The sequence below is a fragment of the Triturus cristatus genome, chromosome 5_1, assembly GCF_964204655.1.
Source record: "Triturus cristatus chromosome 5_1, aTriCri1.1, whole genome shotgun sequence".
NCBI lineage: Eukaryota > Metazoa > Chordata > Amphibia > Caudata > Salamandridae > Triturus > Triturus cristatus.
Genome location: NC_140587.1, coordinates 716329058 through 716473236, shown reverse-complemented (window position 1 = coordinate 716473236; position 144179 = coordinate 716329058).

The following is a 144179-nucleotide window of genomic DNA, read 5'->3' as shown; positions in this document are numbered from 1 at the left end:
TACCATTTTCGTATTCACAGAAGGCACTTACTCATTTTGGTATTCACAGAAGACACTTACTCACTTCGGTATTCACAGAAGTTAGGAGTCCTAACTTTAGGACTCCTAAATGCCTTCTGTGAATACCGAAAGTCTTAAAATCAGGATTTTTCTCAGTTTAGGAGTCCTAAAGTTAGGACTCCTAAATTTACTACTACTAAACTGAGAAAAATCCTAATTTTAAGGCTTTCGGTATTCACAGAAGGCATTTAGGAGTCCTAAAGTTAGGAGTCCGAACTTAACTACTACTAAATTGAGAAAAATCCTAATTTTAAGACTTTCGGTATTCACAGAACGCATTTAGGAGTCCTAAAGTTAGGAGTCCTAAGTATACTACTACTAAACTGAGAAAATCCTAATTTTAAGAATTTCGGTATTCACAGAAGACATTTAGGAGTCCTAAAGTTAGGACTCCTAACTTCTGTGAATACCGAAAGGAGTAAGTTCCTTCTGTGAATACCAAAATGAGTAAGTGCCTTCTGTGAATACCAAAATGATAGTAAGTTTAGGATTTTGTCTTAAGTTAGTTCTGTGAATCGGGCCCTAGATTTCTAGAATATCAAGGTCTCGTCTGCTTTTGTTTAGCTTTTACCAGTACGCAGCAAATAATCTCTCTCATACACTTTAAGCACATGGAGGAGGGGACACAAGGTACTATTCAGTACATCCAGACCAACCAGGAGTAGTAGAGAGGAAGATGGTGGCAGCGAGGAAGAGACAGAAGTGTCCAGGAGTTGGGGGTTTGACCCAAGACTACCCAAGGGAATTGTCCTCAAGTACCAGCATGGCTATGACATTGGCAAATGACTGACCACTTTTGAGAGGGCCCTCAAGATGAGGAGGGTGGTTCTCACTACTGGGGTTCACTCCTATGGGAACTGTTCTCAGTGGAGGGAGGCGATAGGATCTTGACCTTAGAGGGGCAAGAGGCTGAATCATATCCCGACATGAAGCAGAGTTTGATCAAAAGGTTTGGTCTCACCCCTGAGCAGTACAGGGTGAAGTTTAGAGACACCCAGAAAGTCAGTACCCAATCCTGGGCTGACTTTGTTGACATACCTTGATACAGGGTAACAAGGTAAGTACCTATGAGGGGACGTACAATCTGATCATATTAGACAATTGCCCCACAGAGAAGTTACACCAGTATCTAGTTGACTCTAAGCATCTAGACCCAGGGAACTGTGTGAGACAGCAGATGCACAAGGGTGACCAAGAAGAACAAGGTAGGTGATCAGAAGAAAGGAGGACAGGTTCCCTCCCAGGGGAAAGCCCAGGGTAACCAAGATAGGAAAAACAAAAAGAGTCCTCAAAAGGTCCCTAAACCCCAGCCTAAGGAGGGAGTTCCCAGAGACATTCTATTTACAAGGGGAAAGGGTATCAAGGAAGAACGTTTAGCCCTACAAGGACAAGGTTGTGTTATGACTGCTTGCAGTCAGGACACAAAAGGGGAGATGCAGCCTGCACAAAGAAGACCCCCACTGGTGGGCAGTCCACGGTGATTGATAGTGTAGGTGTGGGAGTGGAAGTTTGCTCAGAGACCAGGAAAGGGTATGCAGAGCTGACATTAGTTTCCATGGGTGGGGTGGAAGTTGCAACCCTGTAATCCTTACCTCCAAGCATGGAGATATACTGGACCTCTAAGCATGGAGAGGTACAGGCAAAGGCCTAAGATCAACTGAAATGAGGTTGAGGCTCTGAAGGATATAGGAAAATGGTGGTGGTCAAACTGGTTTCCCCAGAGCAGATCCTACCGGGTGTATTCCTATGCCAACAACAGAGCCACGCCCCATCCCATGGCAATTGTGAGCTTCGAATGCGGAGGTGTGACTGGCCCTAAGAAGGCAGTTGTGTCTCCTACCCTCCCAGTAGAGTGTCTACTGGGAAATTATCTTGAAGCTTCTAAGTCGTCAGGGGTGGAAAGGCAGGTCCACGCTCAGATGCTGGTCCTCCCTGAGTGGGTTTGTCCTGTGACAAGGGCTCAGGCTGCACATCATGGAAGTCCTTGACACTTGGACCCCGGTACAATGGGCTAAGCCACCAAGAACAAGAGAAAGGGCAAAGGGTCTGGTGAGTCAGCCGAAGTAGCGCAAGAGGCCCAGAAGTAATCCAATCATGAGGGGGGGGATTTGGTACCAGATGGGTTGGATTACACCAAGATCTCTCCAACTAGGCAGAGTTGCAGGGAGATGGGAGCCGGAAGCCGGGGACCCTCCGGAGAGGTGCTAAGCCAGGGACAGAGGGATTGTCCCAATCTTGAGGACCTGAGGCAGACTGCCTCCAGGCAAGAGAGGGGTGATGTCAGTGGTTTCTACAGAGTCTATTGGGAATATGGAGTCCTCTATACTGAGGCCAGGGACCCCAAACCAGGGGCAATCCAGGAGAGTGGTGGTCAGTGTTCTCTCAAAATATTTCTGTGTTTGTGCAGCAGTGACCTGTTTGTGAGCACAAGTTTCTTATTTGTATGTGCCCAATACTCACCTTGCACTCACACTTACGTAGATACTCCACCTACCCTACACTCACACAGATACATTGCTTGAGCTACATTCAGGCATTTTGCTAACCCTGCATAGATGCACTCATAAACACACTGAAGCTCTGCATTCATGCACATTATTCACTGTACACACCCACGGACACACCACACATTCTACTCTCACACAGACTGACTCACCATACACTCACATATGCACACCATTCATTCTACACCCCACAAGCAATCCTTTCACCCTGAACTCACAATGCACAGCACTCACCCTGCACTCACATTACTCACACTGCACTCATACAGGAAAACCACTCATTATATACTCAGAAAGATACACCTCAATTCTACACTCCCAATACACACCATTCAACCTGCACTTAAAATAGACTTTGCTTACAGACTGGTCACTTCTCATTCTCACACATTCAGACTACTGACCCTACACTCACATAGCTTACCCTGCAATTATACAGACACTCCCTTCACTATCGACTTCGACTGACTCTCACATCCCCCAGCATGCACTACACCTATCACTAACCCTGCACACCCCTGACCCACCATCTAAAAGGTGGCATCCCTCACCCTATACCCAAACAGGTATACTGATCACCCTGCCCTCAAACATTTACAATGCTCTTGTGCACTCACACAAAAACAAATCTCCCCCTTTACTAATATACTACACTACAATACACTAATATAGACATACCCCTCCGCTTGTACCCAGAGGCCCAGACCTCACCATGCACCCAGGCAGAGTCTTTTTGGGATAACTAGACACAGAATAGGATCGGGTCCTTTTATAGTCAACGTCTTTCAAATACAAGCATGTAAATATGGCTTTACCAAAAACGCTTGTTAATTTGCTATGCTTTCAATATAAACAATGTAGTACCCGCATAAATGTTCCTAATTTGCACAGTTGCAAAGTGTGTAAATCCTGTGGACTGTTGATGCAGTTTTAAAAACAGTTCCTCTAAAAATTGTGGTGGGGTGGGGGCGTTGCGCCTTAAATAATCAAAGTCAGGAGGGAGGAGGGAAAATATCAGGGACCACTCTTTGCCTTTATTACAAGCTCATTGAGAGCTCTTCTCCTGTCAGCAGGAGATCTTTGTTTTGCATGCTCTTTACGGCCCCCTGTGGGGAGGAAAACCACACTGTGTGGCTGCCTAGGCCTGTAGATTAGAGGGAACATTGGTTGTGGTCCCTCAGAAGTATAGAGAGTTCCTTCTCACATTGACTCATGACATCCCCTTTGCTGGACATTTGAGAAAGATCAAGAGCTGGAAAAAGCTTGTCTATTGGCTCCTCATGTCTGGCAAGGCAAAGGAGTTTTGCAGGTCCTGTGTCTCCTGTCAAGCCAATGGCAAGACAGGGAGCAAGCCAAAGACTTCCTTGATACCACTGCTAGTAGTTATAACTCCCTTTTAGAGGGTTGAAATTAACATTGGTGGTCTCCCAGACCCACCAACTACCTCTGGGAACTGATATATCTTGGTTGTAGTGGTCCATGCCACCAGATACCCAGAAGCAATACCCCTCAAGATGGCTAATGCTCCCACAGTTACCAGAGCCCTACTTCGCATCTTCACCAGTGGGGTGTCCAAAGGTGGTAGTCTCAGACAGGGTGACTAACTTTATATCTACATTCATTTCTGAAGGCGATATGGGATGAATGTGGTACTTACAAGTTCACCACCCCATATCATCCCCAGACCAGCGGTCTGGTGGAAAGATTCAATAAGACCCTCAAGAGCATGATCATGGGCTTAACTGACAAGCTCAGGAGGAGATGAGATGTTCTCCTCCCACTTCTGCTGTTTGCTTACAGAGAAGTGCCACAGAAAGGGATTGGTTTTTGCCCCTTTGAGTTTTGGTTTGGTTTGGTTTGGCTATCATGTAAGAGGGCCATTGTTTTTGGTTAGAAATGCTTGAGCGAAGCCTCTCAAAGAGCCCAAACAAGATGTACTAGATTATGTGCCAGGGCTGTGGTTCCGCATGGCAGAGAACATGAGGAGAGCAAGCTGGAACCTGGAGGCCAGCTTAATAAGCTTTGGTATGACAAGAAGGCTACAATGCCTCTGTACCATCCTGAACCAACACTGGAGGTAGGCTGGAGGCAGTAAAGCTGAGCCTCTATTAGATTAAATTCAAATCGGTTACATTTCTACTAACATACAGCATACAGGAATTACGCGCTTCCGACCAGCCGTCTACTAAGGTAAAATTTTAATCTTTATAAAGCAATGACGTTTACATCCACTACATGTTCTATCAAAATACTCAAAGGGCTATTACGCTCTCTTTCCAGCACCAAAGCGAGGACTGCTTCAACCAGACAAAACCAGATACAGAGTGTATCTCTCTTTCCACACCAAGAACGTGACTATAAAAGTAAGTCATCATCCCGCAATACGTCTTTTCCCATGTTTGAAACATTGATGTGTGTTGCTACACCTCCTCTTTCACCTTTTCTTCACCTAGGTTTCTTCTTTCTCCAACACGCTCGACTTCATTTCACTTAAGGTAATTTTGTTTATACAGAAGTTAGTACTTTGCTCATAAAGAGGTTCAGGGGCCCCATTTTTACTCAAACAGGCTTTTCTTCTTAAACCCACAGGTCCTGATGAGAGCCCCAGCTAACAAGGGGTCTCGAAACGCGTAGACCTTGTGAAAAGACCACAAGAATTTCTCAATTTTTTAGACAAGAACCATTTACAGATATCTATGTTCTAGAATGTCTTTTCTGTGGTCCAAATATAAAGATTGTAAAATACGTTTCCTAATTAAAAAACTTCCTGTTTGAAAAGCACGTATGTGAATGTATGAGTTGATAAGATTGTTTGGTATGCGAGATCAGTATGTAAGTTGTGAATTAATGAATGGTGTGGTGAAATTATCACAAATTATTTGTCATTTTCTGTTTATTGACCCCCTTAAAAAATAGCTTTGGCAATTGGAAGGCTAAAAAATCTAATAAAGAAAACAATTAAAAATATTCTTTGAAGAGCTGCAGAAGGAGTATGAGTTGGGGAAATCCGAGTTTTTCCGCTATGTTCAGGTGCGTCATGCCCTGCGGTCAGTTCTCGTGGAAGGTGAGAAGGTGCCTGAGTCCTCCCCATTGGAGGACCGGATCCTCGATGGCCATATGCCAGAGAGTACGATCTCTCTTATCTATAAGAAATTGATTAATGTTCGGGCAGACCTGCTATTGGGCCTGCGGGACCAATGGACTAGGGACGGCCTTGAGCTGGATGACGAGGACTGGCAGTCTGCGGTTTCCTCTCCTAAGGAGGTCGCGATTCCGTCGCGTCTGCGGCTGGTGCAGCTCAAAATACTCCACAGAGTCTATGTTACGGGGCCAAGGCTGGTTCGTATGGGATTTTCTGAGGAGGGCTTATGTAGGAGGGGCTGTGGTATGGTGGGTACCTTCCTGCATATCATTTGGGAATGTGGCGTCATCATGGAATTTTGGAGGAGAGTCCATGCGGTAATTGGGGAGGTGACGGGCATTGTTATGCAGCCGGAGGCGCGGTGTTGTCTCCTGAATGTTTGGGGGCCTACTGATCACGATGAGGCACAGACCCAGTGGGTGACTCTGGGTAACATGGTGGCTAAGCGAGACATCGCGCGCCTGTGGGGCTCCGCGGGACCCCCCACATTGGCTGCGTGGAAGGAAAACATGGACTGGAGTATGTTCAGGGAAAAGACGGTATATTGCGCTAGAGGGCGCCCTCGGAAGTGGCATGCCATTTGGGGGCGGTGGAACCAATATAGGGGGGGCATATGCCTTGCCCCTGACTGGATCCCCCCGAGGAGCAGCTCTCTCCTTAGCATTCTTTCCAGCTCTGTACATATATTTGATTGTTAATTGATTTCTTGGGTCTCTGCTTTTCCCCTTTTTCCTCTTATCACAGCACTGTGACTGATAGACGAGGGGGTCCGGTCTCCCCTGAGGGGCAATCACCAGTTGTAATCAGTGTTTTCGCCTTGCTTGGGTTTGGTTTGTGTTTGTGTTTATTTAAAATAGAACCTTTTTGCTTCTCCTTTTCTGCACTGTGGACGCTTCTTTGTACTGCTCTCTTGAAGCTGCCGAACCTCCGGGTTGTCGGCTGAATAGCTGTGTCCCTGATTTTTGATGAATAAAGGTTTTAAAAAAAAAAAAAAAAAATATTGATTAATTCAAGCAAAAGAGAAGTCTTTGACACTTTTTGTTTCACCTTCAAGATGTGTCCTCATAAAAGAAATTGAGTTCTAAGACTTAGCGCAGTACTAGCAGCGATATTGTTTAATCTGTACCATCCTGAACAGTTGGTGTGGGTGTTGGAGCCTATGGCTCCCTGGACCCTCCAGGACAAGCAGACTGGTCTCTACCCCATTCTGGAGAAAAAGGGTGAGGTCACCTACTTTGTGGGGCTTGGCACCCACAGGAGTCCAAACAGGGTACTCCATGTCAAAAGCTTGAAACCCTACCAAGACATGGCAGATATGACCATGCTGATGGTCACAGATGAAGGGGGGAGGAGGAGAGCCGGCCTCTGCCAGATATCCTCTCCACCAATGCACAAGATGGGTCAGTGGAGGAGGTAGTACTCTCTCCCAAGTTGACAGACCAGCAGCAGAAAGGCTGCAGGCAAGTGTTGGAGCACTTTACTGGCAGCTCTCCCTGACCCCTGCACTAGTCACTTGGTAGGTCCATGACACTGACACTGGTGACAGTCTGCCTATCAAAAACAAGATGTACAGGTTGTCTGACCAGGTCAAAGCTAGCATTAAAGCTGAAGTAGCAAAGATGCTGGAGATAAGGGTAATTGATCTCTCTGACAGTCCATGTACCAGTCCAGTGATACTGGTGTCCTAACTTAATCCCCAAAGGGGAAAGAAAGAATTAAGGTTTTGTGTGGACTGCAAGGGTTTGAATGCAGTCATCAAGAGTGACGCTCACCCCATACCTTACAGGTTAGGGGCTGCAAAGTACCTGAGTACATTTGATTTGACCTCAGGTTACTGGCAGATTGCCCTAAGTCTAGGAGCACAGGAGAGGTCTGCATTTTCAATTCAAGGTGATGCCCTTTAGCTTGACGAATGCTCCTGCCACCTTCCAAAGGTTGATGAACAGAGTCCTGTCTGAGTTAGAAACTTCCAGTGCAGCTTATCTGAATGATATAACTGTATTCAGTTCTACCTGGGAGGAGCATATGGTCCACCTGAGGGAAGAGCGTCAGGCCCTACAACATGCAGGCCTGACTATCAAGTCAAGAAAATGCCAGAGGGGGTACGTTGCAGTGTGGTACCTGGGCCACCTTTCAGGTGGAGGCCATGTACAACCTCTCAAGCCCAAGTTCCAGACCATACTGGATTGGGAAGCTCCTAAGACCCAGACAAAGATCAGGGCCTTTCTTGGCATGACTGGGTACTACAGGAAGTTCAAACTGACCAAGCCCTCTCAGATGGCTCATGCAGATGGGGGGGGGGCAGAAATTTTTGAGGTGGTCCATTTCCCTACAGGGGATGGCCTTCACAGTTGAACAAAGGCCTGGGACTGCCCAAGCCAATGCTGATGGGCTTTCCAGGCTTTTCCGCTTAGATGATGAGGACTACCAGTGTGTACGTTAGTTGTCCAACCCCTTTCATTGGGGGGGGGGGGTGTGTGTAGGAAAGTTATCTTTTTGCTCTGATCGCCCCTATTTTTTGACTGATGCTGGTGGTTACTGACTCTAAACGTGCCCTGTGCTCTGCTAAGCAGGCCCAGGGCCAGTGCTCTGTCCTATATATGTATATATTAATTGGTATAATTCTAATTGGTCATGGCAGCTTACCTGTAAGTCCCTAGTATATGGAAGGGCATGTAAAACTATGTCCAAATTCGACTTTGGAATTAAAAGTATATCCAAAGTCCAAAACAATCTTTTTATTACATATAAGTCTCCCTTAAGGTCTGCCCTAGGTGCCCCAAGGGTAGCATGCATTCTTATGAAAAACTGGGATAATATAAAATATGTTTTATATGCCCTGGTAGGAAAAAAACCAGCCAAAGTCGTTTCCCCTATAATAGTGCTGCTTGCCCCATAGACTAACATGGGATGGCTTTATTAACCCTAATAAAGTCTAACTAACGATTGGAGCTAGCTAGCAATATCATTCAAAGTATTACAATAATGGTTACAAAAAACCCACCAAATTATCAAGGTCGGATTTATCATAACTATTACAGTAAAGTAGTTTTAGAACGTATGATCCTGAAGACAACTTACACAGCCATGTAGCAGCCTCTTCAGATCGGCCAGCCTTTGACAACCTGAGCCAAGCTGCTCCCTGAGTAGGCGTGAATAGTCCTGGGGCTGAAACAATACAGCTATTTGGTAGGAGGAGATTTGCTTCCTAGAGAAGCCAGGGAGAGGAAGGGGGCTAGGGAGATAAGCTGGACTCCAAAGGCAGAAGAACAGATGTCTAAGGACCCAGACCAGCCCCCACGTCTTTGTTCACCAGCCAGATTGGAGCCCCCCTAACTAGATTAGGAGAGAGGCTGGAAAGAGAGTGTAGTCAAATGTTGGTCGCACCTCTGGTATGGGTTACACAGACACACACTCCAAGGAGAGATTTTCTGCATTTTGATTTTAGGAGAGCAGTGCATTCTAGGTAGAAAAAAATATGACTCACTTAACAGGAATTGGTCATAGCAGAGGGTGGTAAATTTACCCCTATTTGTTTGAGTGCCCCCTCCTCTTGCCAGCCCAGATAGGAGGATAAATATGGGAAAATTGCAGGAGCTCCTCAGAACACTGCCTGGAGGAAATGAAGAAGAGCTACCATGCTGGACTCTTGGACTGCACCACAGAAGGCTTGTACTCAGAAGGACTGCACCTGCTGCACTCTCAAGACTCCGCAAAGAAAGCACTGTGCCTGACTCAATGGAAAAGGAGTGGACTTCCTGAGCAGCAACATGTACAAAAGTGCTTAAAGAAGTCACCTGCTGCAGACAAAGAGACGACTACCCCAGTTGACCAGCTACAACTGGTTTTTTCTAGACTGCACAGGTGCATTGTGGTAGACGGGGTCCTAGCCCCAAGAGGCAATCCAGTGTCTGTGAATCCTTGGAACTGTTAGACCTGGCATCTTTTGGCGTGTTTTCCCTGTCTTTTTGCTTCTAGACCTCCTGGTTTTGAGTGTGTTCTTGCTGGTTTAGTGTCTCTGCGCACTTTCTCACTGTTGTTCGGTGTTAAAGTGGAAATACACCTTTTATAAATAGTGTTATGGATTGGTGTTTCCATGATCGACATATTTGATTTAGTAGTAAGTCCCTAGTAAAGTGCACTGAGGGCGCCATGGCCTGTAAATCAAATGCTGCTAGTGGGCCTGTAGCACTGGTTGTACCACCCACAAAATCAGCCATGAAAAGGGTTCTCATACCTGCCACTGCAGTGTCTGCACGGAGTTTGTAAATGCCATGTCGACCTGGCAGGTGCAACCACTTGCCAGGACCTAAATCTTCCTTTTCTTACATATAAGTCACCCCTAAGGTAGGCCCAAGGATACCCTGTGGGCAGGGTGCTGTGTATAGTGAAAGTAGTAGAACAATTGTACTTCCCCTTGGAAGATAAAAATATTCACACAATAAAATAACATTCACCCTTAGGGTTAGATAGCACTCATCCACTCTCATTCGTTCATGTCTATTAATACCCTTAAAGATATACTGATATGCCACCAAAATTGAAAAATGACCTAATAGGTTTAAATCGAAATTGTTATATCATAAGAAAATCGATTTTACAAATTATCTGAAAACAAGACAATGGACATAAACAATTTATATATAGTACAATCTCCAAATCTCTGCACTCAGTAATTAAAAACAAAAAGACAGTTAAAATTGCAAGATAGACACCACAAATCCTAATAGGGAGACCCTCTTGCACAGTCTTTAAAGTGCTGTTGCATAGTCTGATCTGAAAATGAACATCGAGTTTGTGTCTTGGTGAGTACAGCAATTAGTTCTACACAGTGACTCCTCGTGGTCGGATCCAGTTGACACCTAGCATTGACATGTTTCAGTGGATGCTACTAAATGAATCCCACCTTCTTCAGGAAATGATATTAGGGTATTTTCCTCCCACACCAGACTGATAAATATGTAGGCAATCTAAAAAGAGAGGATATATAGATAGATACTATAAATTATACATGTTCCAAACAAATATAAAAACTTTTCTTTAACTGGCACCCCTCTCTCAATCAGCGCATATTCTTTTAAAATAACATTGTGTACTGAATTTCCAGTCCTGATGTCTCATCTCTTTTGGTGATTACAACATCCCCTTTGCTGAAACCAGGGGCATCCCCATTTGTAAATTTTAATGAAACCATAGAAAACCCCTTCAAAGTTTAACCCTACTAATGTGTAATACATTCACACTCACTCTTCCTCATACTTACTAGAAGAGAAAGAAAAACAGCACTCACCGCTGTCTGAGGTGTTCGCCACGTTGTTACAATATAGACTGATAAATCGGTTATTAGGCCCAAATTAATTTAGGGAGAGCCTTTATCTGGTCTCTGAATGGAGAAGAAGGGGTCCATTTAATGAAAAAAATCCCCTTATATTGTCTATCTGTGCATCCTAGACTCACTCATCTGTTTTCTAAACTTAATTTAAACATAACCCATGCCTTTTACGATTTTTAACCAAATATCCATGCATTCCAAGGAGCATATAACTTCCTCCTTCTGCTTGAGAATTTATCCAAATACCGCTAGCTCCTTTTCTCAAGCTGCGGTTAAGAACAATTAGACATCTACTCACCACATTGGAGTAGTGTCAGGCGGAGTGTGGTAGGCTCAAGCCACTAACGAGGGAAGGAAGGAAAAAAACAAATGTAATCAATTATAAAATATCCCATTCTGCCTACCTACGGGTTTTCTAATTGTCAGACATGGAGAACATATGAGATTATTTAATGAGACTGCCTTGACACTTAGGTTCATAGAGCGAACCGGAAGTGTTGGGTTACCTACAAAGCGATTTGAGTCCTCCAAGTAAGGTTATTTACCAATAACATGGGGGTAGTATGTATGGTTTTTATAATTAACTCACTATTACACTGTTGGTGTTTATAAAATCGGTCACAGCCTTTGAAGAGCTACCTTAACAAGTCCGGGAAAGTTGCTGTGGAGATTGAGGTGTTGAGGATGATGGTCAGTTGCGTGCTGATTGTGTTTGTTGTGATGTTGAAGAGGTGGTGGGGTCAGGGGTCGGTGGACGCCCCGGAGTGGATGGAAGACATGATGGCTGAGGTGGTCAGGGTGGTGAGCGGTGACCAGGTAGTGGTGGTTTGGCTGGTATTTGCTGGTTGGTTGAGGTCATCGGGGTTGAGGGTGGCAGGTTGGAGTTTGAAATTCTTGTAGATGTTGGTGATCTTGCTGTGGAAGTAGTCTGAGAGGGTGTCACAGAGTTCTTATGAGGGGTGAATGGTGTTCTCTATGGCTGTCGGGTTGGAGCATTCTTTGACAGTTTTGAAGAGTCCTTTTGTATGCTTGGCTGCAGAGTTTATGCGGGTGGTGGTGGCTGCTTTCTTGGCTTCTTTGATGTGCCGGTGATAGTTGCTGAAGGCTGTTTTAGGCACTGCTCTGCCGGCAAGGTTCTAGGAGGCGCACCATTATTTCTCCTGTTGGTGGCAGTTGAATTTGGTGGTCCTGAGTTCTGTGGTGTACCAACTGACATGTTTTGGATCTTGTTGTATTTTGTAGGCTTCAGTGGGGTGACTCTTCCTGCGCTGTCGGTGATCCAGGCGGCGAAATCTTGGACGGCCTGGTTGAGGTCTATTGATACCTTGGGTTGGGAGGTGGTGAGAGCCTGTGACCACTGAGTTTCGGTGACCTTGCTCCAGCTTCAGTGGGAGGAGAACTGACACCTGGTGCTGGTGTGCTGGGTGTTGTTGATGGTGAAGTGTACGATGGTGTGGTATGTCCAGGTGAAGTCTGTGGTATGGCTGAATTTGATTCTGCCACTTGGGGTGAAAATGAGGTCGAGTGTGTGTGCGGCTTGGTGCGTGGGTTCGGTGACCAGCTGGGTAAGGCCGATGTTGTTGGGGTTTTCCAGGAGGGTGATGGAGTTGGCGTTGTTGGGGTTGTCGATGTGGAAGTTGAGGTCAGGGATTAGGACGCAGTGGTGAGAGTTGATTGCTAGGGGGCCAATGAGGTTGGGGATGGCATGAATGTTGCTTGGGGTCCAGTGGGTCTGTGGGCGAGGGTGCCTCTTATTGTGGTCTTTGTGTTTGTTTGCAGTAGGAAATTGAGGTGTTCTATGAGAGCAATGGGGTCATCATTGGTGATGGTGCCTTTGATGGTTTTCTTGAAGATGATGGCGATGCCGCTGCCTTGTATGTTGGTGTGGTCACTGTGTATTATCTTGTAAACTTCGTCAGTGGCGCTGGTTATGTTGGGGTTCGAGGAGGGGTTGAGCCGTGTTTCGGTGATGAAGGCCATATCCGTGGAGAGGGTAGTGATGGTGTCCCATATTTCCGTGGCATGTTTGCAGAGTGAGTGGGAATTGAGCAGGATACAATAGAGCATTTGCAGGGTGTTCTTGGTCTTGTGGGCAGGAGTGGTGTGGGATCTCTCGAAGGTTGTGTTGCAGGAGAAGTGACAGTGCCAGCAGGTAAAGGGTCCTTTGGTGGATCGTGGGGAGGAGGAGAAGCAGCTATAACAGGATCCGTGGTCCAGGTTTAGGAGTCCCTTGGCGGTGTACCGTCGGGTGGTGGAAGGGCCAGGGGTCCTGGTGATGGGCATTGTCCAACCGGCAGTGCGTTGGCGGTGTACCCGTTGCGTGGCAATGCTGCGGCCGCCATCAGTGGTCCTGGTAGGAGGTCCTAGTGCAGGCAGTGCAGGGACAGCAGGCAGTGCAGGTGCAGCAGGCCACGCAGGGACAGGGGCAGCAGGCAACAAGGGGACAGAAGGCAGCACAGGGACAGCAGGCAGCACAGGGACAAGGACAGCATGTGGTGCAGGAACAGCAGGCAGCATAGGGACAGCAGGCAGTGCTGGGACTGGGGCAGCAGGCAGTGTAGGGACAGGGGCAGCAGGCCGCACAGGGGCAGCAGGCAGCACAGGGACAGGGGCAGCAGGCTGTGCAGGGAAAGCAGGCAGTGCCGGACAGGGACAACAGGCAGCGCAGGGGCAGGGACAGTAGGTGGTGCAGGGACAAGGGCAGCAGGCAGCGCAGGGGCAGCAGGCCACGCATGAACAGGGGCAGCATGCTGCACAGGGACAGAAGACAGTGCAGAGGTAGGGACAGCAGGCAGTGCAGGGGCAGGGGGCACAGTACCTTACCTGGGGGTCGGGCAAAAGAGGGGTGGCCCAGCCCAGCCTCTTAGATCTGCACACACTACGTATAAATGTAACATCTCAATCTTCACCACATACCACTTCAAGGAAGGGGGGTGGAGAGGAGGCCCAATAACCCAGGTTATGGGGGATTGAAAGAATTTTGCAGGAGAGAGTGATTAATTTTCTCTCTTTCAGAGGTGCAGACAATTATGCTAGTTTCTCTGTCACTTTAACCAGATGCCACTAACCATCAGTCTCTGCAAAACGTGGTGTGGCTGGGCAGTTTACATCTGTGCTATGGTTGTGAGTATACTTTAGGATCATTCCCCTAACCAATAAAGCTTTTTAATGCTGTGCAACCACTGACCACTGTGCAAAAAAGGTTTCATCGAACCCTCAGTTATGACAAACATATTTTTTCAGAATCATTCTTTAAAATGGGCTGCTATGAACATATATTGAACAATTCAAACATTTAAGTTATGTTTAGCTACCCCTTTAAAAATACAATGAAACATGACTGAGAATATGCTAGTGGCAGCCTGGTCTTCCTCAAAGTGTAAATGTATCCACAGAGATTATTTGGATCCCCAGCCTACTTTGACATCTATAGAACGAGTGACAAAAACATTACTGATGGCCCACTACAGAGTGGCTCACTCTTTCAATACAACACAGGATTGATTTCAGCATAATGTTTGTCTTGGTTCATTAGGGACTAGTTAATGCTCCTCTTGGCCAGAGCTTGATGCCCCCTGAGATAAATGTAGGTCCTCCCTCCGGGGACTCACCCCACAGTTTGAAGACCCCCGCGGTAAGACCTAGGTTCTACTGTAAATGTCAGACAAAAACATGGAGGTCCTCGAGGGGACACACAGATTGTTGAGCGTAGTTGTGTAAACATAAGCCAGGCGAGTTAGAAGCAATTACTTGAGGTTGGCACAGCAGTCCTGAACCATTCCATCACTTCCATCCCTACAACCTATAGCTCAAACCACAAATTCACAACCACACGTAAAAGGAAACAAGCATTGGCATAGCCAATAGGTCTCGCCTTTGGGACCTTATAAGTGCTTAGCCATGCAACCGTTGATGTTGTTGCACCAAGGATATTGTGCTGCTTAACTAAATACTTATAAGGTCCCAAAAGCGAGACCTGTTGGCTATGCCAATGCTTGTTGGAATAGAAATATGTCAGAAAAATATGGCATTTGCAACTAATGTGTTTCTTTCTTTTTTGGATCCATTTCACAGGGGAACAAATAAAGGAAAGAGGATAAGAGCTGTTTGTTGAAGCCATGGTTTTTAGCACGTGAGGAGGTGCGAGACAGAAAGAAAGAGAGAAAGTGAGAAAGAGAGTGAGAGAGAGAGGAGGGAGAGAGAGAGAGAGCGCGAGGTGGAGAGAGAGAGAGAGAGAGAGAGAGAGAGAGAGAGAGAGAGAGAGAGAGAGAGAATGAGAGAGAGAGATAGAATGAGAATGGCTGTGAGCCGCCGAGCAGACGGAACCATGTAGGGAGGTGGGAGATGCGTATGGTGAGGGGTTGAGTTTATCATATTTAGAAGGGGGACCCTACACTGTGGTGAGAAAGATAAATCAATGCGATCGGTTGGTTTTATTGCGATTGGACCAAAGACGAGCCACCGTAAACGTTTTCCACTGTACACATCAACAAGGTACGGTGGTACTTCCCGAAATAGTGTACTTTCCCACCGGGGAAATTAATGTTGTTCAAAGAAAGACGAGAAAACCAAAGCAGCACTTCACTGGAAAAACTCTTATAAGTGGCACTAGTGTGAGTTTGTGAATAAAACCAACCTGCCCTCTTTGCCACCACTCTGTCTTGCTTTATTTAGTGTTTTTCGTATTTTAAACCTTTTTTTTTCTCTGCGTGCTGAGGCTGCACTTTCAAATAGAAAAATATCTGACAAAGACGACATTTGCAGCCCAAGTGTTGTTTTTTGGATACATTTCACATCGCAACAAATGAAGGAGAGGAAAGAGGGGGTAGGAGTCATAGTTTTCAACTAGTGAAGAGGAGCGAGACAGAAAGAGAGGGATAACAGAAAGAGAGAGGGGTGGAGGGCAGCAGCAGAGCAGGAGAAGTGAATACTGTTCAAAGAACTTTGCAAAGTAGTGCTAATGTTTTTGGTTGTGAATAAAACCAATCTGGCCAATTTTCGTGTTTTGAACAATTTTTTTTTCTCCTCTCTATTCCGAGGCTCCACTTTGGAATAGAAAACATCTCAGAAAAAGACAACATTTGCAGCCAAAGTCTGTGTTTCTTTTTTGGATCCATTTCACAGGGGTACAAATCGAGGAAAGAGAGGGTAAGAGCCGTTTGTTGAATTCATGTGTTCAGCAAGTGAGCCAGAGAGCAAACCTAATGCCGTCAGATGTCCTCGTTGTAAAATGTAAGCGCGGCGAGTTGCCACTTCGGAACTGGAGCTCATGTAAAGAGCTCTAATACCTTCCGTGGGTGTTTGTGCTACAACTATAAAATAAATAACAGCAAATCTGTGCCCCCGTTAGCATGCGTAGATACTGAAACGCTCCCAACTGTGCACCCCGAATTGCAAAGTAAAATGAAACACTCCTTGATATTAGTGCACAGAGCAGTCGCGCTGAATATAAAACAAATGTCCTTGTTGTAAATGTTAGCACAGTGAGCTGACATTTTTGGAACTGGTGCGTAGTAAAGTGCTCCGTTAACTTCCGGTCGTAAAGGTTGTGCCATATGAGGCAACTGGCAGGGTAAAGGATAAAAATTAAAGGATAAATAATAAAGGACTGGAAGCCAGGTAACATGTATTTGTCATTCAGTATAGTGCCAAAAATGGAATACTGCGTTATTTCCAAGTGTTGAACAGAGGAGGGCCATATTCTCGAGTGAGTTGCAAAAGCTTAAAAAAGGCCTTTCTATCGAATGGAGTGCAACTTCGCATTTGTAAGATTTAAACCTGTCAACGAGAAACTCAAGCCTATTTTCAAACCCGCAAGACAATTAAGTCTTGTAAAATGCTCAAAGCAGGGCTTCTGTGTTGCCGCTGACAGATAAACGGGCCGGATTTAGATAGACAAACTTTAAAGATACGTGTTTGGCTCCTCAAAATGTCACCGAGATTTGGTCACATAACAAGATGTGTTGTATACATCGCTTTACCGAGCACACACTGTATTAGATCCAAAAAGGGAAAAGATGTTTTAATCTAATGGAAGAATAAGTGATACAATATGTAAGGCGCAATTGCCTCTCCGCATTAGTGGAGGATTAGGTATCACTCGGCAAAGAGGGGACCGAAGCATGCTTTTAAGCCCGTGAGCCAGATATGGTTATGTAAGCACATGGGCGAGGCTTGCTGGTTGGGGTTATACATCTAAGCGCAGACTAAGGGGCAGTGAGTAACGAGAAGGGAGGGGGGAATGCCAGCAACAGAGGAGCCCGCGAAAGTGAAAGTGATCGTGATTACGATCGCTACAGAGGAAAGACACATGGCGCTGCGCGCGTGCATGTTCACGTGCACTGTAGCTTTAGGCCACGGCAGCACTTTGAAAAGCCCAGATATAAAATGTCTCTTCGAGCCTTTGGCTCGCGAGACCTAAAAAGTGCAGGTCACCGAAAGTGAAACACTAAAACCAATCCTGCAGGTAAAGCTATAAAACAACTTTTCTACTCAAAATATCCACCAAGGTTTCTTCACAATCAATAATGAACATATTCATCAAAGACAAATCCATGTCTGACCTCAGAAAAGGCCCTAAAAAAAATCAACCATACAAATACAGAGAGTGCATTGTGAGAAGATGATGGCACATATCTGCTATGCACCTTGTAAGATTGTTATCCGCGCTGAATAATTCCAACAGTTGTCAAACCTGTATCCCTACCACAAATTGATACCACAAGTGCACATAATAACCAAGCATTTATTATTAAAGGATGTAACGCGCTCACAGTGCTTTATGATCAACCCATTACACGTTAATCACACCCTGTAAATGTTATGTCCAGTAAAGATTTGACACTAGTTGTACAGAAACTCATAAAATAATGAACTAACAAAACCCTGCAAAAGGCAGTAAGTGTAGCCTGTAAACAATGAATATATCCTTGAACGCCCTGTTAAATTGTAAATAAACCATTGCTTCATGGCATTACGACACGCTCCAACACTCATGTCTCCACCTCTTGCTGGAGGGTCGGCTGTCCATTCTCTAAAAACAGTGGATGAGTGTGTCCCACTAACACCCACCTCCCCCTTGTTCCCTGGACCCCGGGGCCACGACCATGTTTTAACGCATCCCTTCTACATACATGTTCCCTGGATCACCGGGCCACGACTACATACACGTTCCCTGGATCACTAGCCACGCCCATGTTATAACACATCCCTACTACATACACGTTCCCTGGATCACCGCGCCTACCCATGTTATGACGCATCCCTACTACATACACGTTCTATGGATGACTAGGCCACGACCATATTATAACACATCCCTGCTACATACACGTTCCCTGGATCACCAGGCCACTACCATGTTATAACACATCCCTGCTACATACACGTTCCCTGGATCACTGGGCCACGACCATGTTATAACACATCCCTGCTACATACACGTTCCCTGGATCACCAGGCCACTACCATGCTATAACACATCCCTACTACAAACACATTCCCTGGATCACCGGCCACAACCATGTTATAACGCATCCCTACTACAAACACGTTCCCTGGATCACCAGCCACAACCATGTTATAACACATCTCTACTACATACACGTTCCCTGGATCATCGGCCACAATCATGTTATAACACTTGCCTACTACACCATGTAAAAGTTCTATTCAGACCAACATGCATCTGGGGGTTCATGTTCAGACCGTCTTGCATTTGGTCTGGACTGTCCTTTTGGGTTGGGCTGATACGAATTATAAATGTCTCATCCTAGTCTTTAACAGCCCATAACAGTTTGGAAACAAAGATAGGACTGAATGTGTCCAGAGATATTACTGATGGTTACAACTTATCCAAGCATTTCCACCCACCCCGTTTATGCAGTACAAAAAGTTTCTTCAGCACTTCAGTTGAACATAGACTTCCAGGTACCCTCACCTGCACCACAGCTGATACTTCCCAGAATGGCCCAAGCAACAATTCAGAGCCAACTAAGCATTTTCTCCTTTCAAATGTCACCTCTCGGCTTGCACAGTGAACGATTTTTCGACAGCCTGCACAAGCTGTTATACGTTCAAAAAAATGCATCTCCCATTAACTGAGGATACAAAATCTAAGGCAGTCTTGTTGACATATGATACCTATGAACCATGCTTTGCACACAGTCTAAAAGTTGACGGCCTTGTTGGGAAAAGAGGTTGGCAATGGCAATGACTGGCCGTAATGTACTCACCAGAAGTATCTATCAGAGCAAGATTTAGAGTCCTCCTTAGGGTCTGACATTACAGAATTCATGTTGAAATCATTTGGATATCTATTCGCCACATTATAATGCAGAGTGCAGGCAGGATGTGGCTCAGTTCCAAGATACAGATTTATTGGAGGCAATAATGCACAACTACATAAAATAGCTGGTAGCCCATGGGTGATGTCGCTTAGGCTAATTCTTTTAGAAATAGGGGACATCTAGTGGTTTCCCGACATCATGAAAAGCTCTTAAATGTGTCGCTGGTGGTAGGGTGGTGGGACATAGCCCAACACCCAAGCCACCCCAGGCTGCCAATATGGAAGGGGCCATCTACCACGGCAGAAATTACTCGGGTAAATTGATGTGTGATGGGCATGGGGACGGCGCTCAAAAAAAAATATCTGACATTGTGATGGGCTTACTTTGTTTTTTGATTTAATTGTGCTGAAATCTAGATTTTTTAGGTTATTTACGAAAATATTATTGTTTAATACTGTAATGGCCAGAGGTGAGGTATAACCCGATGTTTGACTAATTACATTTGATATATGGTCAAAGTACTAAAAGCAATTAAAAGTGTTTTTTAAAACAATGTTAAACATACACCATGTGAATCGCCTGTTGGATAGACACGGAGCACATTTTCACATGCCCCCTCCAGTGCATTAACACCAATAAAAACTGGCCATATGGTCTGAACTGCAAACTATATATTGTTGTGGCTGGTATTAAGGACTTGTCGATCTGTAAACATTTATGTAGACATTTCATAGTTTCCCGTCTTATAAACACATCGGCAGACTCGGGAAGGCTCTAAACATTGTTAGACTCTACAAAGATTCCTCTTTGAACTCCTTTGCTATCCTCAGTGATTAGACATCAGGTGAACTTTGCAAACTCAATTAACCTTTTTTTCGCATCATGTTTATAACAAATCTCTGGTAGCTAATCCCAGGTTCCTTGTATTGTGCTCAGAATCTTGCAAACTCTATGTTAAACATCGCAGACACGATGAATAAATATGTTTTTATCTTGATCGTTTATCCACGCACAAAGCATGCTGGTAAATACTGCAACAGCATGCATATTTTGAACATATCCCCTCCTAGTTATACCACTGGCATTGGCTTTATTGTCACTGTCATTTTCCTGCTTCTTATTTGATGTCTTGCCTTTTCTTCCATCTTGTGTCTGACCCTCTGCTTGAGCTTTCCAATTTACTTGTGTCCTTCCACTGCTCAATTTTAAGGAACTACTATTTTATTTTGTCTTAAGCACTCCACAAGAGTGCCTGTGTTTTCTCGGGGTCGCCCAAGTGTGCTTCCTTTCCCCCTTCATTCTTGGTCTCTTCCCCATGTGGTTCTCCTCTGCTCTCCTCCACGATGTGTTCACCCTTGTGTGTGATGAAGTGGAAATCTCATTTCATTTGTAGAGCTGCATCATAATCATGTGTAGAACGCGTCCGCACATAATCTTGCAGTTATGTTAATGTGCAGTGTTAGAATTAGAATTGTGAAACGTATTAACATAACTACGTGAGATGTTTTAGATTATTGACAAGTAGCGTGGAAAATTAACGTAGGAAATGAATGTAACTAGCAGAAAATGATAATGTGAAGAACTTGTGTTGTGAAGTTAAAGACACTCATATACTGAATGTGTGTAACAATGATATTTCTATATTTGGTAAATGTGTTAGTTAAAACGCAACAGGGTTATGTCAATTTGTAATGCCTAAAGTGACACGTTCTTATGCTAGCTAGAATCGTAGGCCTGAATTGCAAGTCCCTGACAACTGTCGCTTAAGAACTAATAGTTTGAATTTCATGTGCGCTGTGAAAGTTGTTCTTTCTCATGTTTGTATTGCAGGCGAAGATTCGTGCTTTTTAGATAGAATAATGTCTTTGTTTTTATAGCTAGGCAAGGAGGGAAGGAGTTAAAGTAGTGTGGCTTGGATCGATAAAAGTAAAGACACTGGGATTCACACGGGAGAAGGCCTGCAAGCCAAGGACGAAATGTTGCCAAGGTTACAAATAAAGAGCACCCTAGAAAAGTACGTTCAGGACTGTACCCAGAGTAAATGGCGTGTGCGAGGTGCACTATGGGAATTCTACCTGTGGATAACTGTTTGTTGGAATTATTGAAAGAGCCTCACTTCTATGTTGATTGGGGCAAGATGGCGGTCGTCTGAGACCGTAGGTGCGCACAGAGTGCTGAGGGCTGCAGATGTCGGGAACGCTGCCTTAAAACACTTGCAAGCGGGATTATGAATACTGCACAGTGTTGCCCAGAAACACACTATCCCCAAAAGACTGGCAGTGAGTACTTACGACTCCTGGACACGGTGATCGGTCTCTCAGTTCTACGTTACATCGCCAGGATCGCGTTGGGGTTGTCTGAGGCTTGCCGGGAAGGCTCCCATCTGCAGACGGCGTCGGGGAGAGAAGTGGACTCGGTGGTGACGATCGGGACTGCTGAGGGTACAGAGATGGGTCCTAAAACCGTGGTGGGGGCCAGGGCTAAGGCGGTCAAACAGATGCCCGGGATTGAAGCGGGAGAGGCAGCTGTGGAAGCTCCGCCGAGCGCATCAGAATCTCCTGCTCAGACCCCGCTGCAAGGAGGACGTCGCGGGACGTTGGCTGACCCGGATCCGGAAAAGAAAGGAAGAGGCGGGACATCGTAGAGAGGACGCCCGGCCGGCCCAACGGTTGTGGATCTACTGAGAGGTCCTGCCGGTAGACTAGGTCCGGGTCGCAAAGGGAAGCTTAGGGGGAAGGCTCGTCCCGAAGTAAGCCCGGATGCAGCGGTGAGCACATTACATGGAGTGTTTGCTGGAAATGACCCGCTCCCTCAAGAATACCAGCAGGAGCTGTTTGAACCGGGAGTGAGAACTCAGGCAACACAGAGGGAATTGAGCGAGACGGCAAACGGACTCGATAATGGGACAGCTAACAACGAAGGTGGGCCTGGTTGCTCTTCATTTCAAACTCTGATGCCGAATCTCATGGGGGGGTCAGAAAAAACATCGATTTTGATCTCAACAGGGCGATCATCTGGGGTACCCTACTCAGAAAACATTGGTAATGCAGGAAATACAGACGCTGATGGAGGGGACTCTGGGGCTCAAGTAGATAATCATAATATCCTGAGTCAGCATCCCCAGGAGCAACTATCTAATGCCAATGTTGATCTAATCACTGCCAATCATGCACTAGAAGCTAATGCCAATGCAATTAGCACTATTGACTGTGAACGCCAAGTAGAGCCCGATAAGGAACCCAGTGAGGTTTTTTTTCTGTCTCTGATGGTGACGAGTGGACAGAGGAGTCATCCGCTGACATCACAGACTTAAGCTATAGTGAGGAGGAAGAGATAGGTGGTCCCAAATGTAAAACTGTTCAGAGGAAAAAAAAGAAGAGTGGTGGTAAGGAGCTGGCTTGGGACTATACTCCAACGAATCAACTGTCTAATCCTAAACTCATCTCCCAACCGGCTTCTGGTCCATCTGAGCCAACCTCTCCGACTTTAGAGACCATTTATCAGGCTATTTCCATGCACCGCGAGGGAACTCGCCAAGATAGTCGCAAGACTCAGCTTGCCATGCGCAAAATGCAAGGAGTCGTCCGAAAACGTATGAGAACCTGTAGCTCATTTGGGGAACGCCTAACTGACCTTGAGTCTAGTATAGCCACCACGGAATCTGACGTTGCCTCAACCCACGCGATGGTGGGATCCCATGAGGCACAGTTAGTGGATGTCAGATGGAAGCTGGAGGAATTTGAAAATTTTCAATGGAGGTCCAATCTGCGGGTTCTTGGGGTTCCCGAAGGGGTCGAGGGAGCAAAGATACACTCTTTCGTGGTCGATCTGCTCCGAGACTCTCTGCCGGAGCTTACTGGCTGGAACTTTCAGAGGCACAACACTCCTGAGGCGGAAGCCGGGAGCACGCTCGATTTTTTAAAAATTTACTTCTCACAAAATACTTTTTACTTGTCTTGCACTTACCTAGCGCATTCTCCCCCTCTAATCTCTGGCAAAATCGCCGCGCAGCCGATATTAACGCTGCCACGGCACAGTGATTTTTGCCGCCATTCCTCCTCCTCTTCAGCCCACAGGCCACGCCCACGGCCCTGAGGCCACGCCCCCTCTCATATACATATAATGTGCCTTCCCCGGACGCGCAGTGGATGCACGCAGCGGGCACGCCGCCTGCACGCTGAAGGTGCGCCAAAGGCAAGCCCTTCTGCGCCCGTCCGCGGCCGGGCGGGGCAAGGGGCCTCACCCCCTGTCCGGTCGCCCTACCGGGCCAGAACTCATAGCCCTCACTCCCTCCTCCAACTAAAGAAGGAAGCTGCTCCACCCTGTCTCCACGCCTGGGATCCATCCTTACAACATCCCGCTTGCAACCAGTGTGGATTTCATTTCTCACCCCATGCAAAAATGGAACCCACATAATACTCCATGCTCTTGCTCAACTGCAGATCCCTCCCCAAGCACACCGCGGAAATCTCTCTACTGATAGAGGATGCAAACCCGGACATCCTCTTCCTCACAGAGACTTGGTTGCATGAACACTCGGAACCTGATTTGGTACAAACTCTCCCACACGGATACCAAATACTCCGCCATGACCGCAAAACAGGAATCGGTGGAGGACTAGCAGTGATTCACAAGATAGGCTATGAAATCACTAGCACCCCCGTTCGTGTTCCAGATAGTGAATGCCTCCCCTTCACTATAAAATTCAGCCCCACCAATACGTTCTCAGGTATGCTTATATACCGCCCACCCAGGACGCAAGGACAATTTCTCTCTAACCTTGCCCCAACAGCTGCAAACCTCGCACTTAGCTCCGCTAACTTCACGCTCCTGGGTGACCTCAACACTCACCTTGATGACCCTAACGACTCAAACGCTAGAAAACTATCCTCCAGTCTAGGTGCCCTCGAACTACAGCAACTAGTCCTCGGGCCCACCCACCTTTGGGACCCCATATTCAGCAACTGCCCGAACCTACAAGTTGGAAACCCTTCCCCCCTTCCCTGGACTGATCACTTCCTTATCCCTTTCACATGGACCCTCCCCAACCACCCCTTATCTAAACCCATGAGTGTCCAAAAGTGACATAACTGGTCCAAACTTTCCCAGCCGGAATGGCGGGAGAACCTTGATCTAACCGTACCCACCAAAACCTCCAACCCTATAGAGGGCAACGAGAACTACATCTGCTGAATTACCAATTCTCTAAATCTGGTACTTCCATTTAAACGCACCCACCCCAAGCGGGGGAACCCGACCGCCCCGTGGTACACTACTGACCTCCGAGACGCCAAACGCAACTGTAAAAGAATTGAGAGAAAATGGCATCTCGACTACTTACCAACGGACAAAACAGCTTACAAAGCAGCTATCAAAAGCTACAAATCCAGCATTAAATTAGCGCAGGCAAAATATTTTGAGGAAAAAATTGACAAGGTAGCCTCTAAGCCCAAGGAGATCTATCGGATAGCAAAATCCCTCCTTCAACTACCCGAGACACCAAAGGAGCACAGCAACACCCAGGTCCACTGTGATGAGCTAGCGGACTTCTTTTACCGCAAAATAGAAATCATTAATTCCTCTTTCTTTCAAAATATCCCTCTGCCCAGCTGTCCTGTAGACCCAGGTTCTGCGGCAGCACTACCTGTCTCCCTCACATATATCCCGCCCTTAGATCTCAGCCATGTAGAAAGTATTATGCAACAGGTCAAATCAGGATCACCCACTGACCCGGCCCCTCCGCGAGTTCTCACCCCGACCACCAGTCAGATCTCACCCACCATTCGGGACCTGCTTAACTCCTCTCTCCACGCTGGCATCTTCCCGCCTTTATGGAAGAGAGCAATGGTCAAGGCTTTATTAAAGAAACCTAGCCTCGATCAAAACAATCCTTCCAACTATAGACCTATCTCTCTGCTACCCTGGCTCAGCAAACTACTAGAGAAATATGTCAACTCAGTCCTGACACACTTCTTGGAATCAAACGACATACTTGATTCCTCACAGACGGGCTTTTGGCCCCTTCACAGAACCGAAACAGCCTTGGTCGCAGTGAGGGAGGAGGCAAGAAGGATCTTAGACAGCGGTGGGCCATCGGCCATCGTTCTACTCGACCTTAGTGCCGCTTTCGACACTGTAAACCACAACATTCTACTCCACCGTCTCAGTAGGATAGGAATCTCGGGAGCGGCACTCACCTGGCTGAGATCCTTTCTCACAGATCGATCTTTTCAGGTATTTGAGAAAGATTTCACCTCCTCCAGCAAACCCCTGAACTGTGGGGTGCCCCAGGGCTCCTCCCTGAGCCCCACCCTTTTTAATGTTTACCTTAGCCCTTTGGCTGATGTTGTCCGCCCCTTTGGAGTGAAAATTATCACCTATGCGGATGACACACAGCTGGTGGTGGCGTTGGACCCCCCTCTCAATTCCCACCACAGCCTATACAAATGTTTGGAAGCAGTCGCCGCCTGGATGTCGGCCTCCTGCTTAAAACTAAACGGGGAGAAAACAGAGATTATGCTCTTGGGAAATACCATCACCAAATCTATCGACTCCATCTGGCCCCTTTGCCTAGGCTGTCCCCCCGAACCCAAAGAACAAATCAAAAGTCTCGGCATTTGGCTGGATAGAACACTCAATTTTAACTACCAGGCAACTAAGCTTGCTTCCACATGCTTCGGGCTCCTGAGGCTACTTCGCAAAATCCTCCCCCTTCTCCCGTTCCACTCAAGACGGATCATGGTCCAAGGGCTGATTCTATCTCGCCTTGGCTGCGGAAATGCCCTATACCTTGGGGCCCCACAGTCCACGCTCAATAGACTTCAAATTGTCCAAAACTGTGCCGCCAGGACCCTCCTCGATATCCCGCAACGAGTCTCAGTCAAAGCTCGACTGAAAGATCTCCACTGGCTTCCTGTGAAATCGAGGATTGAATTCAAGGCCATGTGTATTGCCCATCGCTCCTTCTGGGGAACAGGCCCTGCTATCAACCGCCCCCTGGTAAATGCCTATCATCCCAATCGTCTCCTCAGATCCGGGACATCTTATCTCACCACAGTGCCCCGAATCAAGAGAGCCAGGTGTGGAGGCTGGTCGCTCTCCTACAACCTAGCCAAGATCTGGAACACTCTCCCCCTCTCAATCAGATCAGAACCTAAACTACTTACCTTCCGAAAGCTCCTTAAAACGTGGCTTTTTAATAAATCATCTTTTTAATAAATCATCTTAATAATTCGTTTAAGTCTAGCGTACTCCGCCTAGCCCAACCTCTGCAGCGCTGGGACGCCCCAGGGTAGCCATCGTGCTTTATAAATTATCTTTTCATTTCATTTCATTTCAACTGGGCTCTGGAGATCCAACGTGCCCATCGGGTCCCCTTTGTCTAGAAACTGTCTATAAGGGCAGGAGCTTTACCCCGGGCTATCCTAGTCTATTTTGGAAATTTTTTGTTACACCAGGCTGTGTTTGAAAAAGCTCGGTCTGACGCTAAAAGGTCCCACAATGAGATTTCTTATTTTGTCCGCCCTGACTTCTGCCACTCCACTGTTAAAAGGCGGTGGCGATTACGGCAGCTCATTAAACCATTCCAGGATAAAAAGGCTCAAGCCTTTTTAAATAATCCAGCTTGTCTAAAAGTGATTTTTGATGGACAAACAAGGTTTTTTATGTCAGAAATAAAGGCTAAAGAGTACCTGGATGGATTACCTAACTAAAGACAGTTAACAAACAAAATGGAAAATGTATTCTATAATTGTAGCATCTGCTTGGGAGTATTACGGTGAGGCATTAATGAGTTGGGAACTCTGGCTGGAAGCAGCGTTTAGCTATGGTCCTTAGAATTAGGGCCCTCGCACTCAGCTGTGCTGCACATCCATCACGATCAAACTCAGGATTGAGTCTGTATGCCCTATTCGGGGAGGGGGTGGGAAGCAAAGTGGGGGGGGGTGAGGGCAAGGTGGAGGGTTAAAAGTGGGGGGAAAAAGCATATCCAGAAATTGGTATAAAACATGGGGACAATTAAGAGGTATGACTCACTGGTATAAGGAGAGGCAAGTACTTAATAAAGGAAAGAGGTTGAGAAGGTTCCGTGGAGAAATTCAGGATTGTGGCCCTAATCTAATATGGGGAAGATAACTATCTGTTCATGGAATATTGCAGGGCTGAACAACCGGGCTAAGAGGGTAAGATATGCTGAACTTGTTAAATTAAACCCTACTGATATAATATGCTTACAGGAGACACACATTCCGTGGGGGAAAAGAGAAGTTTTGAGAATAGCAGGATATAACCTGTTGGCATGTACTACCCAGACATCTAATATAGGGGGGGTGGCTATTTTAGCAAAGACTACTATGGGAACGGCCAAACGGAAACTAGTGGATGCATTGGGTAGATAGGCAATCATTGAATTAGCTATGGGCAGCACGGTCTGTGCAATTTATGGCTCTAACCAGGACGATCCTCAGATATTCGAGGATTTAGAAGTAGAACTTGCTACCTGACCAACCCCTTTGATTCTCTGTGGGGATTTGAATATCTCTCTGGACCATGGGACAGGGGCGTACATGGGTCGAAAGCCCAGGGTTTATAGGGCATTTAATTCTTTAAAAACTAGTCATAGCCTGGTAGATAGCTGGGCTACAAAGAACTTCGACAATCCTGGGTATACATATTTTTGAACTTGAAATAGCCAGTTTTAAAAGACCGCGGAGTAGGTGGACTTTCGATAGGAAACTTCTTGTGAACAGTGAATATATTATACATATGAAAAAGTGGGCACAGGAATTCTTTGATATAAATAGGTTTTTGGGGCATATACAATCGTGACTTATTTGGGGGTTAAAATAGTAGCTAAAGTTAATCAGATTATAGATATTAATTATGTACCACTCTTACAGGCGACTACTAAGGTGCTTAAAATCTGGCATCAGCTCCCTTTGGGATTGCTTGGAAGATGCAACCTTATCAAAATGAAAATACTTCCTTAATTTCTATATTTGTTTCGTTCAATTCCTTTGAAAATCCCTAACATTTTTTTAAAAAAATTAGAGGGCATATGTAGTAGCTTTATATGGGGCTATAAAAAACCTAGGAGGGCGATCGAGCTACTTAAATCTTCATACGAACAAGGAGGACTAGGCTTCCCGGATTTCAAAATGTATTTCTGGGCTTCATTTACTGGTCGTTTTCGTTGTTTGTTGGGTTTAGACCAGAATGATTCATTATTTAAGCTTACTTTAGGTAATCAGAGGGACATGTTTTTATATGGAATAAACGATCCAAATTACTTCAAGAGAGTTAAGTTTAAGACCTTGAGGGATATTGTTTATATATGGAGAGATATGTCTACTATGTGTAAATTGCCGATAATTCACAATAAACTTCCATTGTGGGGGAATCCACTGTTTCCTGAGATTTTTCAGGATCAGGCTGGCAAATCCTGGGCTAAGTATGGAATCTCATACTTGGGCGAAATTTATAACGTGAAAGGAATCAAATACTTTGCAAACTTGCGTGTAACGTATAAGCTACCGATAAACTTTTTTTTGAAATACTTGCAAGTAAGAGACTATTTGACTACAAGCTTTGGGGCAATTGAGTTCATTCAGTCAAATGTTTGGGACTGTATATATGGAGGAAAGACTAAATCTCTAATGGGTATGATGTACACACATTTACATAGTTTCAAAGTAGATGGTAATGAAAAATTAGCCGAACGCTGGAGTCAAACCCTGGGCGTAGTGGTCTCATCCGACATGATTAAACAAGCGTTAGGTAATGTGAAGGAGTCGGTGCACTCTGTGAATCTGCAACTTCAGCAATTTCGTACTACTTGTATGTTATATTATACGCCGTCTAGAATAGCTAAATGAGCTCAAGGAAATATTGTAGGAGAGAAAAAATATTGTCCTAAGTGTGGTTTATACGCTGCTAATTTATTACACATGTTTATTTCATGCCCAGCACTCATGGTTTTCTGGCAGAAAATAGAACAGTTACTTCAGGTCAAACTTGGGTTAGATCAGCCATTGACTGATCTTGAAATTATGTTAGGATACAAGGAGAATCATTCAGATATAGCACGTCTTTTTTCAATTCTGATGGCCTCTGCAAGACTGGCTATTGCCAGGTCTTGGATTTCTCCCACACCTCCGTTGGTTGATGAATGCTGGGTTATTATCAAAGAAACTTATGGCTTAGAGGCCGCTCTGGCAAAGGCTAGGGGAACTCGTTCCTTAGTTAAATTAGAAGCGTTGTGGCGACCTATGGCCTTCTGATTATATAATTTTATATCATTTTGTGCTAATATTTACCTGTGTTTATATGGTCCCTCATGTTTACTGTATTATTGTACGACTATTATTATTCCTTCTCCTTGTCATTATTTCTTCCGATTTTTTTTCCAATTCGTTTTTTCTTTTCCTTTTCTTACATGATCAAGGTATATTTCTGTATGCTGTTTGCTTTATTGTATCTATGTGTTAACTATGATGATGAAAAAAAAAAGATATAAGTAAGTTCAGTGCTAGTAGGGGGGTAGTGTGGGACACATTCAAGGCAGCCCTTCGAGGCGAGACCATCTCTTTTGTTATTAGGTCTAAAAAGCAGCAGGAATTTAAAAAGCAACAATTGACGCAAGATCTAGTTAGGGCTGAAGAAGAGCACATTACGCAGATAGCACAGGGACTGGAGGGAGATCTAACTCAGTATCGAATTATCGCATTGAAAGCAGAGCTTACTAACTGGCTAAATCAGAAATCAGCTGAGGAGTATCAGTCGCACCGTAATAGTGTTTACGAAACCGGAGAACAAGTCGGCCGGAGGCTAGCGCTTTGCACTAGGCAGAAGACAGCGTTAAGCGCTATACCTTTGATTAAAATTGGTGGACAAGCCTATACCGATCCGGAAGACATAATTAGGGAGTTCCAAAAATACTACCAGGTTCTCTATCAAGATGATATTAATAAAACTCAAGAAGAGGTCTCTTAAGGTATGGTAGGGCTGTTTGCAGGCATTACTATTGGTGAAGGGATGGACGGGCTTATGAAAGAGGAACTAGAGGCAGAAATTACACTTGAAGAAGTTCAACTTGCACTGTCAAGGTTGGCATCAGGAAAGGCGGCGGGCCCCGATTGTATACCTCTCGAGGTCTACAAAATCCTGTGATCAACTATTACACCTTTGCTTTTGGATCTGTTTAAGGGTGTACAATACAGTGGAGCCCCCCCTGAGTCTTGGAAAGAGACCGCCATTGTAATCTTTCCTAGGAAAGGGAAACCGGTGGATAATCCATCGTCCTACCGCCTGATTTCCCTGATTAATTCTGATATAAAAATCTACAAAACAAATTTGGCCAATCGGCTAGGGAGGGTCATAGAACATCTGGTTTACCCATGGCTGCATGGGTTTATCCTGGGCAAAGGAACAGTGGACCATGCCCGCAGAGTTGTTTCTCTTTTTGACATTATGTCCGGGGTGGGGGGCCGGATGGCTGTGATCCTTCTTGATGCCGAAAAGGCCTTTGATCGGGTGTTGTGGGAGTTTTTATGGCTGATATTAGAACAGAACGGTATTGGTCCCCAGTTCGTAAAGGCTATCAAGGCAATGTATTATCAACCAATTGCCCGAGTACAACTACTGGGGGGGAAATCTGGCAATATCAAAATATCAAGAGGGACTAGACACGGCTGTCCTTGTTCCCCAATTTTATTTGCCTTATATATCAACCCACTAATTGACAAATTGCTGCAGACCAGGCATATTGCACCAATAATCACGGGTGGGTTCGAGACAAAAGTATTGGCGTACGCCAACGACATTGCGATCCTTACTCCCGATCCTGCCGAGGCGATCAAAGAAATCAGTGAGATTGCTGAGGTTTATGGTCGCTTCTCTGGCTATGCTCTAAATGCTGGGAAAACAATAGTTTTATGCACAGATAACCTTGATTTTATTGACTCTAGGAGAGCAACTTCAGCTGTCTACCTTGGAGTCTGAATAAGTGCCAAGGTAGATGAAATTAGCAGAATCAATTTCATACCTTTGATTAAAATATAGGGAATGATTTAAGGAGGGTTAACGGGCTGCACTTGTCTATTATCAGGTGGTGGAACTATTTAAAAATGACCATATTACCGAAAATATTGTATTTATTTCGCTCTGTACCATTGGCTGTAGAGGATAATTTATTGAGGACACTGGAAACAATTTTCTCTCATTTCATATGGCAATATGGGAAGGTTAGAAGAGCATTCAAATATTTAGCACTGCCACAGGATAGGGGAGGCCTCGCAGTTCCTAATATCATGATGGGGAAAAAGTGGGAAAAATATGGGGTAGGAACAATAGGGGCTTTCTGTGGGGGAGCGCAAGGTGCTCAATTCCCTAGGCTACAGCGGGTGTTTGGTGTTCTAGATAATCAATATTTTAAATTCCTCCAGTTCAAGAATGTCCTTCCCATATGGAAGCCAAAGATCAAACTGGAGGAGATCTTGCTTTTAGAAGCGGTAACCAGGGAAACAAGCAGAATTAGGGAATTTTATAAAATACTTGTTGATAAAAGCACCGACGACCTGGAAAAAACAGAAGCTTCCTGGGTAACTAAATTGGGCAATCCTGATGTGGATATCTACATGAGCCTTTCCCTAACTGCAGAAATTTTAGCTCAGATATATAAAACGATATTCAATCTCTACTTTATCCCTGCTAAACTCTATCAGTGGGGGAAGAGGGTTGATGACAAATGTCCTAGATGTGGGTTTGGACCTGCCACTTTGATACATATGTTTTATGGTTGCGACAAGTGGGCCCTACCTAAAGTGGGCCCTACCTAAAGAAGGCCTGTCATGTTTTTGGGAAGTATTGTTTGGTTTTAGACCAGAATTAACTCCGACCCTGCTGATTCTCGGATGTGATAGTACTCTGGGTCTCAACACCGAACAAAAATATGGTTTGTTCCTGGGGGCAGCAGTATACAGGTTATTATTGGCTACAAGATGGAAAGACCCGGAGCCACCAACCTTTCATATGTGACTTGCTAGGCTCCTTGGGATATACAAACAAGAGATATATGCTTATAGAGGCAGACAGGCCAGGAACCGGGGCAGGAAGATCTGGGCGCCTATTGCTGAATGGAGCAGAGATGTGAGGACGAACTAGTTGAGCTTCTCCACGCACCTTAATTGAGAATTCTGGGTAAACTGTACTGGAATGTCGGTTGTTCTTGTCTGTGTAAAATTCTCAATCATCAACGTTTTTCGGATTTTGTAAACTGTCTTCATCTTAATTTAATGAACTTGTATGTATTTGTATTTATTATTCCTGGATATGCTTATAATAAAAAAAAAAAAAGAAAAAAGAAAGAGCCTCACTTCTTTCTTGTCTTCAGTGAGAGAGCATCTCAGAACAAGCTCTTTCTTTTGCGATAGTGGCTGCATGCTACTTGACCGATTGTTGGAGGAGAGGTTTCTTAGGAAAACTCCTTGTACTGACACCTTTCCTTCTATTGAAAATGCTTATGTAGGGATGTCATCTTAGAGCTAGAGTATGGATAGATATAATGCCTTTCACTCATCAACCCTCGATACAGGGAAATTTAGACTCACGCTTTCTGATTTTCTGTATCCTACTTCCTGAATTAATAGTTTTGTTCATGCTACACCGTTTAAATTGGATGCGTAGATTTGGCTTCGTGCTAATTCCTTTGTATTTCTATACCCTTGTGTTGAGGTGTGTTGGAAATAGCCCTTTTTGCAGGGTTATCCCCAAACCTTTTGCTTCTTCCTCCTATTTTTCCCTGACCTGTGTTTGTTGGCTATAGGACTCTGGGCAAGTTCATATGCTCTCTGTGTAAATTGTTATTACAATTGGTTCTCCCTGATTGGCATATTTGTTTTTCTAGTAGGTCCCTAGTAAAGGGCACTAAGTGGGCCTAGTAAATCAAAGGCTACTAGTGGGCCTACAACACTGATTTTGCCAACCATATGAGTAGCCCTGAAAAGATGTCTCAGGACTGCCACTGCAGTACCCGTGTGCAGTTTGTTAACTGCCATGTCGTCTTGGCAAGTGCACCCACTTGCCAGGCCCAAATTGTCCCTTTTCTTACATATAGGACACCTCTATGGTAGGCCCAAGGTACCCCGCTGGGCAAGTTGCAGTGTATGTGAAAGGTAGGACATGTACTGATGTGTGTAACATACCCTGATAGTGAAATACTGCCAATTTTGTTTTTTACTATTCAAAGGCTATCTTGCCCCATAGGACAGAATGGGGAATGCTTTGTGACATTTTACAAGCATATCTTGCCATAGGGATAAGCTGGAAAAACAAAGTTTAAGCTCTCTGAACTCAGAATTTAATAACACAGCTTTTAGTAAAGATGGTTTTTAAACTGTGTGTTTGAAAATGCCACTTTTAGAAAGTAGGCATTTTCTTATTTAACCATTCGGTGTGCCTCTGCCTGTTTGTGTATTAACTGTAAGGTTTTGGAGTAATAAGGGCTGGGGAGGTGCATTCTCTCAGACAGCCACCAGAGGAGGGGATTGATGTGTGTCCTGCTTTTCCTGAATGAGTCAGGGCTGGGCTGAATAGACCTGGCCTGCATTCAGAGTAGGGGGAGGAGTTCTCACTAGCACCTGAATAGGCCCGGTCTGCATTTAGAGTGGTGTGAGGAGATTTATCTTGCGCCTGAATAGGGCCTGTCTGCCTTGCACAATGCTGTCTCCACCTCCTGCTGGGCAGCTGCACCAGTGAGGACAGAACTGGTTTGGAGTGGGCTCAGAGCCCCTTGCACAAAGAGAACAAAGACATTTTGGAGTATACGTATCAGACCTAAAACCCCAGAACATTACATCATCCCTGGAATTTAAGAGGACCCTTTGCCAAGGAGAAGAGCTGAAAAGACTGAGGAGAAGTACTGCCCCTTTGCTGTGTACTGTGTGGGGTTGGCCTGCAGTTGCTGTTTCTGCCAATGAAAGGAGAAGGTCTTTGCTGTGTGCTGTGTCCGCTGCTTGAAAGAGATCTCCAAGGGCCTGTGTGTGCTGGCCTCTTGTTCTGAAGCCTCAGGAACAAAAAAACTTCACCCCACCTCCCTTGAACTCTGCTGTTGTGAGTTCTGACCTGGCAAGAGGTGCCTGTGCTGATTTTGGACATCTGGAGGTTGCTGCTGCTGTTTGGGAGCTGGAAGAAAGAAGAAACTTGAAGAATTGCAAAAATTGACGCATCGCTCTTCTTGTGGCTGTTTTTCCGGCGCATCTCCATGGTGCAAGAAGAATTTCCACGCATCGCCGTGCCGTTCTGAAAACCGACGCAGCGCCTGTCGCCGCTGCAAGATTTGACGCATCGAGGGATCTCGGCTGAAGAAAACCGACGCAGCTCCGCTCAACGACGCTGCATCAATCACCGACGCATCCTGGATTTCCACTCATCGCAACTGTGCAGCAAGTTTTCCAGATGCATCACCTGCGGACCGGAACCGTCACGAAGAATCGATGCATCACTCCCCTTACAGACCGGATTCTATGTAACTTGTCCTCTGCGTGCCGCAGAACTGTTGCATTGCCTCCACAAGGTCTCAGGAGTTGACGCATCTCTTTGTTTCTGACTCTGCAGCTGTTTAGCCTTGTGAATTTTGACGCAACCTCAAGTACTTTGTGTAAAAGTCATGCATCCAAAGTTTTCCATGGTACAAGTTTTTTAGTGTTATAGTACAAATAGTTTACACATTGCCTTTGGGATAAGCCTGACTGCTAGTGTCAAGGTACCAAGGGGGTGAGCAGGGGTTATTTAAACTGTGTTTCCCCTTTACCCTGACTAAAAGCAAGGGACCCTATTTGAACAAAGGTACCTTCCTCTGCCAACTAGAGACCCCCATTTCTAACAAGGTGTCTCTAAGTCCAGTTATTTTTGGCTTTGTAATAAACTAACTAACCTTATGTAGTTGTTGGTGGATTATTATATACCAAAGAGAATTGTTGTCTCATTAACGTTTTCCTCCCCTTTACACTTTCATGCTGCGAAAATGGACCATTGGATTTTGTATCTAGAAAAGGTCTAGAACTAATGGGCCCGGCCCTTTCATGTGCCTCTCCCTCAGTGCTACTTTCTCACCTGTGTTCATTTCCCTCCTCCACATTGCTCTCACTTGCCTGCTTGCTTTTGTCCTCCCACACTCCACGCCACTCTCTCTTTTGCCTTTTGCTTTTCTCCGCCCCACCCGATCACCCCCTGTTGTTTCCTCCAACCACCTTAAAAAACGCTTTTGTTCTTTTTTCTTTTTATTTACCAATCCAACTTGAGTCAGTAAATTAAAAGAATAAAAGCCACCTGCTTTATTTTGCATTTTGTAGGTGCGTGCATACAAAATGATGCGAGAGCCCCGTTATAGGCTTTTAAAATATTATTCTGTAGCCATGCTGCACAGCATCAGGAATGCTATACAGGATCCCCAAAAACCATTGACAAAAAAATAAGTCCCAAAGGAGAGACCTATTGACTTTGCCCTTGCTTGTTATTAATAGTGCAGGAGAACTGTGTCAGTGCTGTGCATCTTTCTCCTTGCAGAGACTTTTGTCATTGGGAGTTTTAAATCTGTTTAGCTCCAGCTTCCTGCAGCATTGTAGTCTCAGTGATGCTAGGCTATTGAACTATGCGCTTTACTCTCGTCTTCCACATCTTCCTGTTCACCACTTTTTCCAGCCACGGCCCGTGCAGGTAAGAGCGGTGGGGCCAGAGGGGGGTGCAGGGTCTTTCGACAAACAAGGAGGGAAAATTAATTATTTATTTGATTTTCCCTCGTGGCCATCTGCTGAATCCCCCCACAACCAGGCCCACCGCCGTTCCGCTCTTACCTGCAACGGCCACGGCTGACTTTTCCCCAGGGAACCTTCCATTTCAGAAGGGACACAAGGCCCCTAATTCATGGATTTGCAGGTAGTGGGCCACATACCTGACAGGCAAGCGGCCTCCTTTCAGAGGACCAGCCACTCCTCGACAGACAATGTCAAGCAAGCTCTACTACATACAGAATTTTCACTACTGAAATATCTTTTTATTGGCATTTATATACATTACATGAATATATTCGGCATAGTTATAGTCTCATCACAAGAGGAGCACCACTTTCTATGCATGTAGTTGTTATTCAGCAAACTATAACAATCATCCGCATTGAGAACAAGGGACTTCAATAGTCATCCGATCTGTTGCCCACATTTAGTGTTGCCCCGGACAGCTTTCCCTTCCAAATATAATGCTGTACTGATGTAGCCACTTGTCTTATCAACAATAAGAGAGTGATCAGGCCCATATACATCATTGCCTAGCATAGTTGTGTGTATGTCCATTGGATTCAGTCTCGCTCTATTATGCAATATTCACTCAATGCAATAAGAATTAAATAGGCCATTTAAAAGGAAAAGAAAACAAAGAAACATAAATAAAAGAAAAAAGAACGGAACTAAAAAAAACTTATCTCCATAATAACATACAATAAACATACTGCAACAACTAAATACAAATTGCCAGGGGTCTGCCTTTTGCGTAAGCTAAATACAGAATGTTCAATGGAAATCTAAAGTATTGTGCAAAATACAAAGAAAAAAACCAGAACTAGAGGAGCCAATGAATAAACAGGAGTCAAACGTTCCAAATAAATGAAAACCGAGCATGAGTTGCAGAGGGCAGTGGTGCAGAGGGCAGTCCCAATTGTGCCTACCTCCTGTTGAGACCAGTGCTTACACTGGGGATGGACAAACGCCAACAAATTAGTTTGATATAAATTTCATTCTACAAAGTACACTTACTACTAAAGAATAAAAACGCACAATACAAGTGATTCACAAAGAAGCTGGTAATCATGAAACCAACAGATTTTAGCCACAATTTCTTGCACAGCCACTGTGGAGAAGTGTGGCTCAATGATTAGAGCGGCAGACCCTGATGCAGAGGTCTAGCCCGGGATCAGGGTTCAATTCCACGCCTCGGCGGGTCTTGGGCTCAAAAATTCCACGGACCTGATAATTCTGGCCTTGGTGCCATTCCAATCATGGAGTGCAACTCTGGGCAATAGCTTGCTTAATCTCCACAACGGCCCAACGCTAAGAATGCCTGGCCTCCACCTTGGGGGTGCCCAGGAGTGGATGCCTCACAGGGAAAGCCAAGATGGGTTCCACAGCGGTATTCGTACGAGCGCCTTGAGACCCTTGCGGGTGAGTAGTGCCCTATACAAGTATCAATTTACATTTTGCCCAAACATTCAGTTGGTGGCAGATCAGCCAAGTGAAAGGAGTGGAGCGTGAAAACTCATTATCACCACTGTAACAGGGAGTGGTACATCATGGATTTATCAAAGAAAGCTGGGATTCAACAGATGCTGAAGGTGTAGGGTGGGGAGTTGGATGTTACAGGGATGGAGCAGATTGAAGAGCTCCACCTATCTAACTATCTGGTGAGCAGAAACCCACTTCCCAAGACCATGAGTCATCATTTTTTCAAGGAAGCACAGTCACAGTGGGAATGGTTCTCTTCAACAATGACATTGTTTCCCCCTTCTTCGCAATAGATCAGGGACCCACAACACATTCTAAGCCACAGGGACATAATGGGGCCTGCCAAACCACTTTTGCAGGTTTGAAGATACCTTGATTAGATGGTTGACCAGGCACCTAAAACCGCTTTTCTTTAATGGCAGATCAAATGTTTTATTCTGCTGGCAGTATTAGCGTTCGTACCAGTATTTCCTGTTGTGCCACACTCTAAATGAGTTCATACCTGTCTCTCTGGCAATTCCTTAAAATTCGGTTCTAAGGCAATAACCTTTAATTACACAGACTTTACAGCACAGCAATGATATTGTTGCTGTATCTGCAGACCAGAAACTATGTTACCCAGCTGGGAGCTGGGAGTGAGTTTCATTGAATTCAATCGAGCATACCTTTTTAAAGTGTTTTAAAAAAAAAAAATATTGTGTTCTTTTAAGCCCCTGCGTGATTTGCACATTTGAACATTTTATGTGAAATTAGCAAGCTTACCATTCTTCTGCCCGCCCCGGTCCATCCCGGCTGTGTGCCGTTTGTGTGGAGGGCGTGGCAGAGCGTGTTAGGACACACCACTTCCGGTCTGGTCGGCAGAGGCGGGGCTTCCGCCGGACTGCCTTCAAGTAACCGAGGTGCCCGCGACCGCGCAGAGACACTCTAGGTGAGACGAGAGTGTGCGCTTGTCAGCGAATTGTCATTTCATCTGTCTGTTTTTAGAAATTACTACGTAGAATCGAGCATACCTTTTTAAAGTGTTTTTAAAAAAAAATATATATTGTGTTCATTTAAGCCCCTGCGTGATTTGCACATTTGAGCATTTTATGTGAAATTAGCAAGTTTACCATTCTTCTGCCCGCCCCGGTCCATCCCGGCTGTGTGCCGTTTGTGTGGAGGGCGTGGCAGAGCGTGTTAGGACACACCACTTCCGGTCTGGTCGGCAGAGGCGGGGCTTCCGCCGGACTGACTTCAAATAACCAATGTGCCCGCGACCGCTGGCGTGCTGAGGGTGCGCCTAAGGCAAGCCCGTCTGCGCCCGTCAGCGCCCGACCGGGACCTAGGGCCAGGGACCTTGAAACAATTGGACCAACAACAAGGACCCACTACTCTAAAAACGCATTATTGACCTATGGACAGTTGTCAGTACTGTTTGCAGGCATAGCACCAATGTGGATAAGCCGTATGCGTACACTGTAAAACGAGACTGCTACATAGAGCGCCTACGCTTAAGGAATCCAAAACTCAACTCGCTCTTTTAAACTGTAGGTCTTTAGCCAAACACAAGCATGAGATATGTGATCTCCTTATTGGAAAACGTATTGATGTCCTATTCCTGACAGAGACATGGCTCAACGAACACTCAACTCCCGACGTTAAAGACGCTGTCCCAAAGCAATACCGTATAGTTCGACAGGATAGAGAGGGCCAAAGAGGAGGTGGGATCGCCATCATTTATAAAGAGGACATGTCATGTGAGATCAAACAAGCAGGTTTAGAGGAATGCAAGGCTTTCTTTTTTACCCTGTCCACGGCAGAGGGTAATACCCTGACCGGATTCCTCATATATCGCCCTCCGGGCCAGACAGCTCAGTTTGTGGCCAGTTTGGAGGTTAAGATAGTACACCCAGCTCTGAGGCACACCAAATTGCTGATTCTAGGAGACCTAAATATACATTTTGACGATACGGACAATAAAGAAGTAGATGCTATTTGCATTGATATAGCAAATGAGCAGCTCGAGGCCTGGATTTCCAGGGCCTTGGATAAAGTTGCTCCTTGGAGCACTAGACTCCCTCAGAGAGAAAAAGCTACTGAACCATGGTTCAATGAGGAACTACGTATGGCAAAAAAAGGATGTAAAAAAGCAGAGAGAGCTTGGAGGAAAACCTATTGTACTATATCCAAAGATAAATACAACAAGGATTTAAAAGCCTACCACGCATTGATAAAGAAAACTAGACGTGATTTCTACACGGACAAAATTGTTAGTGCAGATAATTCCCTCAAGGAACTATTTACCATCCTAAAATTCCTCAAAAACAATGAGGAGGAAAGAGTGACAACCTCCTCCAAAGAGATCTGCAATGAAGTAGCAGATTTCTTTGCCAACAAAGTCACAAAGATACATTCGTCTTTTCCGACCGAGGCTCAAATGGGTTGCAATCAGCACACTGGCAGTCAGGGGGAATTTACTCGAGTGACATTAAATGAATTTATAATACAGGAAAGGGAAGAACTTATAGCCACTATTAATGGAATAAAATCGGGATCTCCCCGCGATCCAGCACGACCTAAAAGAATACTGGTGGGGATCAACATGATCTTACCGTACATCTCTGAACTTATCCAACGTTCTTTTAGGACTGGGATAGTTCCTTTAAGTTGGAAACAGGCCATTGTTAAACCTCTGAGGAAGAAACCTTCTCTGGATTTCTCCGTACTGGAGAACTTGCGTCCTATTTCACTACTACCTCTGATGGCAAAGATTGCAGAAAAAATAACTAATAAACAACTAGTGGATCACATCAATGCAAATGCTATCCTTCACCCCTCTCAATCAGGTTTTAGAAAGGCGCACTCCACGGAATCAGCCTTACTAATGGCAACAGAGACCCTAAGAAAATATGCGGATGAAGGGAAGACAGCTGCGCTCATCGTTTTGGATCTGAGCGCAGCTTTTGACACCGTCTCACATCCCCTACTCCTACAAAGGTTAGAGGCCTGTGGCATCAGGAGATATGCCCTTCAGTGGCTGACCTCTTTCCAATCACAACGGAGCTTTCAAGTAGCACAACTCTCACATATATCAGACAGTCATCCATTAAGGCAGGGAGTCCCTCAGGGATCTACTCTAAGCCCGACCCTGTTTAATATTTATGTGGGTCCTCTGGCTGAGTGTGTTCAAAAGCATGAGGTATCGATCGTATCCTATGCGGACGATACCCAATTAATTGTGTTATTATCCCAAAATAGAGAACAGGCAGCTATCCGCTTTACAAAATGCCTTGAAGAAGTGGCAGGCTGGATGACTGACCACTGCCTCAAACTGAATGGAAATAAGACAGAGGTATTGGTAGTAGGAAAAACACCTACCATCTGGTCTTCTGCTTGGTGGCCTGAGACACTAGGACAAGTCCCCCTCCCTAAAACAGAAGTTAAGAATCTGGGTATCTGGGTAGATTCCAAACTGTCGTTCGACAGCCAGATACGGAAGGTCGCAGGAAAATGTTACGGAGCAATGAAAACCTTGAGGAAAGTCATAGACCTGCTCCCATTAAAGGCCAGGAGAACCATAGTCCACGCTATAATTACATCTCAACTGGACTATGGCAATGTATTGTATTTGGGTACCTCCAAGAGAGGACTCATTAAATTACAGAGAGTGCAAAATGCTGCTGCCCGCCTGGTCCTCAGCCTCCCTAGGAGAACGAATACTAGAAAGGCCCTGGCCACCCTTCACTGGCTACCCATAGAAAAGAGAATTCTATTCAAGGCTATGTGCTACGTTCATCGCATCCTGACAGGAAAAAGCCCCCTCTATCTTCAGTCACTGGTGTCAAGATACACCTCAGGTCGTAATCTACGGTCCAGGGATATGGCCTTACTGACTGTCCCTAGAATATTTAGAGCCAGGATGGGAGCCCGCTCCTTTAGGTACCTGGCGGCCAAATTATGGAATACTCTGCCAATGACTATGAGAACAGAACCTAGCGAATATATTTTTCGCAGATCACTGAAGACATGGCTATTTCTTAAAAAGGATATCTGATCGGTGCCCGGCTCTATCAGGTCTACCCCTATGATGTCTCAGCGCGGGGACACACCGATAGGTGTAACCAAGCGCTCTATAAGTGAATAAATAAATAAATTGCATGGTGGAAGACACTTGAATTGGGCTTCTAAGCAGGGTCACTGGAGACTACATCTGTACGGCTGCTCCACTGCTAAGTGCTATGGTAAGCCCATCGAAGCCCGTAGTCAGTAGAACGTGTCGCTTCTGTGCACATCTCTGGTGTCTATAACATCACTTTCTGTAGGTGAAAATATCAACCATTGTCATACAAAATCAACGGGTGGCCTTCCTGGGATGATGGGAGGTAGTACCTCTCAGAGATTCATAAAATAAAAATTATCCTTGGTTAAACTGGAGATCCTGTCAGGAGAGGCTTCAAAATCAGTTGCAACCTAAGAACTATGCAACATGAGACCGTGTTCAAAGAATAATAAGATCTGCAAAGGAATACCCAAAAAGGTGAATGAGGTTTGACACCACACTGCTGAACATTCTGCAGCTGAAGGCCTAAAACAGGTGGTCAAATGAAGCTTAAAGCACTTTGCAACTGACTGCAGTAGGCACTCCGGGCACTCACCACTAAACTAGAGAAATGGCATACTAGACCATCATGAAAGAGCATTTGATGGTATTGTTGATGTCCACACCGGTAGTGAAGTGAAGGTTGGGCACTCCACGCATAATAGAGATGAAGTGGCCACTGTGCAGGGTCCTGTGTGGATGAGTGTGTGGTAGTAAAGTGAGGCCGCCCCCCCATCCTTAGAAAACATTATTCTAGTGCATTGGTTCCAGAACCATGCAGTGCTGTTCAGGGGCCCTGAAAAATATTTTCAGTGTGCAACATTGTGGTAGTGCAGTGTGTAGTTGCTGTCAGAGAATATGTTCTTGTATGAATAAGTATGGGTGTAATGCAACACCGTGCTTTGTATGCGCAAGGACCAAATATTGATCACTTACAAACTCATTCCTCCATCAATAAAACTCACTTCAAGTCAAAAAGTCCTGAACAGACCATCTAGGGGCATATTCCACAATATTATGTGCCAAGAAGCAAGGTACTATAGACTGAGGGTCTACTGACGTGACAGGAGGATGCTCTTCCACTACCACCAATAGTAAAAGATACTACAATTAAATTCCATATTAGCTATGCCCTACACGAGCAACAATTGCTACATACTAACGAGACAGTGCTTGCAGTTGTATGTGAGTCAATGCAATCCAACATATTCAGAGTCATTGTTAGAGGTTGGGGTCTCTAGTTGGCAATGATATACACCTTTGTCCAAGTAGGGACCCTTCGTCTACGTCAGGGAAAGGGGATTACACTACTGGATAACCCCTGCTTCACCTCCTTGGTAGTTTGTCACGAGCAGGCAGGCTTATCTCAGAGGTAGTGTGTTAAGCATTTGTGAAAACATACAGTAAAACAGCGAAAACACTACAAACGGACACCACAACGGGATGTATAAAAATAAGTATTGTTTATATAGACTTATTACAAGACCATAAACAACAAAAATCCACAATACGGTAAGTTACAATGATACTTCACAATTGTAGAAGTAATTTAAAAATAGTCTCTTCAATTCAAATAGTCTCTAGCAACAGATAACCCAAACAGGAGTTATCTCAACAACGAAGCAAAAGTGTTCTCAAGGTACGGCACCGACTGCGAGGTGTGCAGAGTCGGGCCCGGAGTCAAGACAGTCGCCCACAGAACAGTACCTGAAGAAAGAAAACAAAGACAGTTGACGGCGTCGGGGAAATGCGATGTCATTGGCGCGTTGCAGTGTCGGTTTCTTGCTTCGGGGGAAAGCGATGCGTCGTTGTCCTGGATGCTTGTGCAGGCAGGGGGAGGTGTCGACCCTGACCGGAGAGGAGGTGACGTTGTGGCGGCGCCGGCACCACAGGTCCTTACGATGTCGCTAGGTCGATGGATTCTTGGTCGCCTTTGTCGATGATCAGCTCCGTACAGATGTTGGTCTTGGAGTCGATACAGCACAGCAGCGGCGTCGCTCTACGGTTCAAGTCGGAGCAGCGCTCACGACCTCGATGCAGATGGCAGCGACGTTCGCTGGCTTGAGAGTTGCAGAGTTCCTCTGTAGCGACTAAAACAGCAAGTTCCAGCAGCACGCAAACAGAAGGGGTGAAGTCTTTTGTATCCCTGAGACTTCAGAAAGGAGACAAGCTCGATTCAAGCCCTTGGAGTAATATTCTGCAAGATGATGAAGTCCCTCTTCAATGGTTCCTTCTCCTTTCCTCTGCAATGAAGGCACCACTGCAGGCCAACCCACTACAGAATTCGGGCAGAGGGGCAGTATAACTCCTGCAGCTTCCTTTGGTGCTTCTCCTCGGCAAAGGTTCGTCTTGTGTTCCCAGAAGTCATCTAAAGCCTTGGGGTCTGGGCCCCAATATTTATACTCAGAAATTCTTTGTCCTCTGAAGGCAGAGGGTCCTGTACCTAGTCCAAACCGGTTCAGGGTGCACCTGGCTAGTGCTCAACGTCTTTCTTTGTCAAAGTAGGCCAGGGTCCTCAGACGCACCACAGGAGGTGGAGCCAACATTGTGGAAGGCAGGTACAGCTCTATTCGGGCCCGGGTGCTACTCCTCCCACCACTCCTCAGGTAGATCGTCCTATTCAGCCTAGTGCTGACTCATCCTGTCTCCTGGCGTCCCCCAGACCCTGTCACTCAAAAAACCAGACATACAATACACACGCTAGCAAAGGCAGGCTGGATGGTTAGGCAAGAAAATACCGACTTTCTAAAAGTGGTATTTTCAAACACAGAATGCTACACCCAACTTCACTAAAAGATGCATTTTATCACTCTGAGTTCAGGCATACTAAACTCAACTCTCTACCTAGTTTCCTGAGTCAGTTAGGATTATAAGGTGTTATAATCATACTGCCCATTCTGGCCTATGGGAACAGGAAGCCTTGCAAAAGTGAAAAACGAGATAGGTTGTAATTCACTATCAGGTCATGTCACACACACCAAGGCATGACCTACCTTTTACATACAATGCACCCTGCCCGTAGGCCTACTGTAGGGGTGACTGATATGCAGAAAAAGGAAAGGTTCAAGGACCGGCGAGTGGGTGCACTCTCCGAGTCGACACAGCAGTCCCAGACTGTGTACGGTGCTCTGCGGAGGCAGGCCCAAGTTACACTTTATGGGCTACTTCGGTGGGTGGCACAACCGGTGCTGCAAGCCCACCAGCAGCATTTGAGTTACAAGCCCCGGGCACACACGGTGCACAATACGAGGGTCTGATAGTAACCCAAATAAATCAATCATGGAGTCACTAATCAAAACATCAATTTAACATAGGGAGCACTTGCACTGTGGTACTGAATAGCAGTGGCACAGTGCCCAAAGCATCTAAACCAGCAAAACATATCAAAAACAGAGGTGGCAATCAGTAAAAAATGGACGGGAGACTCACACCAATGGTACCAGGTTTAACACATGTCCCCTCCAGCTGAAATGTGGGGAGAACTACCCTTCCCTTGGGGAGTTCTCTTCACTAAGGCGGAAAAATCTGGACAGACCATCAGTATTGGTGTGTTCTGTACCAGGGCGGTGTTCCACCATGAAGTCCATCCCCTGTAGGGAAATGGACCACCTCAACAACTTCAGATTCTCACCCCTCATCTGCATCAACCATCTGAGGGGCCTGTGATCCGTCTGAACCCGGAAGTGAGTCCCAAACAGGTATGGTCTCAACTTCTTCAGTGCCCAGACCACAGCAAATGCCTCACGCTCAATTGCACTCCACCTCTGTTCCAGTGGAAGTAACCTCCTACTGATGAAGGCTACAGGTTGATCTAGGCCCTCTTTATTAATCTCTGACAGAACAGCCCCCACACCATGCTCTGAAGTGTCTGTTTGGACAACAAATTACTTTGAGAAGTTGGGCGCCTGAAGTACGGGTGCTGTACACATGGCAGTCTTCAGGGTGTCAAAAGCCTGCTGACAGGTGTCAGTCCAGTTCTCTTTCTTGGGCTGCTTACTGGAAGTCAGCTCCGTCAAGGGTGCAATGATGTTGCCATACCCCTTGACAAACATCCTGTAGTACCCTGTGAGTTCTAAAAAAGCTCTCACCTGCGTTTGAGTCTTCGGGGCTTCCCACGCCAGGATGGTATCAATCTTGGGTTGCAGGGGCGCCACCTGGCCGCTCCCCACCTGGTGCCCCAAGTACACCACGGAACCCTGCCCGATCTGGCACTTACTCGCCTTGATCGTAAGGCCTGCCTTCCGCAGCGCCGTCAACAGTTCCCAGAGCTGTCGCAGATGTTCTTCCCAACTGACACTGAACACTGCGATGTCGTCCAGGTTGCCGGTACTGAAATCTTCCAGCCCAGCCAACACCCTGTTGACCAACCTCTGAAAGGTGGCAGGGGCATTCTTCATCCCAAAGGGCATAACCCGGAATTGCTAGTATCCAATTGGTGTGGAGAATGCTGACCTTTCCTTTGCCCCATCGGTCAAGGCGATCTCCCAGTACTCAGATGTCAGATCAAACGTGCTGAGGTACTGTGCAGCCCCTAGCCGATAAATGAGCTCATCAGCTCTGAGGATGGGGTGCAAGTCAGTCCTGGTGACTGATTTGAGTCCTCGGTAGTCCACACAGAACTGGAGTTCGGGTGTGGCACCAGGCGCGGTAGCTTTCGGGACTAAGACCACTGGGCTGGCCCACGGGCTGTGAGAGGACTCAATCACCCCTAAGGCAAACATCTTGGAGACCTCTTCCTTGATGTGAGCTATGACCCTGTCAGTCACTCTGTAAGCCTTGTGCTTCACAGGTGGACTGTCCCCAGTGTCCATGTCATGGACGCACCAATCATTGATATCGGGAACCACGGAGAACAAATCAGAGAATTGCCCCATCAGTTGGCGACAATCTTGCTGCTGTTCAGGAGTCAGGGTGGCATAGAGGTTGACCCCATTCACTGACCCATCTTGCTCGGTCGCAGACAGGAGGTCCGGAAGAGGCTCAGACACCTCCTCCATTCCATTATTCGTCACTAGGAGCATGCCCACTTCGGACCTTTCTAAGTGGGGCTTCAGGTGGTTAACGTGTAGCACTTGCAAAGGGTTCCTCGGAGACTGCAAGTTCACCAGGTAGGTGACATCACTCTTGCGCTCCACCACCTCAAATTGTCTCGTCCACCTGTCCTGGAGCGCACAGGGCTCTACAGGGGACATGACCCAAACCTTCTGTCCAGGCTGAAGTTCGATCAGAGTGGCATTCTGATCGCACCACCGCTTCATCTCCTCCTGGCTGGCTTCCAGATTCGCCTGAGCGAGCTGTCTGAAATGCTGAGTCTGGTTCCTGAAGGCGAGCATGTAACTGTACACATCCTGGGAAGGTTTCCTGGGAGATTGCTCCCAGCCTTCCTTGACCAGACTTAAAGGCCCTCATAATGGGTGCCCGTGCAGCAGCTCGAAGGGACTGAACCCTAAGGACATCTGCGGCACCTCAAGGTACGCAAACAAAACGCATGGTAAGAGGATGCCCCATTTATGCCTCATGGGTTCTTAGAGACCCATAATCATGCCCTTGAGGGTCAGGTTGAACCTTTCAACCAGCCTGTTACCTTGGGGGTGGTAAGGAGTGATGAACTTGTACGTAACACAGCACTCTTGCCACAGAGACTTCATATAATTCAATATGAAGTTGATATCTCGGTCGGACAATACCTCTCGGGGAAACCCCACACAGGAAAAAATCCCCATCAGTGCACGTCCCACCAAGGGGGCTGTCACTGTCTGGAGGGGGATGGCTTCTGGGTACCGGGTAGCATGGTCCACCAAGACCAGGATAAACCTGTTGCCCATGGCTGTCTTGGGGTCCAGTGGCCCCACAATGTCAATGCCCACCTGTTCAAAATGGGTACTGACTACAAGCAAGGGTTGGAGAGGAGACTTGTGCTTCCCCCCGCTCTTCCCACTTGCCTGGCAAGTTTGATATGTCCTACAAAGAGTGTCTGAACTCTTCCGCATCTCGGGCTAATAAAAATGGGTGGCAAGCTGTTCAAATGTTTTGTCCTGCCCCAGATGTCAGCTAACGGCACGTCATGAGCCAACCCCAGTAGGAAGGCTCTGAAGCGCTGGGGTAACACCAGCACACGGGCTGACCCAGGCTCAGCATACTTAGGCTCGCTATACAGGAGGTCGTTCTCCCAGTAGATCCAATGTGATCCAGACTGATCACCTGCTGCCTGGTTTGTGGCATGTTGCCGCAAACCCACAAGAGAAGGCCAATGAGTCAGCTCAGGCAGGTCCACCAGTTCAGCCACTTGTTCCCCCGTCGGTTCCAGGGCATCCCCCTCAAGGTCTGCCTCCTCCTGGACTGCAGGAACTACGGGGGCTGGTTTCCCATGCCCCCTACCTCTTCTCTTAAAGACAGGGATCTGGGCCATACTTTCAGGCTCCAGAATCTGTTGCTCACCCTTCTGGCTGCCATCGATCGGGTGGTCACACACTTCCACTCCAGCAAACCCAACATCTCTAAATGAGACCTAATCTCCAATTTAACCCAAGGGGAGTTCTCCAAATCGTTGCCCAACAGACATTCAACGGGCATGGCGGGCCTTACAGCTACTTGAAGAGTACCAGAGACCCCCCCACTCAAAGGGAACTTCAGCCACCTCACACTGGCTCTGCGAGTTGTCTGCTGCAACTACAGGGAAGAATGCATGGGGAATAATCTGCTGTTTGGACACCAGTCGGCAACTGATGGTGGTCACACTCGCCCCGGTGTCTCGTAGAGCTTCCACCCTATGGCCATTAATGGTCACCCACTGCCTGTACTTATTAGTGTTCTCAGGCAGCTGGGTCCTCGAGACCATCTCAAAGTCTCCTAGCGAGACAAGGGACATTTCTGCGGGACCCCACCCACCTTGGGCACCCATCTCCCCCCCCCCCAGGGCTACACTCGCCATATGACGGGGTGGTGCACGTGGTGGTGCTTTGGAATCCTTCATGGGACATTGTGCATCATACCAACGGAGGCCCACTTGACCACATGTAAAGCACTTGTAGGGGCCCCTCTGAACAGGTTTACCTGTCGGGCCTCTTGCTTCTTCTCAGGGGGAGGCTGGAACCCTTCCCTTGGTTCCCTTGGGGATTACTTTGGGGACCTTTCTGGAACTCCCTCTGTTTACCTTTGCCCCCCCCTCTTCTGCTGGGGACCCTGGCCACCTTTGGCGAAATCTCCCACGTGACCCTTGTGGACCCAGGTGCTGACCCAGCGGTCCGCCTCCTCAGCAAGCTTCCTAGGGTTAGTCAACTTGCTATCAAGAAGGTGCTGGCGTAGCTCTGGAAAACAATTAGCAGACAAGTGCTCCCATGCAAAAAAATCATAGAGCGCTTCAAAAGTATCCACTTTGCTACCCTTCACCCAACCATCCATCGCTCTGCAAAAGAAAGACTGATACTCCACCCAGGTAGTTGCCTCCAACTTCAATTCCAGAACCTCTGTCTATAGAGCTCTGGGGTCAAACCATACCTTGTCATGAGGGCTTCCTTCATATGGGCATAAGACATCCTATTTTCGCTGGGTAGGTCGAACAGTGTATCCATCCCATCACTCAAAAAGCGGCCCCACAACCCCGCTCCCCAATCCCTCTCAGGTACCCGGTGGGCCAACATTGCTATCTCGTATGCTGCAAACCACTGCTCAATATCTTCCTGTCTATGAAACTCCTTGATGACATCTTTCGGGATGTGGACTCTGCTTTCTACAGGCACAGATGGTGTGCTGCCACCAGAGGGATTAAGTTCTAAGCCTTTTTCCTTGAGCTCCAACTCCCTCAACATTCTCTCATGTTCCAACCTCATTCTCTCTCTCTCGGAGGACACCCTACTATTCTCTAGGTCCCTCTGACCTTCCATCTTAAGCTTGGCCATCTCCAGCTTGTGCATCCGATCTCTCTCCCTGTATTCCAACTCTGCGGGAGACAGGCTCTTGGAAGAGACGGTACTGCCAGGCGGGTACGGTACCCTTGCTCTGGCTGGAACCAACGGATTATCCAGCTGCTCTTCTCCATCCCTGGCTGGCTCCGCCACCAACTCTGGGGCATTTCGTGCTTCCACCCTAACACCACGGACTGCGGAGGACTTGCTGTGAAATGGGGGAACATAGGAATATCAACAACACACAGTCTGAATACGGCGCCGGTGTGTGCCCCAGGCTGGCTTGTCATACTCCTCAAAGGTTGGTGAGGCACTAGCAGCAGCGAGCTACTTGCTTGAAACTCCACTGATCTGATGTCTAGCTGCCCAGAGTCCTGTCATAACCAATAAAATGTAACTTTTCACTGTGAGTGCCTGAACGCTTCCCTGGGTTGCATTGGTCATCAATGAATGACCAGTAGTGTTGCAGAATGGCACTATTTACTAGGGCTGGTGTGGAAATGGAATGGACTGCACGTACGTGCCTACTCCTTTCCTCAATGTTTGGCCGCTGCCTGAGGTAGAGAGGACCCATACATAGGACTTTGTTCTTGAATGTAAGGTTTAGGTGGACAATCATTGCCTATCTGCTCTTGGGTTGGAGGGTTTAGGTTTGGTTTGTCTAATCACTGTCTTGAGGGCTGGTATGCCTGCTGTGATGGGAATTCTGGGTGCGGGGGTGTTACCGAGGTGATTCCTGGGGGTGAAAACCATAGTTTATCCATTGACTAACCTATGCAATGGGCTTGCATTCATGACTTGAAAAATTTGGAGAATGGGGTTGACAGCAAAATGACACACATACACACTTACACAGGTACCTTAAATGCAGAGGGGTGTACATTGCCGTACTACAAGAAACACACCTCACAGGGATGGAGGCTAAGCGCTTGCAGCGTTGTTGGCGAGAGCAGGCATATGCAACAACATACTCCGTTTATGCTCGGGGGGCTCTTTTGTGGATACAGTCAGGGGTCCCCTTCGAGGTAGAATGAAACACCATAGACAAGGAAGGGCGAAATGTCCTGGTCAAGTGTAGATTATTTGGCAGAGGGATCACACTGTGGAGCATTTATGCACCGAACCAGGACCAAACCACATTCCTGAAGTCCCTCTCTAAGTGCAGCTGAGTCACCTTACAGAAGAGGGATTGATTCTGGGAGGGGATTTTAACTGTGTGGAAGACACCTCCCTAGATAACTCTACCCCTCCCCTGACTGGGGCGCAGGCCTGCAGGTCAGCTGCGGACCACCGGGAGTTGCTACAAAACTGGGGTCTTGATGACATCTGGAGGGCACAACATTGGACAGAACGGGACTACTCATTCTACTCTCACATATACAAGCTACACACTAGACTTGACCGATTTGTATGTTCAAGTGGGTTAACCCAATACGTGACATTCACTGAGTACCTTGATCACCCTCTTTCAGACCACAGACTACTGTTAATGGGCTTCTGGCTGGAGAATGAATGCCTGAAAATACCAACGTAGCGGCTGTTGCCTGACAGCCTTTGACAACGCTTGTTAAAGGGACTCACTGCAAGAAGCTGTCGGGGTGTACTTTTAAATTAATCATGGCTCTGCATCTACTTTCCTAGTTGTGTGGGAAGCACTCAAGTGGTGATCTATGGACACTGCCTAAACCAAACTGTAGGTTCCTGGCAGGAAATAGACGGAGTCTTATGAACCCTAAACGGCACACTACACAAGCTAGACAATACTCTGGTCACTGATCCGGGAGCAATCCTCATGTTACTTGAAGTGAAGTAACCATATAATGTTGCCCTGGAACACCTGCGGTGCCACGACTACAAAAACTATGTAGCCAGGCCCCATGAGGAGGCGGTGTGGCCTGAAAGCTATTAGCTTGGCTTAATAAACCTGAGACCCAAGGCATGCCCATTACTCGACCCCTTGCATGAGATGGCACAACATTGTATTCTTCCAGGGCCATCAATGCATCTTTCAGGGACTACTACATGGAGCTATACCACGGCCCAGAACTTATCGCGGTTGCAAAAGGGACTGCCTTCCTGGAGCAACTCCCTCTCTGGACCGTGCCGCAAGGGGCGACTTGAGGAGTCTGGTAACAACACAAGAAATAAGATGTGCCATTAAAGACATTGCTATGGGCAAAACCACTTGCCCTGATGCACTACCTGTGGCATTTTACTCCATGAATGCAGGACTGTTGTCCCCAAAATCAGCAGAGGTGTACGCTGAGTTGTTGAACTTGGGAATCCTACCGGCCTCGACTAAGGATGCGGTCGTGGTCCCACTTCCTAAAACTAAAAATCAAGGTGCTTTCACAGCTGTGTTCCTCCCCCCTGTCCATGCTGAACATGGACTTTAAAATACTCATCGAAACGTTGGCAATCCGACAACATGATGACTCTCATATACAAAGATCAAAATGGCTTTATTCCGGCTCGCACTACCTCCCTTAACCACTGTCGACTGTACCATATGCTATACCACCATGAGGTACAGTCCAGGCACGGAGCAATGATTATGTTAGTGGACCTGGAGGAGTCCTTTAACATGGTCAGGTGCCATTTCCTGGAGGAAGCCATGCTATGAATGGGGCTCAGGGAGTCTTAGGTTAGATGGGTGCAGCTGTTATATTCCAATCCGATGGCGAGGGTAAACGCAGGCTCCTAAATTTAAAATCTGTATAGTATATACAGAGGTCCACATCTGGGATGCCCATTACCCACCTCCTGTATGCCCTGGCCATTGAGTCTCTGGTGGAACTTGCCTTGATTGGAGGATAGAGGCATAGTTGTTGGTGACTGCATGTACATAGTATCACTCTATGCCAGTGACCTTGTTCTCTACTTGGTAAACAGTCCCACTGACGCCAATTATGTGGTGCAGATCTTCAATGAATTTGGCACCTTATCGGGCTGCTGCTTAAATAAGGCTAAGACCTGTTTGTTCCCAGTGGCATGTGAACTTCAGTTGCTGACAGGCCTCCCACCGGGGCTGACCTAGGCCCCTACCACTCTCAGGTATCTTGGAATCCAGATATACGACACGTTGGAGGACCTACAGGAGAGTAATCTGGGGGGACCTATGCTCCCTTAAATCAAGCATTCCCTTCTGGAGATCACTCAAATTATATATTATGGCACGCATAGCAATTTCCAAGATGGTGATGCTCTCACGATTGCTCCACTATTTCATTTATCTCCTGGTCGGGGTGCCCGTCTCCTGGTTCCAGCTGTTGGACTCCCTTCTCAGGGAGCTGATCTGGGATGAGGGCCGTCACAGAGTATCCCTTAAAATCCTTCAACAGTCACCGTCTGAGGGAGTACTGGTAGCCCCCGACTTTGAATTACACTTCTTGGCGGCCCAACTCCTGTGAGTCATTAGGTAGCTCGATGGTGCAAATCAGGAGGAACTTGGCCTCACAGGTCTAGATTCCAAACAGGGACCATTACTGATAAAGCTGCTCCAGCCAGCTGTGTTGATCCTCCACCCTGGACTCCAGTTGTCAGCTACCCTTAAAAGCTGGTGGCGGTGCATTGGGTGGACCAGAGAAGTACACCTCCTATGGTGATCCTACATCCTTCTTTACGGCTGTGTAATTATCCGACTGGACCAATGCCAGGCTTGTAAAGGTGGGAGACTGCTTCCATATGGGCATGTTGCTTCCAATGGAGGAGGTGACGGCTCAGCATGACCTAACCCCAGGCCAGCTTCTCACCTTTGAGGCCCTGCCAAGAGCCTTTAGAGAGCAGTGGGATAGGGGCAGAGAACCACATAGGGCTCCGACTACTGGTGTCAATGGGTTCATCCCAACACCTTGTGACATGGTTCTACAAGGCGTTGAATGGGATGGTCCAGAAGCCCATTGCAGCGATCAAGGCCAGGTGGGAGAGAGTAGTGGGAGACAAAATCACAGACCCGGATTGGCACAGAATGATGGTGTATCCCCAGAAGGTTTCCCAGAATACGCATCTGAAATACATACAGTTCAATTACACACACATGACATATCTGACACCACACAGAATTAGGGTCATATGTGGAGGGGAGCCACATGGATTCCCCTGATTAATGCATCCAGATGCAGACTTTTTTCAGAAGGTCTTGAAGCTGCCCCCAACTTCATACTTTCCTAGAAATAGTGTTAGACAGACTGGATACCACGCTGGGTTGCACGCTGTCATGCACAATGGAGGTGTGCCTTCTAGGGGAGTTCCCCAGACCCAAACCCCGGAAGGTTGGCACCAGATTCTTAGATATGGCTCTCATCCTGGCCAAATGGCAGATAGTAATGGCCTGAAAGTCTAGAACGGGCCCTGGGACTGAGACGTGGAAGAAGGATGTCACCATGTGGGCAAGGGTGGAGGAAGGAGTGTTAATAAGGGAAGATGCCATGGGAGTGCGAAGAAGGCAGATAGTGGGACGGTGGGCGGAGGTGCTGGAGGCCTGGGAGAGCCTGACTGAAGATACAGAGCCTGGGCTTGATGGTTGGGGTGAGCCAGCTGGAACCATTCCAGACGATAGCTAAGACGCCATTGCCGATGGGGATGACTAGCTAATGGGGGCTGACTTTCCAACCCTGTTGAGCGATACTCCTCTATTGTAGACAACCCTGGAGGCCGCTCCCCCAGATTATTGGGGCTGTGCTCTGAATGCTGTAATACTCCCAGACCTTTGGGGCCCCCCCCTGTCACTCTTGACACCCGCACCTATATGTATTCACAGTGCCTCCTAGACACAGTAGTCTAAAAGTTATTTTTTCCCCTCCTTTTTTCTTCTTTCCTGTTGCACTGGTTTGATCAGCTTATACACATACACAGTAATATAGGCATTGCACATTAGATTGGACTGTGGGTGCACATAAGTAGGACACTTTGGAAGCGTTGCTAGGCTAGAGTGGCTGCGTTGCATATTCACGGAGAAATCCTGTAGTCTGTAACATTAATGACTGATGTTTGGAATATGCCGCGTTACCTCGCATGCCATTACAACACAGTCATTACAACCACCGCGTTGTAACAACGCATGCCATTACTTCTGCAAGTCGGAACAACGACTTGCTCTGGGGAGTGGGAGGGGGGGTGCTGGATGTTGGAATAGTACAATTTACTATTCAAAGTCCAGTCTGTGCAACAGTAGGGAAGGTGTTGGGTTTTAAATCCAAAACCTTCTGACCCCTAGAGCAAGTCGTTCTTCCAACTTGCTGAGTGATGGCATGCGTTGTAACAACGCGGTCGTTGTAGCGACTGGGTTGTAATGGCATGTGGTGTTCCAGTTTCGTGGTAAACAATGTTTACAGTTTGATTGACTGCCCGACTACAGTACAGCTGGCTTGACTCATTGGTATGCTCCTTCTCATGCCCCCTGCCATGGCTCGCTGGTTTGCATACTACAATTCAAACACATGGAATACACTGCCATGTTGTACGTTTCACTGAAAATACATGTATATGTATGGAAATGAAATGTTTTTGTACTACTGAAAATGCCAATAAACACAGTCATGTCTGATTCACTCTAGGCGCCTCCTGCCTCCATGTCAGCAGCTTGTCTTTCAGCACACTCCTCAGCTCTAGCAGCCATCAACACTCACTTCAGAGTTACTCTCAGCATTCATCGTCTGAATAAATCTGACAAGCATCTTTCAATAACTCTAACACACTTGGGGCCAGATGTACAACCCTTTCATTTAGCGCCTCGCAATTTGCGACACATTGCCAGTCACAAATTGCAAGTCGCTAAATAAAATGTACAATACTGTTCCTATCCCAATTGTATACACCCGTCCTAAGAATGTTTTTACCACCTGTCAATCCTGTAAAGCGCTCTGATACCCTCAGAGGTCTGGTTCGCGCTCTATAAAACTTTAAAATAAATAAATAGTGTGTTTAAACTGTTTTGCGACTCCCAATGGGGTCGCAAATTGCGAGGCACATTAATATTATTGAGCCTCTCACAATTTGCGAGCCCATTGTGAATGCCAGCCCTCCCAGGGATGGTGGCCTGCAGAGCTCAGCAGACCACAATGTCTGGGACTGCTTTTTAATAAAGCAGCTTTTTTCCTTAAAGAAAAATGGGATGCATTTAAAAAACAAAAAAAATGAAACGTTTTCGTTTCATTTTTTAAGGGCAGGCAGTGGTCCCTGGGACCACTGCCTGCCCTTAAAAATTATTACCACTTACTTTAAGTAGGTGAAAATTGCAAGTGTTTTGCGACCGCAATTGTGGTCGCAAAACATTGGTACATTGTTTTGAGACTCTCTATTTGGAAGGGAATGCCCCTTCCAAATAGCAAGTTGCAAAACCTATTTAACGAGTCGCAAATAAATTGCGACTCACTAAATAGGCTATGTACATGGCCCAGTATGTTTTTGCTTGCGCAAACAGTTTCACAAACCCGTTTGCGCATGCAAAAACGTGTCGTACAGCTGGCCCATAGCTTCTTCACTATTAAATTAATTGAACTTACAGTGTTTGATGAGTGTATCAATTCTCTCCACAAATTCACCAATGGTTTCACCAACTTTTTGGCATTGTTGACTGAAAATGTATCTTTTGAAAACAACGTTTGGCATTGGATTGAATTTAAGATTCAGGGGCCGATTCCGATCCTGTAAAAAGGCTGTACAAATCGTTGTATGGAGCGTATACCCCGTACGACTCATACCCGGTAAACTTTCCGTACAACCTAGGAAGTACGATTCGTACAGAAAGCCTATTTCTGTACGTTTCGTAAAAAAGCCTGTACGGGTAAAAAAAAACTACGATTCTGATCCGGAACAGCTTGTACGCGATGTCCGGACGTATTCAGGCAGCTGTTTCCGGCCCAGCAAGTACGATTCGTCCCTACGTCACTCCGTACGGCTCTTTTTTTACGGGAGTCAAACACAGCCGGAAAGGCAGAGTCCGACGCAAACCGCTACGCAACGGAGCCCGGGTACGCGACGTACATGCCATGAACCCCGTCGTACATGTCATCCCGGTCCTCTTGGCCTATGACCTGGTGCAGTGCACCCGACGCACACGCCGCAGAAGGTGAGAACAACACCCAGGGGCCAGGGTGGGGGTGAGGGGCAGGAAACAAACCCCATACTCAAAGCAAAACCTATAATATGGAGGCCATACATTACCACCAGGGTCTGGTCACTTGGGGGGCGTGGCCAGCAACCCCTGCGTACCGCAACACTGGAAGTGGACGTGTACGGTGCGTTGCACACGTACCCCTTCGGCACCATTAGAACAGAGATACGGACCGTACACACGCAATGAATGTGTGGGTACGATGCATACCACACGTACCCCTACGGCACAGTAGAACTGTGATACGGACCGTACACACGCAATGAATGCGTGGGTACGGTGCGTTTCACACGTACCCCTACGGCACCATTAGAACAGTGATACGGACCATACACACGCAATGATTGCGTGGGTACGGTGCGTACCACACGTATCCCTACGGCACAGTAGAACTGTGATACGGACCGTACACACGCAATGAATGCGTGGGTACGGTGCGTGTCACACGTACCCCTACGGCACCATTCGAACAGTGATACGGACCGTACACATGCAATGAATGCGTGGGTACGGTGCGTACCACACTTATCCCTACGGCACAGTAGAACTGTGATACAGACCATACACACACAATGAATGCGTGGGTACGGTGCGTTTCACACATACCCCTACGGCACCATTAGAACAGTGATACGGACCGGGCGTACACACACAATGAATGTGTGGGTATGGTGCATACCACACGTACCCCTACGGCACAGTAGAACTGTTATACGGACCGTACACATGCAATGAATGTGTGGGTACGGTGCGTGTCACACGTACCCCTACGGCACCATTAGAACAGTGATACGGACCATACACACGTAATGAATGCGTGGGTACAGTGCGTAGCACACGTACTCCTACGGCACAGTAGAACTGTGATACGGACCATACACACACAATGAATGCGTGGGTACAGTGCATGTCACACGAAGCCCTACGGCACCATTAGAACAGTGATACGGGCCGTACACACGCAATGAATGCGTGGGTACGGTGCGTACCACAGGTACCCCTACGGCACTATTAGAACAGTGATACGGACCGTACACACGCAATGGATGCGTGGTGTTGAAGATTGCATTAATCTCTTAGCATGAACTGAAAGCCATTTTGTACTTGGCAGCCATTTTAGTTAGCTATGTGCTGGCCATTTGCTGTTTCCCTCTCCCAGAGTCTTGCACATGCTCAGATGGGCCTAGCTAGTAGAATGCACCTGTTCCTAGTATAGAACTGTCAGGCTGTTCTAACTGATGTCAGCAACTTATTACTCCTCCTACTTGTTGACTCTGCAGTTTCTGTATGACCATCTATGTGCATAACTCTTCTCATGTGTACTTGTACCGCCTTTTTCAGCCCCTGTGTGGGTATAAAAGGACCATGCTTCTTCTATTCAGTGTGCTACTTCACTCAACACCGAAAGGTGCTGTGTGAATGCAGTTCCACCTCATGAGGTTTATTAAACTTTGTATTTTCTATTCCAGTGTCTGTGCCAACTTCTTCCTATTGGTCTGAGGACTCTGTGCAGAGAAGGGCGAACCCCTTCCACTGGTAGGCCTAGCTGAGGTCACCATCAACAAATTGGCGCCAACTACTGGGGCTCATCGGTGACTCGGATGCCCAAAGGATTGGTTGCGACGAAAGATTGGAATCTCGCTCTGGACGCGATCGCTGCCCGATGAGACCCAAGTCGTGGCAACCACGGCGTTTTTCCTTTCTTTCTGATCTGACCATCCAGGTGGTGCCGGTTCTCGACTGAGATCTCTTCTGTTGATTCGCCGTGCAGTGACCATTTGGTCGATTTTAGAACTTGGCAGTTGGAACCTGGACACCAAGTGATTGGTAAGTGTCCTTCTGTGGCGCTTGCTGTTGGTTTTGATGCCTGGGATTGGTAAGGTAGTTTAGTAACACTTACTGTGGCTTTTGGATTTTGGAATTGGTGCTGGCCAATTTGGTTTGTTATGAGATCTATATATGGATTGCAATCTATATAGGCAGGTAATGAGGAGAATTTTCTCTATCTGAATTGATTTGAACGGCACATCGTACTAAAGGTACCTTAAGTGCTACTTTGATTATAATACTGCCTATTCTGCACTACTTTTGGCATGACTGTTTTTAGCACACTTCGTAGGATGTGTTGCTTTTGTAATGGTACCAATTTGAAACTAGATGAAGCACAACCGGCCCCCCGGAGTGGACGCCTCATAGAGATATGTATATTAAGTATGGTCTTTCTTCTATAATGTACAGCGCATTATGGAATAAATAGACTCGTAAGGATCCTGAGTTGCGTTGGCCTATGTATGGGTCATTTGATTTACGAAAGATTGAGTATGTGGAACAATGTATGTTTAAGCGAATGACTAGGCAAGAGATGTTTGATTGTGTACGAATGTGGGAGAAAGAAGTGCGTGAACGAATGAAGCGTGAGCAAGCCTTGATTGAAAAAGATCAGCGAAAGAACATTTATGTGAAAGCATTAGAGCTGAAGAACAAAGCACTTAATTGTAAGCAAATGTGTGATGGTCTTTTTGTTTTCCCCCAGGTGAATTTATGAATGTGTTGCTTTCTTGGATGTACCATTTTTAAACTTGTATATAATTAGCCGGCTCCCCTAGAGGGGATACTTAACTAGGTTTAGGTATAAAAAAGTATTTCTTCTTTGGTGACTAGTACCCCAAGGAACTAAATATGTACATAGAAAGGATCCTGGTCTGTGCACTTAGTAACATTCATAAGTGGTGATATGCAGAGCGTTTTTTTTCTTGGTGTTCTGCCAGCCAAATCTAGTGAATATGACTTACAACTAGTATTTACAAATGGTTTGGTTTAAGTACAGTCTGTGGGCTGTCTTTTGTTTCTGTCCTAAGTGTTGATCTGTGGGTTAAATGTGTGTTTAAATGTCTGTGGTTTGTCATTTGTGGTATTTGTGTGAGTAAGTAGCGATTGCGCTCTTGGTGCAAGAATGGCTCGCCTTAAGCTCTCTGTGTTATGTGTTCTGAGTATATGTTACCGTTTTGAAAATGTCTGGAATGAGCTCAATGTTTTTTTTGTCATCATTCTGTTATGCAAAACATCATTAAAATAAAATATATTTTAAAAGAATCCAGCAATGAATTATATAATATATGCTAAATAGCTGCACGCTATCATTAAATTGACAGAGTAAGACACTATGCATGTGTGCAAATTGCCACAATGTTAAAGATAAAATTAGAATCCACATTTAATAGGAATAAAAAAAGCTTCAAAAAACGAAATTGTGTGTTTTGCAATAGATAAAAATTAAGATACAAAATGTCACAGCATTTATCCTTCTGTATTAGGTATTAACAGGCATTCACATTATCTGAGTGAGTTGGTAGTTGCAGACCTGAATACATATTACAGAACGACAGATTCGTGGAAAGGCTGACTTGAAAGGCGTGTGAATTCGACGCCTTTACGTGTCAAGCAGCTGTGTCAGCACGTGGGTATTTCTGACTCCGGCCACAGAAAACAGCTGACGTCACTACCCCTTAAGTCAGTGCAAGCACGGTGTAAAATCCTGCATTTCAGACTGCTGTTTTAAAAGTTAGAAATATAGTTTCATTAGTTTTGATAAACAGAGGACAGATTGACAGTAGGGATTTATTTTCTTAATGCCTTTTTAAATAAGGATAAGAGTGGTTTTTGATGTTAAATAATAATGACTGTCCTTTAAAAGTGGTGCAGACTTTCAAGTTCGGTTTCTGTTCTTAGGGCTGTGAATGAATGCGTTTAAATATGATAAGCAAGGGATGCAGCTTGCTTTTCATATGTGGACTCATCAAAATGATTAGATTTATTAAAAAAATATATATATTATGTTGATTATATAGAAAATGTTATTTAAAATAGGTGCATTAAATTTGTTTTTTAATATTTATAATGCCTAATAATGATGCTGTGACCTCCTAGCATCCAAATTGAATTTAAGCCATGCTATACAGCAATAGGGGGTCACTTACATGTGAAATGTCACTTTACCCAGGCATACAAAACTCATTTTTATGAGGGTATACATTATACATTTCTGATGCCACATCTCTGGGATATGTAGAGGACATTCTGGGGATGACTATTATGCAAAAACATTGTAGGATATTCATTTTTAAGTGCCCCAAACATCAAAGTCGAAATTGAGTAAAATTCACTATTTAAATGAGGTTATTCCAATCAGAGCAGCTTTTAAACTGCCTTAGGCTCCAGCAAATGCACATATGTAAGTATAGAATGAATAGCTGACATCAATACTGCTAGACAAGCACTCAGCACACTGCTTACAAATATAAATATGTACAAAAAATCTGGCAGAGTTTATTAAGCTTACCTCTGAATTGCTGGTAGACAGGAATAGAGTGGGTTGTTGTTGCTCTCTCAGTCTCCAGGGTCACTTTGAATTGGGACACCCCCCATGAAAACCTTGCACGCAAGATGGGACAGCTGCATAGGTTAAAGGCCGAAGTCCTACATTTAGAAGCCTGCAGGGCTCAGCGGAACGTTTGCTTTGACATTTCGACATTTGAAAGACGAAATGGCAGGGCAGGGACAGAAAGAGGTTTTGCTTACTTTTTTTGGCAAAAGCAAGTTTTTGTTCACTCACATGAATAGATTGCATAATAATAATGGTATATGTGAGCTTTTATTAAGACAATGGCTCTGCCATATATGTTCAGCAAAACAAAAATGTCCCTATCAGTCAGTCAGTCAAAAAGCTTTATTTCGATAAAAATTGTATCATAAAAGCATTAACATACAGACATAAAAGGTACAATTTATTGAAGGAGCGATATTTGAAACAGATGTCAATGACTGTAAAAGGACTCTCCATCTAATTACTTTATGATTTATCTAAAAAGGTTAAAATATTAAAAAATTTCCAAGAGTTAAAAATTTAAAATGTAGTTAAAAATCATTTCACATGTAATAAAATCAGGAATAAGAAACATTAAACAAAATCATGTGGTAGGACAAAGGAGTTTACTTCTGATGATCCATTACCACCCCAGAAATTTGGCCACGGCACAAACTAGCACTAGGCTGGTATCTGATCGTAAAATGCGTAGTGCCACACGGTAGTTTGATGTGCCCAGCAGACGACAGGCAGGACCTAGCCATCTTCTTCTTGGATTTTTATACGCTGGGCATTCAAACATAATGTGTGCCGTGCTTTCAACCTTCCCCACACAATTCAGGCAAGTGTCCGGGGTCTAGTGAGGAGGCTTCCATTTGCTAGTAAACTCTCGGGTTGGGAGTATCTCAAATCTAAATTGAAGGTACAGGGATCTATCCCTTGGTTTCTGCACAAAATCAAGATAGGGCTCAAAGCTAACAACTTGTTTATGAATATAAAAAGCTTTGGTTAGCCTGCCCGTATTAGAGTTACTGAGGTCCTGGCGATCGATCCATGCCCAATAGGCTCTTTTGAGGTCTACCTTACTCAGGAGTGCCCCATGCTCCCAGACTTCTTTAAAACCAAGCAGATTAAGAGACTTTTTGATGTTGCAGAGCCAGCTTACTCTGTGTGAGCCCATAGAATTCATTATTTCTTTTAGGCCCTCGGTGTATTTAGCTAGCTCCGGAGTACACCAGAGGCGAGCCCAGAATAACAAAGGGCGTAGCCTCGCCATGTCCTTAATCGAGCGCCTGCCCAGATCGCTAAAGAGTGGTTTGAGTGGAGTACCCCTTGGGAGAGAGACCAAATCTCTCATAAATTTGTTCTCGGACAAAGTAATTTCGTCGAGATTATCATATCCCCATAGTTCGGCTCCATACAGCGCCGAACTAACTGCTTTAGCTTGATAGATCACTAACGTGGGAGCGATTGGCCTGCTCTTTGAGGAGCGATGTTCTTTAGCAATGGCCCCCGTGGCTCGTTTGTGGTTAAGCAGCATCTTGTGGATATGGGGTCTCCAGCTTAGGCTGTCGGAAATTCTAATTCCGAGATAATCAAATAATTTGACGTATTCCAAAGGGGCTCCATCAAACATGTTGGGGATGCTAGAAGATCTATGCGTTTTAAAAGAAAGAAGCTTGGTCTTTAGTGTGTTGATGGTCAGACCTCTCAATGTGCAGAACAAATTGAATCTATCCAGAAGCTTTTGTAGCCCTGCTGGTGTTTTAGAAATTAAAAGGGTATCATCTGCAAAGAGGAGGGTGGGGACTCTTTCGCCCGCCAGGGCAGGGGCATCAGCTGGAATATCTTGCAAAAACTTCACCACTCCGGTCACGAATAGGGAAAAGAGGGTGGGTGCCAGAACACAGCCCTGGCGGACTACTCTGTTAACTGAGATCTTTTCTGTTTTCTGGGCCTGAGTTCCCCACCTCACCTGTGCATAGTTGCCCTCATGGAGATGGACCAAAAGGTCGAGGACGGGGGGCGGCACGCCCATATCCTGCAAAACCGACCAAAGGCGATCACGAGGGACCAGGTCAAAGGCAGTCTTCAGATCTATAAAGGCCAGATGAAGATTGCCCCTACCGATCAGGACCACCTTCCAGTATAACAATAACAGCCTAAAGACCTGGTCGATCGTGCCCGTGTTTGGTCTAAACCCGGCCTGGTAGTGGGACAGAATGTTGTTCTCATTGGCCCACAATAAGATACGCTCCAAGAGGACCCTGCCAACCACCTTCTGGCTAACGCCAATAAGACTTATTGGTCGGTAGTTGGCAGGGTCCTCTCTAGAACCCTTTTTGAATGTTGGGATTACCTCTGCTCCTTTCCATGACTCAGGGATGGGCGATCCCTTAAGAAATGCATTGAGCAGGATGGTAAAATATGCTGCCCAGTGTTTGGAGTCGGAACGAAACAGGTCACCAGGAAGGCCGACGGGGCCTGGGGCTTTAGCTGGGACTAATTTGTTGATAGCAGTCATGGTTTCCTCCTCCGTGAAAGGATCGTAACTCTCAAGAATAGGGTCTGCCAAGGCGGTATAAGAAGAAACCCTAAAGCTTTGGGTGTCCTCACCAGAATAAAGATTTGAAAAGTGAGCAAGCCATTCCTGGTTTGTGATATGATTTAAAATTGTATCAGGGTCGGAATCTTTTGAATATCTGCAAAGATTCCAAAATGCAGTCCCATCTCTGGCTAAGCTAGCAGTTTTCAGGGCCAACCAGTGTGATTCCTCCCAGGCACACTTGGCTTTAGCCACGGCCTTTCTGTAGTCTGATCTGGCAGTTTGAATTAGGCAGCAATCCCTGTTTTTGACAGCGATTACAAGCTTTTTCTTGCTAATCCTGCATTCAGAATTACACCAAGAACCAGGCGCTTTGCGCCTGATCGGTTTACCTGCAGAAGAGGGTACCAAGAAGAAAGACCCTATTGACTCAACTGTTGCTGTGTGAATGGTCCCGGCCCTTAAACTCCCATCGGGTTCGTCGAAGGCTCTCTTGAGTTCGACAGTTTTTGACAGCAAGATCTCTTTAACAGATATAAGTTTTTGCTCATCTAATGCAATTTTAGGCCATTTAAGGTATCTTTTACAGTTCGATGGGGTAACTTCTTTGGTAGTCATGATAGGGCAGGGGTCAGAGCTTGGTAGATCGAAGGGCCATGGTCTCTTCAGTATCAAGCACAGGGGATTATGGTCACTGTCGGTGGTATGGGCTATGACCAAATCTACTGCGTATCGCCATAGTCTGCGGTTGATCAAAATATAATCGATGCGAGATGGGCTGGAAATTCTATTAAAGGTGGGTGCACCATGGAGATCAGAGGGGAACCGACCATTGGCGGCTCTCAGCCCAAATTCCAATGTTAAAGCGTTCAATTGAATTGCAACCTGCGACCACCTTTTGACTGGAGGGACCATCAGAGGGGGTATACCCCACCTGGCGTCCTCCTCTTCAACCTCTAGTATGTCTTCAGAGGCAAGTGGCTCGTAGGTGCAATTCATATCTCCGGCCACCAGAAAAAATGAGTTTGGGGGACAAGAGAAGAGCTCCTCTTCCAAGGTAGGAACAATCGATGACTTAGTTCCACCTTTGGTGCCTCTGATATATACATTAGCTCAATAGTGGGCCCCCCTTTTGGCCCTCTCAATGTTAGATTCATCACATCTGGAGAGGCGCTTTGTATGTGGCAGACCCTACAGGCAAGGGCAATATTTACCCATATCATGAGGCCTCCCGAGGGACGCCCTCGGCCGGTAGATACTGCTGGAACACAATAACAAGTGTAGCCAGATTTGTATAAAGGTGTTAAACTCCAGGTCTCTTGGAAAATACAAATATCATGGGTTGCAATAAAGTTGTTCCAGTCCGGCAATGTAAGCTTAGCTTTCAGACCGGCAATATTCCATGAGATAATTTTAACATCAGCTTTTAAAACATGAGGTAAAGGAATATCAGAGTCCATAATGAGTGAGTTGGGAGCTACAGGATCAATCCCACCTTCCCCCTTATTATCACTAGGGATATCGATCATGGCTATTGGAGGGGACGGTTCACTAGCAGTATTAGAGGCAGCATAGGACAATATACAGGGGTTTGGGGGTAAGTTTGCAGCCGGAGTTAGTCAGTCATTAAGTTCCAAAGTAGATACATCCTCGTACTGTAAATTGGATATCCCACCCCTCGTCCTCGCTGGGTCATGGATGGTAGAGGGAAAGCGTCTAAATTGAATAGAGGATGAATCCGGGGAAGATGATCTATATTCGAGAGCTATAAGACCATCAGCTAAAAAATGATTAGCTAGGGTAAGCTCAATGGTATCCGTGGGGTTACTGTTTGTTCTTTGTCTGTGAACCCTTATTAGGTCATCTCTTATAAGGGATCGGCAGCCTCTAACATAACGGATCCAGTGAGTGACCTTCTTTTTTAGGGATCCTTCGTCCTCATACCCTACGGCCTTAGGGACACCCACCATGTAAACAGTAGGCTCGGTGGTAGCCGGAATTGTTTGGGCTTTGTGTAGTGGGAGAAGTGAGGGGAAGACGGGGATTCTTTGGAAAGAATTGGGCTGCCTAGTAGTGATATGAGAGTTTGGAGTTACACGGGGCTTTGTGGTAGTGTTGACAGGGATATTCCCAACTCTAGTCGTTGGTTTAGACTTAGATCTAACTTGTAGGGGTAGGGTTGGCGATGGGATCGGGATAGCAGTACAGGTGCCATTATGTGGTTGAGTTGGTATAAAAGGATTTTGGGGGCAAAAGGTATCAGGTGGAGTAATTGATGGTTGCGAGGTAGGTTTATGGACAATTGGCAGCAACTCCAATACCAATTTTTTAAAATCACTAATTTCTTGTCTCAGGGCCTTAATAGTTTCCGTTGTTAGCCCTGCATCTAGTGCTGCCCCTCCTAACTGAACTTGATGCGTCCCGGCCCCTTCAGGCACAACCCCAGTTCCAGATCCCGGTTCAGTACATAAATTAGATGTTATAGATACATCAATAATGTCAATATTGTCGTCATTATCATTATTGGCCAATACCTCAAAACGATTGTTACAGACAATAGCAATTGAGTCAAGAGGAGCTAGATTAGCAGCAACAACAGAGAGACCTTGTTCCTCTAGGTTTAGCATGGAGTTGACTATGTTGCTCTGACAAACATCTTTCAGACAGTTGGTTTGGGATGGGCTTTTTGCTAAACATTTGAGGGATGATGACAGAACCTGATCGAATTTTGCTTGGGGACAGTGGGAGTGGGGTCGTGACATTTGGGTCTGAGTCTAGGATAGTTGTGCAATCGTCAACCAAAGACTCTATACGATCCAGGGCGGCGGTAGGAGTGGATTTCCTGCAAGTCTTCCTAGCCTTCTTCCTTTTTGCCGCCCCACCAGTATTGCTGACAGCGCCCCCATTAGCGTCCAACAATTTCCTTTTGCCCATCGTGGGCCACACTCTTAGAAAACAATAGCAGGCCGCAGACAGGGTAACAGAACGCTGTTAGATATTAAAAAAACAGGTAGAAAGGTGCCTTCAAGGGATTTGTTTGGTAAATAATTTGTATAATTTCGATTCTTAATTAAAGGTAGGGCAGTTATATACCGACAAATGTATTAATTATCACTTTTTCAATACTTAAATCAGCTTAGTTTGGCAGAATCAGGATTGAATAAGGTGTGAGTGAATCATCACATATTAACCTGAATACAATAAATTCAATAAACCAAAAGGAGGAGAAACAAGCGGGTGTATATATAAAAATTTAATTTATATTTCTAGTTCAAAAAAGGGTACTTCAAATTACAACAATTAAATACAGTGAAAGGAAATATTTCAATATTTGATGCCTTCACTTTCAAATTGATCCAACACTTTTTCACAACAATATATAGCCATTTCTCTGGAAAAGAGTGTGATTGTCGACGTTTCGGTCTTTAGGTTTTCTTTACCAAGACCATCCTCAGGACAATTTTATTTACAAAGTTGACCCCTAATAAAATAAAAGAACATTGTCTTAATTAACGAAAAATCAACACCCTAAATAACGATACTTTTCCTCCAAAAAGTATATGTCGTTTCCTTAGTGATATTCTTAATCATGCATCTAGGATATTACTCTAGACTTGTAGTCACAATTATTTCGCATTCCTATTGAAAAACATACTTGTTTTACGTAAATGAATAAACAAAGCAATGATCCAGAACGAGTCATAATAAATAATGACAAGCGTCAGCATAATACTATAAATCATTTAAACTCATTTATCAGTTGTGCTTTTTGATCATTGTTGTCAGACATATAAAATGTAGGTTAGTCTTTATAAGCAATGGTAGTCCATTTTTTCTTATCCTCATCGTATTGATCTTAAATGTTGTCCCTATGGCTTTTTATGGGGGCAACATTTATAGAGGTTGTTAATAAACATTTTCAATCTATTCCAGACCTCAAGGTATATATATCTTAGTATCTTGACACTATCCCAGTGCAAATAGTCAGGATATTTAGCTTAGTCCTACCCAAAATATTGTAGTATTTGTATTTAACTGAAATGAGGGCACCAGAACATTAACGTGTCTTTGTTTGCAAAAATAGAAGAACATAATGAAATCTAGTCATTATTTGATCTAATCTTTGTGCTAAAGTTGATACGACTTGTAAATACGTAACATGAGATGTGTTTGCACTTCTTCTAATGTTGTGAGCCCAAGAAGGTGATCAGGAGATATCAATAATGAATAAACATATTAATCTTGGTATTTCTAGTTCATAATAGGAACGAGCTTATCCAGATATTGAGAGACTGAAGTATATTAATCAATGAAGACATACCTCAAATCACTGCGGGTTATTTTATCCACTGAAAATCAAGCGGGACGTCCTAAATTCATAACTAATCAGTATATTGTAGTCAAAGAAATTCAGTTGATTGTCAAAAAGCTCCCGTCTTAATCTAAGATCACACATATATTCAATCAATTATTGGGTCAGCGGTAAACAAAGGATCTAGATTTTAGGCAGTGAGCTACTAAGAACATACCTGTAGGTTATTTAAATCTCAAAAGAGCCTCTGTGTGGCAAAACTACTCTTGTGTCTGTTTACCGACACCGTTAAACACTCAAGTGGTTGTGAAGATGTCAGCGAATTAATCTAAAACGAAGAAAATATCTAATTTAGTTTGAGGTTAGAAGTTGGAGAAGGGTCTTACACTCCACTGCTTAACTACTTATAACATACCTGGCTGTTCTGAAGGTTTGAGTCTTGCATGCACGTCTGGACGTCGAACCAACTGTAGTGTTCGTTTGACGACAGCATTTATGCTGTTTAGATAGCGAAAAAGGACTTGGGGAAGTTTGTCAAATGACTAAAACGCTAAAAGGTGGCCATCTTTGAATGGAGTGATTGTTCTGTTCATTCAAGATCTTGAGTGACCAGTTCCAACTATATTGGACGATACAATACGATCAATAACAACAATAACCAATCCAATTGATTATTCATTATGAAATATTCACAATGCGAGAAGACAAAGTGATTTTTAACATATACTGGCACTCAAGATCTTGAATGAACAGAACAATCACTCCATTCAAAGATGGCCACCTTTTAGCGTTTTAGTCATTTGACAAACTTCCCCAGGTCCTTTTTCGCTATCTAAACAGCATAAATGCTGTCGTCAAACGAACACTACAGTTGGTTCGACGTCCAGACGTGCATGCAAGACTCAAACCTTCAGAACAGCCAGGTATGTTATAAGTAGTTAAGCAGTGGAGTGTAAGACCCTTCTCCAACTTCTAACCTCAAACTAAATTAGATATTTTCTTCGTTTTAGATTAATTCGCTGACATCTTCACGACCACTTGAGTGTTTAACGGTGTCGGTAAACAGACACAAGAGTAGTTTTGCCACACAGAGGCTCTTTTGAGATTTAAATAACCTACAGGAATGTTCTAAGTAGCTCACTGCCTAAAATCTAGATCCTTTGTTTACCGCTGACCCAATAATTGATTGAATATATTTTTGATCTTAGATTAAGAAGGGAGCTTTTTGGCAATCAACTGAATTTCTTTGACTACAATATACTGATTAGTTACGAATTTAGGACGTCCCGCTTGATTTTCAGTGGATAAAATAACCCGCTGTGATTTGAGGTATGTCTTCATTGATTAATATACTTCAGTCTCTCAATATCTGGATAAGCTCGTTCCTATTATGAACTAGAAATACCAAGATTAATATGTTTATTCATTATTGATATCTCCTGATCACCTTCTTGGGCTCACAACATTAGAAGAAGTGCAAACACATCTCATGTTACGTATTTACAAGTCGTATCAACTTTAGCACAAAGATTAGATCAAATAATGACTAGATTTCATTATTTTCTTCTATTTTTGCAAACAAAGACACGTTAATGTTCTGGTGCCCTCATTTTAGTTAAATACAAATACTACAATATTCTTGGTAGGACTAAGCTAAATATCCTGACTATTTGCACTGGGATAGTGTCAAGATACTAAGATATATATACCTTGAGGTCTGGAATAGATTGAAAATGTTTATTAACAACCTCTATAAATGTTGCCCCCATAAAAAGCCATAGGGACAACATTTAAGATCAATACGATGAGGATAAGAAAAAATGGACTACCATTGCTTATAAAGACTAACCTACATTTTATATGTCTGACAACAATGATCAAAAAGCACAACTGATAAATGAGTTTAAATGATTTATAGTATTATGCTGACGCTTTTCATTATTTATTATGACTCGTTCTGGATCATTGCTTTGTTTATTCATTTATGTAAAACAAGTATGTTTTTCAATAGGAATGCGAAATAATTGTGACTACAAGTCTAGAGTAATATCCTAGATGCATGATTAAGAATATCACTACGGAAACGACATATACTTTTTGGAGGAAAAGTATCGTTATTTAGGGTGTTGATTTTTCGTTAATTAAGACAATGTTCTTTTATTTTATTAGGGGTCAACCTTGTAAATAAAATTGTCCTGAGGATGGTCTTGGTAAAGAAAACCTAAAGACCGAAACGTCGACAATCACACTGTTTTCCAGAGAAATGGCTATATATTGTGGTGAAAAAGTGTTGGATCAATTTGAAAGTGAAGGCATCAAATATTGAAATATTTCCTTTCACTGTATTTAATTGTTGTAATTTGAAGTACCCTTTTTTGAACGAGAAATATAAATTCAATTTTTATATATACACCCGCTTGTTTCTCCTCCTTTTGGTTTATTGAATTTATTGTATTCAGGTTAATATGTGATGATTCACTCACACCTTATTCAATCCTGATTCTGACAAACTAAGCTGATATAAGTATTGAAAAAGTGATAATTAATATATTTGTAGGTATATAACTGCCCTACCTTTAATTAAGAATCGAAATTATACAAATTATTTACCAAACAAATCCCTTGAAGGCACCTTTCTACCTGTTTATTCATATTTGCCCGAGCCCTCAAGGGTATATTGGGTTGTCCACTGCACTTACGTTAGATATTAAAGGCCCCAACCATAGAAACACAGTACCTTAGTCCTGAACCAGCATGATTGTAGGTGAATGAAGCGGCGAATGGGCATAAAGAGGGTGGCCCAGCCCGGCCTCCTCTGGCCCCTGACGGCCACAGACAGCCTGCCCTCTGCCCGGGCTCAGCCCGGCGCTGCCCGCGCGCGTCCCGCGACACGGAGGAAGCAGTTCGATTTTAGCGCCTCCAGGCGTGGAAGTGGTTGGGGGCGGTGACGCTACCGGGAACCCTGGGAACTGTAGTTCAGCGCTCCATTTGACAAGCGCAGCAAGCGCCACCAGCAGCGACAGCGGGAGGGAGAGCGTCCGCCTCTGTGGTTAGTCCAGCAGCAGCAAATTAGATTGAGCATTTTAAAAAGAAAAAAAACCGCAGTGATTGAATGAGATTTTTTCCTTTATTTGTTGCTCTAGAGAAACCATCCCCTAAAGTTTTAAAGTGGGCTTTTCTCGAAAAACGAATATATCTACGGTGGCTCTTGCGGACAAAAATATCTTAATTCAACTAAAAATAAGGTATGCCAATGGAGTCCAAGTAATGTCTAAAGAATCAATAATGACAGTAGAGGATATATTAAGTGATGATACCTACTTCTATTATAGGCTTAACCATCAGCAGGTAGATACCTCTATTTTGAAGGGTCATTCCATGTGGATAGTCTATTGAAACGTCTACCCCCTTCTATTCCAAAAGAATTGAGGTATGTGTGTGGTTTTTAAATAATGCTTAAGAATCATTATCCGAGGGAGGAGCCTAGCGCGCAACCAAGATGGCCGCATAGGCTTACGGCTCTCGAGGGCCTCCGCAACCTCCCACATCTATCCTGACTAAATCCTGCTAAATTTGACGGGCTTTTGCTGATGCATTCGCGCTGAGGTGCCACCCGTTTTCCGAATTCTGATCGGACGCCGGGAACCCGAATGGTTGCCCTCCGAAGTTTGCGGCCTGCTATTGCCTAGGTCCCGGTCTCGAGTTGGTGAGGTGCCCGGGTACGAAGTGAACAACAGCGGCATGCTGGGCTTGACTTGCCCCGTGCCCCGCACTTTCACTTTCGTTTTCAAGTCTGTTTTTTGAGATCGGCTGAGGGACCCTGGTGTTTCAGAGGAGCGCGGACAGCGGAGTGTCTGGCCTGATCTTCGGACTATACACGGACTTCCTGTCTGCGATTGCAGTGTCCGCTTAAATTAGCCAACTGGTCCCTGTCCCTGGCGCTGGCGGGTGCCAACCTTGGTGGCCTCCGGACGATGGCGGCGAGACTCGAAGGAGACAAGTCGAAACCCAAGTCAACCCGGAGGGGATCCTATGCTCAGGCCAACAACATGGACCGCTATGCGCAGCTAAAGGGATCCCCCGCTGGCCTGCATAAATCGCCTGAGAGGTCTAAAGAGCTTGTGGGCCCAGCGTCAGAATTTACCCTGCAGGACGTCATGGGCGCCATTGAGGAGATGAAGGCTGCTGTGGGTCAGCGGTTTGATACCCTGGCACATAAGTTGGACGCGGTCCTGATCGATGTGAATTTGGTCAGGGCAGACCTGTCCAAAACCAACGAGCGGGTCGACTCCTTGTCTCAAGCGGCGTCGAGCCTAACTGTGGATGTGGCCGCCCTGCAGACGGAGGTCTGTAGGTTGCGGCTTGCCAGTGACCAGACGGATCGTCGACTTGAGGATTCGGAAAGCAGGGCTAGACGGAACAATGTCCGTATCATCGGAGTGCCGGAAAGATCGGAGGAATCTGCTGCTGATTTTTTTGTGGAGGATCTGGTGATCAATTGTCTCGCGCCCAAGGGATTGAGCAAGTTCTTTGCGGTGGAGCGGGCCCACAGGATTCCGGGTGGTGCGCCCAAAGTGGGTGCTCCCCCGCGGCCTATAATCGCCCGACTTTTTAATTTTCGGGATAGAGATGCTATCCTTCAGGCGTCGAGGGTGGCTGGGCCGCTGAAGTTTGAGAACTCCAATGTCAGCTTTTATCCGGACTTCACGCAAGCGGTCCAGAAACAGCGGCTTGGATTTTTGGGTGTCAAACGGCGCCTGAGGGACATGGAGCTGAAATATGCGATGTTATTCCCGGCGAGGTTGCGGGTTGAGTTCCAGGGTCATTCCCACTTTTTTGACCGACCGGAGGCGGTTGGTGACTGGTTGGATGCCCTGCTGCGGGGACAGGATCGAGACGGTCGGACGGAGGAGAGCGGACGGGATGTGGTGGAGCAGGACTAGAACTTGGTTCCTGGCGATGGACTAGACTGGCTATCTTTTGCACCTTGGCTCAATTGCACTCTAATCCGGCACACCATGCCCTTCAAATGCCTGGGGGTTGTGGGGAGCTTATTGGGGTCTTTTCCTCCTTCTGGGGTTCTTTTGTGGTATATGTTAGGGCGACAGGCACACTGCAAGTTGGGGGGGCTGTTCGGGCTCAAGCAGGGGTGCAGGGAGGGGGAGTTGTGGTTTTGGGACTGTGGGGGAGGGGGGTTGTTGGGGATGGTTGTTTTTTCGTTTTGCAGGGCAATGTGAAGTTTTTTGCTGATTTCTCCGGGTTGTGCTCTCCGGGATGTGGGTATCATGTGCGGGAGTGGGATGGGGGTAGGGGATTGCGAATCCTTTCGTGGAATGTGAATGGTCTGGGGGACAGGATCAAGCGCGGGGTAGTGTTGCAGTTCTTGAAGCGGATCTCGCCCGACATCGTTTTCCTGCAGGAGACACATTTGGTTGGGAACTCCTTCCAGGCCCTAAATAGGAGGGGCTATCACCTTGCCGCTCACTCTGGTTTCACTTCTGGCTCTAGGGGAGTGGGCATTTTGGTTAGGACCTCCCTCCCATTGGAAGTGGACGAGGTGCTTCACGATGATAGGGGGCGATATGTGGCGCTGGTGGGGAGATGGGAGGGCAGGACCATTTCGCTTGTGGCTGTGTATGTGCCCCCGGGGTTGCAGACGGCTACATTTGCTGACTTGGGGCGTTTGGTCCTGGGGCTCCCTGGGGGGGTTTTGGTGTTGGGTGGAGACTTTAATGCCGTGGTCTCTGGATTGGAGGACCGTCACCCCCCCAGGGATCTCCCTAGGGCTCAGGCCTGGTTGGGGGTTTTTTTGGACACTTTGGGACTTGTAGATTGCTGGAGATTGATGCACCCGGGACAAGCGCAATATACCTTTCACTCGGGGGCCCATGGGAGTCTCTCGAGACTTGACTATATGCTCATGCCGGCGACCCAAGCTGGGATGATTGGGGAGGTGCGTCATGTAGCCCGAGGTATTTCTGACCATTCCCCTATATGGTTGCAATTGAGGGTTGACCCTGGGACAGAGGGAAGAGTGGCACCCATTAGCCCCTGGTATCTTCGTAACCCTAAGATCCGTGCGGAGCTGGTCAAGTCCACTGATCACTACTTCACTGATAATGTGGGGTCGGTGTCGTCGGCCGTCTCCCTATGGGAGGCTTATAAAGTGGTGGTCAGGGGGCAGGCCTTGTCCCTTATCTCTCATACTAAGAGGTGCGAGAGAGCTGAGGTGGTTCGCCTGGAGGCTGAAATAGCTGAAATGGAGGAGGACTTGGAGCGTGGAGTTACTGATGAGAAATTGCATGTTCTCAGCCTCAAACAATTAGATTATAGAGCGCTAGTCACGGAAGCTGCAAAAGGGATGTATAGAGAGCAGCAAGGGCGACTGTATGATGTGGGGGATAAGGCCGGAAAGTTGATTGCTTGGTTGGATAAGAAGGAGAGAGCGAGCAGGGTGGTGCCCGTTGTGGAGAGAATGGATGGAGTGCGTGTGACTGACCCTGTGGAGATTGTTGACTGCTTCGCGGATCATTTCCGCGGGGTATACTCTCCGGTTTCTGTGCGTTCGGTGGAGGATTCTCATCTGTTGCTTAGAGACATCGCACTGCCAACCCTATCGGAGGCGGATGCAATATTAATGGAGGCGAAGTTGTCGTCAGATGAGATCGCTTTGGCCATTCGCTCGATCGCGTCTGGTAAGGCGGTGGGTCCTAATGGTCTTCCCATTGAACTATATAAGTAGCGTCCTGATAAGATAGCGCCGTATCTTCGAGACATGTTTTTGGCGGCACGTGCGGCGGGCTTTCTCCCCCCTGACCAACGCCTCGCCACCATAGTGGTGATACACAAAGAAGGGAAGCCGCGAGACCGCTGCGCCTCCTATAGGCCCATTTCGCTGTTGAACGCAGAACCCAAAATTCTGGCTAAGGTGTTGGCTAACCGACTGGTTCGGGTCGTGGGCGACTTGATTCATCAGGATCAGTCCGGTTTTATACCCCATCGGAATACCGCTCTAAATTTGAGGCGGTTGCACGGTGTGCTTGCTAGAGCCGAATTTATACGGGAGCCGGCCATCTTGGCATCTTTAGATGCTACTATGGCGTTCGACACTTTGGAGTGGCCATATATTTGGGCCGTTTTGGCGAAATTTGGGTTCGGCCCTGAGTTTATTGGTTGGGTAAAATTACTATACGCTGACCCACTGGCTCAGGTGGTGGTGAATGGTGGGGTGTCGGCTCCCATCGCACTGGGGAGAGGTACGCGACAGGGATGTCCGCTATCACCCCTTCTCTTTGCGCTTTCTTTGGAGCCTCTCGCCGCCTGGTTGCGTTGGGAGCTGTCGTTGCGAGGCATTAGATGGACGCCGGAGTTCGAAGACCGTGTCTCCCTTTACGCGGACGACATCCTTCTGTATCTCACTTCCCCCCGACAGTCACTAATGGTATTGGTGGACGTATTGAATTCCTTTGGCCGCAACTCCGGCCTGGTCATCAACTGGGCCAAGTCGTGCGTCTACGTCCTCTCGGGGGACGCCCCCCTCCTGCCGCAAGATTGCCCTGTTCAGATTGCTACCCTGGGGTTCAAATATTTGGGAATCTTTATCTCACTGGATCCCGCGGTCCGCTATGAGCGAAACCTTCTCCCTCCCCTCCAGCGACTGAAGGCCGACGTCGCAAGATGGCGACGACTTCCGCTTTCGCCGCTCGCACGGGCGGCATTGTTTAAAATGATGTCGCTGCCTCGCTTTTTGTACGCTTTGCAAAATACTCTTGATGTCGTGCCGGCCCGCTATTTCCGGGAGGTTGAGGGTCTTCAGCGCCAACTGTTTTGGGACGGGCGGCCGCGGATTGCTCTCGCCAAGTTGACGCTCCCTTGCTACGATGGGGGAGTCGCCCTCCCCGATATTAAACGATACTATTGGGCGTCTCAGTTGGCGGCGGTGAACCACGGGATATATGGTCCTGCCTTAAACCCGGCGTTCGAGATGGATAAATTCCTGCTCCCGGGTGGGGATTATAATAGGGCGCTGTACTCGGTGACCCCGGACACGCGGCTGACGGGACCCACGCGGGTGGCGGTGCATGTGTGGCACGCGGCGAATGCTGCGATGGGGTGGAGGGATCGCTTGACTCGGGCGACGCCGCTGTATGCCTCTGGGCGGTTGGGCTGTTTGTGGAGATCGAAAGGCTTTGAGAAATGGGACATGATTGGTATATGTAAGGTGGGTGATCTGTGGGCGAAGGGATCTTTCAAAACGTTCGAAATGCTCAAGATTGAATACAACTTAAACGATAGAGAGTACTTCCGGTATGCTCAAGTCCACCATGCGCTGTGTTCGGTTTTTCCGGTCGCTGCTGCCATCCCCGAGTATTCCCCACTGGAGGATAGAGTGTTGGATGGCTACGTGCTCGACAGCACTATTTCTCTGATTTATAAGAAACTCATCAACGATCGTGCGGACTTGCTGCTCCGTCTGAGGGAGGCATGGACGGGCGATGGCTTGGAACTGGATGATGAGGACTGGGTGTCGGCGGTGGCCTCCCCGAAGGAGGTGGCGATCCCGGCCCGCTTACGGTTTGTTCAGCTGATGATCCTTCATAGAGTGTTTGTCACGCAGCCCGGTTTGCTGCGTATGGGTTATTCGATGGATGGACTGTGTAAGCGTGGATGTGGCATACCGGGCGCCTTTCTTCATATCTTGTGGGAATGTTCGGAGGTTGTGCGATTTTGGAACGATGTCCACACTGTTATGGAGGAGGTCACGCGCGTGGCCCTGTTGCCAGAGGCTAGGAGGTGTTTGTTGAATGTTTGGGAACCGAATGATTGTACTGCGGCACAGACGCAGTGGGTGACCTTGGGGTACATGGTGGCTAAGCGTAACATTGCGCAGTTGTGGGGCTCCCCGAGGCTGCCCACGATTGAGGTATGGAAGGAGAATATGGACTGGTGTATGTTTAGGGAAAAGACGGTGTATGTGGTGAGAGGTAAGCCAGGGAAATGGAGTAGGGTATGGGGTCCGTGGAATTTATATCGAGGCCGTATCTGCACCCCGCCTTTGCCATTAGAGGTCGATATTGCTTTGACCCCCTAGCCGCGCATTCTGCGGGAGGGTGTGAGGTGTGTTCCATGCTTTGTTTTCCCATTGCCCCCCTTTACCGCTTCCGGACCAGAATCGCTTTGGACACTTTATGTTATTCCCCGTCCTGGGAAGAGCACGCTGCTATCTCGGACTCTCATTGCCTTGAGTGTGTTTTATATTTAATAAAAAATGAAACTGTTGTTTTAAACTGCTCCTGGCCTATGGCCATGGACTGTTATAGGTGCTTACGGACTGCCGGGTGCTTTGCCTCTGGTTCGTTTGAATGTATGGTGTTACACTGCGGGCCCTCGGGCTCTATAGCGGCCGGCCCTGGTGGTTGTAGGCCCTTGTTTGTCTTTTATTGTGTGCTAACGGTTTCTAATAAAAATATATTTAAAAAAAATAAAAATCATTATCCGATAAGAAGAACAATATAAATTTGGACAAAATATGTGTCTTTAATAGAAATACTATTATACTGTCAAGTGTCTTCTCTACTCAATAGTAACTCAACGAAGTCATCTAGAAAACTTAAGATGCATACTGTAGCCATGATTTATAGTACTGTATATTGCACTGTTCAGTCAATATTTATTTTAAGAAAAAACCTTTCCCTTCTTTTTAGATTTGATTAAACTGTTTTTAGTCCTGAAGAAGGTGAAATCACCGAAACGCTGCGTCGACTTTTATGACATGTATTCACAAAGACTAATTTTTATTGTGACTAATTGAATTCACTAAAGATTGTAACCCATTTTGGGAGGGAAAGATATTTTTATGCGATCCATTTTAGCTTGTTGCTTATAAACAATAAATAATTTTGATTTTACTGAAAAGTTTTTTAATAGATTTTATTTAGTGCATATACAAGTTACTGTATGTAGACCTTATGACGAAATCTTGTCTATGAGATAAACCAATAGAATTTGTGAATATTAGACACTTGACTGAGGACAATTCCGTAGGCCTTTTCCTGATAGGGACATTTTTGTTTTGCTGAACGTTGATACCCCGTCCCTTTGTGAGTGTCACATTGGGGTAACTCCCTTGTCATTCTTGATTACTTTCGGTACAGCTAGTGAGCTGGGGAGCTGTGTTTACACCATATATTTGAACAATTAAGGTGATAAGGTCCAATTGAGTATGGATACTCTGAAAACTTATGGTTTTTCAGAAGAACAATTTAATAAAATAATTAATGGTACTTCGAAAAACTTCTCCACTGTTAGCGCTAATAACTGTGATGAGGATAAATGGAGAGACCTCTGGAACAATAAGAAAAAAACTATTAGAACAGAACTCCATGCAGACTTTTTAATAGAGTATTGTAAGAAAGGGATTATACCGAGAGGGTTGCAAGTTAAAAATGAACCCGGTATTTTTATTAAACACTCCAAATTTATTGAAAATTGGACATTCATTGCCAACCGATGCAGTCGGGATTGGATGTTGTTAATAATCGAGACAGCACTTGAGATACTAATTATTGAAAAGGATGAAATTGAAGAAATGGAGAATAAATTGAGAGAAAATAATTCCTTAGAGGAAGCTAAAAAGAAATTGGAAGAAATCCAAAAAGATGTATCAGGGTATAGAGATTATTTTCTGAACAAAAAAGCCAACAAATTTAGGAAAGACGTAACGAAATATAATTTAGAGTATGTATATCCCTACTTACAAAAAGATTTTTATGATCGACCAAGGGAGGATACATACAATCGAAACAATTGGCAACAACCAAGAAGAAACTTCCCAAAGAAAAAAGTAACCTTCTTTGACACCTCATACACTAGCTCCGAATCTGAAAGCGAGAACTTAGATAACCCTAAAAAAACAGGGGATACTTTACCCAGCACCAGCAGAGACTCATTGTCTTTTTTGGACCAACGCCAACACAACCCCGGTCCCAATCGGGGCAGAGGGCGGGGGCGGGGACGGGGAAATTTTTACCCCCAGAACCCACCCATTAGGCATCCATACATGAAAACCAGGAGTCAAGCCATGTGGGAATAGATACAAATAGAAAAGCCCCTATTATAAATCTATCTAGCAGAACTCTTAACAATCATGAGACTTCCCTTTTAGAGAAAGGTTTAGACTATGCAATTTGCACACCAGTGGATAAATTCAATCTCGAAAGAGATTTACAAAACTTCTTTAGGAAGATCAGATTAAACGATTTCTTCAAAAATAAAGAAGATAATCGAATCATGGTTCAAAATAAATCTGGTCTGAAACCAAAATCTCAGTGGACTCCCTCTTTAAACCTAGTCAATAAAAATGTTGACTTATTTGAGAGAGTTGTAGAGAGTAATATTGATGATTTACTCTCCAAAAACATTGGTTGGCGAAATAATTTGAATGTCACTGAACTAACTGCCCTCAAAAATCTAGAACAATGTCACGATTTAACCATTAAACCTGGAGACAAAGGTGGCAGTATTGTAGTGATGGACACTGCAGATTACAACAATAGGATACTTAATCTTTTGAATAATCCTTTACACTATGAGAATGGAAAGCACTAATTGAGAAAGTTAGGAGACTTTTAGATCATGCGAAGGAAGATGACATCATATGTCCAGATGAATACAACTTTCTTAGAAATCTTAATCCTAAATTACCAGCCCTGTATGGATTACCAAAAGTACATAAAAACCTTATAAATCCACCAATGAGACCTATAGTTTCGAGTATTGATTCCCTTACTGAACCCCTCAGCAAATATGTTGACAAATTTCTACAACCATTTGTGATTAATCAGAAGGCTTATATAAAAGATACTACCTCGATGATTAAAAAAATTGAAGGTTTGCACTATTATATAGAAAGTCAATGGCTAGTGTCTCTTGACATAGAGGCCCTTTACACAAACATACCACAAAATGATACTATTGAAATGCTTAAGGGCCTCTTAAAGAATGAACATGATGATCTATCTACTCACTCAGTATTCATAGTGGAATGTGTAGACGTAATTCTTAAAAATAACATTTTTCTGTTTGGAACAGAGCTATGCAAGCAGGTCAAAGGCACCAGCATGGGAGCCACCTGTGCTCCCAGTCTGGCCTGCTTGTATATAGCTGATTTCGAGGAGAAACATATTTTTAATACAGCGGCACCATTTTATGAGAATATTTCCTGTTGGTCCCGCTACATCGATGATGTTTTCTTCATTTGGACTGGCACAATTGAATCCCTTAATGACTTCCTAATTTGGATAAACTTAGGAGACATTAATCTTAAATTCACGTCCAACATCAATAAAACACATTGCGATTTCTTAGACATCAGAATAGAACATAATGATGGCAAATTAAAAGTAGAGTTGTTCACGAAACCCACCGACCGTAACACAATGTTACATTATCAGAGCAATCATCCAGCATGCCAGAAGGATAACCTCCCTTTTGGGCAATATCTAAGAATACGCCGCAACTGCACAGATATTAATGATTTCAACAGACATGCGGATGTTCTAACACCAAAACTAGTAGACAGAGGATACCCAAAAAAACTCATTCGTAAAGCTTACAAAAGGGCAAAGTATTTTGACAGAGACTCACTATTTACTGAAAAAAATAAAGGTGAAAAAACACAGGACCTACCACTGATTTTTGTAACAAATTTTAGCAATATCAGCAATAAGGTCAAAAACATTGTTAATAGAAACTGGTCATTACTAAAAGACAAGAATGAGACCATACCACCTAAACCGATGTTTTCATTTAGGAGGAATAGTACGATCCGTAACAAGTTAGTACATACATATAGAGAAGAGAAGATACCCAAACAGAACACCATCAACAATGCCCCTTTTCCTGTTGGCACTTACCGGTGCAATTCCTGTAAAAACTGCAGTAACATCATCAAAGGTAGCACAGTGATGCATAATGGTAATAAACATTACATCAAAAATTTGATAAATTGCAGGACCAGTAATTTAATCTACATGATAATGTGCCCATGTAATAAAGCATATATTGGTGAGACCTCACGTGAAAAACGTACGAGAATTACAGAACATAAATCCGCGATCAGAACCAAGAAAAGAACATCCCCATTAGTAGATCACTGGTTAGAGGCGAATCATTCGATAGATGATCTGAGATGGCGCGGTATAGAAATCATCCAATGTAACACACGTGGCGGTGATATCAAGACCAAAAGAAAAAAATGCGAACAATTTTTTATGTTGCGATTTAATACATATAAAAACGGATTGAATAATAAAGAAGACTGGGAAAAATTACTTTAGTAAATCTGTTTAAGAATATAAGATTGTACCAGCCTGCATACGTTCTTTTGGAATGTTAATTAATTTTCCTCTTAAATGATATTTTATTTGACATGTTTACAACATTTCTCCATCGTGAGAAGATATTTACAAGAAATCCTTTGACATATAATAATTTTTATTCTGGAAGCATTGTGTAATTCTTAATGGCAACCACTAGGTTTTTAAAGCTCTATATGTTAGAAAGAAACTCGATGTTTTGCAGAGTAAATATATATTGGCTTGATTTATATGGAACCATAATTCTTTTTCAATGTTTCTCCTGTAATGCCGTTTTGGCAATGAAAGTCGTGTTTTTGTCCGTATCTTTCATTGTATACCATCAATATGGCTGCCTTTTTGAGACATACATTATGAACCTATCACTAGAACGTCTAACCGATATGAATATGTTTATCAACATGAACAATTTGAAATAACAAAAATTAAAATTCCTAAATAGGTTTATTTTCGAATAAAAACAGGATGAGTACGAAACAGTGGGTCAAATATACAATTTCAAGATGGCTGCCCTTGTTACAAGGCATAATGCGTAATACGTACTCCTTCCGGATCAAACAGGAAGTGATGCAATCGCGTAATCACGTAATTAGGAAATCCGATATAACCGGATATATAAGAGAGGGAAAATGAATCACCCTGAATACACCACTATCAAAGAGTCCGTAAGAGCAGGGAGGCCGATTTGTTTTGACCAGGTAAGCACTATTGAGCACTCTAATTGACCCGGTTTTCCTGTTATACTTTAGTGTTGGACCTGAGCGTCAGCTGTAATTTATGTAAGAAAATGCAGCATTTAGACAAATCCGGCTTGCTGCAAGAATGTTAGTATCTTAACCGCTAGGATTCTAGATATTTGTCGAAATCACGCTATGTAATTGACCTTTCAGTCGCTAATTTAGCTAACCCAACAATACAAAATAATTAGGTATTTGAATACAGACAATTTTAAGAAAAGGATGTATTATTAATAATAACGAAAAAATAAGAAGGGTTGAGTACATTATTGTCCCCCTCCCTGGGCCTATGTATACTGTTAATAGATCAGGAACTTATCCCAATATAAAAAAGCAACACTACCAAATTAAAAATACGTTATTAGAATACGTCGTTAAACGACTGTAATTATGCTAAGCAAATATAACGGATGTGTAACATACAGGAATACATAAAGTGATAATGTATTATGTTCTCCTTACGTATAGGATCGATCACAGGAAAGTGAAAAATTGAGAATACTCACTTCCTTAGACCTGTCAGATGTAATTTCCTTATCACATGACAAGAATTGAAGAAACGATAAGGATTTACACGCCTCTGAGTATTTCGATGAGCAGTAGGGATTAAATGCTAGAAACAAATTAGATTGAGCATTTTAAAAAGAAAAAAAACCGCAGTGATTGAATGAGATTTTTTCCTTTATTTGTTGCCCTAGAGCAGGGGTACTCATAGTACGGCCCGCGGGCTGCCAGCGGCCCGGCAAGCCTTTCTTGGCGGCCCGCGGACCTTGCAGACATCGTACTGGTGTTTTTTGTTTTTTTTAACAGTGTCGGCAAACACAGACTCTGCTCTGTGGGGGCCCGGGGACTCAAGCGATAGTCTGAGTGGAGCTGCTGGGGCGCTAAGAGGTGAAATACAACAAAGCCTCGTTATCATGCAAATGGTCTCTTAAAGACCTGTGAAGTGCTCGGGTGGGGCTGTGTGTGTCCCCTGGAAGGGAAGCTGCCTCAGCTGCCACACAAGTGGAGGGGGGGGAGGCGGGGGGGGGAGAGGTGACAAAGAATGAGAAGAGAACAGTAGGGTGTGAGAGTCGGGTAAGGGGACAGAGGGTGACAGAGGGCAGTAGGGAGAGACAAACAGACAGAGACAGATAGAGATAGAGACTAACAGAGACAGACAGAGACAGATAGGCAGAGACAGGGACAGACAGATAGAGGCAGAGACAGACAGAGAGGCAAAGAGACAGACGGAGAGAGAGACGAAGAGGGAGGGCGACAGAGAGAGAGGGAGACGGAGAGAGAGAGGGAGACGGGAGAGAGAGGGAGATGGGGAGAGGGAGGGAGACGGGGAGAGGGAGGGAGACGGGGAGAGGGAGGGAGATGGAGAGGGAGAAAGAGGGAGAGAGAGAGAGGGGGAGAGAGAGAGAGAGAGAGAGGGAGGGAGACTGAGAGGGAGGGAGACTGAGAGGGAGGGAGACTGAGAGGGAGGGAGACGGGGAGAGGGAGGGAGACAGAGAGAGAGGGGAAGAGGGGAGAGGGGGAGGGAGGGAGACGGAGAGGGGGGAGACAGAGAGGGGGAGACAGAGAGGGGAGACAGAGAGGGGGGAGACAGAGGGAGACGGAGAGGGAGGGAGAGAGAGAGGGGGAGAGAGAGGGAGGGAGAGAGAGGGAGGGAGAGAGAGAGGGAGGGAGACAGGGAGGGAGGGAGACAGAGGGGGAGACAGAGAGGGGGAGACAAAGAGGGTGAGACAGAGAGGGGGGAGACAGAGGGAGATGGAGAGGGAGGGAGAGGGAGAGAGGGAGAGAGAGAGGGGGAGAGAGAGGAAGGGAGACAGAGGGGGGCGGGAGACAGAGGGGGGAGGGAGACAGAGGGGGGAGGGAGACAGAGAGGGGGAGACAGAGGGAGACAGAGAGGGAGGGAGACAGAGAGGGAGGGAGAGAGACAGAGAGGGAGGGAGGGAGAGAGACAGAGAGGGAGGGAGAGAGATAGAGAGAGGGAGGGAGACAGAGGAGGGAGGGAGACGGAGGACGGAGGGAGAGGGAGGGAGACGGAGGACGGAGGGAGACGGAGGGAGATGGAGGACGGAGGGAGACGGAGAGAGATGGAGAGGGAAGGAGAGGGAGAGAGGGATGGAGAGGGAGAGAGAGGGAGGGAGACAGAGAGGGAGGGAAACAGAGAGCGAGGGAGACAGAGAGGGGGAGACGGAGAGAGACAGAGATGTAGAGAGACGGATAGAAGGAGAGAGGGAGGGAGACGGAGGACAGAGGGAAAAGGAGGAGGGAGGGAGATGGAGGGAGATGGAGGGAGAGGGAGGGAGAGGAAGGGAGAGGGAGGGAGATGGAGGATGGAGGGAGACGGAGGAGGGAGGTAGCCGGAGGAGGGAGGGAGGGAGATAGAGAGAGGGAGAGAGAGAGATATGTGTATGCCAGGACCGGTGGCTCAGTGGACGAAGGCGTCCGGTGGAGGGACCTGTGTTCCACCTCATGGTCACAGTTTTTTTTTTGTTGCTCTAGCCCCGCCCCCTCCCCCAATGACCCCCGCCCCCAAGGTGCGGCCCTCGGCCACAAACCACACTGTAAATTTGGCCCCCAAGAGAAAGTTTGTGAGTACCTGTGCCCTAGAGAAACCATCCCCTAAAGTTTTAAAGTGGGCTTTTCTCGAAAAACGAATATATCTACGGTGGCTCTTGCGGACAAAAATATCTTAATTCAACTAAAAATAAGGTATGCCAATGCAGTCCAAGTAATGTCTAAAGAATCAATAATGACAGTAGAGGATATATTAAGTGATGATACCTACTTCTATTATAGGCTTAACCATCAGCAGGTAGATACCTCTATTTTGAAGGGTCATTCCATGTGGATAGTCTATTGAAACGTCTACCCCCTTCTATTCCAAAAGAATTGAGGTATGTGTGTGGTTTTTAAATAATGCTTAAGAATCATTATCCGATAAGAAGAACAATATAAATTTGGACAAAATATGTGTCTTTAATAGAAATACTATTATACTGTCAAGTGTCTTCTCTACTCAGTAGTAACTCAACGAAGTCATCTAGAAAACTTAAGATGCATACTGTAGCCATGATTTATAGTACTGTATATTGCACTGTTCAGTAAATATTTAATTTAAGAAAAACCTTTCCCTTCTTTTTAGATTTGATTAAACTGTTTTTAGTCCTGAAGAAGGTGAAATCACCGAAACGCTGCGTCGACTTTTATGACATGTATTCACAAAGACTAATTTTTATTGTGACTAATTGAATTCATTAAAGATTGTAACCCATTTTGGGAGGAAAAGATATTTTTATGCGATCCATTTTAGCTTGTTGCTTATAAACAATAAATAATTTTGATTTTACTGAAAAGTTTTTTAATAGATTTTATTTAGTGCATATACAAGTTACTGTATGTAGACCTTATGACGAAATCTTGTCTATGAGATAACCAATAGAATTTGTGAATATTAGACACTTGACTGAGGACAATCCTGTAGGCCTTTTCCTGATAGGGACATTTTTGTTTTGCTGAACGTTGATACCCCGTCCCTTTGTGAGTGTCACATTGGGGTAACTCCCTTGTTATTCTTGATTTCTGCCATATATGTAGCACTAATGCTTTTAGGGCTGAATTAAGGAAGCAATGGGATTTAGTTTGAATTCATGTGCCCTCGTGTTACACTTGTACATTTGCTAAAGGAATATGTTCTTTAGCTAGCTGAATGTGCTATTTAGCACCTCAGAGTTTGTTTATGCCCAGTTGCTACAAATTGGGGTTGATAGTGTTGAGAGAATTAAACCTGTTACAGGTTTCCTACTGTCAAAAATGGGAGGAGGAGGCTAGCTCCTCTACAAATTGAGGGTAGGCAAATTTATGTGTTCTCTATCTTTTTCTCAATTTCTTTTGAGCTTGTCTAAACTGTCTGTGAAATAGCCATGAGACATTTAATTGGCTATTCAGTAATACTGTTTTAAACATTATTAGCATTAATAAAATGAATAAATAGATTTGCTATGTTACTGCCCATCCTGTCTGATGAAATTTGAAAGGATGAGTAGACTAGATTGTGGTTTCCTTATTTGATCTTTAAGGGGAACTAGCTGTGGGTAGTTTTTGTTCTAAAATTCTCAGGTGATAACACCACTATTGTTTTTTATTCTCATGCTACATACAGTTTTACAAGGGCATTGCTAGTTTTTATTAGCTAGTCTGTGTAAATAAACTGACAGTCCTAACTAGAGCTGATGTTGCATAGTTTGGATTGTGAAAAGTAGAATGCAGGAAGATGCCTATCTGATCCTTAGCAAACATCTTTGAGGAAAATATTGTTTTATAGGAGTCTGTGTGTCACAAGATGTTCTAATAGGAATCCCTGTTCCTGTTGCTCCTATAACATGAGAGCATGGTCCTAAGCATACAATGTAGGTGCTTTTATTAAGAGAAATCATTTTAGAAGTGTCTGCAGTCCTGTACAAGTAATGCAAAGTCTATGAGTAAAGGTCTAGAACATTTCCTTTTTTCTTGAGGGTCTTTAGATGATTAAGATAGGAATATGCAGATGTAAGGATTTGGAGTATGTCTGTATTGTTTTTCTCTTTTCCTCAGAATTTAGTAAATTAACACAGACTTCCTTGGCTGCTTGGGATTGGGTGACGTATTACTCTTGTCAGTTCACCAAAGAGTTCCTTTTATACTTGCGAATAGGTCGAGGCTGTTGGTTTTTTTTACTCTCACATAGATGAAAGTGGTTCTTGGGTGCCTTGCTAATATATGGGGCGTCCCTAGACTAGGAAGTATTCTGAGACTAACCTCTCTGTTGATAGATTATTTCTGTGCCTTGTCTAAAGACATTTTGTTCTGTCCACCAATAGATATTTGCTGCCTTACAACCATTGCCAGAGGGGCACGGACATCAGATCTAGCTTGAGGAGTCAGCACCAGTCCAGCTTGAAGTCAAAGTGAAGGTAACCAGCACAGGCATTGCTGGCAACCAGTACCTCAGTGAAGGTAGAAGGCCGGAAGCACTGGGATGTGAAGTGTGTACCCCTGCCACTCTCTTGGGCGCAAGACGGGGTCACAAATCAGAAAGGAGAAATCGTGGATCAAGTTTTTGATGCCCAGCTGAGAGTCACAAACCGACCAGATCAGCAAGAAAGTTTTTGCTTGAGGTAACCCCCTTTGAAACAAGGGTTGCTTCAGGCACTTTAGCATCACGCTCCTGAATGCTGGCTGTAAAGTTTTCACCTTTGTTGGTCAAGAGATACCTGGGCACACTGAATGCAATCTATGGCCCCAACGAAAGAGCAATGTGCCAGCAGAGCAATACAGGAGTTAGGGAAGGACTTGAGTTCAGGGTACAGGTGCTGTGTCTCTGGTGCCTGTTAGATTGAAATGAAGAAAACTGGTGCACTGCCTGAGACACTGGACAGGATCGCTGAGAGCATTTGCCCTGGTGGGTGATTGCCCTATCCTGAAAGAAGAAACTTTTCCCTTGAAACTAGGCCATGATTCCTGAGTTGCGAGTTGTGCAGCTCCACCATGGGAACAACAAGAGCCTGCCTGTGAGGCTCAAACGGACACAGGGAGAAGACTCCCCTCTGGTTGGTTGTACAGCGGCTTTAATTTCCCAAGGACTTCCTTTTCTTTTTTTGTTGAAAATGTACCCCATTGGTCGTCCCATTTTTGAGGAGGAGCAACCCTTTGCAGCTCTTCGTCCTAATTCTCATGGTCCTGTGTGGTCCTCCTTGTCCCCTGGATCCAGGATCATTTTTGTAATAATATGTCTGACTGCTTTCATAATTGTATTGGGAATAATGTTTATTCTGCGAGAGAAAAGTTCATCTGAGCAGTTGACAAATGTTACTTAATACTCTAGCCCTCATAAAGGAAACATTGGAAAAGTCTAGTGAAAATGTTTTTATTAGATATGTACTGTTGGCTATTTTGATATTGAAATTGATGGTCACTGAAATGCATAGGAGCCTTGAAAATGTTTTTACTGGATGGTTCTAGGATTTGCTTAGGACTAGAAAGCTAATAGTTCTGTTTCTGATAATAGTAATTACTCTCTCCTGCTATCTGTATGACCCAATTCTCTGTTCCCTTTGTACTCCTGCTTATACCTTATACATACCAGCTTAAAAATATTTAGAATGAGAAATGCCCACCTAGCAATGAATTAGAATATAGATAAATTTATGAAAAAAAATGAATGTGCATATTTTTTGTTTTCCTACTGGATTATGGGAAATGTCTTTAGCTCATGCTAAAAGGACCGTCTGTTGAAGATTGCATTAATCTCTTAGCATGAACTGAAAGCCATTTTGTACTTGGCAGCCATTTTAGTTAGCTATGTGCTGGCCATTTGCTGTTTCCCTCTCCCAGAGTCTTGCACATGCTCAGATGGGGCTAGCTAGTAGAATGCACCTGTTCCTAGTATAGAACTGTCAGGCTGTTCTAACTGATGTCAGCAACTTATTACTCCTCCTACTTGTTGACTGTGCAGTTTCTGTATGACCATCTATGTGCATAACTCTTCTCATGTGTACTTGTACCGCCTTTTCCAGCCCCTGTGTGGGTATAAAAGGACCATGCTTCTGTTCAGTGTGCTACTTCACTCAACACCGAAGGGTGCTGTGTGAATGTAGTTCCACCTCATGAGGTTTATTAAACTTTGTATTTTCTATTCCAGTTTCTGTGCCTACTTCTTCCTATTGGTCTGAGGCCTCTGTGCAGAGAAGGGCGAACCCCTTGCACTGGTAGGCCCAGCTGAGGTCACCATCAACAGTGGGTACAGTGCTTGTCACACGTACCCCATTACGGCACCAGTACATTTGGGATATGAGGCGTACACACACCAGGATTTTGGGCTTAGAGGACTGGCCCAGCATGTTACGGTCATATTGGTGTGTGTGTAGGTCCAGGCCAGCAGTGTACTGCTCCAAGGGGGTGCGTGGGTGGGTGCAGAGGACTCCCAGCAGTGGCTTGCAATATGAGGGGTGGGTGCATATGACTCCCAGCAGTGGCCTGCAATATGAGGGGTGGGTGCATATGACTCCTAGCAGTGGACAGAGATATGAGGGGTGGGTGCATATGACTCCCAGCAGTGGCCTGCAATATGAGGGGTGGGTGCATATGACTCCTAGCAGTGTCCAGACATATGAGGGGTGGGTGCATATGACTCCTAACAGTGGACAGAGATATGAGGGGTGGGTGCATATGACTCCTAGCAGTGGACAGAGATATGAGGGGTGGGTGCATATGACTCCTAGCAGTGGCCTGCAATATGAGGGGTGGGTGCATATGACTCCCAGCAGTGGACAGAGATATGATGGGTGGGTGCATATGACTCCTAGCAGTGGACAGAGATATGAGGGGTGGGTGCATATGACTCCTAGCAGTGGACAGAGATATGAGGGGTGGGTGCATATGACTCCTAGCAGTGGCCTGCAATATGAGGGGTGGGTGCATATGACTCCCAGCAGTGGCCTGCAATATGAGGGGTGGGTGCATATGACTCCTAGCAGTGGACTGAGATATGAGGGGTGGATGCATATGACTCCCAGCAGTGGCCTGCAATATGAGGGTTGGGTGCATATGACTCCTAGCAGTGGACAGAGATATGAGGGGTGGGTGCATATGACTCCTAGCAGTGGACAGAGATATGAGGGGTGGGTGCATATGACTCCTAGCAGTGGACAGAGATATGAGGGGTGGGTGCATATGACTTCCAGCATTGGACAGAGATATGAGGGGTGGGTGCATATGACTCCTAGCAGTGGACTGAGATATGAGGGGTGGGTGCATATGACTCCTAGCAGTGGACAGAGATATGAGCGGTGGGTGCATATGACTACCAGCAGTGGACATAGATATGAGGGGTGGGTGCATATGACTCCTAGCAGTGGACAGAGATATGAGGGGTGGGTGCATATGACTCCTAGCAGTGGACAGAGATATGAGAGGTGGGTGCATATGACTCTTAGCAGTGGACAGAGATATGAGGGGTGGGTGCATATTACTCCTAGCAGTGGACAGAGATATGAGGGGTGGGTGCATATGACTCCTAGCAGTGTCCAGACCTATGAGGGGTGGGTGCAGAGGACTCCCAGCAGTGGACAGAGATATGGGGGGGTGTACATCATCATCAGATGACCACACCTACATGGTGGTATGGACGCATCCCTAACTTTGGACTATGATTTTAGTGCTATTACAACACATCACTAACAGCAGGGTCCCACTTCCAGGACGATGGATGTCTGTCACACACTGCATGACACACCACATATGGCTGTGAGGACATATAACACATGCATACCCACCCATGGCGAATGCAGCAAAATACACACCCTGATTTCATGTCAACAGACTGTATTGTCATGTAACTGCATACAAAACTAAGATAGCCAAAGTGAACACACACTGTCATGCACATCCCAGGAGTGTTAGGAATGTACAGGTGCTGGTCCAGCCACCAAGATGTTGTCTCTCCTGGAAGGAATAGGGTTCAATTCCACCAGATACAATGCCCACAATTGTGAGTCAGGTGCCCAAATACCCTGCATAACAAGTACCATTTGTGTGGTAGGCCGTGATTACACACATGCATAGTGCTGAAAAGGGCCAATTTGTCCATGAAGGCATTCCTACATACCCAAAACACAAGTACAGTGACTAGCAAGGATGGCACAGACGATTCAGCAGGAGACATAGGTGAGCAGGCATGACCATTGTTGAAGGGATCCGTCACCGACAAAGGAAATGTGGACACAGGTCAGCACAACAATTGTGCAACTGTTTGCAGGGAAGATGTCAGGTGCCACAGAGGAAGGAACACTCCTTGGGACAATGTCTCCAAACTAAATGAACACACACTACCAATGATTCTTTGCAGAGACATTGTGATGGTACACAGATACCATGGTCCACCTCATGACCATCATACAAAAACATTTCTCTGAACCCTAACACATTACCATAACAACAACTACCGGAGCCTCATCACCAACATCAAGCACCTGAAATGCAATAGTTTTGAAAGTAAAAGAAAAGGCTTTATTCAGCACCAACAATAAATAAATTTAAAAGATACTATGTACAAAGGCCAATGGCCAGTCCTTTTCTCAAGTCCAAGGGTGGACGTAGGGGACCGCGTCCACCCCTACCTTGCCTTCACTAAGGAACCTCAAGGTTCGTCGACCGGGGGGGGGGGGCATCATCTGTGGCAGGACCAGGCACCGCAGGGACATGAGGGGGGGTAGGTGTGGTGGGTGCAGGGGTGGACGTCTCCACCACAGGGTGTGGGGCAGCGCCAAAGGTGGAGGTGAGCACGGCGCTGCACACTGCTGCTAGGGTCTCCATCCTAACCCCTGCACCTGAAGATGAGGATGGGATGGAGAGCTCTTGGGGGAGGGGGTGGACATGGTGGGGAACTCAACTCCCATGCCCGGGGACTTCCTCGCCCGCTTGTGGGGTGGTGGGTCAGTGGGGGTGAGGCCCAGTGTTGTAATTAAATAAAAGGTCCAGTAGCCAGGTTAAGTATAGGTATGCTGTAGGTTTATTCTCAAGTACAGCCTTAGGTAGATTACAGGAAGTCCAGGTGATGCCCCACCAGGAGCAGCCTCCCTGCTGCTCAGCCTGCTCACTCCAACTGCACTCACAGCCTCACCAGGCACCCAAGCATTCCACGACATCATCAATCATCCAACATTCCAGACATTTCCAAGCACACTAACTCTCATTCTGGCTGAGCAGTAGGGAAGAGATACATAGGCAAAGGGGAACGGCAAACAGTAGATTATAACACATCCCCCTTTCTAAGGAAACCAAAACACAATAAAAGCAAATGGAAGTACATCAGGCAATCAAGATAGGAAATACATTAGAATATCAAAAATGCATGAAAAGACAATGAGCAATGAATCAAAGACATATCAAACAAATTAAATGCATGACAATTCATTTAGTCAACAATTCACGCACCAACCATCACTAAAAGTCAAATTAATATTTCAAAGGTAAAACCAGAGAAACCACGTTAGACTCATATCAAAGTAAACGCAGAATCCTCGTAAGACTCATAACAAGATAAATATAAAGAAGCTTCATAAGAAGATGTCTTCTCAAACCAGGAAAAACATTCACCCACACATTCCAAACAGTGAAGGAACTAACAAAGTCATGTCAACCATTTACCACAAATCAGTGGCAACACAGAGAAGCTTCATAAGAAGGCGTCTTCTCATAACTAAGGAAAAACCACTCACCCACACATTCCAAACAGTGAGGGAAATTGACAAACTCATGTCAACCTTTTACCACAAATCAGTGGCAACACAGAGAAGCTTCATAAGAAGGCGTCTTCTCATAACTAAGGAAAAACCATTCACCCACACATTCCAAACAGTGAGGGAAACTGACAAACTCATGTCAACTAATTACCAAATAAGAGGTAACACAGAGAAGCTTCGTAAGAAGGTGTCTTCTCATAACTAAGGAAAGACCATTCACCCACACATTCCAAACAGTGAGGGAAACTGACAAACTCATGTCCACTAATTACCACATATCAGAGGTAAAACAGAGAAGCTTCGTAAGAAGGTGTCTTCTCTTAACACAGTCCAAACAGTGAGAGAAACCTTCCACTCACAAAGGTGACACACTAATCTCAACCAAATAACCACAAACATGGTTAACCAAAGGCTAAAAGAATACTAGGGGTGAATACTCTATCCCCTAAACTCCAAGTACTTATCAGGAAGCGTACAACTTAAAGTGTATTAACACAACAACGCACACTAAAGTGACCAGGGACACTACACACCCCCACTATTCTACAATACCAAACAAAGACATTACGCACATCCCCTAAAAGAAACTGATCTCCACATGGAAAGATACAACATCCCCAAACCAGGATACACTATAGACCAAATGCCCCACAACCACATACAATATCATAATAGGGTACACACTTTACCCCCCCACCAAACAGTGTTAAACAGTAAAAAACAAAACTCAATTAAAGTATTTCTTCCGAGATCATCACCAAGTTCTTGTGGTTGTTGGGATCCAAGACCATGTAGTGCAATGACTCCCTTGTGGCTAATAGAAGAGAAACACATCGAGCCGGTAGATTCCGATCCCAGAAAAGCACCATAAGAATCGCCATCGCCATCACAGTTAAAACACGAAGAAAAATTTGTAACCCAATCCAAAATGGCCGCCACGTTTAGTGACGCTATGCGTCAACATAGCCCAATCTAAGATGGTCGCCACAGTGTTCAGCGTAACGGGAGCATCAGTTTCTACTCAATGCGATCCAAGCGTTCTTCCAAGCCGCGTGAAGATCATTGCCATGGAGCCAGCAGCACGCGTTGGAGCTCGCGAAGCCTTTAAAACAAGTAAGTGAACAACGGCCATTCATCGCATGTCCACCAGGTCAATGAACAAAATCCAAATGACAACCTTGCGATGAGCAGCAAATCCAATCCAGTAGCCCGTCCCCAAACAAACAGATGGTGTAGCAAATCCAATCCAGTAGCTTGTCCCCAAACAAACAGATGCTGCAGAAACCGCCAGAATAAATAACCAAAACCCCTCTGGTGCGCCAAAGAGCTGTTGTTCCAAATCTTCAAACAAATAGGATCAAACAGCCATTAGCCATCAAACACCCCAGCTTGTCATGAAAATCACCCAGTCTCGATAAAATTCTCAATTGAATCGCTGATGCGGTCCAGCAAGTTGCATCGAACACCGCAGCTTGTCATAAAAATCACTCCGCCTTGGTAAAATTCTCAAATGAATCGCTGATGGGGTCCAGCGAGTTGCGCACAGACAGAACAGATAAAGTCATATAAGGCAGGCAACGTGCAAGGAGACAGAGACGAAAATTAGCACTTCTGTCAAACAAAAGTCAAATGCCCTGGTCTGCAGGCTGTCTTGTTGACAAAGGACACTGGTGGGGCTGACCAGAGCGTAACTGTTGTAATCCTTCTTCTTGGGAATCCTTTTTCTTGTGGTTCCAGAGCATACCTTTGGTTAGACAAATCCTTAGTTTCAGTAGCAGAGTAGTCCTTCAGCAACACGCAGGTTCTTTGAAAATCGTCGCCAGTGTTGTAATTAAATAAAAGGTCCAGTAGCCAGGTTAAGTATAGGTATGCTGTAGGTTTATTCTCAAGTACAGCCTTAGGTAGATTACTGGAAGTCCAGGTGATGCCCCACCAGGAGCAGCCTCCCTGCTGCTCAGCCTGCTCACTCCAACTGCACTCACAGCCTCACCAGGCACCCAAGCATTCCACGACATCATCAATCATCCAACATTCCAGACATTTCCAAGCACACTAACTCTCATTCTGGCTGAGCAGTAGGGAAGAGATACATAGGCAAAGGGGAACGGCAAACAGTAGATTATAACACCCAGCTCATCCATATAGGACTCCTTAGGTGAGAGTTTGGCAGGGGAGCTAAGGGGAGTGGTTTTGGAGGAACAGGGTTGTGAGGACTGCGGACTGCGACTGCGACTGTGTATGTCGTCTGCCCCCAGCCCCTGTGGGTGTGCCTACATCCCCCTGAGTGTGCGTGCCAGGAGGTGTGCGCTGTGCCTTACTTGGGGTGTGCTGGATGTGTCTGGTGGGGTGTGCGCCCGTGAATGTCTGGGTGTGCTTTGAGCAGGCATGGGAAAGGGCAGTGTGGATGGGTCCGGGGTAGGGGGGGACGGAGCGCTGCAGGAGAGAAACTGCTGCCGTCAGGGAAGAGTCCATGGACCGCAGAAACCTGTGTTGGTCAGACATCGTTGCTGACATTCCCTCCATGAACGACACCATCTGTGTGAGCAGTTTAGTGTGTCCATGGAGGACAGTCAGCACCGATGCCTGCCCAACCTGCAAATGCCGCAGTATGTCCACAGACTCTTCACGGAGGGCAGCAGGGGTGACAGGGGGTGCAGTGCCTGGGACGAAGGAGACATGGTGGGACTCTGCACGGACAGAAGGGACGGGAGCAACTGGGAGGGCGGAGATGGTAATGGAGGAGGCGGGGACAGATGTGGGGATGCTGCCAGTTGGTGTTGCAGCCTCCGCCTCCTCAGGGAGGTCAGCCTCGGACCCATCGGCGTTGTAGCTGGTATCGCCTTCAGACAGGTCCTCCGACTGACTCCCCTCGCCCTCCGTGCCACTGGCTCCTTCTGACTCCACAGCACTGGTGGCACTGTTGCTGGGTCCCTCCTCCAGGTCCATGCAGGTGTCTCCCTCGGTTGCGGATGATGACGCTGTGGGCAAGGAGAAGAAACCGAAATGCATCAGTCACCTGTATACATCTGACACATGAGCACAAGAACAATAGGTCACAGTGCATATCAGGCAATGCATCATGAGTAACAGCTAGATTACTCCGCACATATGTAAGCCCTGTACTGCCCAGTTGGTAGACCCACTATGCCACTTGGACACCAGGAAAAAAAGAACACAAAAGGCCACAACTTGAATGAGAAATACACTGAGAAGCTAGTGTCTGTGAACCGGTGGGCACAACAATACAATGAAGTCATGCCACCTCTTGTTTAACCTTTAAGAAACAGTAGTGGTGCACCCAATGTAAACTGACACACCTCAATATGCAAAGTGTCCCCACACTCATAGACCTGTAAGTACTTTGGAACACAAAACGAAAAAATGTTGCTACCTTGGGACTCACAATATTTTACACAATCTACATGTTTTGAATGTGCCAATTCACCATTTCGTGAAAAGAACACTTGTGCCTGCATGATATATGTCGCACAAGGCAGTGCACACAAAAGTACATTTACACTGTCATTGAAGAAGCTGGCACCTTTTCTAAGAAGCCACTGTTAGAAATTAATGGTGTTACAGAAAGTACATATACATGGGCCCACAGAGGTCTTGAAGTCTTGAGACTCGTCAGTTTGTATCACCAACAACAAAGGAGTCTCACAAAATCAAGAGCACTGTGGGAACATGTATATGGAGAATCTGCAACACCATTTAATTCTAACAGTGGGTTCTTAGAAAATGTGCCAGTGTGTTCCATGAAAGTGGAAATGTCGTTTGGTGTGCACTTCCTTGGGAGACTTTTTTCATGCAGGCACATCAGTGTTCTTAACACAAATCATCAAATTTCCACTTTTAAAACATGAAGAACTGTTGACAAGTGCTGTCAGTGCCAAGGTACAATTTTTTAAGAGTAACAACTTGAATTATGTCAGTTGTCACATGGCCATCCGTCACCTGATTACACAGTTGGCCACACATATGACCTACTGCCTGTCATCTTGAGTGGCACACATGTCCACACCCAGGACAATGCATAAGCTAATGGGCCTGCAATTGGGTAGAAAAAAAACCTAGCTGTACTGTGGGGACACCCTCATGGCAAGCCAGAATGTACACACACATGTCAGCACACAAAGTCCAAACAGCGTTGTATCTGAACCACACACAGGTGCTAAAAATTTATGAGCAGGAATCATGTTTTTAAAAAATTGACACAGGCTGCAAAGCAGGTAAATTAAGCACTGGCCAGCATCACAGGGGCACTGCACGGTGATTCTTTGCACAGCCAAGTCTCACACACAAGTCAGACCTGGCAATGAAATCAGGGTTGCACATGTATGCCTCTCCCGCACACCCCACCCCATGCCTGAGTCAATGTGATTGATACAGATCAAGAAGTGACACCTCTTATTCAGGGTTACAATAACTGTGCTGGAAAAATAAGCTTAATTTACACAACATCACATCGTGGGGCTGGCAACACATATTTGTGACAAACAACCATCAACAGATTGTTGTGAATAGCCACACAGGCACTGCCCAGTGTGAGTATGCACAAGCAAAATGGTGCATCCCTGTCCAGTGGACACATGTAGCACACATTTGAAAAATACTAACTAGGCCAGGGAACAATGCCACAGAGGCAGACCTATGCTGAACACACAGAGAATGTGCACAGTGTTGGATGACACACATGATTAGGAGGCCAGGGTGTCTCAGGGGACTGTAGTGGGCACACTGCTCCGTGGTCCTGGAATTAGCTGACTGTACCATGTTCAACTGTCATGGCAATATGCATATCTCCCACTCATGCACATCATGTCTGAGGCCACAGCATTGGTCATGCATGCTGCAAGGGTGTTCAGTTGAAAGCTCACACTCCTATGTTGAGAATCATCATCAGCGCCCCCAACATAGTGAACAGGTCATGGCACAGGCAAGGTACCAACACAAATCACAGACCACCCTCCCACATGATGCCGAAAGCAATGTGCACTTAGATTTACTGGCACCCTAGATGACCATGTGCAAATGTGATTACACATAGACCAGGGGACACATGTGAAGGAGGGGAAGGGATGAAAAAGAGCACCAGGTGACATTGGGGAACAGAAAATGCACTGCACATATAAACTCTGGGAGTGTATCCAGGCTACAGAGCACATCCAAAAGTTGGCGACACACAGCCATGTACCTACCCCCTCCTTGCTGCAGTCTCTCCTGTAACTGCCTATTGAGCTCAGGGAATACCACCGCCAGGACACGTTTCATGTCGGGGATCAGGCGTCGGCGGCCGCCGTGGGGGCGAGGACTGTCGAGCCCCAGCTGGACCCGGGCGATCCGCCGGGTCCAGCACCGGATGTCCTGCCACCTCTTGCGGACCTGTGGCAGCTGCTGACTACGCTCCCCCTCAGAAATCACGGCCCTGACGATGTCTTTCCAGATCACGCCCTTCTCGTAGGCAGTTACCTGTCAGGATGACAAAGTGACACAACATCAATACACCTGCTCCATGTCCCAGAGACACACATTTGAACATCATTGAAATGTTGAACAGGGCATAGGATGCAGACAGGAATTACATCATACACAATAAGAAATTGGCCTGTGTGCAAGCCCCAATGCACTACATGGCATTGAAAGTCAACAGGTTGGCATGAGGGATGCGACACACTCACTGATCATGCCACACACTGTGCAGCAAATGCAACAGCAGGTTGAAGGCCAGCACGTGCCAAGCAGTCACATGTCCACTCCACTGACGCACCATCAGCATACTAGACAGACACACCCAAGCATAGATCACTCGCCTGCCATTGACAAAAGCGGATACAACCCTCACTCTTCACATGTGCAACTTGCCAGTGGGGTGTCACAGGTGTCATGCTAGCTCTGCAAGTCAGACACACAGCACGGCTTACTTGTCACATCAGATGGGTTGATCTGTTGCCTCCTCCATGCAGCTGTGGTGCAACACTTCACATAGACACTCACCCACATGACAAGGAACATTCACACACATCACTGTCCATGAGGTCGTACACATCATTTGGACACTCTCACCACAGGGCCACTCAACTCATACACATCTGTGGGTACAGCCACCTGTCACACCGGGGGGACCACTGAATCACCTCAGGACAATATGAAAAAAAGCCACCAAGGATTTGCCACGCTGAATGTGTCATGCACTATGCAGTGAATGTCACAGTAAGCACAATGCAAGTGAGGAGTGCACACAGGAACTACATCATGCTCTGCATGAGAGACATCAGCATGTCCCCCCCGGGACCCACTCCAAACTACATTGCATGTCTGTCCCACCTGGACACAATATTGACAGTCACACAACAGGTGCATAGGCAAAGTTAGTGGACTCAGCACTCACCTTCTCCCCTGGTCTCCCACACAGCTTGGTGTACTGTGGGAGGAGGACGTCCAGCAAGGCTTCATTCTCCTCCTGGGTGAATGGCTGGGCCCTCTCCACAGTACGTGACATGGTCCAGAGGACGCAGAGACAGCAGCAGTGTGGTCGACTGGAAAAGTTGTGCAGGCAAGTGCCCTCTCATGGGTTCTGGCTGCCTTATATCTGTCTTGCTGAGGGGCATTCATTTAGAGGAGTACATAGGGATTGGTCAGACTCATTCGCATCCTACGTTTACTCCAATCCCTTTAAACATACACCAATGACTTTAAACATACACCAATGACAGCATTCGCATCGTTCAAATTCTGAGCATCATGTCAAGTCAACAACCACATTGCAACATTGTATTTTGTGGCCAACTGACTGTTCCAGGACACATCGACACTTTTCAACTGAAAACTCTGTCTCCATGACAACCAGCATGCATTTAGGGCCTAATACTTTTCCCTTATGCGTCCCCTATGTAATTTTGAAATCCACACACAGGTACGGTGCGTTTCACACGTACCCCTACAGCACAAGTACAATGGTGAAACGAAGCATACACACGCGATGATAGCGGGTGTACGGTGCGTTTCACACGTACCCCTACGGCACAAGTACAATGGTGAAACGAAGCGTACACACGTGATAGCGGGTGTACGGTGCGTTTCACACGTACCCCTACGGCACAAGTACAATGGTGAAAGGAAGCGTACATACGAGATGATAGCGGGTGTATGATGTGTTTCACACGTACCCCTACGGCACAAGCACAACGGTGAAACGAAGCGTACACACGCGATGATAGCGGGTGTACAGTGCGTTAGACACCTACGGGTACGCACTAGTTCACACGTACGGGTACGCACTAGTGTTACAGTGCGTTAGACACCTACGGGTACGCACTAGTTCACACGTACGGGTACGCACTAGTGTTATAGTGCGTTAGACACCTACGGGTACGCACTAGTTCACACGTACGGGTACGCACTAGTGTTACAGTGCGTTAGACACCTACGGGTACGCACTAGTTCACACGTACGGGTACGCACTAGTAGTACAGTGCGTTAGACACCTACTGGTACGCACTAGTAGTGCAGTGCGTTAGACACCTACTGGTACGCATTTCACATGCTTACAATGGTAATACAGGCGCACACATGCCAGGAATGGAGGGCTACGAGTCGCACAAGGATGTCCATCAAGTACTTGTCATTGCATACTGTTATGTGCAGGCCCTAGGAGTGGCAGCCAGTGATATTGCACAGGTCATCTCATCTAGTTGCACAATTGATGTGTGACGACCTGTGTACACATGTAATGTGTGATGGGGCACTATGTGGCACACATCACCTTGCCACTTGCCACATGTGTGTCTGTAGTCCAAATGTGTCATGCACAGCAGCAGTGGGATGGCACAGTCATCACCACCCGCACCTGTCTCCTGATTCCAGGGACAGGGACACTCAATCAACTGACATGTCATGATCTGCGTGCCCCTTTGTGACTATGTCAGGTGTGTGTCATGTGTTCCCATGACCTTGATGTCAGTGTTCTGTCAACTGCATCTGCTGTTGGTGCATCCAACATGGGTCTGTGTGGAGATGGGCATGGGACACATCTACGCACACCATGCCACATGTGGATTCCCACCGCTGTAGGGTCTGTGTGCATCGGACATCATATTTTCCCAGTCATACATGTCTGCCTTGTCTCAATGGCTGTGTCTTTCTCTTGTCACGTGTACCCCTTCATAGCAATGTGTTTGATATGTACATTTGACATTCCTTGTGACCTGTGCATGTGCCTTGCAGTCATCTGTGTGGATGAGATGACATCCTTTCTATGCAGCTATGTGGTTGTGTGTCACTCCGGTGATCTCTGTGGCTCTTCACTCAGACTGGCCACCAACTCATTTCTGGGCATGTCATGTAGACTTGACAATCAACAGGTGTATCTGGCTTTTTGTAGGAGTGCCAGCAAGCTGGCATATGTGTCCTGGATGTATTGCACACACCCGACTCCATAGTTACCTGATGTGTATTAGCAGTGTAGCATGTGTTATTTTCATTGACATTGATATTGGCAGACTCTCAATCTTCATTCTTACAAACAATGTCTTGCAGGGCACTGCCTGTCCCAAGACCAATGCCAGACTTGGGTGCCATGAGGGAACGTGCCTGCATCCGACGTTACAGATTCACTCAACAGTTGATTGAGGACTTGACCGACAGGCTGGCACCACACATCCAACCGCGACACAGGTATCCTACTGCGCTGACCCCAGGATGAAGGTGATGGCAGCCCTACATTTTTTTGCCACAGGTACGTTTCAATTCACCATAGCTGATGTTGGTGGCATGTCACAGACAATGTTCAGCCGTGTCCTGCGTGATGTTTTAGCAGCCATGTTGGAGCACCTTGATGAATTCATTACATTTCCTACTCCTGAGGAGTTGACAGATGTCAAGGGTGATTTCTATGCCCTGGGAGGGATGCCCCATGTCATTGGTTCCATTGATGGTACACATGTGGCTTTGGTACCACCACAGGCACAGGAACAAGCCTATCGCAATAGAAAACATTACCACTCGATAAATGCCCTTGTGGTGTGTCTTGCTAACATGCTGATTTCCCATGTCTGTGCACGTTTTCCAGGATCAGCACACGATGCCTACATCATGAGGCATAGCAGGGTGCCACAAATGATGCTGCGGCTGCACAACGAACGAGCATGTCTTGTTGGTGGGTATACTCTGTTTGTCCCGTGTGTTGTGGTATCTTTGGCTCTTACGGCATCTCCTGACCCACTTTTTTACATGATGTTTCCATGTAGGGAACTCTGGATATCCCAACATGCCATGGCTAATGACACCTCTCCGCAACCCAAGAACATCTGCAGATCACAGGTACAACAAGGCACAGTGGCAGACCAGGCAAGTGATTGAGTGGCTTCCTGAAGAGCCGATTCCGGTGCTTGGACAAGACAGGCGGGTCCCTCCCTTATGCCCCGGAGAAGGTCTGCCGAATCTTCCTCGTGTGCTGCATGCTGCACAAAATGGCAGTTGAGAAGGCAGTGCCACTCATCCTGGATCCGGATGAGCAGGAACATCCACCCGTGGAGGATCAAGGGCTTGCTCACGAGGCTAGTGATGAGGAGGAGGAGGAGGAGGAGGATGATATCTGGAGTCAGCTCATACGCAACTTCTTCTCATAATGGTGAGTCACTGGGTATGAGTGTGCAAGCTTGTAGCATTGAGTGGCATGTGTTGCAATATGTGTGTCCAGCTGACTGAATGCAAAGTGACTTTGATGTGTGTTCTGATGTGTCACTTGAGTGATGATGTCATGCCACACAGTTTTGCAGAGAGACTTTCTTTGAAATTTACATGTGTCCAACATTGTTCATGTTTTGTAAATGTCCCTGTGTGCGGCGAGAATTCTTTTAGGTGACTTCTTGTGTGTCTGTCATTCACAGGTTTTTGCGCCTGTTGTCTGCTCGTGTCATCTTTGTCCTCCTGCTATTCCTCATGAGGATTGCAATGTGTGCTGAATCAGCGTTCCATGCACGGACATGTGGAAATGTCAGTTTGGGTAAGGTTAGCAGCAAGGCTTTTTGGTGGTGGTACGGGTTGGGAATGTGTGGGCCTGCTTCTGTGCATGTTGTGGTACCATGCATACATGTCTTCTCACCATGGAGCATATAACATGTAGCATCACTCCCATGACATGATAGTCACCCTTCTTGACTGTAATCTGTGGTGGAGTGTGGCGTCTGATGAAGGCATCAATGTGTGTAAACCTTGCCTCTGAAACATTGCGGATGCTACGGGTGGACATAGTGTGGGACATCACAACAACAGGCTCTATGGGGAATTGCAGCCTCTCCGTGTGCAGCAGGATTTGTTCGGCTCATCCCCTTGACTTGTGTGCCAGTTAATTGGGATTGACATCATCCGTGTCGTGAAGGGGGGTTCCAGCGTATGTCCCACATGTTCTGTCAACTGACCTGTGAGTCTGTTGACATGGATGCATTTCCCTTCGTGTGTGTATGTGGAATAAAGGTGTTCAGCACAATCCAAAGTGCCTCATCTCTGTCACTGCAGCTCTCTTGCCAGTTTGCATGCGTCATCTATGGCATACTTATCAAATATTGAGCATATGTTTATGTCTACTTCGGCAACATGCATGCAGTTCTTCATGGCTAATAATATCTATTGTGCATGAAGTCCCTGGTTGTGGATGTATTTGTGCAGGTTGCTCCACACAACGGGACGTGAACACATGCTGATGGTGTGTCTCCTGTGCGCAGCTCCGAATTTTGTTGCCTGACCCTGTGACCGTCATTTTTGGTGATTGGTCATACATTTTCTCGTAGTGACCCATGAGTTACCTAACACTCCTTCCTTTACATACACCTGTTGCACTGTGCCTTTCTGACCTCCTTGTCTTTGTGTGGTACTTTTTGCCTAGTTTCTCACACCTTCCGCCTGCTGCTGCCTCACCTGCGGCACCGCCCCGCCGAGTGCCATGATTCTGCAACCCACATGCCTCCAAAATGCTCCTCCCTTCCCCCCTCCACCCATTCTTAATGCAGCCAGCAGCTTGTCTGTGCCACTGTTGCGCCAACGCAGTGCCAATGGCAGGACCGTGTACACCTGCAACGTGCACAGTGCCCGAGCCTCTGTTCTATGCATGACCCGCGTCACACAACAGGCTCATGCTGCAGCCAACCTCCAAGCAATGTCCTCCACACAATCATCCGCCTGCTATCAGGCAACCCCTAAGCGCACACACGACACCTTCGCATGCTGTGTGTGCAACTCCAACTGCCTACACAGCGCTGCCCAGCCTACCAGACCCTGTCAGAACAACCAGGTCATGTGCCTCCTATTCCACACCCGCTCCGTCCACCAGCACGCCATTGGACTCTCTTACCTCCTCAACACAACAGGGCCACACATCACCTTCATGACAGTAACCTGGACATAAGCATCCTCAGCACACGACTTCTTCATTGCCATCTCAGACAGATGCAAGATCACCCGCAGGGACGGCACCAACAATCCTGGAGGATGAATTGCAATTTATTCACAAGTACACCCTCAGAGTCACAAATCCGGGTTTGCAGCAACTCCCTGGCAACCCTCAGAGTAACACTCATCTACAGATATCCAGGCCTACATCCACAATTGGGCTAAGCCATCAACACGTACATCTGCATGCACGCCCTCACCTCCACACTCTACATGTGGCTGGGGGCCAGTAACTTCTGCCTGGAGGAGAACCACACCACCATCCATAATTGGTCCATCAACATTTTAATCGACGTCTCCGTCAAGCAACACACTGCCCCACACCCTGCTAACGATCCCCCAAAGATGCTTGATGTAAGTCACCACAGACAAGCTGTGTGGGACACTCAAAACAACACCAACGCAACACCCTGAAACCTCACGCACTGGATCAGCAACAGATCCAACAATTTTTCCACATTGACGGACTTTCCTGTGAAGCACAACAATAGTTAAGGCACCTGGGACAAGGCAGACCTACTGGACTCCTACAGACGTAGCCGGACTCTTGTGCACACCTTGCAACACAAAGAGCCATCTTTTACCTTACAGGCCTGGAAAAGATCACACACAGCCATCACCATATCATCAGCAAGGACAAGTGGAGATCCTTCCGATAGTGCTGAGACACCAAAACAAACAACATCAAGGAGCTCATCAGCATTGTGAGTGAACAGCAGATCTCCATCCAAGACACTCCACCCTTACAAGGCAGATCACATCCCTTGTAACTTTGTACCACTGCTAGCTCATGGCCATACACAACAGCCTTGGCACACAGAGGCAGACATCACTATTATCCGCAGGACAAACCCCCCTCAGGTTCTGGACTCCCGTCAGCAGCAAGTACACCACCTGCCTCATGTGCACCATCCACTCTGGCTCTCCATCAGGCCCCTTCCGACACAACATCTCAACAACATCATTCCCCATCCTTGAAGCCCACGTCCAGCGCATCCTGAATGTCTCCTTTGAGTTGGCCACATTCCAAGGGTGCTGGAGGCATGCAGAGACCCAGGCCCTTCTTAAACAACGGACGGCAGTACCGCAGGATCTCCAGGTACATCACCCTGCTTCCCTACCCAGCAAATGTCATCCGGAAGACACTCAACAAGCAACTGACATATTTCCTCCACGCAACCAGCTCCAGGCAACCGGCACCAGAACATATTCCATAGTAATCACACCACTGCAACCGTCATCATTGCCACCACCAACGACAACTTTGCCCTGCTCAACAATGGTGAGCCCACCGCCCTTGACCTCTCAACGGCATTGTACACCATGTGCTACCAAACTGTCAGCTCACACATCTCCAACACTGGTATCCAGAGGAGGGCCCAGGAATAAATCAGAAAGTAGCTCACCAGCAAGGCCCAGGGAGTCTGCCTCCACCCTGCAGCATGTAGTACACGACTTCATCATCATCTCGTATGCCATTGACACCCAACTGCTCCTCAAACTCACCAAAGAGCCAGCCATTGCCAGATCCAAACTTCAAGAAGGCATGAGATCCGTTGACGAATGGCTGAACATCAGCCACCTGAGGCTGGACTTGGACAGGACTGAGGTCATCATCTGAGGATTGTCCCCTTACGGCTGTGTCAACTCCTTGTGTCCCACTGGTCTGGGCACCGCACCAGCACCCAGTGGCCACACACGCAAGCTGGTGTTCATCATGGACCCATCGCTGACAATTACCATGCAACTCACCACCATCTGTACCTCATGCTGCAACACCCTCCGCATGCTGCAAATGATCCACAGATAGATCCAATACAAGGCAAGACAGTCTGCCCCCAGGTCAGCGACACCAGCCGGCTCAATACAACACCGGCCTCTACGTAGAACAACAGCAAAACTGCAGGAGAAGTTGTCCACATCCAGGGTGCATCCGCACACCTCATCTTCAACATCCCCAGCCCCAGCCACATCACCGTCCATCTGAGATAGCTAGAATGGCTCACTGTCTGCTGAGGATCACCTTCAGACTCCTCAACCACACTCAGGAGGCAGTCCACAACCCCAGACCCAAAACAAACATTGGACGTTTGTCATCCAACACCCCGTTGCCCAACTCTGTGCAGCCCACCTTGCTCTGGCCACCATTCATCACATCCACATAAACACTGCATGCAGGAGATAGTTCTCCCACCTCCCCACACAGACCTGGGAGTCCCTCCCCGGGCACATCAACATGACCCATGACCTCTACACCTTCATGATACTCTTCCAAATTGGTCTGTCTGAGCAGTATTGCAAGCCCCCCCTCAGCAGCTTGAGGCCATCACGGATAAGTATTGGTCTGTATTTGGTGATACATTGAGACACATGTGTGTCCTCGACCAGACTCAGATCCAAGTATATAGATGGCTGGAGTTAGTTCCACACTCAGGCATACTTTGACATATCCCCACACGTATGTTGTGGACTCATGCTAAATGACTGCAACATCTAATTTCACGTATTAATTATTTAATTATAGGTCTGGGGCGTGATTTGTGCACTGAAAAAGGTGCAATGCAGGGACCATAGAATCCAAAGTTCACAGGGGGAGATGGGATCCTTGCCATTTGAAGTCATCAGAGTCCAGAGCACAGTGTTTGGCATCATTAGTCAGACTGTGACCAGCAGGTCCATGTGGCAGATGATGTCAGTCAATGAGGTGATGCTGTCGCACATGAAGGCCAGGTGCCAGGTCAGGTGACCTGGGAGATGTGGATGGTCCACTGCCTCTCACGGTCTTTTCCGTGGACGACCCACCTTCCTCCGGGGACCCTCAGATGCAGGCCTTGACGATGCTTGGGACGCTCCGTTGGACGAATCCTCCTCCTCTTCCTCCTCCCTCCCTGTGGCTGGTGGTGCTCTTCGCCTGGTGGCACAGGGAGGGTTGCCCATGTTGTCGGCGATCCAACGGAGTGAATGGCTTATGTCCCTTTGCACCGCCAGGAGCTCAGCCAGTCTTGCCTCCATCCGTCCTTGGTTTTCTTGTTGACTGGCGTGTTGCTCGGCCTGCTGGTTCTTGATCTCTGTGAGGGTCAGCACTACCTGGCTGAACTCCCTGGTGTCACGCCGGTATGCCTCCATGATATTGTGTATGTGTGACATACCGGTCCCTTCAGCTGGCTGGTCAGGTTCTCGCCTCCGCCTGCCTCCACTCCCACCACCCCTGCCAACACGAGCCTGGCCTGCTGTTGTCGGCACATCGGGTCTACGGGACCCCTGAGGGATGGCAGTGGCAGTGTTGTCTGCCTCCTCCTGGGTGCCCGGAGCTCCTTGTCCCTCCTGGTCAGTCTGGCTCAGTTGTTCACTATGGGCAGGGCTCCTCGGTGTCTCCTGGGATGTGGCAGGAATGGGGGTGGTGGTTGGCACAGATGGTCCTGAACCAGGTTCTGCAGGGGCTTGGACACCAGAGGGTCCAGGTCGGTCGGGGTCATCTGCGGAATGTTGAGAGGCGTCGCTGCCGGTGGGATCAGGTTCCTCCCGGGCCAGAGACTGTGAATCTTCACCCCCATTGTTGGGGGTAGATTCATCATGTTGCCCTGTGTGTGAGAGACAGACAATGTTAATGCTGTTTCATGCAACATGCATGTATCATACACATTCAAGTTGGCACTGTTCCTCCAGGTAGTTGTATGTGCCTAGCATTCTCCTCAATGTTCACTTGTGGATGGGTATGTTACGGGGTACAGATTGATATGTCCTCCTGAGTCTTTGATATGTAGATTTTTGGCTTGGATGCTTCTTTGGCTATGTATTGGTGTTGTTGTGTTACATGTCCATTGTGACAGTGTGTAAATCCATTGCCTGTCCTGGGGGTGTCTGCTTGTGTGAGGGGTGTGTGACAGGGCCTGCTGGTGGGTGTAGTGTGATTTGGCAGTGGGGCTCCCAGGTGATGTAGCTGTCCCCCCATGGAGCATGCTGCCATGGCAGTGAGTGTGAGTTCCTGTCCTAGATATCTGACCTTGTTGTCTTGGTGTTTGTGTTTGCACTGGTCACAGGAGGGCCTTGTGCTACCTACACCCGGGCCGAGTGTGAGCTATCTTGTTAGTACTTTCCCAATCCCTGTGTATTGTGCATGGTGCATGGGTATGTACCTGGGCAATATGGGATGAGGGCAATTGTGTCTGATTTGGAGTTCAACAATGTGTTTTGTGCCACCCACCCTCCCAGCATACGGGACATCCATTCTTGGGTTGCTGCTTCATGTAGCATGGGACATAGCATGGCCTTGCTTTCTCAATGGAGCATACACATGTTTTTGGCATTAGCGTTATTTTTTACTATAGTTCTGGCCGGTGAGGGCTTGGGGGTAGTTGCGTGCATTTTGTGTAGTTGGGTTGTGGATGCCATTACCCCCATGTTACATAAGTTGTTTGTGTACTCACCAGGCTCTGGAGGTCCTTGCAGTCCATGTACTCCCACCGGCGGAAGCAGGGCCATCACCTTCTCCTCCCAGGGATGGTAATGTACTGGTCTGCGGGGCGCACCACCTCCAGTGATGTTGCTCTGGGCGTCGTCATCATTCATTTTGCGCTTGACCGCCCTCCGCAGATCGTACCACCTGGCTTGGCATTCATTCCTGGTCCTTCTGATGGGTGCAACAGCATTCACCCTATCGACGATCCTCTGCCACAGGCGTGATTTTTCAGCTATGCTGGTCTGTCTGACCAATGTTCCAAACAGCTGTGGCTCGACTCTGATGACTTCATTGACAAGGATCTCCAGCTCCTCCCTTGTGAACTTTGGATTCTTGTCTGTGGGCATGGTGTGGGGTGAGGGTGTGGATGGTTATGGGTGTGTGGGTCTGAATGTGATGGTGTGAATGTGTAGAGGAGGTTGTGTGATGGTGTATATGTTAAGGTGGATGGGTGCAGTTGTTGGTGTGTACTCTCTAGCTGCAGTGAGTCTGTTGCAAAGGCTCATGGTTTGTGTGTGTGGGCCCTTTTTATTGGTCCATTTGTGGTTGGGCCTCAGTTTGAATTTTTGGTGGGTGTGTTATAAGGGGTGGTTGAGAGTTTGCCCCTCTGTTTGCCTGTTATGGATGTGTCCAGGTCAGTCATTTCCCTTTTTAGTGCACTGTAGACGTGTTTTGTGGTGTTGTGCGAGTCAAATAGACCCTCTTTGTGCTGTTTTACAGTGTCCGTGGTTCAGTACGGTACAGGGGTATGAGTCGTACAGGCACCCCCCCCATCCGTTGTGTATGTACGGTGCATACACGGCCATTGCTATGTATGGTGCGTACACGCCATTGCTATATACGGTGCGTATACCGCCATTGCTTATGTATGGTGCATACACCGCCATTGCTATGTATGGTGTGCACACCGCCATTGCTATGTACAATGCGTACACCGCCGTTGCTATGTACGGTGCGTACACCACCATTGCTAGGTACGGTGCGTACACCGACATTGCGTATGTATGGTGCGTACACCGCCATTGCTATGTACGGTGCGTACACCACCATTGCTATGTACGGTGCGTACACTGACATTGCGTATGTACGGTGCGTACACCGACATTGCATTTGTACAAGTCATTCCCATTGTGTACGGGACGTTTTCCGTACGATTCGTAGATCGGAAAGCCGGTCCGGATCGTATTTGTACGCTCGGACTGTCTTTTTACGATTCGTACGGAAAAGTGTCCGGGTCCGTCTCGTACAACTTTTCCCGCTACGATTCGTACGGATCGGGCCGATCCGTATGTACTTTTTCCCGTACGAATCGTACTTCACGGGTCGGACGTGACTTGCACGATTCGTACGGAAAAAAATGGTGGTACGCATGTACGGACCGTACCCACGCTCTGGGGGCGTGGGTACGGGCCGTACCACCATTGTAGTGGTGATGTAGGGGTACGCGTGTACGGACCATACCCATGCCCCCAGAGCGTGGGTACGGGCCGTACCACGCATACCCCTACAGCCCCATTACATGATGGATACAAGGCGTACACGCCACGGATGCAGGTGTATGGCTTGGTGCAGCACATCAGCTCTAAATTGGGGGTGGTGTATGGCCAGGACATCAGTGTACCACACCAAGGGCGCAAGTGGGTGGGTGGGTACAGAGGAATACCAGCAGTGCCCAGACATATGACGGGTTGTATGCCTAGCACTCCCAGCAGTGTCCAGACATATGAGGGGTGGGTGCCTATCACTCCCAGCAGTGCCCAGACATATGAGGGGTGGGTGCCTATCACTCCCAGCAGTGCCCAGACTTATGAGGGGTGGGTGTCTATCACTCCCAGCAGTGCCCAGACATATGAGGGGTGGGTGCAGAGGACCCCCAGCAGTGCCCAGACATATGAGGGGTGGGTGCCTATCACTCCCAGCAGTGCCCAGACATATGAGGGGTGGGTGCCTATCACTCCCAGCAGTGCCCAGACATATGAGGAGTGGGTGCCTATCACTCCCAGCAGTGCCCAGACATATGAGGGGTGGGTGCCTATGACTCCCAGCAGTGCCCAGACATATGAGGGGTGGGTGCAGAGGACCCCCAGCAGTGCCCAGACATATGAGGGGTGGGTGCCTATCACTCCCAGCAATGCCCAGACATATGAGAGGTGGGTGCCTATCACTCCCAGCAGTGCCCAGACATATGAGGGGTGGGTGCAGAGGACCCCCAGCAGTGCCCAGACATATGAGGGTTGGGTGCCTATCACTCCCAGCAGTGCACAGACATATGAGGGGTGGGTGCCTATGACTCCCAGCAGTGCCCAGACATATGAGGGGTGGGTGCCTATGACTCCCAGCAGTGCCCAGACATATGAGGGGTGGGTGCAGAGGACCCCCAGCAGTGCCCAGACATATGAGGGGTGGGTGCCTATGACTCCCAGCAGTGCCCAGACATATGAGGGGTGGGTGCAGAGGACTCCCAGCAGTGGACAGAGACATGGGGGTGGGTGCAGAGGACTCCCAGCAGTGCCCAGACATATGAGGGGTGGGTGCCTATGACTCCCAGCAGTGCCCAGACATATGAGGGGTGGGTGCGGAGGACCCCCAGCAGTGCCCAGACATATGAGGGGTGGGTGCCTATCACTCCCAGCAGTGCCCAGACATATGAGGGGTGGGTGCAGAGGACTCCCAGCAGTGGACGGAGACATGGGGGTGGGTGCAGAGGAATTCCACCAGTGGACAGGGACATGTGAGGGGTGGGTGCCCATCACTCCTAGCAGTGGACAGAGACATGGGGGTGGGTGCAGAGGACTCCCAGCAGTGGACAGAGATATGGGGGGGGTGTACATCATTATCAGATGACCACAGCTCCATGGGTGAATGTACGTATGCCTAACTTAGGACAATGATGATAGTGCCATAACAACACATCACTGACAGCAGTGTCCCACTCCCAGGAGGATGGATGTCTTTCCCCCACTGCATGACACACCACATGTGGGTGTGAGGACAAATAACACATGCATAACCACCCCTGGCAGATGCAGCACAATACACACACTGAGATCATGCCACAAGACTGTATAGTCATGCCACTGCCCAATAAACTAAGAGAGCCAAAGAGAACACACACTGACACGCACATCCCAGGACTAATAGGAATGTTCAGGTGCTGGGCTAGCCACCAAGATGTTGTCTGTCACGGAAGGAATCGGGTGGAGTTCCCACAGATACAAAGGCCACAATTGTGAGTCAGGTGTTCAAATACCCAGCAGGACAAGTACCATATGTGTACTAGGCTGGGATTACACACATGCATTGTGCGGAAAAGGGACAATGTCTCCATGAAGGCATGGCAAAACACTCTATACACAAGTACAGTGGGTAGCAAGGATGGCACAGACTATGCATCTGGACACATTGCTGAGCAGACATGGCCAGAGTTGAAGGGATCCATCACCAGCAAAGGAAATGTAGACACAGGGCAACACAACAATTGTGCAACTCTCTGCAGGGGAGATGTCAGGTGACACAGAGGAAAGAACACTCTTAGGGACAATGTCTCCAAACACAAAGAGCATACACGACAAAGAATCATTGCAGAGACCTTGTGATGGCACGCAGATACCAGGTTCCACCCCATGAGCAGCAGAGTACAACATGTCCCTGAAACATAACACATGCCCACAACCCCAACTCCTGTAGCATCAGCATCAACATCAATACCTGAAATGCAAGACTTTACAAGCGAAAAAGAAAATGCTTTATTCAGCATGAAAATAAGAATGTGTAAACGAGATTATACACAAAGGCCAATAGCCAGTCCATATCATCAGTCCTTGGGGGGGGACACATGGCCATGCGTCTCCCCTAGCTTGCCTGCACATCACAAGACTGTGTTGTCGACTGGGGGGGGGTGGGGGGGGCATCATGTGGGGAAGGACCAGGCCCCGCAGGGACAGGAGGGGGAAGGGTAGGTGTGGTGGGTGCAGGTACGGACGACTTCACCACAGGGGGTGGGGCAGCGCCAAAGGTGGAGGCGAGCTCGGCGCTGCACACTTCTGCCAGTTCTTCAAGCGTCTCCCCTGCACCCGGAGAAACAACAGGCCCCAAGGAGGGTGGGGGTCGCAGGGATGGGTTGCAGCACTACTGGGGGAGGTGGTGGACGTGCTGGGGGACTTAACTCCCCTATCCGTGGAGTGCCTTGACCGTTTGCGTCCAGGTGAACTAGTGGGGCTGAGGCCCAGCCCAGCAAAGTGGGCCTCCTTCTCCAAATCTGGGGCAGGGGAGCCAAGGGGAGTGAGATCGGAGGGACTGGGGAGTGAGTCATGTGGACGAGGACTGTGGCTGCATGCCTGCCTGTGTGCCCCAGACCCAGTGGGTGTGCCTGCTTTCCCCTGAGTGTGCGTGTCAGGAGGTGTGCGCTTGCCCTTATGTGGTGGTGTGCTGCTACTGTCTGGTGGGGTGCGTGTGTGTGGATGTCTTGGTGTGCCTGGGACAGGCATGGTTGTGGGACTTGTGGATGGGGCAGGGGTAGGGGGGGGACGCAGCACTGCAGGTGATTCGCTACTGCCGTCAGTGTCGAGTCCAGGGACCTCAGCAACCTCCGTTGGTCAGACATCGCTGATGACATTCCCTCCATGTACGACACCATCTGGGTGAGCAGTCTGGTGTGGCCATGGAGGACAGTCAGGATCGATGTCTGCCCAACTTGCAACTGCCGTTGAATGTCCACAGACTCGGCAGCGAGGGCAGTAGGGGGGACAGGGGTAGGGGGTGCGGTGCCTGGCACGAAGGAGACATGTGGTCGCCTAGCACGGACAGAAGGGACCCGAGCAAGTGGGAGGGCGGTAATGGGAATGGAGGGGGCGGCGAGAGAAGTACTTCTGCTTTCAGCTGTGGGAGCAGCCTCCGCCCCCTCTGGGAGCTCAGCCTCGGACCCGTCTGCCTCGTAGTCTGTGTTGGTACTGGGCAGGTCCTCCGCCTCACTCCCCTCGCCCTCCGTGCCACTAGATTCCACCCACTCCTCAGCAGTGATGGCACCACTGCTCGATCCCTCCTCCACGTCTGTGCCGGTGTCTCCCTCGGTGTCCTCCGATGATGCTGTGGGCAAGGTGAAGAGACAGGAAAAAATCAGTCACCTGTATACATCTGACACATGAGTCCAAACAAAATAGGCAACACTGCATATCAGGAAAGGCATCATGAGTAACATCTAGGATACTCCCCACATATGTAAGCCCTGCACTCCCCAGTTGGTTGACCCACCATGCCACTTGGATAAAAAGAAAATTAGGACACAACAGCAAATAACTTGAAATCACAAGATCATGAGAAGCTAGTGTCTGGGATCAGTTGAGCACAGCGAGACTATGAAGGCATGCCACCTCTTGTTCACTGTGAAACAAACAGTATTGTCGCAACCAAGGCCAAATACCACATGCCAATGCAGAAGGTGTCCCCACACTCAGAGACCTGTGAGTACTTTTGACACCCCAAAGCAATAAATTGTGACTCCTGGAGAATCACAACCCTTTACATAATGGAAATGTCTAGCATGTGTGAATGTGGCACTCTGTGAACACAACACACATGTGTCTGTATAGCAGAAGTCACACAAGGAGGTGCACACCAAACTACATGTACACAGTCATTGTCTGAGCTGCCAGACTCATTCAAATCAGCCACTGTTAGGCAGACATGGCGTATCAGCAAGTACATATACATGGCACCAGGGTGGTCTGGATGACTTGACACTCGTAAGTTGGTATCAGCAACAAACAAGGACTAACCCAATTGCTAGCACACTGTGGGAAGATGTATATGTATGAACTCCAAACAAGTTTTGTTCAAACTGTGCCTTACTTTAAAATGTGCCAGCGTGTCCCTGGAAAGTGTAAAGGTGGTGTCTTGTGCACTTCCTTGGGAGACATCTGTCATGCAGGCACATCATTGTCCTTCACAACAAAACAACAAGGTCACGCATATGAAACATTGAGACATGTTGACAGGTGTAGTGAGTGCCAATGGACATTTTCTCTGAGTAACAACTTGAATAATGCCATTTGTCACATGGCTATCCGTCACCTGATCACACAGTTGGCTTCACATATGACCTACTGACTGTCATCTGGAGTGGCACACATGTCCACACCCAGGACAATGCATAAGCTAATGGGCCTGCAATTGTTTAGCAAAAAAGCCGAGCTGTACTGTGGGTTCCCCCTCATGGCAAGCCAGAATGTACCCACAGGTGTCAGCACACAAAGTCACAACTGTGTAGCATCTGAACCACACACAGGTGGCAAAAATGTACAACCAGGATACATGATTGTCAAAAACTGACACTGGCAATGACGCACGAACATTAAGCACTGGCCAACATCACGGGGGCACTGCACGATGACTTTCTGTACTGCGACTCATCACACACAGGTCAGAACTGGCAATGAAACATCAGGGTTGAACATGTACGCCCCTCCCACACACACTCACCCATACCTGAGTCAATGTGACTGATACCGATCAAGAAGTTAAACCTCTTATTCAGGGTTACAATAACTGTGCTTGAAAACTAGCTTCATTAACACGACATCACCTTGTAGGGCTGGCAAAACATATTGGTCACAAACAAACATCAACAGATTGTTGTAAATAGCCACACAGGCACTGCCCAGTGTGAGTATGTACAAGCAAACTGGTGTATCCCTGTCCAGTGGACAAATGTATCACACATGTGAAAAATACTACCTGGGCCAGGGAACAATGCCACAGTGAATGTGCACAGTGTTGGATGACACACGTGAGTAGGAGGGCAGGCTGTGTCAGGGGACTGTAGTGTGCACACTGCTCCATGGTCCTGGAATGAGCTGACTGTTACAGGAGCAACCTTCCCGGCACTAAGCATATGTTCCACTCATGCACATCATGTCTGAGGCCACAACATTGGTAATGCATGCTGCAAGTCTGTTCATTTGAACCCTCACACTCCTATGTTGAGTCTCAGCATCAGTGCCAACAATTAAGCACCCCCAAATGACCGAACAGGACAGGGCACAGGCAGACCACCCCCACACATGATGTCGAAAGCAGTGTGCACCTTGATAAACTGGCAGCCTTGATGACCCTGTGCAATAGTGATTGCACACAGACCAGGTAACACATGTCAAGGAGGGGAAGGGAGGAAGAACAGCACAGGTTGACTTTGGGGAACAGGATATGCACTGCACATATATAGCCTGGCAGTGTATCCAGGCGACTGAGTAGATCCAAAAGCTGGCGACACACAACAAACACACATGTACCTACCCCCTTCCTGCTGCTGTAACTCCTGTATCCGCCCATCCAGGTCAGGGAAGACCACCGCCAGGACACACTGCATCTGGTGGGTCAGGCGCCGGCACCCGCCATGCTTGCAAGGCTCCTCCTCCTTCAGCATGACCCGGGCGATCCTCCGGGTCCAGCACCGGATGTCCTGCCATCTCTTCCTCACTTGTGGCAGGCGCCGCCTGCGACCCTCCACCGATTGCACGGCCTTGACGGCATCCTTCCAGATCTTCCCCTTGTGGTAGGGGGATAACTGTGTGTATGACAAAGTGGGACAACATCACTACACCTGCACACAGAGACACACATTTGAACATCTTTGATCTGTTGAACAGGGCATAGTATGCTGGCAAGTAATAGCACCTTAGTCATAGGGACTTTTTCCACTGTGGGCACACCAATGCACAACATGGCATAGTAAGTGCACAGGTGGCATGAGGGGTGCGAAACAATCCCTGATCATGGCACACACTGTGCATCCCAAGCAACACAAGATTGATGGACAGCACCGAAAGTCAGTCACATGCCCCAGGCCACTGACAAAACCTCAGCAGAGTACACAGACACACACTGGCACACATCAATCACCTGCCATTGCCAACTGCGGATGCACACCTCACTCTGCACATGTGCCACTTGCCAGGGGGGGGGGGTCACAGGTGTGGGGCTAGCTCAGCAAGTCAGACACACAGCACGGCTTACTTCACACATCAGATGGATTGAGCAGTTGCCTCCTCCATGCAGCTGTGGTGCAACACTCCACATAGACACTCACCCACATGACAAGAAACATTCACACACATCAATGTCCAGGGGCCGTACACATCATTTGGACACTCTCACCACTCTCAACACAGCTCCACTCAACTCTCACACACATCTGTGGGTACAGTCACCTGTCACACCGGGGTGACCACTAAATCACCGCAGGACAATAGAACAAGAATGCCCAAGAGGATTAGGCTGGCGGAATGTGCCATGCACTATGCAGTGAATGTCACAGTAAGCACAATGCAAGTGAGGAGTGCACACATGAACTACATCAAGCCCTGCATGAGAGACATAAGCCATCCCCCCCCCCCCCCCCCGGGACCCACTCCAACCAACATTGCATGTCTGTCACACCTGGCCACAATGCCAGAAGTGACAGACACAAGAAAGGTGTACAGGCAAAGGTAGTGGAGTCAGCACTCACCTGCTCCCCTGGTCGACCATACAACATGGGGTACTGTGGGAGGATCACATCCAGCAGAGCCTGGTTCTCCTCCTGGGTGAAAGGCTGGGCCCTCTCCACAGTCCTTGACATGGTGCCAGAGGGAGACAATACAGCAGCAGTGGTATCGACTGACATGTTGTGCAGGCAAGTGCCCTCTCATGGGTTCTGGCTGCCTTATATCTGCCTTGCTGGCCTATTTCATTTACAGGAGGACAGAGTGATTGGTCTGACTCATTTGCATCCTACGTTTCCTCCAATCCCTTTAAACATACACCAGTGACAGCCTTTGCATCTTTCGATTTTGCAGCATCATGTCAAGTCAACAACCACTTTGCAACAATGTTAAATGTGGCCAACTGATTTTTCCAGACCACATGATGTTAAATTTTGAACGTGAAACTCGGTATCCATGACAACCAGCATGCATTTAGGCCCTAATACTTGTCCCTCATGTGTCCCCATTGTAATTCTTAAATCCCCACACAGGTACGGCGCGTTTCACACGTACCCCTAGGGCACCATCACTACAGTGATATGGGCCGTACTCACGCGTGTACGGCCCGTACACACGTGAGTACGTGCTGATCACTATAGTTGGGGGTACCGTAGGTCCTAGTGATACGGGCCGTACTCACGCGTGTACGGCCGGTATCACTAGGGCCTTCGGTACCCCCAACTATAGTGATCGGCACTTACTCACGCGTGTACGGGCCGTACACGCGTGAGTAAGTGCCTATCACTATAGTTGGGGGTACCGTAGGCCCTAGTGATACGGCCCGTACTCACGCGTGTATGGCCCGTACACGCGTGAGTACGGGCCGTATCACCAGGACCTACGGTACCCCAACTATAGTGATGGGCCCGTACTCACGCGTGTACGGCCCGTACACACGTGAGTACATGCCGATCACTATAGTTGGGGGTACTGTAGGTCCTAGTGATACGGGCCGTACTCACGTGTGTACGGCCCGTATCACTAGGACCTACGGTACCCCCAACTATAGTGATCGGCACTTACTCACGCGTGTATGGGCCGTACACGCGTGAGTATGGCCCGTATCACTAGGATCTACGGTACCTCCAACTATAGTGATAGGCCCGTACTCACGCGTGTACGGGCCGTACACGCGTGAGTATGTGCCTATCACTATAGTTGGGGGTACCGTAGGCACTAGTGATACGGCCCGTACTCACACGTGTACAGCCCGTACACGCGTGAGTACGGGCCGTATCACTAGGACCTACGGTACCCCCAACTATAGTGATAGGCACGTACTCACGCGTGTACGACCCGTACATGCGTGAGTACGGGCCGTATCACTAGGACCTACGGTACCCCCAACTATAGTGATAGGCACGTACTAACGTGTGTACGGCCCGTATCACTAGGACCTACGGTACCCCCAACTATAGTGATCGGCACGTACTCACGCGTGTACGGGCTGTACACGCGTGAGTATGTGCCGATCACTATAATTGGGGGTACCGTAGGTCCTAGTGATACGGGCCGTACACGCGTGAGTACGTGCCTATCACTATAGTTGCGGGTACCGTAGGTCCTAGTGATATGGGCCGTACTCCCGCGTGTACGGGCCGTACACGCGTGAGTACGTGCCTATCACTATAGTTGGGGGTACCGTAGGTCCTAGTGATACGGCCCGTACTCACGCGTGTACGGCCTGTACATGCGTGAGTTCGGGCCGTATCACTAGGACCCCCAACTATAGTGATAGGCACGTACTCACGTGTGAACGGCCCATACACGCGTCAGTACTGGCCCTACACACGCCCTCAGAGCGTGTGTACTGCGTTTCACAGCTTACACTGGTGATAGGAGGCGCACACGACAGGAATGGAGGTGTCAGACTCGCACAAGGCTGGACATAAAGTCATTGTCAGTGCAGTCCTTCATGTGCAGGGCCTAGGTGTGTCAGGCAGTGATGTGGCACATGTCTCCTCATGTTGTGGCACTATAGATGTGTGATGAGCTGTTTACACATGTCATGTGTGATGGGGCACTACGTGGCACACTTCCCCTTCACACTTTGCACATGTGTGCATGTAGGACACACGTGTCAAGCACTGCATCACTGGTATGGCACAGTCAGCAACACCCGCAACTGTCCCCTGATGCCAGGTACACGGGTAATTACACCTGACATGTGACTCCCAGCGTGCCACAATGTGACTATGTCATGTGTGTGTCATGTGTTCCCATGAGCTTGCCGTTGGTGTTCCGTCAACCCCATCTGCTGTTGCAGCATCCAACATGTGTCTGTGTGCATATGTGCATGACACACATATACGCACACCATGCCACATGTGGACTCAGACGTTACATGTGTCATGATGGTTCGCAGATGACTTCCTGACATGAGGCAATATCTGCGTTCTCTCAATGTCTGTGTCATCAGTTTTTGACATGTACCCCTTCATGGAAATGTGTGTTATCTGTCCTTTTTCAGATGACATGTGACCTGTGCGTCTAGACTCCCGCCAGCTGTCTGTATGAGATGACATCCTTCAAATGCTGATATGTGGATGTCTGTCACTCATGTAATGTGTCTGGCTTGTCACTTACACTGGCCCACAGCTATTTTAATGGCATGTCACGTCAACATTGCCATGCAACTATTGTGGCTGGCTCTTCGTAGGAGTATCACCTGGCTGGCCCACGTGTCCTGGATGTATTGCACAGCACAGACTCTGTATTAAGCTGATGTGTATTAGCTGTTGAACATGTGCTCACCTCAGTGAAATTGGTGTGGTAATGTACTCACTCTTCGTTATTCCTTCCAAATCTCTGCAGGGCACCGCCTCTCCCTAGACGAATGCCAGACCTGGATGCCATGCGTGAACATGACTGCATACGCAGATACCGCTTCTCCCAAGAGTTGATAGAGGACTTGACCCGCCGGCTTGCACCACACCTCCAACCACTACACAGGTATCCTACAGCTCTGGCCCCCAAGATGAAGGTGATGGTAGCCCTACATTTTTTTGCCACCGGCACGTTTCAATTGACCATAGCTGATGTCGGTGGCATGTCCCAGACAATGTTTAGCCGTGTCCTGCATGATGTTATAGAAGCCATGTTGGTGCACCTGGATGACTTCATCCATTTCCCCACTCGTGAGCAGTTGACAGGTGTCAAGGGGGAGTTCTATGCCCTGGGAGGGATGCCTCACGTAATTGGGGCCATTGATGGGACACATGTGGCTTTGGTACCACCACAGGCACAGGAGGTAGCCTATAGAAACAGAAAACATTACCACTCCATTAATGCCCTTGTGGTGTGTTTTGCTAACATGCTGATTTCCCATTTCTGTGCCCGTTTTCCAGGGTCCGCACACGATGCATACATCATGAGGCATAGTAGGGTGCCAGAAATGATGCTGCGGCTACACAACGAACGAGCATGTCTTGTTGGTGGGTATACTCTGTTTGTCCTGCGTGTTGCGTTATCTCTGGCTCTTACGGCATTTCCTGACCCACTTATTTACATGATATTTCCATGTAGGGGACTCTGGCTATCCCAACACACCATTGCTGATGACGCCTCTCCGCAACCCAAGATCAGCTGCAGATCACCGGTACAACAATGCACATGGGGAGACCAGGCGAGTGATTGAAAGGACGTTTGGCCTCCTGAAGAGCCGATTCCGGTGCCTTCACAAGACAGGCGGGTCCCTCCCATATGCACCGGCGAAGGTCTGCAAAATCTTCCTCGTGTGCTGCATGCTGCACAACATGGCAGTGGAGAAGGCAGTGCCACTCATCCTGGAGCAGGATGAGCAGGAACATCCACCCGTGAGGATGAAGGGCTTGGTCACGAGGCAAGTGAGGAGGAGGAGGAGGAAGATATCCGGAGTCAGTTCATACGCAACTTCTTCTCATAATGGTGAGTCACTGGGTCTGAGTGTGCACGCTTGTAGCCTTGGGTGGCATGTGTTGTAACGTGTGGGTCCAGCTGACTGCATGCTAAGTGACTTAGATGTGTGTTCTGATGTGTCACTCGAGTGATGATGTCATTCTGCACATTTTAGCAGGGACACTTTCTTTTTAATTTTGCATGGGGCCAACATTGTTCCTGTTCAGTAAATGACCATGTATGTGGAGATAAATCTGTTAGCTGACTTCTTGTGTGTCTGTCATTCCCAGGTTCTTGCGCATGTTGTCTGCTCATGTCATCGTTGTCCTCCTGCTATTCGTCATGAGTATTGCAACGTCTGCTGAATCAGCGTTCCATGCACGGACATGGGGAATTTTCATTTTGGGTAAGGATTGCAGCACGTAATTTTGGGGGTGGTACGTGTTTGGAATTGGTGGGGACTGCTTCTGTGCATGTTGTGTTACCATGCATACATGTTGACTCACCATGGGGCACATAACATGTAGCATGACTCCCATGAATTGACAGTCACCCTTCGTGACAGTCATCTGTAATGGTTTTTGGATTCTGATGAAGGCATCAATGTGTGTAAAACTTCCCTCTGAAACATACGGGATGCCACGGGTGGACATAGTGTGGGACATCCCCATGAGGGACTCAATGGGGAATTGCAGCCTCTCCGTGTGCAGCAGGAGGTGTTTGGGTCATCCCCTTAACTTGTGTGCCAGTTCATTTGGATTTACTAAATCCGTGTTGTGAAGGGGGTGTCCAGCGTAGGTCCCACATGTTCAGTCAAATTACCTGTGAGTCTGTTCATATTGATGCATTTTCCTCAGTGTGAGCTTGAGTAATAAAGGTGATCCTCACCCTCCGAAGTGCCTCATCTCTGTCAATGCAGGACTCTTGCCACTTTGCATGCGTCATCTCTGGCATAGTTGTCAAAGATTGTGCATATGTGTGTATGTGTAGTTCGGCAACATGCATGCAGTTCTTCATGGATAATAATCTCAATTGTGCATGAAGTCCATGGTTGTGTATGTATTTGGTCAGGTTCCTTTCACCGACAGGCCGTCAACGCCTGCTGAGGGTGTGTCTCCTGTGCGCAGCTCGGCCTTCTGTTTCCTGATCCTGTGTCAGTCATCTTTGGTGATTGTTCATCCATTTTCTCTGGGTGAGCCATGAGTAACCTGACACTCCTTCCTTTTCATGCACCTGTTGCAATTGTCCTTTCTGACATCCTTGTCTTTGTGTGCTACTTTTGGCCTAGTTTCCAGTACATGCCACCTGCTCCTGTGGGCCCTGCGGCAAGGGCCCACCAAGTTCCCCGATTCTGCAACCCACACGCCTCCAAGATGCTCCTCCCTTCCTCCCTCCACCCATTCATTAGGCTGTCATCAGCTTGTCTGTGCCACTGTTGCGGCCAGGCGGTGCCAAAGGCAGGACCGTCAGCGCATGCAACGTGCACATTGCACGACCCTCATGTCCTTGCATAACCCACATCACACAACAGTCTCATGTTACAGCCACCCGCGAAAGCAATGTCCAAGCGAAAATCAACCGCCTGCTCTCAGGCATACCCTAAGCGCACACACCACACCTTCGCATGCTGAGTGTGCAACTCCAACTGCCTACACACCGCTGCCCCGCCTTCCAGGCCCTGTCACACCAACCAGTTCATGTCCCTCCTACTCCACACCGGCTCCGTCCAACAGCACGCCATTGGACTCTGTTACCTCCTCAACACAACAGGCCCACACATCACCATCATGACAGTGACCTGGATGAAAGCATCCTCAGCACACAACTTCTTCATTGCCATCTCAGACGGATACAAGAGCACCCGCAGGGACGGCACTAACAATCCCGGAGGATGAATAGATATCTATTCCCAAGTACGCACTCAGGGTCACAAAACAGGTTTGGCACAAACCCCCTGCAAACCATCAGAGTAACACTCATCTACAGATCTCCAGCCCTACACAATTCCGCTAAGCCATCAGCACGTCCATCGCCACGCATGCCCTCACATCCACAGGATACATGTGGCTGTGGGCCAGGAACTTCTGGCTGCATGAGAACAACGCAAAAACCAAAGGAAATGATGGACGGAGTGTTGAACATTGCAAGCACTCACCCCCAGTCAACTGATCTGGGTTTAATCCATCACCGTTCTTTAGCCCACTCTGCCACCTCAGTTCAGACTTGGCCATATGCAAATCAGTCTGACCCTGTGCCTCATGGGAACAGTCCAGCCCGAACTGCCAAGCCATGTCTTCCCTGGACCGGAAAAAAGCTTCCTAGGACCGGTTTCTGGTATTTCAGCTGTCTTCAGCCAGGCTTGCTTGAATCCAGTGGCAAAGTGAGCAAGGTACTCACGTTTGAGCATACCCTGTCAACTTATGGCGAACAAAGCAAAAACCAAAGGAAATGATGGACGGAGTGTTGAACATTGCAAGCACTCACCCCCAGTCAACTGATCTGGGTTTAATCCATCACCGTTCTTTAGCCCACTCTGCCACCCCAGTTCAGACATGGCCATATGCAAATCAGTCTGACCCTGTGCCTCATGGGAACAGTCCAGCCCGAACTGCCAAGCCATGTCTTCCCTGGACCGGAAACAAGCTTCCTAGGACCGGTTTCTGGCATTTCAGCCGTCTTCAGCCAGGCTTGCTTGAATCCAGTGGCAAAGTGAGATCCACGTCTCTGACGGGCAACACACTGCCACACACCCCGCTACCAATCCTCCAAAGATGCTTGATGTAAGTCAACACAGACATGCTGTGTGGGACACTGGAGCCAACACCACCGCCACACCCAGCAACTGATCCAACAATCTAGCCACGTTGACGGACTTTCCTGTGACGCACATCACCAATTAAGCCACCTGGGACAAGGCAGACCTACTGGACTCATATACGTCTAGCAGGACTCTTGTGCACAGCTTGCAACACAAATAACCATCAGTGGCCTTACAACCCTGGAAAACGGCACACACAGCCATCACCATATCATCAGCAAGGACAATTGGAGATCCTTCAGATGGGGACGAGGACAAAAAACAGCACGACATCAAGGAGCTCATCAGCATCGTGAGTGCACTGACATCAGCTCTCCATCCAAAAGACATCCCACCCTTGCAAGGCTGAGCCAATCCCTTGCAACTTTCTACCACTGCAAGCTAATGGACATACATGCAAGCCTTGGCACACAGAGGCAGAACGCACGATTATAAGCAGGACAAACCACCCTCAGGGTTTGGGCTTCCATCATCAGCAGATACAACACCCGGCTCATGTGCAACATCCCCTGGGGATCTCCATCAGGCCCCTTCCCACACAACATCTCAACCACATCATTCCCCATCCTTGTAGCCCCCGTCCAGCACGTCATGTATGTATCTTTGGAGTTAGCCACATTCCATGGTAGATAGAGGCATGCAGTGACCCAGGCCCTTCTTAGACAATGGACGGCAGGAACGCTGGCTCTCAAGGAACCTCAACGTGCTTCCCTAGCCAGCAAATGTCATCAGGAAGACAGTCAATGAGCAACTGACAAACTTCCTCCACGCAAAGAGCTCCAGGCAACCTGCACAAGACCGTCTTCCACAGTAATCACCCCACTGCAACCGTCATCATTGCCAACAACACCGACAACTTTGCCCATCTCAACAATGGTGAGGACACCCCCCTTGACCTCTCCACAGCATTATGCATGATGTGCTCACACACTGTCAGCTCACACATCTCCAACACTGGTATCCAGGGGATGGACCAGAATGAAATCACCAAGTGGCTCACCAGCAAGGCCATGGGAGTGGGACTCACGCCTTCAGCATGTAGTACAGTGGCGTCATCTGGCACATGGCCCAGGGCTCATCTCTCAGCGTGTCAATCTTCAATGTGTCCATGACCCCCTTCTCCACCATCACATGCGCACACAACCTCATCATCATCTCATATGCCATTGACAGCCAGCTGCTCCTCACTCTCACCAAAGACACAGCCATTGCCAGTTCCAACCTTCAAGAAGGCATGAGGTCTGTTGATGAATGGCTGAACATCAGCCACATGAGGCTGGACTTGTACAGGACTGAGGTAATCATCTGAGGATTGTCCCCTTACAGCTGGGTCAACTCCTTGTGTCCCACCCGCCAGGGCACTGCACCAGCACCCAGTGGCCACACACACAAGATGGTGTGCATCATGGACTCGTCGCTCACAATTGCCATGCAACTCACCAGCATCTGTACCTCATGCTGCAACACCCTCCGCATGATGCACATGACCCACAGATAGATCCACTCCAAGGCAAGACAGACCGTCCCCCAGGTCCACGACACCAGCCGTGTCAACTATGGCCCTGCCCTCTACGGAGCAAGTACAGCCAAACTCCTGGAAAACTTGTCCACATCCAAGGTGCATCTGCACACCTCAGCTTCAACATCCCGCGCCCCAGCCACATCACCGTCCACCTGAGATATATGCAATGGATCACTGTCTGCTGCAGGATGACCTTCACACTCCTCACCCCCACTCAGGAGGCAGTCCACAACCCCAGACCCCAAACCAACATTGGACGTCTGTCATCCAAGACCCCGTTGGGCCAACTCCGTGCATCCAACCTTGCCCTGGCCAACATTCTTCACATCCACCGAACTCCAGCATGCAGGACATAGTTCTCCCACCTGGCTACACATACCTGGGATACCCTCCTCGGGCACCTCCACATGAGCCATGACCTCTACACCTTAATGATGCTCTTCCAAATTGGTCTGTCCGCACAGTATTGCAATCACCCCCTCAGCAGCTTGAGTCCATCACGGGTAAGTATTGTGCTCCATGTCTGTATTGGATGATACATTGTGACCCATGTGTGTCCTGTACCGGACTCAGATCCCAGGGTATGGATGGCTGGAATTCGTTCAACACTCAGGTATAGTTTGACATTTCCCCACACATATGTTGTGGACTCATGCAAAATGACTACAACATCTAATTAAAGAAAGTTTGTTTTATTCTCGGTGGGGGGCGTCTATTGTGGGTGAAAATAGGTGCTATACAGTGTGGCTGGAATCCAAAGTTCACAGGGGGAGGAGATGGGATCAGAGTCCAGAACACAGAGCTTGTCATCATTGGTCAGACTGTGACCAGCAAGTCCATGTGGCAGAGAATGTCAGTGGATGAGGTGTTGCTGTTGCGCATGAAGGCCAGGTGCCAGGCCAGGTGACCTGGGAGATGTGGATGGTCCGCTGCCTCTCACGGTCTTTTCCATGGACGACCCACCTTCCTCGGGGGACCCTCAGATGCAGGCCTTGACGATGTTTGGGACGCTCCGTCGGACGAATCCTCCTCCTCCTCCCTCCCTGTGGCTGGTGTTGGTCTTCGCCTGGTGGCACAGGGAGGGTTGGCCATGTTGTCGGCGATCCGACAGAGGGAACGGCGTATGTCCATTTGCACCGCCAGAAGCTCAGCCAGTCTTGCATCCATCCGTCCTTGGTGTTGTTGTTGACTGGCGTGTTGCTCGGCCTGCTGGTTCTTAATCTCTGTGAGGGTCTCCACTACCTGGCTGATGGCCCTGGTGTCACGTCGGTATGCGTCCATGATGTTGCGTATGTGTGACATACCGGTCCCTTCAGCTGGCTAGTCAGGTTCTCGCCTCCGCCTGCATCCACTCCCACCACCCCTGCCCACACGAGCCTGGCCTGTTATTGTTATTGTTATTGTTAAATTAGATTTATATCGCGCCCAATCACCTACAGGTCTCTAGGAGCACGGAAATCGATGGTCAAAAAAACAATAAACTAGGCAGACACAGAATGAAGGCACTTCCTGGTTTAAGTTCCGCACAGGGTTCTTTTAAACAACAATGTTTTTAGCATGCTTCTAAACCGCAGGAGGTTACCCTCCCTGCGCAGCACCTCAGGCAGCGTGTTCCATAGCTGAGGAGCTAATACAGAGAAGGCTCTCCCTCCCTTCGTTACTAATTTGTAACGGGGGCAGACCAATAGCTGAGAACCTGAAGATCTAAGTGTTCTCACTGGGCTGTACAACTCCAAACGATCTCTGATGTAAGCTGGTGCCTCACCGTAAACTGCCTTGTGAGCCGTGCATAAATTCTTAAATTCCACTCGCTCTTTAATAGGGAGCCAGTGCAGGCTGTGTAGCAGGGGGGAGGCCTTAGTTCTCCTTGGGAGTCTAAAAATAAGCCATGCAGCGTCATTCATCACGACCTGCAATCTGTTGGTCAAAGTTTTAGGTAGGCCGAGATAGAGAGCGTTTCCGTAGTCTATCCTTGAGATGACAGTCGCTGCTACGATTGAACGCATCATTGATTGAGAAAGGACAGGGGTTAACTTCCGCAACTGTCGAATAATATTTTTACAGCTTCCCACCACGGAGGAAATTTGACTGGACATTGAAAGGTCACAATCCAGCTTGATCCCCACACTCTTTACATTCATACTTGGTTTTGGAGCAGGGCCTAGCTCCGCTGGCCAATAGAGGTCACTCCAAGGTGAGGCGGTAGATGGAATCACCAATACCTCGGTCTTATCTGAATTGATCTTCAATAGATTTTCAGTCATCCATTGTACAGTGTACCTCAAGATGTTCTGAGCATTGAGTTGTGCGGTCCTTGAATTGTCGACACTCAGCAACAGCTGTGTGTCGTCCGCATAGTTAAAAACTCTACAGCCCCTGCTGGCCAGTGATGCAATCAGAGGTTGTAGGTAGAGATTAAATAGGAGTGGGGACAGGGCTGAGCCCTGTGGCACCCCACATTCCAAGGTCCCTACCTCAGATGTTTCATCCCCCAGTTGTATCCTTTGTGTTCTTCCCAAAAGGAAGGATTGCAACCACTTAAAGGCCAGGCCTTTGATCCCAAAATCTCTCAATCTCTCCAAGAGTAAGGCATGACTGACCGTATCGAACGCCGCTGATAGATCTAACAGAATCAGGGCGCTCGGTTTCTTACAGTCCGCCATGCCTCTTAATTCATCCTGCACCGAGAGCATCACCAACTCGGTGCTGTGATGAGCTCGGAACCCTGCCTGACGCTCATGGAGTAGATGGTGAGACTCCAGATACAGGGACAGGGACTTTAATACATGTTGTTCCAGTACTTTTGAGAGAAAAGGCAGCTGGGAAATAGGCCTGTAGTTTTTTAGCACCGCAGGGTCCGCGCCAGGTTTCTTCAGTAGAGGCCTTACACGTGCCTCCTTGAATTCCACCGGTAGATACCCTGTTTCCAGAGATCTATTAAGGAGGGAAATAATACATTCCTCCAATAAAGGACGAGCTACACGAAAAACACTGGGTGGGCACGGATCTGCTGGAGAGCCAGATTTAATTTTTCCCATCAGTTTTTCCAGACTCAACACATCCAGCTCTGGAAATGCTGTAATAGTGCAGTCAACTGAGTTATGTGGGGTCGAAGTTATGGCAATCCCATTTACCATCCCACTTTTTATTTCCATAATAATGGTCTTCACTTTTTCTAAAAAATACACTTGGAAAGAATTACAATTTATAGGGGACTTGGAATTTTCAGGTTTTTTACTTAATTCTAACAGAATTTTAAACGTCTCTTTCTGGACATTGGCTGCCTTACTTAGGCGGGACTCATAATATTCTGCTTTCGCTAGGACAATAAGCTTTTTATATAAGTTAAGGGAGGCTTTATAGAGATTCCTAGCTGTATCTTGCTTAGTTTTCCTCCAACCTCTTTCCAGGATTCTGAGCTTTCTTTTATGCTCCCTTAATGATGGCGTAAACCAGGGGGCCCCCTTACCAAGTCCCCTTTTCGACTGTGATCTTACTGGCGCTATCTGGTCGATAGCCTGAGCCAAGCTCCGTGTTAGATCCGTGTATTCTCGGTCCAGACTACATTCCAGATCCGAGGACTGGTTTATTGACGGTAGCACCTTGGTCAAAGCTGTTAAATCAACCTCTGCCCATTTACGGGTTCTCCTGGTTTCCGATGATGTGTTGTGTATATGGCCATCTATACGTATCTCACAAGACACTAAGTAGTGATCTGACCATATGCATGGTGCAACGTCTTTAAGAGTAGCATTTGTGTCTGTCGTCCACACAAGGTCAAGAACATGACCTTTAATATGTGTTGGAACATCCACAAGTTGTGTAAAGCTCAGGGCGGCCATTATGGTGTCCAATTGACGGGTAGCCAAGTCCCGGTGGGGGTTATCCCAGTGCAGATTAAAATCTCCTGTGACCAGAATTTTTGTATATCGGGTACATAGGTCCGACAATAGGCCCAAAGAGGTCATGAAAGAGTGGAGTACAGTTTGGTGGACGGTAGACTGACAGAACCACCCAACAGAAATTATTCGTGGTTATCTTTACCCCAAGCAGGTCAGCTAGGTCCACTGACTCAGATAACAGTCTTTCAACTGACAAACTCTTTTTAAAAAGGATTGCTACCCCTCCCCCCCGAGCACCTCCCGGGCGGTTATGCCATATGGCAACATAGCCCCCTGGGAGATCGGCAATGATGTCAGGCATCGAGTTATCATGCAGCCAGGTCTCCGAGAGGGTCAGGACATCGATGTCATTGTCCTGAAGCAAGCTCTAAACTTCCACAGGATGACAGTGGAGTGATCTAGTATTTAAGCTGGCAATCCTCAATGAAGAGCGCCGGCCTAAGGTGGTAGTCTTATGAGGGCGAGTTATAGCGTAGTTTTTAATAGTCATCAGGGTTTCACAGTCCGGACCCCTCTCACCTTTATCCAGACTGCGCAGCTCTTCTGAGGAGTAGGTAAGCCTATAGCCAGATGTCCGAGCCGCCGGGCCCGTCCGTGCGCGGACGGGCGCAGACGGGCTGGACTCTGGCGTGACTCCGGCGATGCTCTGGCGAACCCGCCGCGCGTACCCGCTGCGCGTCCGCATGACCGGCTTAAATACCGGTCTAGCATCCTTGTGACGACTAGACCGCTCCGCTCCTCAGCCCTCACCCCAGATGTCCGCCGTTCTGGCAGTGCAGTGCAACTTGGATGGGGGAAGGGGCCCGCTCCAAACGCGGTGCTCTCAAGTTTTTAAAGTGCAGGTATGTGGCGGTGAATAACAGGTAAAATCAGGGTACAATGATGAAAAACAATTTCAACTTAAAAGAACAAAACGGGAACTTTAAAACATGCCGTAGTGCTCCTGGTGAGCGCGCTACGCTCTCCAACTTGCTAGAGCTTCTCTGTATTGCCGGAATAAGGATCTCCAAAGTAACCGGCCGCCTAGTTTACCCGGCTTAAGTACCGGTCTAGCGTCCTTGTGACGACTAGACCGCTCCGCTCCTCAGCCCTCACCCAAGATGTCCGCCGTTCTGGCAGTGCAGTGCAACGTGGATGGGGGAAGGGGCCCGCTCCAAACGCGGTGCTCTCAAGTTTTTAAAGTGCAAGTATGTGGCGGTGAATAACAGGTAAAATCAGGGTACAATGATGAAAAACAATGCTGTTGTGGGCACATCGGGTCTACGGGACCCCTGAGGGATGGCAGTTGTGGGGTTGTCTACCTCCTCCTGGGTGCCCGGCGAACCTTGTCCCTCCAGGTCAGACTGGCTCAGTTGTTCACTGCGGGCAGGGCTCCTGGGTGTCCCCTGGGATTTGGCAGGAATGGGGGTGGTGGTTGGCACAGATGCACCTGAGGCAGGTGCTGAGGGGCTTGCACACCAGAGGGTCCAGGTGGGTTGGGGTCATCCGCGGAGTGTTGAGAGGCGTCGCTGCCGGTGGGATCAGGTTTCTCCCGAGCCTGGGACTGTGATTCTTCCCCCCATTGTTGGGGGGAGAACCATGATGTTGCCCTGTGTGTGAGAGAGAGACAATGTTAATGCTGTTTCATGGGACATCCATGTTTCATACATATTCAAGTTGGCACAATTCCTCCAGGTAGTTGTATGTGCCTAGCATTCCCCTCACTGTTCACTTGTGGATGGGTATGTTGCGGGGGATAGATTGATATGTTCTCCTGAGTGTTTGACATGTAGATTTTTTGCTTGGATGCTTCTTTGGCTATGGATTGATCTTGTTGTGTCACATGTCCATTGCGAGAGTGGTTAAATCCATTGCCTGCCCCGGGGGTGTGTGCTTGTGTAAGGGGTGTGTGACAGGGTCTGCTGGTGGGTGTAGTGTGATTTGGCTGTGTGTCTCCAGGTGATGTATCTGTCCCCTCGTGGTGCATGCTGGCATGACAGTGAGTGTGAGTTCCTGTCCTAGATATCTGTGCTTGTGGTGTTGGTGTTTGAGTTTACAGTGGTCACAGGAGGGCCTTGTGCTGGCTACAGCAGGGCCAAGTGTCAGCTACCTTGTCAGTACTTTGCCAGTCCCTGTACATTGAGCATGGTGCATGGGTATGTACCTGGGCCATATGGGCTGAGGGCAATGGTGTCTGATTCAGAGTTGAACAATGTGTTTTGTGAGCCCCACCCTCCCAGCATCCCGGACATCCAGTCTTGGGTTTGTGCTTCATGTAACCTGGGACATGGCATGGCCTTGCTTTGTGGATGGGGCATACACATGTTAGTGGTATGAGTGTTGTTTTTGAGTGTGGTGGTGCCCGGTGAGGGCTTGGGGGTAGTTGCGTGCATTTTGTGTAGTTGGGGTGTGGATGCCATTAACCCCATGTTACGTAAGTTGTTAGTTTACTCACCAGGCTCTGCAACTCCTTCGACTCCGTGTACTCCCACCGGCGGAAGCAGGGCCATCACCTTCTCCTCCCAGGGATAGTAATGTACCGGTCTGCGGGGCAGCCCACCTCCAGTGATGTTGCTCTGGGCGTAGTCCTCGTTCATTTTGTGCTTGACTGGCCTCCGCAGAACATACCACCTGGCTTGGCATTAATTTCTGGTCCTTCTGATGGGCGCAACAGCATCCACCCTATCGACGATCCTCTGCCACAGGCGTGATTTTTCGGCTATGCTGGTCTGTCTGACCAATGTTCCAAACAGCTGTGGCTCTACTCTGATGACTTAGTTGACAAGGATGTCCAGCTCCTCCCTTGTGAACTTTGGATTCTTGTCTGTGGGCATGGTGTGTGGTGAGGGTGTAGATGGTTGTGGGTGTGTGGGTGTGAATGTGAAGGTGTGTGTGGGAATGTGGAGAGGGGGTTTGTGTGAAGGAGTGTGTGTGAAGGTGTATATGTTAAGGTGTATGGGTGCAGTTGTTGGGGTGTGCTCTGTAGCTGCAGTGAGTCTGTTGCAAAGGCTCATGGTTTGTGTGTGTGGGCCCTTTTTATTGGTCCATTTGTGGGTGGACCTGAGTTTGAAATTTTGGTGGGTGTGTTATAAGAGGTGGTTGTGAGTTTGGGCCTCTGTTTACCTGTTTGGATGTGCCAGGTCAGTCATTTTGATGTTTTGTGTACTGTAGATGTGTTTTGTGGTGTTGTGCGAGTCGAATTGACCCTCCTTGTGCTGTTTTACAGTGTCCTGGTTCAGTACGAGTCGTTTTCGCGTATGTAAGTTGTGTCCATACGCGATGTTGTTGTACCGTGCTTGCATACGCAATGTTGTTGTAAGGTCCGTACATACGCGATGCTGGGGGACGGTTCAGGGGTACGGTGCGTACAAGTACGGTGCTGGGGTACGGTGCGTCCAAGTACGGGGCTGGGGTATGGTGCTGGGGTACGGTGCGTCCAAGTACGGGGCTGGGGTACGGTGCTGGGGTACGGTGCGTCCAAGTACAGGGCTGGGGTACGGTGCTGGGTTACGGTGCGTACAAGTACGGGGCTTGGGTACGGTGCGTCCAAGTACGGTGCTGGGGTATGGTGCGTCCAAGTACAGGGCTAGGGTACGGTGCTGGGGTACGGTGCGTACAAGTACGGGGCTGGGGTACGGTGCTGGGGTGCGGTGCATCCAAGTACGGGGCTGGGGTACGGTGCTGGGGTACGGTGCGTACAAGTACAGGGCTGGGGTACGGTGCGTCCGAGTACGGGGCTGGGGTACGGTGCTGGGGTACTGTGCGTCCAAGTACGGGGTTGGGGTACGGTGCTGGGGTACGGTGCATACAAGTACGGGGCTGGGGTATGATGCTGGGGTATGGTGCGTACAAGTACGGGGCTGGGGTACGGTGCTGGGGTACGGTGCGTACAAGTACGGGCCTTGGGTACGGTGCGGACATGGGGGTACGGTGCTGACATATGGGGGGTATGGTGCTGACATACGGAGGGACGTGTGGACATACGCGGGGGGCGGGGGGGGGGGAACTGTACGACTCGTATCCCGGGCACATGTTTACCCGGGATACGAGTGGTACAGAGTTCGCTCCGTACAGGACGTTTTACATACGCTTGTGTATTCGGTAGGGCGGTACGGATCGTACTTGTGTGCTCGGACTTCAGTTTTTTTATTTGTACGTTAAACTGTCCGGGTACGTCTCGTAGACCTTATCCCGATGCGATTCGTATGTATTTTTCACGTACGAATCGTACTTCACCGGTGGGACGGGACTTGTACGATTCGGATACGAGTCGTATGGGAAATTATTTTACCGGATCGGAATCTCCACCTTAGTGCAACAGAAGGGAAAGTGTTGGATAGCGGAGGGTAAGAAATTACTATTCCCACTACAATGAGTGCAACAGTAGGGAAAGTGTTGGATAGCGGATGGGAATAATTTACTATTCCCACTCCAATGAGTGCAACAGTAGGGAAACTGTTGGATAGCGGAGGGTAACAAATTACTATTCCCACTCCAATGAGTGCAAAGGTAGGAAAAGTGTTGGATAGCGGATGGGAAAAAAATACTACTCCCACTCCAGCAAGTGCAACAGTAGGGAAAGTGTTGGATAGCGGAGGGATGAAAATTACTATTCCAACTCCAGCAAGTGCAACAGTGGTGAAAGTGTCGGATAGCATGGGGGAAAATTACTATTCCCACTCCAGCAAGTGCAACAGTAGGCAAACTGTTGGATAGTGGAGGGAAATAATTTACTGTTCCAGCAAGTGCAACAGTAGGGAAAGTGTTGGATAGCGGAGTGATAAAAACTATTATTCCCACTCCATCGAGTGCAACAGTAGGGAAACTGATGGATAGCGGAGGGGTACAAATTACTATTCCCACTCCAGCGAGTGCAACAGTAGGGAAAGTGTTGGATAGCGGAGGGGTACAAATTACTCTTCCCACCCCAATGAGTGCAACAGTAGGGAAAGTGTGGGATAGCGGAGGGTATCAATTTACTATTCCCACTCCAATGAGTGTAACAGTAGGGAAAGTGTTGGATAGCGGAGGGGAGAACATTACTATTCCCACTCCTGTAAGTGCAACAGTAGGGAAAGTGTTGGATAGCGGAGGGGTAAAAAATTACTATTCCCACTCCAGCAAGTGCAACAGTAGGGAAAGTTTTGGACAGTGTAGGGGTATAAATTACTATTCTCACTCCTGCAAATACAACAGTAGGGAAAGTGTTGGATAGCGGAGGGGTAAAAATTGAAACAAAATATCAACTACAATACAAAATATAATAAAAATAACAAAAACAAAACATATATCAAAATTAACAAAACATGTAAGAATATTTTAATGTAGCAAACATCTAAAATTGACATAAAAATAATAATATTTTTTTTAATTTAACAAACAATTTACAAATAAATAAATATTTTGTATTAGAAATTAATCTTAATCAATTTTTTTTAAATTACATCAGTTTAATATTTATTTTCCTACCCTATAACACCACACAATTTACAACACACCTCTAAATTAAACAAAAAATTGTACCTCCATAATACACACAATTAATTATCAATTAAAGAAATATTAATAATTATAAAACAGATTTAAAAACTGTAAAAAATGATGTACAAACCAAATGTTACAGCTATTGAACCTAAATCCCCAAAGAAAATTAAAACTAAACAATTACTAATAATATTTATCAATTAATAAATGAATATTAATGATCAAGTAATGATTAATTAATTTAAGCTAAATTAATTTCGACCCTCTACCCCAATAAACACCAAAATACACACCTAAAATATTTACACAATTTCCATAACTAATTTTACATTAATAAATTAATATCAATTAACAACTAATCATTAATTAATTTTTAAAAAAAGACTTCCCACCATTTACCACTATAAACCCCACAACTCACACATCAAAATTATTACACAATTGGCATATTTAAATTTTAACATATTAATTAGCCTTAATTAACAAATAATTAATTAATTATAAATAAATTACCTCCCACTATATTCATCTATAAATGCACCACCAATTTCATAAAACATGACACAATTAACATAATTAACTAACAATTAAGTAACTAATTATTAACAATTAACGAGCAAAATATAAATAATTATTAATAAATTAATTCACAAAATTAACACTATAAAATAAAATAAATTAAAGATTATATTAAAAATATTAATAAATGCATTAAAATTAACTTACTTCCCACCCTACTCCCCATCAACCCACAACCCCCTCCTAAAAAACATAACACAATTAACACAATTACCAATTAACTAATAATAATTAACAGCCAATTAATAAATAATTAATAATACATTACTTCACACAATTAACAATATAAAATATAAAATAAATATTAATAAAACATATTAGTAAATTAATTATAATTAAATTACTTCCCACCCTACTCCCCTATCAACCCACAACCCACTCTTGGAAAATACACAATTACCATAATTAACAATTAATTAATAATAATTAACATGCACATACTACATAATTAATAATAAATTAATTCCCTCAATTAAAAATATAAAATAAATAAATATTAATTGATAAAATATATTAATAAATTAATTATAATTAAATTACTTCCTACCCTATTCCCCTATAAACCCACAACCCGCTACGGAACTAAAAGGCAGAATTTATTTAAAATAAAATTAATAACTTAAAAAAATTTAACACATATATTAAAAAACAAATGCAATGCTTAGACAAACAAAGAGCACATACATTTAAAATACATACTAAAATACGTAACACTAACAAAAAAAGCAATATTTTTGCAAAGGATATTAATGACTTCGATATTTTAGAAAATTATATTTCTTACCTGAAACTCGATATTCTTGACCACGATATTCTTGCAGTCGATATTTATGTATCTCGATATTTTACACTCGATATTAGTGCAAGTCAACATTTCCTATTCAATATTCTTACTCTTTAGCTCTCGTCACAAGTTGCAGCATACTCCCGAGCCTGGGTACAAACCAATTACTATGTCACACACAGAACTTAATATTACACGTCTTTATTAGTCTGCGAGTAACTGCGAACATCAAAATCCTAAAACAAGCTTTCATTGCATTCCGCTCTGACACATAAGTCACAGCTCTGTGGAGTCTGTTACGAGCCAAAAAAGTTCTGTCATAAAACTCGCAAGACACCACACTGCTGAAAGGACTACCACTCTGCTGGACTGCTACTCCAAAGAACTGCTGCTCTGTTGTTCTGACATGCTGCCTGATGCCCTCCTTCTTGAGTCAGAGGGATTTAGACCTGCACCTGAGCCCAGGACTCCCAGAGTGACTCCAACGGGTAGTTTGCTGCCTTCTTGCTCTGAGCCACAGGGACATAACGGCCTCCCAACCACCTGCATCAGCACCCTGATCCAGCTGGAGCAAGCCCCTGACCCCCAAATGGTGCCCCTCGGGTCCTGGACCCTTGGTGTGGCCTCAGAGAGGCTGACTTTAACTTTTTAGACTCTTCACAGCTGCAAAGGGGCCTGTTGGCTCCGAATCGTTTTCACTCGCACAGCCCGGCAATGCAGAGTTACATCAGATCTGACCATGGCGCTACAGCCTCGACCGCTCATGTGGACGGCACCTCAAAGCACAGGCCCTGCCATTTGACAACAGGAGCTTCATGCTACAGTGATGACCACCAGTGATGCTTTCCTGCTCCTCGCGTCCCCTCCCCAGCATATGGGACTCTTTACGCTGGACGAGAAGGTAATTTTTCAGTGTGACTAACCTGGTCCTTGTATCCAACCCACGCTCCATCGCTGTTGGCCTGAACCTGTGACTTTCTCCCAGTCTCACATGACTAGATAGCCGCAGTTGGTGCTTTGTGCTTTTTGGCACTATTGTACCCTGAAATCTTTATAAATTCACATCTCCGGTTCTACTAATTGAATTTTTGTCATTTTGGTCTTGTTTTATTCATTTTAAAAACATATATTTATCTCACTTGGGGGCCGATTCTGATTCCGGCCGCAAAACGAACCGACCGATTCGGACCCAGACCGATAACCGACCGTCACGGACCAGCGCCGTACGACCCGTGCAGTATGATGTAACGCGAGTGAATTACAACCGACACGTACGGAATACAAGCCGTACGACCGAGCCGTAGGGAAAATAGTGATCCGGCCAGAAAACCGACGCGATTTTCACCGACCGACACAAACCAGAATGAACGGAAACCAAGCCACATGACCGACACGCACAGACAACTCGGCACACAAGCAATAGAGACTGCCGCGACCGATGCGTACCAAACACAGAAGATAGGCAGCGTGAACGAGGCGGAGAAGCCCGCACGAGACAACAGCAGCGTCCGTTTCCGTCACATGAACGTCTCCTTCATGCCAACAAAACCCAAAGGAAAAAAGACAAAAAAAGGACCAAACAAGCAATGACAAAGCCAATAAATACCAAAGAAAAAAACATGGGACAAGACACACCCACAACTCCAACTATATAAAGGACTACAATCACTACCATCATCCCTTGCAAACAGGAGACACAGCCAGCAGCAAACACCAGTGCACAGCAACCACAGACACACTCACAACTCACCCATCACATAACTCACACACCATCAGCACCTCATACAAAAGCACACACACATACACCCAGCAAAACCAACACCAAACCACCCTCACTTGCACCCTCAAACACACATCCCTCACCACCACCCCCCATCACCATGCCCCCAAAGAAGAATCCAAAGTTCACAGATAGTGAGTTAGAAGTGCTGGTAGACGAGATCATCAGAGTAGAGCCACATTTGTTTGGTACATTGGTCCAAAGGACCCCCATCTCACAGAAAACGAAGATGTGGGCGAGGATTGTGGACAAGGTGAACGCTCAAGCACCAGCAAGGCGCACAAAGGACGATATCCAGAACAGGTGGTATGATGTGTGCAGGAGGGTCAAGAAACTCATCGAAAAAGATCACACCCTGAGTCAGTGCACCGGCGGTGGCCCTCCTGCCAAACCAGTCTACTTCAGGACCTGGGAGGAGAAGGTGCGGGACATCGTACCACCAGAGAGCGTCCATGGCCTAACAGACATCCCAGAGCCTGGTGAGTACACAAACAACATACCCAAGATTGTGTGGCAAGGGGACAATTAAACCATGCAAAGCTACACTAACCAATAGATAATCATACCACGATGTGTATGCCAATCAGACAAACACAATACCTGCCATCTCATAGTGACTGGGAACTGTGTCATGACATGCACCAACCTACAAACAAATAGAGCAAGCCAGTGGCACAAAGCCAAATAGACCCTGCCAGACAGTTTGCCACCACAAACACACCACCTCACAGTGCAGCTGACTGTCAGGAAGGAATAGTGGGGATGCAGGTGAAGTGAGTGTAACCAAAAGCATGATGAGGCCTGTAGTCACAGATAATACTCCCCCTCCTGACCTCTCTGATACATGCCCACATCACAGGGAGTGGAAAATGACTGACAAGAGGGCTGACACTGGGTCCTGCTGTGGGGAGCACAAGGCCCTGCTAGGGGTTGTGTGCAAATCAGAAGCAGGACATTACTGACTGACATCCTGAAAGACAACTTGCACGCCCTACAATGGAAGCACGTTTCATGATGGGAAGGAGGACTGGCAGCCCTTACCATACTTACCAGCATGTGGAGACACCCCCCTCAACACAAACTCCACACAACTCACTGGGTACAATGCATTGACACACACCTCATTGAAATATCAGCAAAAGATACCCCGTATTGGGTGCTGCTGTGTGAAGCACAGGGGCTCACTTTGGACTTGTAGCCAAACAAACACCAGGATTTCACAGTCAGCCATCTTACCATTGCTGTCACACCCCCTCTCAGGGAAGCAGAGTCAAGAGGGAGAAAGTATGGGCACGCTGAGAAGGGGGTGTAGCCAAGAGTATGATGGGAGTCGCAGTCACAGGCAATCTACACCCACCCACATGGCCCAGCAAGCTCACATTGAGCCATACTCGCCTCACAGGGAGTGGGAAGATGTCTGACACTGGGCTCTGTCATGGGGAGCACAAGGCCATGCTGGGAAATGGCCAACAACAAACACCAGGACTACGCAGTCAGCCATCTTGCCATTGCTGTCACACCCCCTCACAGGGAAGCAGATTTAAGAGGGAGGAAGTATGGGCATGCTTGGAAGGGGGTGTAGCCAAGAGTATGATGGGAGTCGCAGTCACAGACAATCTACACCCACCCACATGGCCCAGCAAGCTCACACTGAACCATACTCGCCTCACAGGGAGTGGGAAGGGACTGACAAGATGTCTGACACTGGGCTCTGTCGTGGGGAGCACAAGGCCATGCTGGCAAATGGCCAACAACAAACACCAGGACTAGACAGTCAGCCATCTTGCCATTGCTGTCACACCCCCTCAGAGGGAAGCAGAGTCAAGAGTAAGGAAGTATGGCCATGCTAAGAAGGGGGTGTAGCCAAGAGTATGATGGGAGTCGCAGTCACAGATAATCTACACCCACCCACATGGCCCAGCAAGCTCACACTGAACCATACTCGCCTCACAGGGAGTGGGAAGGGACTGACAAGATGTCTGACACTGGGGTCCACCGTGGGGAGCACAAGGCCATGCTGGGAAATGGCCAACAACAATATCAAACTCTGTCCGGGACAAGCAGGGAAAAAGCAGTATACATGCAGGCATCTGTTCGAAAAGTACAAAATGTCATGTTTGTGAACCATCGATGCATGTAGAAACATAACTCACATTGTGTGTCTCTTCCAAACAGAGATGGTGCTGGGCAACCAGCACCAAATGATGAGGATACCCAGTCCCAGACTCTGGCGGACACTGAGCTCTCTGGTCTGACTCTCTCTCTGTCCTCTTCGGATGACGACGACCAACCTGGCCCCTCCGGTGTGAGACATCATGCAGCACCAGCAGCATCAACATCTGCACCCCCTGCACCCATGCCTCCAGCATCTGGACACCAACAGGGCACCCCCGCCAACACGGACAGACCAAGGCCAATCCACACCCACAGCACAGGGACACAGGACCCCCCGGAAGCTACAGCAAACACCACCACCACCTGCTGGTCCTGCCCGTGTGCAGTTGGGTGCTGGGAGGGATGGGAGGCAGAGGGTGCGCCTTGCAGAGGGGTCTGGACTGCATGATGACCCCCACCTGGCACGCATCTTAGATGCGTACCAGGATACCACAGCAGGATTTGCCCAGGTAGTGAGGATCCTCAAGTACATGCAACACGAGCAGGTCGCCCACCATGCCCGCATGGAGGCCAAGTGGGATGCTATTACTGCGGTGCATCAGGACATACTCCAATGCCTCAGCCAGATCAACACCAACCTGTCCACACCCCCCTGTGTGCCAACAACATCGGTTGCAACACCATCTGCCAGCGCCACAGGGAGGGAGGAGGACTCTGGCGGAGAGTCCCCTGCACCTCAGAGGCCTGCACATGAGGATCCCCCCCTCCCCCCGGAAGAAGAGGGGGGGGGGAAGTATAAAAAGGCTTATATAGCACTCTAATGCCAACGGCGCCTTGGCGCTGAAGTGTGAGAAGGAGAAAAGCAAGAAGGCAACAGGAAACCTAGGGAGTGTTAGAACAGCATGGACTTCAATGCCTTCCTAAAGGAAAGAAGGTCCGGCACCAGGCGAAGAGAAACAGGAAGCCGGTTCCATAATTGTGCGGCACAGATAGAAAAAGCACGACCACCCCATCTGGAATGCCTAAATCTGGTGATGCACATAAGGCCAAGATTGGCCGAACGCAGCTCATGGCGGGGGACATAGGGCTTAAACAGATTGTGGCAGAAAATGGAGCCACCCCCCTAAAATGCCTTGTGGACCAGACAGAGTGCCTTAAACTCAACTCTTTGTTGAATCGGGAGCCAGTGCAGCGAACGCCTAGCAGAGGAAATGGAGTGGCCCCTTGGAATTTGCAACAATACACGGACCGCGGCGTTCTGCAAAGATTGGAGTTTACTAAGCTGAAACTTGTCCATGCCCAGAAACATAGCTTTACAGTAGTCCAGTCTTGACATAAAAAGAGCGTCCATGACCGTCTTCTGAAGAACTGGTGGAATGAAAGGAAAAATCTTGCGGAGAGACTTGAGCAGGAGAAAACACGCTGAAGTTAAGCTATTAACCTGTGCAGACATGTTCATCTTGGTGTCAAATATGACACCAAGATTTCTCACCTTTGGCACAGGAAGAGGACAGAGTCCTGCCTCCGAAGGCCACCACGAGTTGTTCCAGATCGGAGGCCCAGCCCCAAATTCCATGACTTCAGTTTTCTCCATGTTGATTTTCAAAAAACTCGCTGACATCCAGGCCATAATGTCTTTAAGACACAAATGAAACCGCAGAGCGGTGAGCTCCGGGGAATCTACCAGCGAGATGACCAATTGCGAGTCATCTGCATAGGAAACAAAAGAAAAACCATGCTTCCTTACCACATCTGCCAAAGGTCTCACATAGAGATTAAACAGGGTAGGGGATAGAGCCGAACCCTGCGGAACGCCACAGGTCAGCTTGAAGTTATCCGATTTCAAGCCCTCCCAACTGAGGGATTGCTGTCTGTCCTGCAGAAAGGAGGAAAGAAGAGCCAAAGCTCGGTTGCTGATGCTTGCCTCCTTTAGTCGCTGCACTAAAACCGTATGGTTAACCGTATCGAAGGCAGCCGACAGATCAAGGAGAACTAAGATAGCTCTCCCACCACCGTCGACCGCCATACGGATTCCCTCTGCAGCCGCAATAAGAGCAGATTCCGTGGAATGATTGTGACGAAAGCAATGCTGAGCTGGGTCAAGTAGACCATTTCGGTCTAAGAAACCAGCAAGCAAGGTGTTCATATGCTTTTCTACAATCTTGGCAGCAAAAGGCAGGCCAGAAATTGGGCGATAGCTTTTAAGCTCAGCAGGATCAAGCGAGGCCTTCTTCAGAATTGGTCTAACACTGGCCGTCTTCCATGCAGTGGGATAGTTCCCGGACATCAATACTTGATTGATCAAAGGCGTAAGGATAGAGCTGATCTTATCTACCACTGGATGCAAGACAGACGGGGTCCGAGACAGAGCCTGATTTGGTGGACCTTAACAGATCTGTCACAGCCTCAACCGTCAAGGAGTCAAAACTGGAAAACCCCCAGTGCCTAATCGCCGGGGATGAGCAGGAGTGGTGAGAAATATCTTGCCCGAGAGCAGGAGTTGCAGAATTAGACAAATCATCGTAAATCGTTTGGACTTTGACATAGAAAAAGGAAGCCAGCCGATCACAAAAACCCTGGTCGGGGCTAAAAACAGCGCCCTGCTGAGATTTGGCCAGATAGGAAACCGATTTAAAAAGCTCTTTTGAAGAGTTGCCAGCGGCCAGAATTTTCCTAGTAAAGTAAGAGGTCTTAGCTGCCTTAATGGCCTCTTTATATTTGTAAAGGGCAATATTATAAAGATCTTTACTGGCCCTGGAGTAATCCTGTCTCCACCGGCACTCAAACCGTCTGCAGTGAACTTTTAAGAGCTTGAGATCAGGGCTATACCAAGGTGCCTGTTGAGCATAGCTGTCTGTAAGGGGGCAACTGAAAAGATTGCTGCCCTAACGAAGTCATTAAACTGTCCCACAGCCACCTCATTATCTATGTCTAAAATGGGGGGGGGAAAGATCCAGAGCGGCCCCTAAGGCAGTATAACTGATTTTGGACCACCGCCGGAAAGCCACCTTGACTGGTTTATGAGGGGCACTCATACCGGCATGCCTGGCCTTGACCTCAAAGAAGACAGCTTTATGGTCCGTCCAAGGTAGCGACTCAGCCCTCACATACTCAAAGTCTGGGTCATTTGAGAACAAACCGTCAAGAGTGTGGCCCCTATGTGTGTTGAAGCAGTCACCAACTGTTGAAAACCAAAGGCTGTCAGCACATCACAAAGTCTGTTTGCATCAGAACAATTAATCGATTCCAGATGAAAATTAAAATCACCTAAAATGGAAAATGCGTCTGAATCCGTCCAGGATTCCATGTATGTCATAAGAGCTGTAGTAAAAGGAGCCCTTGGGCCGGGACGACGATAGATCAGCAGGCCCTGAAATATCGTGGCCTCCTTCCACTTAATAATAAAATGAAGGGCTTCAGCATAAAGCTCAGTGACCTCCATGATGTGGACGGTAAACATTTGCTTATAGACAATGGCAATACCCCCACCTCTGCTGCCCAAGCGATCCTGAGACATGATAGCATAACCTGGGGGCAGCGCAACGTTCCAATCAGGAGCGGACGAAGCCTCCGCCCAGGTCTCCGTTAAAAAGACCAGATCCGGGTTATGTGCACTTATAAGAATCTCCAGCTCAAGTTTGTGCTTAGCCACTGAACGCACATTTAGCAGGAAACCCTTAAACCTCTTCCGTGGGAGCTGCCCAACTGTCCTCATCTGTGCAGATAGTCCGCCCGCTCGTGGGGTGGCTAGGGGCCGGAGGCCATCCCAGCCGCCAAATGCAGTGTGGGAAACCTCCTAGGCATAGCTTGTCGTAGGGCTGCTACTGATCACGGAGGGTAGAAAGTTACATTGAGTACAGTGACATAGACCATGGTCAACCGCAGCTTGTGAAGTTCCTGAGAGCTGTAGCAGGATGATGGCCGGGACGCAGGGGTCCTGGCCACGGACACATTCTGGACACTGACGGGCGCAGACGGGCTTGCCTTTAGCGCGCCTTCGGCGCGCCCAATGTGCGCGTCCGCTGCGCGCGTCCGCTGCGCGCTCGCACCATTGCGCTGGTAATATTGGACCCCAGCAAATCAGCTAGAGCGCTGACCTCCGGAAGGTGCGCCTGGTCGCACGGACGGGCCCAGCGACCGGACCAGTGAGCACCAGGAGTCAACAGGGAGAAAGACCTCAGGTAAAACCAGGAGGGAGAATGCTTGTTTAATTAAAAAGTTAAAAAACGTTAAAAACGTTAAAATCAAAGATACCACCAAAGTGCCTCTCGCAGCCCTGCAACCCACCAGCGTGAGCGCGAAGCGTCAGCATCTCACACGCTGCGCTCGCATCCTCGCACTGGTAATATTGGTCCCCAGCAAATCAGCTAGAGCGCTGACCTCCGGAAGGTGGGCCCGCTTGCACGGACGGGCCCAGCGACCGGACCAGTGAGCACCAGGAGTCAACAGGGAGAAAGACCTTAGGTAAAACCAGGAGGGAGAATGCTTGTTTAATTAAAAAGTTAAAAAACGTTAAAAAAGTTCAAATCAAAGATACCACCAAAGTGCTTCTCGCAGCCCTGCAACCCACCAGCGTGAGCGCGAAGCGTCAGCGTCTCACACCGTGAGAGGCAGATGAG